Source organism: Megalops cyprinoides, chromosome 13, assembly GCF_013368585.1.
Source record: "Megalops cyprinoides isolate fMegCyp1 chromosome 13, fMegCyp1.pri, whole genome shotgun sequence".
In the NCBI taxonomy this organism is placed as follows: domain Eukaryota; kingdom Metazoa; phylum Chordata; class Actinopteri; order Elopiformes; family Megalopidae; genus Megalops; species Megalops cyprinoides.
In genome coordinates, this window is record NC_050595.1 from 17109050 (window position 1) to 17253228 (window position 144179).

Genomic DNA, 144179 nt, shown 5'->3' on the forward strand with positions numbered 1-144179 from the left:
TTTTCATCATCTGTTGAGTGATATTCTGAACCCATAATTATGGAGATTTTCAATTACAGCACTTGCTAATTTATACATCAGACACCTTTATAATGTTCCTTTTGCAAAGGCTGTTGTTCTCAGCCAGATGGCAATACACAATAAAGCATGTACTTACTGCTGACATGAAAAAAGTCTTACACAGCAGGAATGCAGTACATTAATAGGCCAACATGCCATGATCAACAGAAGGGCTGCTCTTCTCAAACCTCATCTCCCTGCTGAAGAAAACACACACAGAAGGAAAGGTGTGATTGTCTCATAAAAAGATTTATTTTTTGCCTAAATGTACAAAGGCAAGTTACAGTATTGTATAAAAAAAGAAAACGCTGTAATGTACACTTTACATAAGAGGAAACCTTCAGGGAGACAGGGGGTGGGGTCAGGAAGAGAAGGGTCCAGTTTGGAACAAATTCAAATGCAGCAGTCCAGAATAACAAAAACAAAACAAACTGTAAACATCTTCCTTTCAAGTACCACTGATAGTGAGCCACACCCCCTGTTAGTGAGTGGCAGGAGAGTGTACATGGGTGCGGGACAGAAGTGCCACTGACTAATACTTAGCCACACCCCTTTAATGTGAGTGACAGAAGTAGGGACAGGGGGCAGGGCAGTCTGGAGGAGGAGTCAACAGAGAGGAGAGGAACATTAACAAAATCCTCCTGCAGCCCCCTAGGACCACAGGACATCAGTCCAACCTTATTTCTCCTGCAACGAGTGAGAATAATAATTTTCAAAAATCCTCTGAAGTAAATTTTGAGGAATCAAACGCTTTATTTTCCACACCACCTTGGTAGGCAGCAGTTTGCCAGTGTAGATGAAGGCCAATACAATTAAATTATTAATGTACACACTCTGCTCCGAAATCCCTCTCTTCCATCAAAAGAATTAAAACCCCCTGGCCCTTTACACTTTCTGCTAATATCTTATCAGAAACATTACAAAGAATAAACAACGCCACCTGCTGCAGACAAGTATAGCTGTTGATAACTAAACACCAACAAATGCACACACCAGGGGTTTAGCCCACAGCTCTGAAATTCCTCCGATATGGAAGAAAATCAAAGCCAAGAGATGCTGAGGGATGTCAGAGATCTTGTTGAGAGAGCATCCCTTTTGGATATTGGTATTTGGCTAAGGGGGAAGGGGGGTGTAAAACTATCAGACTATCCAAAGGGCTTACAACATGACAAAATTTCAGAAATGGCCTCCAACTGAGGGCAGACAAGCATGCTAGCATCCCATGAGCCATTAATATGCTGGGAGTGAATGTTTCATGCGTGTAGAGGCTGAGACACACTAGTGCTGGAAAGGTCTGACCTGATGACCTGTCTATGTCTGGACAGACAATCCCTCCACACACAGCCGCTCATTAGAACAGTTTCATCTGCTCCATTCTAGCTGCAGCACATGCCCCCAATTTAGTAACAAAAATATTTATACATGTTCTTCAAAATCAGTATCATCTATTAGTTCTGACACTCATATTTCACTGGACATCATTCAGGTAAAAGACATCTGATAATAAATGCTAAAGTAACCAAGAACAGGATTTAGTCTCCAAAAGAGTACAGGACTGTGAGAAAGAGGTGGATCCAGGAACAGCCCGTCAAGAGTCGTGCACCGTCTGATCACCACAGAATTACCGCTCTCATTGGACACTGACGGCACAAACAGGCGCACTGAGCCTCAGTGGACCGTTTTCAGCATCAAGAAGCACTAATAAAAAATAAAAAAAGAGAATGGAGGGAAAGGGGATGTTCAGTCAGAGGGCTGGAACAGAGGGGTGTTCCTGCAGAGTGGGGAGCAAGGCTCGGGGGAACTCGAAAGAAAAAAAACCACAACAATTCAGATAGAAAGCTACAGATATCATATCAACAAGAGTAGAAAAATCAGGGAAAAGGCTAACAGACGAAGCAGGACATTTCAATAGCGTCCAACAGCCTTTTAAAATAATTCCTCTGTACAATATATACAGATACCACATAGTGTGTGCGCGTGTGTGTGTGTAGGAGAGGGAGAGAGGAGCATGGAGAAAGTGTCAGACTCTCTGCACATTTCTGTTGTTTAGCAGATGGCTGTTGGTGCTGGAGTGACATTACACCATGGGCAGAAACCCCAGACAGTGGCCTCTGGGGTCGAGGAGAATGAGCATTCACTCATCACGCAGAGAGGACACAGTGACTGCTACCCACCACTCTCTGACCACTTGTCCATGAATGAATCGCACAATGTGCACATGGTTACAGTGAGTGGGGTTCAAATACCTCACTGACCTAGCCTGAGGTGGCGGAGCCACCTGCAAGCCTCCATCCCCCACGCTACTGTCACTGTGTCGGGACTGAGGACCAAGGCCACACCAACACATACACACCACCTGCAGGTTTCACACACACTCAATGCTCCACTTAGACCCAGTTTCTCTGCACGCACGCACACACACACATGCACATACGCACGCACACACTAAACAGCTGCCAGACTACAAAAGGTATGAGCAGGGGGTGGGGTTGGGGTTCTCTCTGACCAGTGGGTTCTGTGACAGTACAGAAATGTACACACAGCTCTCTGACCAGTGGGTTCTGTGACAGTACAGAAACGTACACACAGCTCTCTGACCAGTGGGTTCTGTGACAGTATAGAAACGTACACACAGCTCTCTGACCAGTGGGTTCTGTGACAGTATAGAAACGTACACACAGCTCTCTGACCAGTGGGTTCTGTTACAGCACAGAAATGCACACAGCTGTCAGATGTGCTGGTTCCTGCTGGAGGACTCTCAATGCGCTGGGTCCAGCAGGTGTCTGCGCTGTCCTTTGTTCCCTTTGATGTGCGTTCACATGGAGAAAGGGATCTTCATCTTCCTCCTCCTCCTCCTCAGTTCAGCGAGGGAACTGCTGATTGGGGCTTTCAGACAGGCTGCTGTGTCCCCCCCCCCTCCCCCCTTTCGCAGAGGCTGGGGCCTGTCTCCTCAGCCATGTGGAGCCTGTCTAGAGTCCTACTGCCGTACAGCATCCAATCCATGCTGGCAGGACAGACATGGGAGGAGTCATCGCTATCAATCCAATACAACGAGGAAAAACTGCAGAAAGGCCATTGGTGAATCTGACGATGTAATGCCCATGACTGCATCGTGCTCAGAACTCAGCAGGGGAGAACCCTCCGTAACAAAACGGGATGCAATGTTTAACCCTCCACAAACCGTATGAGGGAGAGGGTTTTAGACATGCTCGGTTAGTGTGTGAGGGTTAGGAGGTGTGCTGGGTCCAGGGGTTAGGTGTTGGAAATGTGTTGGGTCCATGTGCTAGGTGTTGGAGGTGTGGTTGGTCATGTGTCAGCAGCTTTGGTTTGTAAGGAGCACCAGGATGGTGAGCCGGAGAAACAAGTCGCTCGCCCCTCTCTTACTGTCCCCGGGGATAACAATCCCAAAAAACACCAGCTGGAGCGTTTCCGGATGAGGCGATCCTACATGTTCCTCAGTCAAGCAGCAAACGAAGGCCCAGCTCAGCAAACACAATCATTTCAATCAGTTCATTTGATTTCTTCTCAGAATTTATTTTCATTTGACCCAAAATCCCCCCAAATCCCCCTCCCCTTCCCACTCCCCCACCCCACCTCCCAGCTAGCTGCAAATGTGAAAATAATGCTATCAATCAGACTAGTCTTTTCAGGCAGTTAGTCAGTCCGTTTGGCTGCCAGGTAAGCAGTGCTGAGGAAGCTGCTCATTGGCTGGTTGTGTGACACAGGAGGATGGCTTCTAGACTCCTAGGGGCCTGCGTGAGTGTCTAGCCAATGTTCAGGCGCAAAACCAAACACAGAAACACCATTCAACTGACGTCTAATCCAGCTCCGCACACTTCCTCGTGTGATCCAGTCACATGACTCTGTCCAGTCGATGTGAACCAATCACATCTCCCTGTAAAAATAAACAGACACTCCTTAATTCCACGGGATAAAAAAACACAGTCATTCAGTAACTTCAAAGATGAAAGATCAATAAATTATGCCTAACAAATACTGCATGCTAATAAAACCCTACGACAAGATTCATTTTCAAGAAATGATCAGACAAACTATCTATGGGCAAGCTGGCAGATTCTGGTACGTGTCGGAGGAGTCCAGCAGGTGGCAGTAGAGTTCCTGTTTTGGAGGCCGAAGCGTTGCGCCCTGCCTCTGTTGTTTGCGCTGGTGTCCTTAAAGGACCTGGCTCAGAGAGGAGAACATGCTGTGCAGTGCATACTGACGCTGCCTCTCCGGGGGCTTTGGAACGGATGAAAAAGACATCCTTCTCCCCGACTGAGAGCGCTGACAAAACACTGACTGTGCACTTCAGAAACCCGCGTTTCAAAGGAATGATGAACAGAAAGCACAAAACCTGTGCGTTATATCACAGCCTCTCCCCCACCCCCCTGCTTTGCTTGCCCCCCCCCCACCCGCGCTTTGTATCACCGACGCTCCCAGCCCCCACTGTGAGCAGCGTGGAGCACATCCAGGCTGCATCCCCAAAAGCGCTATATTGCGTCCTTTCCTCGATTCCTACATCCCTGCATCCCGTGTGACCCAGAAATCAATAACTAGTCACCAGCTAGTCAGCCCAGGATGCTTCCATTTCCACAGGAGACATATGAGGGAAGCAAGACATGGCTTCTGTGGTCTCCTCTGAGGGAAGATACATCAACGGGTGCATTCCAGTACTTTAGAGATGAGTCCTCCTTCCCATCCCATGACAACAGAGGACATGTCTTGCTTCCCTCATATGTCTCCTATGGAACTGGAACTGTCCTTAAGATGGTAACTAGTTACTGATTTCTGGGTCACACAAGATGCAAGGATGTATGAATGGAGGAAAGGATGCAGCTTAACACTTGTGCGATGCAGCTCCAGCAGGACTAACTGCACATGGCCCCTACTTTGATGGCATATATAAGCAGGCTGTACCTAATTCCTCCCCCCCCCCAAGTGACTCGGGTCTCTGCTGGGACTTACCATTCTCACCTCCGTGCAGGTGGATACAAGGAGGGGGCGGCGGCTTGCTGACTGGCAACAATGGCTGACGAGGAGAGACCTTCAAGGGAGAGAGGCAGGGGGTGAGGTAATGTAAACATCAGTGACCTGTGGGGACAGGTCAGCAGGTAAACTGATTTGAGTTCAGCAGGTAGACTGACCTGTGGCATAGGACAGGTCATACTGTCCTGAGAGCAGGGGGTATCCCAGGGCATGGTGGTGGGAGGGCATTATGCGCTGGGAGGGGGAGGAACGCGGTCTGTCGGCGTCCCTGTCACGGTCCGCCCCGCCCCTCTCGCGCTCGTGCGGCGGCTTCTCGCTGACCGTGGGCGACTTGCTCTTGTACTGGCTGGCGTGCTGCTGCAGGATGTCCAAGGCTTTGGCCTCCGACGTAGACTTGCCCGCCACCGTGGGGCTTGCCCGCGACTTCTCGCCTTCCTCACTGCCCATCTTGGCACCGTACGGCGGGAAGGAGTATCCCGCGGACAGGTAGGAGCCTGGAGGTGACACGCAAGGTTCAGGTGAGTTACACTTCACATGGCGCGACAGGACCGAGCTAGACCCGATGCCGCAGCTACACTGAGCAGAAAGCAAGACTGGCACTGCCAAAACCCCTCAGTCACAGACTAGATTTTCCAAATCAAAATCAATATCAAATCAATAAAACTATCAAAATCAACAGGGCAGGACACGTTAGATGGTAATACCGTAATTTTGTTCATAATGTACTCTTTCATAATGTGTCTAAATTAAGCGTCAGTCTATAATGAGCATGATAAGAAGAAATGATTGGATTTTAAGGTTGCTATGACAACTGCCACGGAGGTGGTATGCATTCCCTTGAGCGGTACTCTAGTTTTTTTTCCGTGCCGTGTTTTTCTGCTATAGCCGCACTGTGGAAATATTCCAGTTACAGGGGTTCTAACTGTCCCCTGTGCATATAGATAAGCCTCTTTGCCACAATTAGCATTGTCTTCACAACAGGGGCCCCTGCTACAGTACAGGCACACTCTGTGGGAGGCAGAGCTTTACCTGGGTAGTTCTGCATCATGACGGAGGGCATGCCCCGGTATCCGGGGTGGTTGGGGTCGTAGCCCTGGGCGTAGGGATAGCCATGCATGTAGGGCATATAGGGCTGGTGCTGGGCCAGGCCGGGGAACTGCATGTGGGCAGTGGGGCGGGGCTCTTTGGCCGCAACCCGGTGGTCGTCCGATGAGGCCGCCGACGTCCGCGGGTCTGAGCTCTCTTTCCCCTCCTCCTTGGGGGCGGAGTCTTTGGGCCGTGGCCGCTCCTCTTTTCCCTTCCTCTCTCGCTCCCTCTCTTTCTCCCTCTCCCTCTCCTCCTTCCAGCGCTGTACCTCCTCCTCCTGCTGCTGCTTCGGCGTTTCAGGATACTTGCTGGGGTACACGTAGGGCCACAGCCGTGAGTCTGGCTCCTGGACAGAGAGGCACCAGAGGTGAGGTTGAGCTAGATGTACAGGGGTACACCTTCAGCAGAAACATACTATATAAATGTACTTACCTCTGACATTTCAACTATGCTCAGTGGTCATTTACACGCTCTTTTCTAATCCAGACAAATTTCTCTGATGATCACGAGTTTATCTGCATTTCCTGTCTGCACCACATTGGGCAGCAAAAGAGAGTGGTCTGCATTACCTGTCTGTACCACATGGCTGGCTCCATCCCCGGCCTGGTGGGGTCCAAGCCGGGCTTCTGCTCCTCCTTGCCATGGTGCCCCCCCTCACCCAGCTTCCCCTTCAGCCCCTCGGCCTGCTGGGACGCAGCCTTAGACTCCTCCCCCTTGGGTATGATGACAGACTTGGTGGGCTCAGAAGAGTCCTTAACCTTGCCGGGGGGTGGGGGCTTGCCCAGGTCAGAGACGCTGGGGGCCTTGGAGAGGGTTGGGGGGGCGGAGCCCTTGTGCTTCCACTCCTCCTTCATGGAGGCCTCGCGCTCCTTCAGAGCCGCATCTGACTTCTTCTCCGCGGCGCGGTGCTGCTCCGCCACCTGCCTCTGCCGCTCCTCATACTGCTGCCTGTAGACGGCGCTGGTGCTCATGAGCTGGGCGTGGTAGGCCTGCTCGGGGTAGCCGTAGGGGGGCACGTAGGCGTACTGGTTGTAGTAGAGGGGCTGCATGTACATGTTGGAGCGCTGCTGGATGACTGAGGCCTGCTGCTGGCTGGGGGCGCTGCATTCTGCCTTGCGCTCCTCCTGGGGCTCAACCTTCACCTTCTCCTCGCCCTGCTCCTCGATCTCCTTCTTCACCTTCACAGCCTGCCCCTCGCCCAGCGGGGCGCTGGCCCCTGAACCACCCGGGCTGGGGTGGGCATAGCTGGGAGAGTAGTAGGAGTCGTAGCTGGCGTAGTACGGTGACTCCTTGTTGGGGGTCTGGGAGGGGAAGAGGGCTTTCTTGGCCCCTTCCCTGGAGGCCTGGTCTTCACCCTTGGCCTTCACGCCCTCCACTTTGCCCTCACCGTCCTCCCCTGCATCAGAGATGTCCGAGTAGGCCGGGCTGTTGGTCTTCACAGACGAGTTGTCCGCCCCATTCTGGGTCACCATGTGGAGGGGGGTGAGGGGCTGCCCCGCACCCCCACTGTCTATCCGGCTGGCCACACCAATAGAGGGACTGGGGGCGTTGTCAGTGAAGCTGTAGATTTTGTCGGCTTCGGCCTTGATGCTGGCCAGCCGGCTCTGGTGGGGATCAGAGGAGCCATTGAGGAGAGCCTCACTCTTACCCCCCGTGTCAGTGGGCTCGGAGTAGGGGCTCTTCCCCTCCTCTCTGCCCCCTTTCCCCTGGGGCTTGGGACTGTCCCCCTCTTTAGTCTCCTTCCTCTTCTTGTCCTTCTTCTTCTTGTCCTTGGAGCCGCTCATGGCCGGGGTGAGGGCGGCATCCCCCATGCCCGTGGGTTTGGGCTGGATGCTTTTCAGCTGGGGGCTCTTGGGAACGGCCTGCACCACCGTGGTCATGGCGGAGGCAGAGCCGGGGCTGGCGGCGGCGAAGGCGGCGGCCTGCAGGGTGTAGAGCTGCTGGGGAGGAATGGCCGGGGCGATGGGCCGGGCCGACTTCACACTCTTCTGGGCCGTCTTATCGGACTTTGCCCCGCCACCGGACTTTTTGGACTTGTCCTTGTCGGCCTTCCTGTCATCCACGCCATCGTTGCTGGCCTCGTCTGTGAGGCAGGGCCCGTCCTCGCAGCCGTCCAGGGGCACGGCTCCGGCCTCCGCCTCCCCGTCACATGGCCTCTTCTTACCAGAGGGCTTGGAGCTGAACTTCCCAGACGGGGAGGGGCTCTGGGCGTCGAAGCCCCTGCCCTTCGGGGTGAGGGAGCGCGCCGGAGAGAGGCAGCCCTTCTGGGAGCTGGAGGCCCCATTGCAACTGCCCGGCTCGGGGTGCAGGGTGGAGTCCTCACCGTACTCGCTGTCGCCGTCCAGGTCCAGCTTGATGTCATCATCGTTGTGGGCGCGGGCCTGGTGGTACCGGAGCCCGTTGATGTGCTTGTACTTCTTGTTGCAGTTGGGGTGCGGGCAGTCGATGAGCACTGGGGAGGGGCAGTTGCGGTCGAGGGGCGGGGGAAGGGGCTCAGTCAGGACAGAGGGGACTGGGAGGCCAGCAGGGGGTGCTCCGCTGCTGGAGTTGGTCCGCATGCGCTTGCTGCCCTTGGTGTCCTCGGAGCTGGAGTTGGGCTCCATGTCGGAAGCCGGCTTGCTCTTGCGCTTGCTGGCGGAGGAGGGGCTGGCCTTGACGTCCTCCGTGTTGCTGTTGGGCGGGGTGCGGCGCTCAGAGGAGTTCTGGCTGCCCCGTCGGCCCTTGCTGTTGGACCCGGCCCGCGTCTTGCTGCTGCTGCTGCCCTTGTTGTCGGAGGAGTTGCTGTTCTCGTTCACCGGGGTGTTGCTGTTGGGTCTCACTCGCTTGCCCCGCCCACGCCCATTCCTCATCTCCAGATCACTGGTGGGAGACTCACAGAACCTGAGCAGCAGCAGAGAGGGGAACACATTACCCGCCTGTAAGAGCAGAATCTCCCACTCTCCTAATACAGTTCTATTCGTGCCATAATACTATGAAAGGGTAAAGCTAAAGGAGGCGACAAATGCTGTTCACAGATTAGAACGTCCTCCGAGAGACAAGACAGAGGCAAATAGTTATAAACATGGCTATGACCTCTGCTTTAGTATTGTAAGTGTCAAATCTGGTGACTGGTGTATGTTAGTACACTTGGCTTCCATTGCCAAGTAAGACTGCACAAACTGATTTGTGGTAGAGCTTGAATGTTGTTATGCTCACACTCACTGGGAGTGTTGTTAGCCTGGTCTGACACTGTTGCACACTCAACTTGAATGGATACACTTATGTTCTACTGCGCTGGAAGTCGCTCTGGATAAATGTCTGATAAATCCAAGTAATGTAATGTAATGTAATCTCTATGCAATTCATTTAATGATTTCAGATTGTGACATGACCGTGATCAATTTCAATTACTTGAAATCTAAAAAAAAAAATCAAGTTCTGATACGTATTCCACAGCTATAACATGCAATGTCTTCCTTAAGCTTTGGTTCTGCATTTAGAAAGGCAATATTCCTAGATGTGGAGTGTTAGAGAGCTCATCTCCATCCCCATGTGTGCAGGCAGCGCTGTCTCTCTCAGGCAATCAAATGAAGCGGAAAAATCTGGCTTTGCATTTCAAAGGGAGAGAGAGGGTGAGACTACCTTCAGATGTTTCATTTAGAAAGACTCTCCTGAAAGCAGAAGGGAAATGAAACACTACGGAATTATTTATTCGCCTCTCTGTGTGTGAGCATCTCGGTGTGAACATGTGTGCCTGTGACTGTGTGCGTGGGTATGTGAATCTGTGTGCTTGCCTGCGTGTGTGTGTGTATTTACTGTATGTGCGTGTGTGTCTCTGTTTGCATGTGTGTATCTGTGTGTGAGCATGTGTGAGTGTGACTGTATGTGTATTTATGCACACGTCTGTGTCTGTGTATGAGTATCCGTGTGTGAGAGTGCGCATCTCACCTTGGTGGTGCCCAGTCATGCCTGGTGCAGTCCAGGAGTGTGCCCACATAAGTCTTGTTCCTCCAGGTGACATTCACCACCAGCATTCCTGGAAGAAGCCAGCATTAGCACAGAACGGCTGCTAGGAGACATAGCGCCTGTCTCTCACACACACACAGCACAGGAACACTCTGCTGCTCCACGCTCGCTTTGCTGCTTAACAGATGATTAAGTATGTGCTGCGGGCTCCTGACTCGCTCAGCTGACACGGGCACTCAGCAGCAGCCCTACAGCCAGACATGGCAGGTGTCAGCGTGATTCCGCCTGCATGTGCACACCCACACAGAGAAAAACAACCACACTAATGTGTCACTGCTGAACTGGGGACAAGTGTCCCCTGCCCTGCTGGGCCTTCGCTCAGGACAGCAGACAGCAGGAGGCTTCATTCTGCGGTACTGGGGAAGGAGTCATGTATAGGTCTGAATCCCTTGCAGCAGGAGAGAGTAACAGGAGAGAGCGCTGCTTTGCCCATCACTCTGAGCAAGTTAAGAGCAGTCTTTCAATATGTGCTGCAGGACTTGCTTAAATTTCAGATAAAATCTGTAAAATGCCTATTTTTCTGAATAATTTTATATGTCCATCTTCATCACACACTCCTCAAGCACAGAGAGAAAATGGCTCAGCAGAGATGGTCCTCCTACGCCAATACTTCACCTCCATGGAGACCCAGGCCTGGTCAGGACAGACTGCCCACAGGATGGCAAGGCACCAGGTTTCAATGCGCAGACAGACACTTCATCACCAGCTTCTGTTGAACTACTCATGTATATTATTATGAGTATAGGTGAAGCAAGTTCAAAGAAATTACAAACTGCTTCATTTTGGATGACCTCTTTCACTGTACTTGGCCGGCAGAGAACAGAACTGAGCGTGTTAGCTTGTGTTAAACTTAGTGCATTAGCTTGCGCTAAACTGTGTGAGGGACGCTCACAGGAGCAGAGCGCAGGGGAGCGGAGACGCACCCCCAAACCCCACCGTGGTGATCACTCATTCCCAGCTCCCCAGAACTGCCTCACAGCACCTGCAATGTGTCATTACCATGGCAACACTGTGGCAAAAACCTGAATGCTGAACTTATATCATGTCTTTTAATTCAGGCCCAAACGTTTTCCTTAATGCCCAAAATCTACCAGATAAATGCAGTGTCTACAACAGGGTAAACACTGCTGTCTGTTCCTGTGCTCATATCAAAGCCAGTCTGCTGCTGTGGTTGCTGGGTATTAAATTGGCGCCGCTCCGGGGAATCGTGTCTGAGCACGCCGGTGAGTTCTGTGAGAGGTGTCGCCCGCCCTGCCGCTCAGGATGGGGGCACACTGGCCCACAGATGCACGCTACGCAGTGAAACATGGAGCCGAGCAGCGGCTTTGATGTGAAGGAGCCACGCAGCGCAGATACCCATCTGCTGTCTTCTCAGGCGCAAACAGGATTAAACAGGATTCACATTTTGGTAGAGCTCGTGTTCAGGTAACAGGGCAGGGAATCAGTCGGACTCCACTTACACCCCCCTCCCCCCAGCCCAGCCAGTCCCCGTTGAGTCGGGGACAATCACATCCGTTTGGCTGTTTCTAGGTTTCAGAAGGGCCCGGGTGAATGAGACACACTGCTCCCACTCGGAGACAGGGCTTGCCCCTGGAATACGAATGAGCAAGTTCTCTTGCTTAGCTGATTCTGGCAGATGGTGTATGAACTACACCTGTACGAAGAGGACTGCATAATCATCATATCAAAGCCTGCTGGCCTGCAAACCTGGCAAGGAAGACTGGCTGTCTGGATTGGGTTTAGTTTCTCTCCTTCGAAGATAATCGATAAACATAACCTGATCCTGCTACATGCCAGCACAAGGCCAGCTGACATTCCCAACCTAAGGTCAACCTTTTGTCCAACTATGTTTTCATCAGCGTTATTAAGCTTCTCATAGTTTTCAGTTAGCATTTGCTAGATTTTTAATGTTAAATCGCCATTTTCTCAAAGATAAAATTAGCTAGAATTTCTCCAATCTAGTGTTGTAATCAGAAGGTAGTCACGCAGACAGGTCCTGGCAGATAGCTACGTACGTCCTTGCAGATATGTAGCCTTTGTTTGCAATAATAAAGAGTTATCACGTTTAGGAACTGATAAGCAGAACCAAAATTCAATTCTTTTACGGGTACCTGGTACTTGGCATTTTGGATTCGGTTCTAATTTGGAACCGGGTTTTGGTTCCCAACCCTACTGCCCACACCCTACCCATTCCCCACCTACACTCTGCCCACACTCCACCCTTACCATCCTCGGTCTCCTGCCACACAATGCCCTCCAGGTTCACGCTGGTTCCGGGTTCACAGGGCCCCAGGCAGTCTGGCTCAGTGGCGAGGGCCACGTCCGATGTGTTGGCCGCCACGGAGCGCGTGCGGACAATGATCTGCTCACAGGCTGAGGAGATGTCACCGCTCCCCCCTGGGGGAGGGGCCGGTGTCGCCGTGGGGACCGGAGACTCCATCTGGGGAGAGAGGGAAAACACGGTGAACACACACTGAAAGACAATAAACACACAGTAAAACAGATTAATCACAGGCTTTAAAACAATTAATACGCAGACAAAAAAATCAGCGCTCCTGCCACTGAACAGAGAGGGAACACGACTCCTTTCGCATCAGCGAGATCAGCATTCAAAGACACTTCAGCTGAAAGAGTAAAGAGTATTACTCTCGTTCACCATGACTGCTTCCTTTCTCAGGAGACACATCCTGGTGCCTCATGGTAAAATCCTGCTGAATATGAAGTCTGCAGGCAGTGAACACACAGGCAACACATCTACAAACAGATTCTGAGAGCAGAAGAACAACTCAAGGTCAGAAATGAGTGCTGTGTATTACTCTGCAGAAGTGTAATATCGATCATTTCATACCCCCCTTCTGTGCAGCAGTGGCAGCCTGTGGAGACAGGCCTCTCCAGACATCCTGCAGAAATATACAAACACACCTTCCTCGCTTCCTTCCAGTGAGTTTTGTATTTTTAACAACTGTCTAGACAACAGCGCTCAAGAGTGATGAGCAGAGTCACACAAATGCAGTCTTTTTCGCACTCTTGCTTTCCAACATGTTGTTGAAGCCACATCAACAAGAGGCATTCTGATTGGCTGTGGAGCCCACCTCAGTCATAGGGAATAACTCACCAGCACAGCACCAGCCAACACAATGACATGAGGAGAACGCCTAGCCAGACACTGGAACACCAGTTTTCACACATGCTCTCTCCAGTAACCACTCCCTGTCTCTTTGGCAACCACACCTTCTCTCCTCAGTACTCAGACCAAACAGTCAATCAGCAACAACTGGCAGTAGCAACTGATCTGAGGCATCAATCTGCCAACAGCAAAAACTCCAAATGCAAGAATGCAAATACATAAAAGCTGTGTAAAAATAAATCAATGTTTGTTTTTTAATAATAGAAAATCTCCTATTTCAAAACTGCAGACAAAGCAAAGCTGTTTCATATCTTTTCTGACCTACAACACAAACGCCATGTCATCGTGAGCCTGGTAAAGAAATAAAAACATCTTCCATTAATCATCCAGGACCTTTCAAGCTCCTTCGTAAAAGTGCTAACAGTTTAACTTCTCATGATGCGTAGCTGGAATTCTCTCCATGTCGTCTTTCAGGTTAGCGCTGCTAATCCCAGCTATGTAAACAACCAGGTGCTAAGGAAACCGCAGGAGACAGAAGAGAACAAAGAGGATTCTGTGCGTGCATTTGTCACCGGCACATCCTGAAGGAGCACCTGCAGAGGGACGGGTTTTACAGGAATACAATCGCTCTGTAACAACTGCCAGAAATGACAGCGTTTGAGTGATAGCACTTAAAAGTGACGTGCTAATGGAAAACAAAGATTACAGTAGAAGACTGCATTCACTAGAGCCCGCGCATGGTTTTCTCTAGCATAGGTGTGTTTCCCTGTGTTAGCCCAGCTTCCTCACAGCGCTCGAACCAGCATCTTCACTTCAGAGAACAGGTCTGGAAGCGGAGCAGAGTAAAAACTGCCCAGGATAATGCAGTAAAGCGGGCCCCTGCCCGTATTGAACAGGATAAATACAGTTCACAGTACTGAGTCTGCCCCACCATCAAAGCTTCCTCTGCTCAATGCTCTCTCACCTCTGCACTTCACCCGCCGCAGTGGGGCATGCTGGGTAGCTCACACACACTGTGTCCTATCAGGGGAAGCAACTCATCAGGAGCCAGCAAACCCACTCCTCACCCTGTGCGCTCTGCAGTGTCACTCACACACACACACACACACACACACACACACTTCAGTCTCAGACCACCCTCCACACAGGAAATGACAGAGGAATGATGGATTATCTGGCTGGAAGTGCGCAGGGTGAGCTGTTCTTGTGAATCGGAACTCGTGCACCAAGGGATTTTCAGCCCTGTCCATTCCCCTCGCAGTCACTTAGCCTTTTATATTCCCACCCATACTCACTCACTCCACATTCTCCACTCTCATGTACACTGACTCACTCAGCCCTCTCCACTCCCACCCACACTCACAAGTGTTTAGCCACTACTGGTACTAGTCTAAAGATCAGAAGCATATAAACATCATTTATTCTAGTCGGCTCTGAATGACCTGGCTAGAGTCAGTCTGAGAGGAACTCACTGAAGTCACGCAACTCAGACACAGACTCTGGGGGGTGGGGGGATGGGGGTAATTGAGGGAGGAAAAACAGGACCTTTGTGACCCAAACCAAAAATCTCACCTCAGGCCATGGGTGGTTGAGCAGATCCAGGATCACATGTTAAGGGACACAATGACCATGGGGAAGGACAGTTGCCTGCCTCATTCAGACTCTCACTGGCTTCCCCCCATCCTCATACATGCAGAGTAATCAGCCAATCAAAACAATCCCAGAGGACACTTCCTGTCCTAATTCCAAACAGGGTCAGCAGCAGTAAGCTTGGATCACTGCTGTGTAAACCAAAGGCCCCGAGAGACACTTGGTCAGGAAACAACTAAATACCACATCACTGCCAACTTCATAAGTAGAGCAGTCTGAAGAGACAGGTTAAAAGGAAGTGCATGAAGTTTCCATCACCAAAGGACTTGCTGAGCACACGTATCACACTTCAATCTGGCCTTGCCCTGGAGGGAGAAACACAAAAGGCAAATAACAGTGCAGAATAAACACACAAAGGCTTCAGATCAGTGTGTCATCGGCCTTTAAACCATCATCGCCCTTTACAAAAGCTACGCTACGCCACGCAATTCTTCCGCACATTTCAGAAGCAAAGATGCTTTATTTACTGGTAAACACGATGCCTCTTAAGGTTCTAATGACCTCACGCTGTGGTCAAACTACATAAGAAACAATAGGCTGTGGCTGTCACAATCTCAGTGTTGACACTCTAGGTGATCTGCCACAGTTGCTACTGCACAGAACTGACTGCCATTTCTGGACAATGATGAAAATGACTGCCTGCTGGTCACCATATTTTCCCAGGAAATCAGCCATGGTGATGCAGTCCCTGCTCCTTCCTTCCCACAGGAAAAATGTCGCTAACAAACCGCTCGCGTGACATTCACAGGCGCTGGAGCTTCACCCTCCTACAGGTTTTACACACCTAATCCACACCCTTCCCCCACTGCCAAAACAGCACTCCTGCACCACACACTGGAGTCAGACCAAGAATCCAACGCCACACGCAGAAATCAAAGATGAATTTACAGTCGCCGCAAATGAACATCTTGCCTGTTTCAAACGCCCCATCACACAGACGTTAAAAAAAAAGAACACCTCCAAAGTGAAGCAGACAGGTGAAATACCTTTCATTTCACAGCTGACTATCCCCAGACAGGGCAATACGTGCTGCTCCTTACACCTGAGTGAGCAGGAGGAACAGAGGGCTAACTCCAGGAAGAGGTGTGTGTGCATTACACAGCTGAAGGAACTGTGTGTTCTTTCATCTTCAGGCCCTTAGCAACAGCTCCAGATCACTGTTCACCTGTTGCTAAGAGGAAATACTCAGCCAAGCCTCTCGCATGCCCTGGCAACAACAACGAGACTGAAAATAATTACAGCACAATTATCATCCTTCCCCCCCGAGACATCCTGATATCAGCAAAAACAATGATGTGCTTGGTTTAGGAACAACTGACAATAATTGAAACATTTTAAAAAATTAAGTTGATTTGATCTTCATAAGGATGCAGCAGAATATTTAACGCCTGTTTTTTTATTATAAAAACGGGCAATTTTAGAGGACGCCCAAGGAAAAAAAGCTTTACCTGAAGAGGCTCTTTACTTGTTTTTCAGTGATGACATCACAATAGGAGCTTTACAAAAGAGCTTCCTTTCTGCACTTTCAATGGCATGAATGGGAATGAGAGCAAGAGAGGGAGAGAGACAGGGGGAGAGTGAGAGAACGGGGGAGGGGAGGTTACGGCTTTCATCTGAGCCGTAACCTCATCGACACAATTTGTCAGCACCTAACAGGTGAGAGCAGAGGGGCAGAAAGGCACAGGGAAGAAGCTTTGGTGTGGAAAACTGAACAGAGAGTCCTGAGTGGCTCAGTGGGCAAGGCACTTGCTCTGAGTTTGCCCTGCTGATAACAACCAGGTTACCACAGCTTCAGACAGAATTGGCTAAGGTCCACCAGGACTAAAGATGGGAAGGTCAGTGAGGGTTTCCTCGCCTCACCGCTCTCAGACACCTGCCAGCTGCTTAGATGACATCAGCAGGGTAGCAACCATACTCCAATGAGTGCCCACTCTGCTGCAGCGAGCTGTGACTTGTAGTGTGGAAAGCAGCCATGTGCGAGAGTGTACCAGAGCACTGCATTCGATTTGCCTCAGTGCGCTTGCGCAAGAGCAGAGAACGTTGTTACGAGATGCCCCTAATGTACGACTGGCAATTCCGAACCAGGGCTCCATAAAGCGGGAAAAAAAGCATAAAAATGAAAAAACAAGGAGCACAAACAGCCACAATGTTCAGGTATGTTCTTAACCCTCCGACTCAAGAGCATAGATCAATGTTCATGGTATGTGGCAGAAATACGACACACTGAAGAATCCTTTGGCTGTAACTGAGGTGGGACTGACTGCAGCCTACAGCCCAGGTTCAAACCACAAGCTGTAAAAAAATTTCCAATGTTAGAAAATATTGAGTCAGTGGAGTAACTGCAGTCCCCATTTATGCAACTTATTTGTCAGACTCAGTGTTGTGTAATTCACTGGGGAATGGTTCTCATCAATGGCATCAAACACTAAGTTAACATCTGCAAACAATGGACTCACAGGCCATGGTACATTAGCACACTAACACTGGCGTTCGACAACAATAGGCGAGTTCAGTCATGAAAGCCAAAGGCACTGAAGCACAGCACACATCATTTAAACTGCACTCTCATGCAGCACACAGCAGCACTGCGCAGGAACCAGGAAGCCAGTGCATCCATTCGACCCTCTCCGTTTCTCACTAGGCATAACTGCAGCAGCTGGTCTCCATAAAGGCTGCTGTCACTGGAGGGAGCTCAGTGAAATCTCCTCCAGATGAACGCGTTTCTCTGAAAACATCGCTCTGGTTCATGTTAGAGTTTTCCTCATGATCTCCTTGTTTTGCCCTCAGGTCCACCTGCGATTCCTCTTGGTTTCTGCCCGTGTGAAAGCTGACACTTTAAGCCAAAGGGCAAGGTTTCCAGAGGGTGAGTGGTTTGCTTTCCCTGTGAGAACAGCACCAGCGCTTTGTGTAATCTGACCTCAATATAGGAGCCAGAGGGAGGGAGGAAGGAGAAAATCTCTTCTACAGACGGCATAACAATAGAGATAATATTTCACAGCCTGTCTGTGCTCAGGTCTGAAACCCTCCATGAAGTCAGGGTCACAAAGCAAAGCTGTTCTGCTTAAATGCGGGACGTGTTTACCTTACTGAGATTACCGGGAAGCCACAACATCAATGATTACTGAAAAACCACAACACCACAATCGACCTTACCGAGTTTACCACAAAATTTCACCATAAAAGAAACCCACATCACTAAAATTTACCACACTGATATTTCTGCCAGAACTACAACACCAAAATTCACCGTACTGAGACCAAAACCACAACGCCAGAGAAGCCTGAGTGCCATGGAAGTAGGACCAGATGGCATCAAAGCAGAAAGCAACATCAGAAGTGGAAGACAGGCAGAAGGGAATGCAAGGAGCTGCCTGAGCTGTGGTGAGAACACAAGGGTTAATTTGGTCCTCTTAGAGCAGGCAATACTAGCTGCATCGTGAGGTGGGGGGAGCATGCACTGCCATTTGCCCGTTTCAGAGGTGCTGTGGTGCATCAACCACAACTCCAGCAATTCAGCACAAAAAGAATCTGCATATTTTATAGTGAAGAGGGACAAAACTAGTGCCTTCCCAGATGCTCCACCAGTCTGTAACAGAATCCTGGCAGAGGTGAGTGCAGCAGCTTGGAAGAGCCGTGCTCCAAATCACTGCCATAAACTGTGATTCAGAGCAAACAGTGCAGCTGCACCCACCGCAGATTTGGCGGGAAGCAGAGGCGGGTGCTGAGATTTGGTGGGGGGAAGAGGTGGGTGCGGAATGGGGGTGGGGGGAGGGGGAGGCTTTCAGATATGCTGAACATCTCTCATACTCACAAATGTGCAGGCGCACGCACACACACATACACACAGTGTGGCTTGTTAAATGGCATGCTAGGCAGGGCCCCCCAGGCATGGCTCATATGACCCTGAACACACAACAGACTTCCTTTCTTTTTTTAACACGGGGAAATCTTGTTTGAGACGGTGTTTAAAGGGAGTGTTGTGCGTTTACACACTGCCATCACTGTGCTCAGAGCAAACCCCTCCACAGGGAAAACGCAAGTCAAGGGGTAACCAAGGGAGAAACATCCCTGAGGGCTGGACACTACACTGCCCCTCCCCCACCACTCAACCACCACTGTGACCATTCTGCTCAAGCAGTATTGACTACAATAATAATGATCACCATTCACACTCTGGTCGAGGTCCCTTTCTCCAGCTCAGAGAGAAAGAGGCAGAAAGCAGCACATCCAGATAAGCGGAGTCTCAGGATTTTCTGCTGGTACTGCATTTAGTCACACGCCTTATCTCCCTGAGATTCTGTCACGCCAGAGAGGAAACGACGCGAGAACGAATCAGCACTCGCCCCACACTCACTCCACCACCTCTCTGCAACACTGACAACACCCGAAAGATGAGCCTCCAGCCTTAAGCAGAACTAAATTTTGATCTTTGCGTTTGGGGAAACAGCTCTCAAAACGCTGCAGACTGCAGCCGCTTATGTGGTGTAGGTCATTTTTCCATGTTGATGAGGCGTTCCATAGCAGTCTATTACTGCACTTTCATTAACAGGAAGGAGGAAGTCAGGTAAGATCAGGGTATGAGCATGACCATCATCATCATCAAGTCACCTACCTAGAGACACAACAGAAATCAGATCTAGCTGAGTGAGAGGGGGGATGCTTGTGGAGAATGCCACTGACAGCTGACAATTATGATATCAATAACAGAGCCAGTATAATCTTTTACACACAATATCAGTAATAGAACCCGAGTAGCCTTCTTTACATAATACCAGTCAAAGAACATGTTTGGTCTTTCATAAGATATCAATAATAGAGTCAGTGTAGTCCTTTATGCATGGTATCAGTAGCTATACTTTTCTTCACATGATATCGGAATAGGGCCATGGGACTGAAGGCCCAGACAGTCTTGGATGTGGGTGGAGGTACTGAGCTGTGGGATGTTCTCTTTTCATAAGTACTTCGACAACATTGCAGTAAAATCTGCTGTCTTCTATCCCCTTGGGCAAAAGCAGCCTTTGAAGGACCTTCCCAGAGCACACTGCAGAGGCACTTGGAGAGGAAACAAGTTGTGCAGAGCTCAGCCAGTTCCTCTGCTGCTCTGCAGGGGAGCACAAAGCTTCCAATGGAATGAAAGTGAAGAGGGTCAGGGGTCAAAGGGCAGGAAAGTGGAACCAGCTCCAAAGAACTACACCAAAGCCCAAAACTCCAACAAATGACCCTTTCCTGACCACAGTGACCAGGTCATCCCAAAAAAATCAGATCCAAGCAACTGTATGTTCTGCACAGAGGGTTATTATGGTACAGGATTTTGTTCTATAAACATTAAAAAAATAATTTCAAGACTGGCCCACATTTTTCTCCTTGTTACTTGGTACGCACCGAAGCGCAAAAAAGGTTCAAAGGTCATTCCTGAATACCTTTGGAGTATAAAAACACAACTGAAAGAAAAGATCCAACATACCATGACAGAGATTTAATTGCCTTTCTTTCTGAAATGTCAGTCATGTTTGTGAGCTATCCGAGTTCGTATTACTAAATAAACATTATAAACCCTAGGCGTGCGGCAGTTTCCAACACACCACCCTCAGGAGAGAGAGAAGGAGCTGGAAGACTCTGATCAGGAAGTGCACCCACAAACAAGGCAGCTCACCGCGCACCAGTGTCCACTTAAGCCTACTGTCAGACACCACTGCATCACAGTTCTGCCCGTGGCAAATTAAAATCGCCTCATTCAGCGAAGTGGTCAAGTGCATCAGACACAGACACCCCCTGTTGACTAAAATACAAAGCAAAGCTCATTTTGGGGACAAAAGTCCACATTTCTTTTGTTCTATTCCTGAAACTAGCTGCCATAGCCTCTTGACTTAAAGGTCTGAATCAAGCTTATTTACTTAATGGTTTATTTTGAATGAGGAGACAACTGTTTTAATAGAACAGAGACATCCGCGAAAGAGAAGCATTCCAAATTAGCCTATTTCAAGTGGCAGTTTTCAATGGGCGACACAGGTATGCCTTGTAGAGATGCGTATAGGAATGGTGATTGGCTTGCGGTTGGACAGAGCTCGGAATATGTTAAAGCCCTGCTGAGCCGAATAGTAAAAGCTCAGAAATCACCTGTAAAACCCATGTCAGCTCCTGGTAAACTCCGGACGTTTCCCCCTGTGTTATCAGACATCCACCCACCCTGGTTTCACAGACAGACAAAAGTGAAAACCTGTGGTCTCCCAGTCAGAGTAACTCACTGGAGTCCAGCCTCCAGTCATAATGTCCACAGTGGGCCATTCCTGTTGGTTTATTAATTCCAATTTAGACCAAACAGTGCCTCTGTCTCCAAAGATCTCTGCACTGATCCTTCAACTGCATGAGGGTGCAGTTTCACTGCGGAACTACCCGGAAACTTCAAAGGAGAGCTTGGACTACTGCACTGAGCCGCTGCAGGAATCGCAACTTCTTGTGTGGTAACGAGGCCCAGAGTAAGACAAGGGTGTGTGTGTGGGGGGTGGTGACTCAAAACCTCATTGGCTGTTACCACCTGCCCAGTGCGCAGAAACCAGATACCCTGCACAGAAAAGAGCCCATGACAAACCCATTCCCTGTCACTCGATAGCTTCCACTCCAGAGGAACTCTGTGCTCCTACAATAAAAAGGAGAGATTTTCAGCACCTCACATACACAACCCCCCACCCCCTGTGAGTCTTAAAAAAAAAAAAATCCATGATCTTGTATAAGGAATGCAGTCTAACACCCACACATGCAGGGATGGAAAGAGGGGGGTCTCTCTGCCTCATCTCTGTCTACAGTGGTACAGTCACACAGGCAGATGAGACTTAAGATGTCTTCCACTCTCAGGAGAAATAACCAGAAAAAGGCCAACAAGCTGGAGCACAGTCTGACCAATGCTCATTCCATTCACTGCCATTACAAAAACATTTTCATTTCATGCTCAGAATTTACCTGAGGCTCACATCCTCAAAGAATGTAAAAACATTCCAACATCTCGTGTGAAAAAGGCATCTGTGTGGAGTGACAAGCTTCCTGTGTCATCCTGTCAGTCTAAGGACAAGAGTTTGTGTGGTGCTCCAGTGTGCTCCAAGTTCAGCAGCTCTAAGTTTGCTGTGCAAAGACAGCAGGGTCATTCCTTTGAGGTCAGTCCCTCCCCAGGAATTCTGGGACACCTGCATTCCACAGACAACCCCCTTAGGGAGCAAGGCTGGGCCCTCTGCCTACCCCTCACTAAACAGCAGAGAACATAGCCAGCACCGTTCTGGAGCCCCATGAACATTCTGTCTCTGCTGTTCCTCTGGATTCACCTTCAGCAATCCAGCAGAAATGGGTACTGAAGGCAATTCTGGCCAAGTCTGTGTACATATAGTAATATAATAGAATAAAGACAGTTATTTACAGTTCTTAAGTATCTAGTTAGCTGGTGAGCCATCTGTAATTTTAGCTGTCATGAAGCAGCCATACATCTACCATACATCCCTCAGAAAACAAAAATTCACTGATTTTTTTCAGTGGAAGAGGAAGCATCTAAGACTGCAAGCTGAGGACACAAACCACTAGCATAAGTCTAAACTGACCTGGTGTCAAGTTTGTTACCTGGGCATTAACACAACCTTGAACCAGAGAGGAAGTTGCAAGGCTTAGTACACCTCTCCAATGCAATGCCAGTATAAACAACTCAGCCTACAACTCTGACACTACTGAAATCAGCCAAGTATACACATGAAGTGCTTCCTTACAACTTCCCAGGTCTCCTGTTTCTGGGGAATTGAGAAGTCACGTTTTCCCCCTAACAGTTTCTCTCAAATGAGGCCACCAGCTTCTACTTTACACTGCCTCCAGGGTATAACTGGCTTCCAAACCACTCAAATCCAGGCCACAGCATGTTTTCTCTGATATACCAGACCACCCACACCAAAAACAGCCCATCTCCTCCCACTATAGACCACTCACACCACAAACAGCCCATCTCCTCCCACTGTAGACCACTCACAGCACAAACAGCCCATCTCTTCCCACTGTAGACCACTCACTGCACAAACAGCCCATCTCCTCACATTGTAGACCACTCACATCCTAAACTGCCCATCTCACCATGACGTAGATGTAGTGTTGTCAGTCTCCCCATAATGTAGACCACTCTTACCTTTTCGCTTTTCACCTTCTTCAGAGCCCTGCATTCTCCATTGTCCATCTCCTCTGGTTCAGTCTTGATGCCCGATGGAGGGGTGGTCCCTGCCGAGTCCAGGGCAATATTCCCAAGCTGCTCGGCTGCTGCCAAGTCTGTGCTTTGTGTTCCCTCAAAAGGGGCGCTGCGGGCCGCGCCTAAAGCCGCAGCTTGGGACCCCGCCTCCTTCTCCGTGGCAACCACAGTCACTGCCACACCCTCAGTTTTCTCCTTCTTACTCTTTCCAGACCCGGCCTCTTTGTCCTTTTTGCTGGTGGGCACGCTGCGGGAGGCCTTCCCACTCTTCTCCACGGCCTTCCCGGAACTGGCCCCGCCCACACTGGCAGCCATGGCCACGCCCTCCCCCTGGGTCCGCCCCTGGGCCTCTCTCTTGGGGCCATCTGCGCCTGAGGCCTTACCTCCATCCTTACAGTTCTTGCTCCTCTTTGATTTGGTCTTGCTCTCCTTGCCCTGAGGAGCGGGCACGGGGCTGACCAACTTGATGTTGTCAGGCAGAGCGGCCACAGCACTAGGGGGCGCCGCTACGCCGCCTCCGTCCTTAGTGCCAGACATCTCGAGTTTGTCCTTCTCTAGGTCAGCGTCGAGGTCGATGATCAGATTGCCCACGCCAATGTCCCATTCATCGCCGCTGTCGTAAGTGTCCACCGCGTTCGAGTCCACACCTTTCCCAACTGTAGTGCCCCCACTTAGGGACATCTTAGTGCCAGCGGGCCAGGTGCGCTGAGGTCCGGTCCGACACCCGCTCAGACGCCAGGGGCCGGCGGGAGGAGGGTTCCAGCAGCCTCACGGTTTCGGTATCCCCTTCCCACTTACCCGCATGGTGCCCTGCAGAGAAGACCAGAGAGAGGGAGCGGGATTAATATGGGCAGGTGCTAAACAGCCATCCACATTCCATAAGCAAACAGCGCAGCACTCAAATCAATGGCAGGAGGCTGTTCATCAGCAGAAGGATCACAGCTGCCACGGGAGAAAAGACACGGTTTCACAGAGGGAGTCTGCAGTAAACCATCTGCCGAGATGGAGACAGATCCTCAGCTTCCACAGGAAGGCTGTCAGTTACACTGTCAGCGCCACCGTTCGTGAAAGGAACACCCTAGAATTCTATAAACCAACGTTTAACTGCAATCAACATTTTGAAAGTCTGAATCACATAACCCTAAATCAAATAATATTGTGAATATATCATTTATAAAAATCATATTTTAATACATAATTTTCATAAACACTAGTCAGTGATCACAGTAGAGCTTGTTTTGATCACAATGGGCTAATGAGAAGATCCTTTGTTGCTAGTCTTACAGGAAAACTGGGGGGGGGGGGGGGGGGTTGACATTCCCCAATGCAGCAGAAAACAGCAACTCCTTGCAATGTGGACTTGCTGTACAGCAGCGCTACAGGCCTCCCCTGTGCCAAAAGCCACAGACACCAGGACTGGAAATGGGCTTTCATACCTAACAATCAGGGTTCATTTTATTGGTGCAGATTTACACACCCTCCTGGCCCTTCCATTTTGTATCTGTACCACTGACCCTAGAATGACCCCCATCCCCCACCCCCCATGTTACCATGAAAGAACCATTTAGGTACCTCAACAGAAACAAGCGGTCACACCAGTACCTATTTGGTCAAATCTGGTCTTACTCTTTGGCTCTGCTAAAGGGCCAAAAGAGTTGTGCCCTTTAAAAGCCATGGCAACCATGAATCTAATGTTAGCATTTAAGCTTTTAAGCAATTAAGTAAAGGGGTGGGGGTTGGAGGGTTGGGGGCTGCCAGCATTTCCTCACATGACTCAAGCATGAGGACGAAACCATCGCTAACCAAACATGCAAAGGAGGATCCAACTGCACTTGTACAACGTGCAGCTAAAGTACCCCGAGTTCCACCGGGACAGAAAATCCAGGTTATCCCCAAGGCCAGTCCAAAAACAATTAAAACTGAGCATACTTGAAGAAAACTTACTGCACTTGAAATGAACCCTGGGGACTGAGTAAAACAGGCAGGCAAAAAGAAATAGACATTCCAATGAGCAGCCCTCCCCTGAGCCTGCTGTAATCCCAGAGTTAATTAGAGGAACCAAATGTCTGAGATATTTTAGCTGGACTGTAACAGAAAAAAGGACTCCGTTTCAACATCTCACTAATCTCGCCCCTCTCCACGTGTGGTTATTGAATGACACCATCACTCTGTGGAGGCTAGTCCAAGAACAACATATACAAGTACGACTTGTCTGGTTTGCTGCATAAGACAGGATGACAGACCTCAAGTACCTCAAGTGAGCGGTTTTTCATGACAAATATGCTCCAAGCTGTAGAATATACTGCAGACAGGGAAGACAAATTGACTGTGAGTGGGAACGAACACATGAACTCCCACACTACACCGGGCCCATTGTGAAATCCCTCCTTTACCTCTGTTCAAGGAGCAGGCCTACCTTTTTCAATGCGCATGAATAACAGACATCTAAAAGCGTGGTGTGGGAAACTCCAGTGACTGATGGAACGCGGCCAATGAATGCCTGCTTGTGTGGAGGGCATGTAAGTGAGAACCTGACAGATTTTTTTTCTTCTTGAAAACCTGACAGAGAACATGACTGCCTTCAGTGCTGTATTAAAGGAAAAGAACTACTCTTGACATCAGCTGCAGTGTGTATATGTTGCATATGGATTCCTGGATTCTCCATCTGATTTTAGGTCAAGGCCTGGTTGATAAGAGGGATTTACTGGTCCTCCATGGCATTCTGTCAGGAGCGCTGCCCGCTCTGCAACTGAATCAGTCATTCAAGCAGTTGTTGTCAGGCAGTTGGTCCTCCTGACCTAAAGGGGGAGCTGTCTGTGCCATTTAAAAATCCACAAATGGCTGCCAGGCTCCATGCACCAGACAAATAATGTCAACAGCCATTTCGTATCAGGCCAGGCAAAAGGTCACATTCACACCCCTGCACTGCCATTTGATCACCGCACTCTCTCAGAAGGAGGGCAGGCTGGAGGGGGGGAGGGGCGTGCAGCTGTTTTGTTCGGTTGGGTGAAAGCCAGAGACTGATTGACTCATCACCCCCCAGAGGACGACTCTGTAACACGATCAGAACTTGACCTCCCATCCTGCCCTCACCAGGACATGCAGAGCAAGCGCTTTGAAAGGCCCACCTCAGCTCCAGTACACAGCCCCCACACGACCCCCCCCCCCCCCCTTTCAAAAGACTACAATAAATCGCTCTTGGCATGACCTTTAGAGATCAGCTTCCCACAGGGAATCATTCACAACTGCTGCATCATGAATGCAAAAATTCCCTCCCCAACCTTGTAACACCCGACCCACGTCTTGAGCTGTGGCTATCCGCTTCGGCTGATACGGTCCACTGCTATGCTCACACTCTCCTTTCTCTTCAGTATGAAGAGAAGCACGCCAGTCTGCTATTCCATTTCTGGCTTCATTCTGCAGGCAGACTCCTCACTGAGCTCTACACAGCCCCCAGTGCACTCACATCCCATGTAGTCTCAGCATTAAAATGCCTGGAAGAGACAGGCGGAGACCTGGCCTAATCATTCACGGGTGGGAACACACCAACACACAGAACCCCCCACGTAATGATCTAATCCATCAAGCGGAGGCTCCATGCCACACTGCTCCCTGCCCCTCTCTCCACCTCCTCTCTTATTGGAATCGATCTTTCCCCGTGCCGGCGAATAGTGTACCCTTTCCCTACCACGCGTGAGGAGAATTTCAATCACTATTTCTTCTTCACCCTAATGACTGTGTTCCAGCACTGCATCTACAGCTAGCGGTTTTTTTGGACATCTATAGAAATTTAAATTTTTAAATAAGCAATAAAATGCATCATGATAACAGGAAATGTACAAGAAGAAATGCGTAAAAAGGCCAGGTTTCTGAGTCTGGCTGTCGGTTACTCTCAGATGGCAGAGTAATAACGCAGTAAGACTGGCCTCACGTGCAGATGCGGTCGCAGGAGCGGCCTCTCTCCTGCCGGGGAAAAGGCAGGTCTCTGTGCAGACATCTACACCCCTACCCCTGTGTAATTGGATTGTGTGCTTGAGCTGGTTACTGAAATGGAGCCGCGAAGGCCGATCGAGGTGACGCTCCACGTCCTGCGGGCCAGACCGGGTCCGTCTCTGCAAATGTCAGTGGGGGGAGGTGAGGGGGGTGTGGGGGGGGAATTCAATTTCCACAGGCATGCAACAGAACTCTTGACTCCTCTCCGTGCTCTGCATAAGGATCTCGTGTCCCTGAGACGGTCCGCTCGGCCTGGAGGTACAAAGCAAATGAGGAAACGCTCTCCTGTCAGATCAAATAAAGAGGCAGACAGTGGCCCTGGCTCATCTGTGCTCTCCCACAAAATAATAATGATAATAACAGGGATAATAATAAACAACGGAAAGCATTTAGGAGCATCCGTCAAGTGCTCTATGCATGTCCGTGCATTTCCCATCCATTTTTCTGCAGTCTCTACAGAGATGGCTCTGACAGGAGCCTGTAGCCCGAGGCAGTAAAATTGCAGTATAAATGTATAAATAATATCCTATCACCTTCATCTGCGCTCCCGAGACACAGCCAGGTATAAATAAAGCAGGCCCGTGTCAGACCGCATCAGACACCCTTCCACACCATGATCTCTGCACTCGCCACACTGGGGAAGAAATGATGTGCCTTCAGATGGTGCCTTCAGGGAAACGGATTAACAGGGAGAGGAGAGAGAGAGAGATTGAGAAAGAGAGCACGTCTGTGGACCTCGCGTCCCAAATCACTTCCAGGCAATTTTCTGCAGCAGGGAAGCATCCCTCTCACATCGCCGGCGGCTCGGGGTGGGGGGGGCGGGGAGCGCCTCTGCCAGCATCTGACAAGCTGCCACATCGATTTCACTCCTGTGACAAGCAGCTCCATTAACAGGCTCAGCCATCGGGAACCGGAGTCCTCCCGGGGCAGCCGATGACGACCTCCATCCCCCCACCCTCCCACCGAGTCGCGTACACACACACACACACACACACACACATGCAGGGGGAGCGCGCGGAGAGAGGCTGTAAGATGAAACACTGGCTATGAGCTTGCTCAGTTACCATTTCATCGATCAAAGCTCAAACTGCAGAGGAGAGCAGCTTCATGCCGACCCCCCCCTCCCTGGGCCACACGCGCCTCTTCTGCTGTGCTGATCTGCACCTCTCGTGCACCGTGCCTCGAAGCCTCAGCTTCCAACGCTGCGACGATCGTTTGATGCACAGAAATCCTAATTAGCCCCACTGCCCTCAGGACTCTAGAGGTCTATACACAGCGTCTGAAACGCTGACACACCAAAACATGGCAAGTCTATGATGTCCATCCGCTGTCGTTTTGTGGTTACGGTCCTTTGTTCTCAGTGCCATTACAATATGATTATCTGAATCTGTTGGACCAGATGGGCTTCCACTAGATTCTAGAAGAATTTAAATACAGTTTTTCCTCTGGACGCAGCTGATGGAAATGAGGTGAGAACGTTACCCATGTGTTTCCTGGATGAGGGTCAATATGCAACCCCCAAAATCTATATGAGCACAGAACATGACAAATCTTACTCTACTGCAGATGAACGAAACTCCAGAGATGTCCAACCCAATGAACTTATGGCTTTTCTAAAGGGTTTGAAGATGTCTAATTTAATTAGACAACCTAAGTAGTACAAATGGCGGGTTCAGCACCAGGAGAAAATACAGAGGGGCGCACTTACTATCCACGGGGGTGCACAAACAGTCATAAATACTATGTAGACACTGGGACATAAGGAGACAACTGGGGGCACACTAAGGTCCATCTGGGGGTGCACAGCACCCGTAAGTATCCCCACAGCACCGGGCCTAACTAATGGGAAGCAGGAAACATCCCTGCAAGACCAGATATGGCCAACACCCATCCAGGGAAAAAAGGAACACGGAAAATGGTGGCATGATGAACTCTTTTAAAAAAAGAGACAGATGTCATTTGCACAACAAAGAAAACAAGGGTTAGGCAAACAGGCAGAGCTAAAAAAGCAGCTCCGAGAGTTATGAAATGATGGCATAATGATGGAGCACTTCCCTGGGCAATGAGACCTTTCACAGAGTGCTGCCAGGCAGACTTCACTCAGGGAGCATCTACAATGGGACTGCGCTTTTCCTTAGTGCGGCGTTTACACGCACTCCTGAAATACCTAAGCCTGTGCCAGCAGCAGTGTCTTTCAGCTCACTGTCTCACTTCATCAGACTGGCCAAAGCGGGAAGATTGTTGCAGTCTCTGTACCTACTTCAGGTTTTTTAAGTAAGTTTCCAAGCAGGTAGCCAGATAACATGGACACTGTTGACCTTTGACAATGCTAGAGAGGGTTCAGGCTCAGGTGCACTGCTGGAAAGGAAAAAAAATCAATGAAAACACAAACCACTGTTTTGAACAGCCAGGAGACAACACCATATACTCTGGTGCTGTATCAAAAGCTTCCTTTTCATTGGCTGTCGGTGTTGGCAAACACCCATACCCAGGGCAGGAGATAAAATGCATTCTTCCCCTATTTAGAAGGCCCACAGAGATCACTGTGGTATTCCATAACAACAAGGGTCGATAAGATCCATTCTGCCATCTGTGGTTGTGAACTGAACACTGAAGATCAGAAAACTAACTTGGAACTGATCAATTTAAATTCTGTTTGTGCAGTCTGCAAACATACAAAAAATGAACAACCAGTTTACATCAGCCAAAAGTCTGTGTACCTGCTAAACACTTTGCATTCGTTTACCTGTAGTCCCCCACCAAATCAAACTGATGAATCAAAGACTGAAATGGGGAAATATATCCCCCTCTCGATCTCACCAATCCCACTTCTCATAAACACTCTGTACTGCTAGACCTGCTGCACTGTATGTGATCTGGAAATGTGTCACAGCTTGACTTGTAATCACAGGCTGCAAGTTTGAATCCCAGATAGGGCACTGCTGCTGTGCTCTCGAGTGAGATGCTTACCCGAACCACAGGAAATACCGAGCTGTTCCACCCAAAACACATGTCAAATTTAGGATAAGCTATGCAAGTGTCCTAGATAAGAGTTAAAACAATCTAACGTAATGATATTACAGAAAAAAATGCTATTTAGAATTCCTGAGTGCTATATGTCGTGAAAAACAAATAATGTGGAATGGTAACAACTTATAATTCATCAGTCTCTGATGAGGTGTCTGTACTTCCTAGCAGTCAGCAGCACTGACCCCTGAATGTGCATGCAAATCAAAAATATAGCAACCATCTGCCAAATGCCAAACAGGATTTCATTATGTCTAATTAAGAGATTTTGGGGTATGGTTTGCCCTGACAAGTAAAATGGTCAAATATGACCTGTAACAATCACTACCAGAACAGTTTACTAAAGAACAGACTATTTCTTACCAAGTCATTTCCAGCTATTAAAGAGAGGAAATATAGCCACTCTCTCATTCTTAGTGGCTAACTACTGTTTCAGATTTGAATGCCGATCCATTTCACAACATTTAAGTTGTTACTCATGAGCAACAGCCAAATATTTATCACATCTTAAGTGTGATTTTGTGCTTAATGTTCAAATGAGTGTTAAGGTGCAGTGGAGTTGAAGAGTATCAGATTGCCGGGTATCAGACAGGTGTTTCGGGTGAAATGGTTTTAATGAGCTCAAAGTGGCAGTCGGTACATTTATTTAACGTCATTTCAACAATTATTTCCACACGCAAAGCAGCCCTGTTCTATCATCACATTGATGTTTTCCACTGGTGAATAAACATTTTTCTGCCCAAATTGTATGCTGAATAATCAGCATCCTTCAGGGACCTTTTTTTTTTATACCCCCAAACCAGCAAGAACAAAACAAAGAACAAAGGCACAATCCTGCCAATCGCACAAACTAGGCATTGATCTCACGCACTCATGTACAAACAAACATGACCAGTAAGGTTCAGCTCTAAAGCTGTTCAGCAACACTTGACCAACAGTTCTGTCCACATTAATTTGTACCTAGGCAATTCAATTCCATAGCTAACAAAAATTGTTCATCAGATATGAGTTGGACGCTTGGATTAAGATTTAAACCACGTAAACCCTCCACTTTAGGCAGAGACTGACTGCTGTGAAGCAGATTCTGCAGATTCAGTCTTTCATTGGGAAAGGGTTAAAGCAAAACACCCTGACTACAGCAGGAGTGTCCGTAACTGAAACCTTCCTTTCCGCTGGCCTAAATAAGCAGCATGAGCCGTCAGGAGAATTGAGGCACTGAGTCAACTGTATGCGCAGTGGGAGGAAGGTCTGCCAGACCATTAGGCAGGTCTGGCACAGGCCCCATACAGATCAATTAAAACGCTTTAATGAAGTCGTGGGCAGTGAGCTACGTACCTGGAGGGAAGCTCTGGGCTCAGTGGCTTCTGTAATTTAACTGACCACCCACCCATGCTCACACCAGCTGCCCCTGAAGGCAAACTGCATCTTAAGCCAGGTGTGGACGGCAGGAGCAGGGAAAGCATGCTTCAGATGTTGTCCAGTGGAATCTCAGGTATCGACAAAGCAAATAAAAACTGTTACCAACCAGTGATGTCTTGGCCACGTCAGACGTATGCATCTCATAGTCAACTGTGTGCAGACTTCGATCTTTGTCATTATAGTCTGATCACTTCTGATTACTGATGATCAGCATGTTTACGTTCAAGGAAGAAATGACTGGACTGACTGAACCACTAATGCACCCATGAACACTCAGGACTGACATCCTATTGCTTTTAAAGCATAAGGAGAAGCACATGAAGTGTGAGAATGGAGTGCAGTGACCCTGGCTCACCATCACTTCCATGAGTAAACTACTGGCGCACATACAGTACTCATTAAACACAATACCTTTTACAAGCAGAACACCGGCACTGTCGCCGTTTAAAAACCTGCCATTTGCCTCCCACTGAGGCCAGTGTCAGCAGCAGTGAACACACCATGGAGCCATGAGATCAGCACTGAACACGCAGTGGAGCACAGAGCCATGTGATCTCTTCCACCATGCCTGTAACAGAGCACCTGTGCACTACGTAACACAGCATTTATGAATGATGAATGATCACCTTAATTGTCAGCAATTTACAGCTAGCTTCCAAAATTATCTAAAAATCAACTGTTACGAGTTAATACGTTATCCTTTGAATTCATTGTGTGACAGACTTGCCTAATTTGCCCATCAGCGCATTTCTCAGCAACATGTGAATTTTTTAGCGTTCACATGACTGTTCTCATTGTTCTTGATGGTTAAAGGCTGCTGTCAGCTGTCAACAGGAGGATTTAATGCTCACATTAAATCAATCGAAAACGCTTCCATTTCTGTCTGCCAGACGTGGAAAAATGCTTAAATAATGTGAGCAGTGTGTTCAGAGCAGGCCACTGAGGAATGGAGCCTGTGTTGTTTATACTGTCCTTGGAGTCGGTTATGGTCAGACTGAAATGTCTTTTCTAACATAGGAAGAACAGCACTAGAATGGGCCTTTGTCAGCATCCAGAGAACCAGCTGAACTGAGTTTGCAGCTTAAATTTGAGTTTCTACAGGTCACCAACCTGATCACTTGATCACGAAGTTAATGTTAAATACGAGGGGCATGAGAGCTGCACAGCGCTTCTTGAAACTGTGCTAAGCACTGACTGACACAATGAACCACATCAGCAGGTAAACAGTAACAAGCTCCTCCCCTGGTCACATCCAGCTCACCCATCTAATGTCCTGACAGACTCCTCCCCTTGGGGGGACATGCCCTCATCTTGCCTAATGGCCCTGCAGCTCCTCTCTCATGAGGCATTAAACCCTGCTGCTCATCACACTTGAAGAAAAAAGCCTGGATTGGCCGAAAAAGCCACAAATTTATCCAAGATTAGTGCTTGAGGCTGAGTCTCTCTGTGCCAGTACACTCAGTTTGGCAGCTCTGGGGAAGCTCACTGAAATCATATTTATTCATTTATTGTTTAGCATTTATATTCCGCAGTGCTGTAGGAGGAAGAGCAGAATCAGGTAGGGAGATTCACTAGCATGGATACCAATGAATCCACAAAGGGCAGCCTCACAGACAAATACTACAGGCCCACAGTGATCCAGGCTTTTATAAAGGGGGGAATGTTACAGGCAAAATATAGGATCAGCCTGTCTACCCCACACCAGTATCCCAACGCTAGCAGATTTAAAAACTGTTACCAGAAAAACCCTCTAACTACAGCAGCTGCTCCCTTGGCCACCTGCTCTTTTAGGAGTTCAGGGAGACTTGTTTTTCCACAGCAGGTAATCTGAGTCTATTGGCAGGAGTGTTTCACTCAGTCGTAATGTAATGTAATCCTCACAAGACACACCCAAAAATTTAAGGGTGTTTCAATTCAAGAGGACAAGAGGAGGGGTCTGTGTGTTACTCTGCTTCCAAAGAAAATGCAGCACCTGCAGCACAATTACAATGAAGAGGCTGCCATGTGTCTATAGGAACTGAGCAAGAACAGGGGGACCCAACAGAAGCTTCATCTTATTGGAACAATGAGGAGGAAACGGGAAGCAGGGCTGTGCTGGCTCGTTTGCAGTCCCAGCAAGCCATGAACATACAGCTGCTGGCATTATAGCTGCTTAGCAAGGTCCCCTGCTCTATGACAGGAAAGACATCTGGATTGGCACTAATCTCTCTAGGAGCACCTGTTAGCTGGCAAACAGCACGCCAGGCAGCTTCAGCACCTATTAGGCTATACAACACAAAAACAAAAGGGTAAGGCATTCGGGAGGATACAGGACTGGAGCACCCTTGACAGGAGCACACAGAGGTACTGCCTGATGGGTCACCAAGAGGCTACTTAAAAAGAGGTGGAGGGGTCTCACAGATATGGAGAAATGATTAAAAAAAACTGATGATCCCCCAGTTCTGAAAGCCCCAGACCATCACCTGATTCTGGCTAAGATCAGACTTGAGAAGAACACCAGAGGGAAAAGCAAAGAGAAAACAGGGAATTGCCAAGATAAAGTCTTTCTGCCTCTGCCAAAGGAACAGAAATCAAGCAGTAAGAGATACACCCTCAGCTGGAGCGCATGGAAACAGACAAAGAGGATCTGATGTCACCATGAGAGGAGACACTCGACAGCAGAAGGACTCGTTTCACCTGAAACGTTAGGAAGAAAAGTGGGCTTAGAGCTGAGGAATGTTCAGAAGACCACACAGAAGAGGAAGGATCAGGAGAACTTCAGACTGCCCTGCCAGAAGGCTGAAGCTGCAGCAGGCGGTGTGCATTCTGCTTGGACTGTCACAGCCAAGGACCAAACCTGCAGTCTGTTTCCGGCCATCAGACACTGTGAGCTGCAAGAAGGCTCAGTAATCCCAGCCATGAACTCACCACAATCTTTAACACACACACACATGCTTACACTCAAATATGAATACATGCACTCACACACACACACACGCATACATTCACAAGTATTCTCACACACCAACACTGCCTATCGCATCAGGTACGACTAAAGGGAAAAAATACAGGAAGAAACCTAACACCACATACCGGGGATAGCTGTTATCGCGATGGCTACATCGTGCAGCCCTAACACACACACACACACACACACACACACACACACACACACACACACACACACACACACACACACACAAAAACAAGCACATACCAATTCTTTCCAAACATCTTAGCAGAGAAAATAACCCTTGTTCTATAATATGGAGGCATTCAAACAAGCCCTGCTGCTTGCAGTAAAGGCCCAAGCTTTTGACTGATATTCTTGCCTCTCATCTGAAATGAGACAATTCTCCGCTTGCTCAATTGACCTTTCAATGGGATTTTGATAGTTCTTTAAAGGCCTAATCTCCAAGCCAGCGCAGTTCATCACTGGCTTATTAATATTTCAGCAGAGTGAATGTTATTAATGAGACAGCACCCGAGCTGGCAGAAAGCCGACATCTCACAGCTTCTGTCTCAACCTTTGGCCTTTAATTGGACATCCTCAGCAAATCACCCGTCTTTGGTCAGGCTGCATTTCACACGCTGACACATACTGACCACTCAGCCCTCAATAACCGCCTGCTGCTGGGGCCAATCAGAGCAGAGGAATACAAGGAACAGACAGTCCTGGTGCTGCACCACCTCTGCTCAAGCGTTTTTCCCCTGCTCCCCGGGGCAGCGGCTTTTCTATGCAGATCCCCAGAAAGGACTCAAGTGAGCCACAATCTGAAGAATCATTAATGGCTCGCCACACAATGATCAGCTACATACATCTCAACTGAAACTTGACATTAATATTCCATTTTGCTAGGAAAAAAAGGCAATAACTATTAGACCCTGAACCCCAAGGAAAGTGATTAGCTGGATGTACAAAGCACATGAAGTACCAGCAGCCCTTACAAAGCAGATTCATAAAAGCTTAGTGAATCCAACCACACCATTTTGCTAGATTTAATTTTCTGTAGGAGCCACTCAGCAATTCAACAGTAAGGCATTAAAGAACACTATCAGCACTAAGCCTAGCTACACTGCTGCACTGCTCCCATTTCTGTTACGATCTCGGTCTGATGGCACCGCATCTGGGCGAACTCACACGCATTTACTCTACACAGCATTTGCCTTTAATTTAGAATGCAAATACATTCACAACACATTCTGATCAAGGTGGAATGGGCTGCGGTGTTCAAGCAAATTTGTTACCCTTCTGTGCTCTCACCTACATAAACAATAAACAAATTCCACTTTCGCCTGATATTAAATTGCAACAAGACAAAATATTTCCTGAACTTTTCATTTTGACATAAGCAAATTCCATGAAAAGCTACATTGTGTGATGCCAATAACAAGTCGACAGACAACACTGAGAGCACTGTATAATATAATATGAAACTATATTCACTTCATTTTTATGAGCTCCAGCATGAGGAATTAATTTCATTACACTACATGTTAAACATGCACACAGCTAGCTAGTAAGAGCCACACACATTACAGTGGCCTATTACCAGGACTACATCTCACTTTGCTGTGGTAAAGCAGCAGCTGTCAAAGCCCTCCTCTAGTGTGAACTCCTTATCTGATGTGAGAGGGGTATTAGGCTAATGCAGGTGAGACACTCCTGCTTGTCAGTGGCAAAGCCTCGGGTCTACATTACAGCGGGACACAGTATCTCTCTTCTGCCTCCATCTCCCCACCGAGTCCGACTCCCCGCGCTCCGCCCCCCTGCCACTCTCCTGTCAGAGCTGCTGGGTTCAGCGGGCGGTCAAGAGGCACGTTTCCTGTTCAATTTCCCAGAGTACAAGGGAAAAATTAGCCTACGAAAGCAACCCTGTTTAAATGAACTGGAAGCACAGGGGGAGAGCATGAGATTCGGTATGAGAGAGATTCCCCCATTATCTTCAGGCCAAGACGCTAACAAATACTCCAGCAGAGAGGACACTGGATACTCACAGCCTACAAAATGGCTCAGTCTACACTACAATTCTAGGTCACAAGCAGCCAACTCCAGCAAGCCACAAAGAAACAAAACTGATTCCATTTCCGAAATTCAGTCTTGTGACTACAGCTTTTAGGCCAGGATGACTTTCTGACCTGAGATGGACTGTGTGCTGACCACATTGTGATCACTATGCTTAACTTTGCTTATGTTCTCACTTATCACTAACATAAGGGGAATGCAGCTCAATAATTCCACATATTTTCCCCTTTGCATTTTACGAGTGGGATTTGACAGGAGCAGGACATGAGCTAACCTCGCACCTCTCATCCATAGTGCTGTGAATGTATACACTTATGAGTGACAGAACTTCAGTCGACACACCTCTATGAATATGTTCTATAAAAACAGGGGTGGATGTGACAGACAAACAAGAGCGCAGTTCATTCATGCACAAGGTTTCCAACACATCCAGAGATAATGACAGGGAAGGGACTGTACAATCATGCAATATGCAAGGAATACAGCCCGGTGCAAAGCTGTCCAGTAGCATTTACCACAGGGTACCCAAAGCCTGCTTGCACTGGTCATGATGGGGACTGACAACCCCATCAAATTTCAATAAATGACAGGGAATCGTTAGTTAACAGAGCTTGCTGTTGAACTCACCACATCAGCAGCCTTCCTCATGTCTTCTATGTGTTATTTTCTTTATTGCTTTGAATTTGTTAATGATGTTTGTTAGTCAATACAAAAGATGGCCTCTCTTAGGTTATAATTACAATTATAAATTATAAATCTTGTAAAGTGTATCATGCAATGTCTCTTCCATGCCATAGAATGCAGTGGGGGCATCCGTTGTTGAAATAAGATCCAGACAAGAGAGGCTGTTATACAACTATGAATGCCATAGGGAAAAAAAAAAAACAGAAAATAAGAATCTGACTGTAACAAAAGGGATCTTCAAAATCAGTTGCTAGCTTGTCAGCATTTCGTTACATCCTTGATTCAAGCAGATTCTGACCGAATGCTCTTTCACAGGTGTCAAGCATGGCAATTCCCCCCGCCACGTCATAAATCATGTCTGGTGGAGAGAGGCATAGGAACAGACCCCCCCCCCACTGGCTAAAGTACCATCAGATACCTGGCAGTGCTCTGTGCTAATGTGCTAAAAAGCTCTCACAAATCCTCTTCTGAAACACTGCAGTGAAGTTCCTGCTGATCTGCTCTTTCCAGCCTTACTTTAGTATCAAGAGATCTCATTTAAGAGTTAAACAGGATTTCATAGAAAAATCGAATGGAATAAATCAGATAAAACGGCAGGTCCATGATGGCCACCGGTGAACAGAAATGCGTTACAGTAGAAACACAGCCTCCCAGGCCTCCCGGAGGACAGGCCAATGGGCTGCATGATGCTGCACATCCATTTGCAGGAAGAGCCAGTGAAGGACAGAAACAACTTTAGGCCAGGGCCAGACCCCATTAGACCAGGTAAACCAGGTACACTTGAGGATCAGTGTCACGACAAGTCAGATCAAACAAAACACTACAGATCCGGATGAAGAGTTCCAGAACTGCCATGTAAACAGGCCAGATGGAGTGATGTCACTTCAGTCAGACTAACCCCTCTGACATACAGGACTGCAAAGCCACAAACTTAAAACCTAAAGAGACCAAAACAAACGATCTTACACGAATAAACAATGATATTGTGATACTTCTAAATTAATGACTGCCATCAAGATCACACACAGCAGCATCTAAGCTCCACTCTTTACTGGTGTCATTAAAGCGGTCTGTTCTCTGTCACGCTGCCTAAGTGTAATCAAGAAAGTGACTTTGATGTGACTAACAGGACAGACCAACTCGATCCAGGAGATATGGTTAACACTCAAGTAAAATTAGAAAACACCCTGAATGTAACATCTTTTAGTAAACACACACAGACAGCAAACTACACTGACAGACAACAAAATAAACAGATATGGTACGGTCAGCTATAACCTCTCTTCTAATGACATTACTCAGCTACAGCCTCACCTCTAACGTTATTACTCGGCTGCAGTTTCATCTCTAATGATATTACTCATCTGCTCCAATGGCATAACTCTGCTTATTACATATTAAACCCTTGATATCCTCAAATGAGCAGATTTAAATGCCCAGAGGTTGCTAGCATCTTATAAAGATCACTAAAATATGAACTTAGCAGGTTACACAAATGCAGCCTAACAGTTACAAGACACCTAGGCTGATGCAATTTATTGATACAGCTGACACGTTCATAAACTGTTCTTATTGATGGTGTTAATACTGCAAATGAATTTGAATAATTTTAAAATGGGAAGTGTGCATTAACACTCATGGTTATATGTCAATTCAACATATTTTATTTGTTGGTTGTAGAAGAGATTACCCAGACACACACAGCTACAGAAGGCAATTTTAGGCATGGAGACTACATTTACAGAGGCTGATGAGATTATTTTTGTGGTGGCACAGAGTGTTGGTATGTATGGTGATAAGGTCTGCATAGTGATCGTGACAGATATCACGCAAGACTCTACAACCAGGACTCATAAAACTTGCTGATATGTGGCCCTACCCTTCAGCCCAAATGCAAAGTGTAATTTTTTGTTAAAGAATGGCAAAGCCATGAGTCGTGAGAATACTCTTCACAGGCACATCTGAAGAAAAATGAGTGCAGCTTTTTTCCCCTCTTTATCCCTGGTGCGTTCCATTCTAGTTAACCAGACACACATTACAACATCGGAACTGCAGTACTGGGGAAGGGCAGAACCAACACTCCACATGTGCTTTTAAATCAAGGAACTGACTGTCTCCCCACATTCAGGATCTGCAGCAATTTGGGAGCCACTGGGTGCTGAGCACTGCTCACTGGTGCTGCCCTACAATGTTATGAAGCATATCATAACTCCAGGACAAAGCCAACGACCACTTCTATTAAGCTACTTGGCTGCTCCTTTCCACTTGAAGGAGACAGTATAAAAAATGTACTCTCTTAATGAAAGAGGGGAGGGGGAATGTCACAGACCCTCTTTTGCCTGTCAGCTTTTGCACTTCACTGTTCATTGCTTTTCTCTGTTGTTCTACAGTTAGCACTAAAGCTTACTGGGTTATCATTGAATGGTTACTTTTCACTGGCTGTTGGCCATCCCTGACTGTTAAAATCAAGACTACTATCTACTTGCAACTCATTAAGTGCTTAAAAGCACAATTATCAATCTTAGGAAGTAACAACACAACCCAATTTAAGTTAAGACAAGGTAAATGTGCCTAATTTGCCCAAGGTAAATGTGCCTAATTGTGTTAAACTTGAAACAGAAATTAAGACACTTCAACTGGGTTTAAAATTGTGGTGTTTACCAGCCTTGAATTTAGGAAAAATATGAATTTTAATGAGCGTCTTTAGAATTTTAAGCCTTACCCACACACTAACGCATATGTTTACCCTCAAAATGTTTTGTTCTCCACATCATGGAGATGAGCCACAGAAATAAATTTTCATTTCAAACAGATTCAATGAAAAAAAAAAAGTGCACCTGGAGCATTTCCTGCAAAATAAAATCTTCCAGGAATGTTATTATATAGCCACATTCACAGCTCGGTTAGTCACACAATTCTTCCACCGCTGTCAAACAAGCAACACCTTCTGCCTGAACCCCACAAGGCGTGTGCAGGTGCTATTGCGCTCCGCTGCCAATTCAAACAGCCGGGTCCGGAGTTAACACGAGGTCAGCCGTACCCTGTTCAGTGCTCACAGATGACCCTGCGAGATAACACAATCGCTCCTCCTTTTGTCCTGCTGATAAAACAGCAGGGTTCTCAGAGACACTCAGCAGGCATTTGAAGGTTAAGTGACTCATCCATTTTCAGGGTATTCCCCAAGGTGCAAAGGTTTTCAATGGAACACTTTCCCTCTGAGTAATGTGCTTTATCTAAGATCCCAAACAAAAGCTCATTCCTCCGACTTCATGCTAGTGTAGAGACAAAAGAAGAGAGCTATTAGGGATGATAACACCTACATGGTGGCAAAACCATCTAAACTCAAACGTTTAATTCCCTGGAAAAAGAAAAGCTTAGCTTTGAAGGCAAGTATTTGCCTATTGTAATCCTGCAGTACTTACATATTATATGCAGTGCAAGCTGAGAGTACTTGTTAATAACTACCAGACTGGAAATATCATTTTAAAGCCTAACTGTCTGACATATTTTTATGTGTCCAATATCTGTATGCCATTTTAACTAAAGAAACATATCCCTCTTTTCAGGCTATAAATTATGTACCAAATACACCTCAGGTGCCCAAAGCTATTCACTCACAATAAGCAATATGACATCCATCCTTCCCTTATAGTGAGCCAAATACAAACATATTCAGATTCCAGAATCATAATTAATTAAAAAAAATCGAGTTAGTCCAACTATGAGAACTTTTTTTCTCATGAGACAGTAATAACACCCAACCCCAATATTTAACTCCATCAAACGCTGTAATTAGCAGAGTCGTAACAGTATATTACAGAAAGGAAAAGGGTTCGTTTTTTATTTAATTTGTAAAATAGAAACCCTTTCTTCCAAATGAAGAAAAACGCCAACGTTAACGAAAATCAGAGGGAAACTGTGTCAATTTAAGAGCTATCCACAAATAACCAGTAAGTAAAGAGACTAACTGAAAGATATCAACGAAATATGCTAACAAATCTCAGGATCTCGTGCCACTAACACTACGTTAACTATAATAAGCATTCTTATTCCTACAAGGAGTACAACAGCGTTTCCAGTTCCAAAAATATTTTTACATGTAAAATAAGATTAATCAAATGCCAGCCTTTTCTCCTAAAATACCACCTGGAAAACATGCCAGCATTTCCTCCTAAAGTACCACCTGGAAAACAACAATCAAATTAAGGAATAATGGGCCTTTAACGCATGAACAGAAACGGCAGATTTACTTATTAGCCTTGCAATATGCTAATAACTACGTAGTTACGGTCAAGAAAATAAGTAAATTAATGGTTGTGTGGATTTCAAAATGCTACTTCAGTTAATCTACCATTTCAAACCTTGATTTATAGCTACGGCGTGCAGAGAGGGAGTTGTAGACGGAGTTACTCCAACCGAGCGCCTTGGGAACATGCCAAAGAATGGCGTGCAATAAGGTTAAACATTACGCACAGGCCTCAAATAAAAGAAGCGAATCTTAAACCACATTTTAAGCATATCTGCTAATTACTTTGCAACAGAGAATCAACGTAACACGACCAGAGAATAATAATCGTGAAAATTACCGCGTGCTCCTTGACAAAGAATGATTGAGCTTCCGACTGAGGCCACAACATTCACACCACCGCAAGAGCGTTATGTCTGAAGGCCTTGCCTTAGCTAACTGGCTAACATGATTTGATATGGAGTAGATTAGCGAAGTAGCTGGATTTTACCTTTGCACGTTCCAAACCAGCTCCAATTTAACATTTTAAAAATAAAATGGGATCAACGAGACGAGGATCTTCGTTAATCTAATATATTTGTGTTTAGCAAGAATCTAAAGTGGGCTCCGATTTGTACGCCTAAAAACAAAAAAGCCACATTGAAATGAAACTGCACTCAGTGTGCAAGTAGCAAGCTACAGTTAGCTAGTTAGGTAATAAATTCAGTTCTGTTTCAACGATACGAGTTGAAACCACTTACACTAGCGTACAAAAAAACAAATGAAAACATTACATTCGGACAAAAACGATTAAGAAAACGGATTAAAGTGAGCCATATTGATACTGCTAATCAGCGCGAGTTAGAGAACGTCGCTAGCCAGCTAACATTAGCTAGCTACATGCCCGACAAGGTCTTCCGAGGCGACCACGATATGAAAATGTCCATTTCTCTACTACCCATAAACACACTTGCTGAACTATGTCCAAAATTTCCTTGTTATTACTGTATCATAGTTAAACATATACCACGAACAATATGATACTAAAACAGATTCGCGATCTGGTAAAATCTTCTTCAGAATAACCCAGACAAAGGGCTTTCGGTGAGGCAAAGCATGCGATTGTAAACACCCTGCTAGCCAGCTAGCTCGCTAGCTAGCCACATCCCGCATTAAAAAAATGGAGAAATTCCTACACAACTCACCCCACTTGCAGACCCCGATCCAACCAGTATTTAAGTACATTCCATATATCCGCAAAGCAAGGGGAAAGGACTTGAACTAGCCCGATTTCTTGAAAACAAACAGGCAGCCCAGTCAATGTACTCCCAAGACATCCAGCAGCGGGGGGAAGGAAAGGCCACTTCACTGGACTGCAGCCATCACACGTTGAGATCCCGTTCAAAATTAAAAATACCGGCTAAAACGGGCATTTTAGGTTCAATTTTAAGCCCTGTTCGATCTAAAGCGCAGGTTTTTGGTCGCCCTAGTAGTACAATCCAATATTTTGCCAGGTTCCATCCCAGTTTAGATCCCTGATTCCGTCTTGTATCTCAAATAAATCTTGATGGCTGTTAGTATCTTTCAATGCTGAGAGATTGATACAATGTAACCAACAAGCAGAACGCGTTGTTAGCAAACCAAGGCAAATATTCCAGTCGGATTGAACCGCCAGGAGGGAAAACAGTACCAGAAAGAACCGGAACTGGATTACAGTGAAGGATAATGGATTTTACTGAAGTCAATAACCTTCGATTTAATCGTTAGCTGCGTTAAGCAGACTAAAAAAAAAAAAAACAACAACAATAATAATAATAATAATAATAATGCTACAGCAGACTAAGCTTCTGCAATTTGAATAACGCATAGTGAATGGTGATTTCTCTTATAAGAAAGATAAAGAATAATACACAATGATAGGGATTCATATTCCACATTTTGAATGAAAACAAAATAGATACACGAAATCTGATAGATGCACTTACCACCACTTTTGTTTCTTAACATATTTAAAAACCTTGTGCTGAATAATGAAAAATTATCCGTACATGGTACAATCAAACCAGATATTCCGAGATTTGAAAAGTGTTTTTTAGGTAAGGTATTCATTGGCTATAATGTATACCAGTTGATCATTAATTGCGTCAGTTTGATCTCTAAAAGTGTAAATGCAATGTTTCATTTTTGGATAGACTGATGGTTGCAAGTTTCCTGGCATCCTACAGCTGTCATACATCACTACCTGTATATTCATTTTTACTTTGAATTTTGGGATTTTAGGAAATATTTGTCAAATCACTGTATTCTGCATCTCTATGTGCTCATGCAAGCAAGCGACAGAACTTGAGACAAGGCTAAGTAATTTGTCATTTATTTTATGCGCCTGGTGCTTGAACTCCAAGCCTCCAGTGTTTTGATTTGACTTCATTTTTTAAAGAAGTCAACAATAATTGAATCTTGGGGTACAAAGAAGCCACACTTGCCATAACTATGCAGTTAGGGTACACACAAAGGACTTTATTTTTCCATGCATCAGCAAGAAACCGCTGCAAAAAAAAAAAAAAAGGTTTAGTTCAAAATTAGTTTTTCATATTTTGTATGTTGTGATTTTCTCAAAGAAACACACACACACACACACACAAAAGATCTCGGGAGTTGATCAGAACACTTGGGAATGTTCAGTGAACCACACCATGAAACTGAACGCTTGGTTGTGTTTCGTAAACCACACCATTAAACTGAACCACGTAAATGTGTGGTTGTGTTCAGTAAACAACACTATGAAAATTCTATTACCAGCTCACTATTAGACAGTCTTGTGATCATGAAGATTTCCTCTGTTTCTGGATGCTCTCAGAAGAAGCAGGGAGACTGGAAATAAACAACTCTCAGGCTGATCATGGTCTGCTGTGTCTACTGCCGTGTGCCTTATTTAGCATTTGCCCTTACCCAAGGTAGCTTGCATTGCTGACATATTGTCCACCTACACAGCCAGATGTTTACTGAGCCTCTTCATTTTAAGCACCTTACCCCAGGGTATAACAGCAGTGCCCAACCTGAAATTCATACCTGTAGTCCTGGATCTACAGCTCACAGACAAGAGGAACCAGCATGGCTTACAACCTGTGAAACCTGTGAAGCTGTGACTCAGCTTCAGTGTAGGCAGGTCATTGGCTGTTTTAGCAAGCAGAAAACCAGAAACGTCCTGCTAGCATTTTTTCAGCAGGGCAAAATGTGATGTATTATATCATCCAACAATATCTTCCACAGCCAAGGTCAGGCATAGCCACTTTAGGGTTAGGTTATCGCAGGCAGTTTGACTGGGTCCATTGGAGGGGCAGAAACACACCAAAATGGGGGATAGGAGGAGCAGAACTGGAAATGATCCACTGATGCCAAGTTGAGGGGAGGACAAACTGGCCACCTGACACCGAGAGGAAGCTGGGCTCGCACTGAACTCTGCTGCTGCAGGTCATGCTTATCAAAGACAGCAGTAAAGGACTGACAGCACAGGAGTTGAGTTCCTTCCTGACCACAGTAAAGTGTGTCAGGCAGTCTGTTGCCCAGTGAGGGAGATAACCTATGTTTGCCTGCTTCAAAGGAGGTGACTTTAAGGTTTTATGTCTCCCTGTGCTGGTTGCCCAGGCAACAAGAATACGATAATGATAATGTTGTCTTTGACATGACGGAGGGAGACATCATGGGAACATGGAGGCCACAGTGCTGGGAGGCCAACGGAAGCTGCATTAATGGGCTCATTTTCACACAGGCAGAACACTCTATCTGCATAGCAGCTCCACACACAGGCTATGGGGCACAATCACCTGCACATATAGGCAAACAAGACTATATATCCAAGTCTAAACTGCTGACAGCACAGTAAGGAAACAGGATTCAAGCTTTGCTCATTAGTGCCAGTGGCCCCTGACTGCGCAGTCTGTCCGGCATGCAGGGTTGTGTGAAGAATATACATTTCTCTCACTCACCACTATAAACCAGTCATTACATTAGACAGAGCTACAAGCCTGGCTCCCACCTATGGTGTGGGAAGACAAGAGACAGGTGTGCCTGATGGGTGGAATCGGATAAATCACATTTGTGTGATACGATCTGCTGGCACTGTCTGCAGCTGTGTCTGATCTTTCGCTTGTTGTGGTTCCCTGTACGTTACGTCATTTTGTCATTGCTCTATTTGATGCAATAGTTCATTTTCTCACTGTTATTCCCAGTGTAATATTGCAAGGACAGTGAGACACGACTTCCATTTCGTTTATTTTCTCTTGTGCTCACTCTTGGTGCTTGAAATGCTAATTTGTGAGTAAGTCCTATGATCTTTTTCATAGGGAATTATTTAAGATTAATGAGTGAAGCACTGAATCATCCTTGGGTCTTGTCCCTCTGTAGCTGCATAGTGTGAACTGAGCACATTTCCTGGGAGGGGGACCCTTTCCTGGCTTTACTAGTGTGGAAGCTTCTGACCTATGAGAAAATATCAACAACATATAAAAGAATGCAGCCAATTTGCAGACAGAAATGCTTTGCATTACAAAGGAATGCTGTTATATATGCATGTGCATATGTGTGTATGTGTCCCAAGTATATGTGGATATATACGCCCATACATTCCACAAATTGTTGCAAATGTGGTTGTGTGTACATATGATTCCAGTGGTTTTCTTGTAGGCAGTGACATAACGGGTCTACCTGTTAAGTCAAAAATCTCTACAGTCACCAGCCTTGGCTGCCGTTATCATTCACTCATGCACCAAACTGTAATCTCCTGTAAGCTCTGTAAGCTCCCTCTCTGGGGATCCCAGCATCTCTGTAGGCTGGTCTAACTTGTTTGGGGGCCAGACGGTGAAAAGTTCACACATTTCAGTTCCTCAGAGCAGCCACCGCAGACCTAAGGTCTTGCCTCAGAGAAGCTGTGCGCAGACCAGCCACTTCTTGTTTGAGCAGCGGTTCAGTTAAAGATCTTCTTCTCACGAATGACTGATTTGCCTTTTTGAGAGAGAGCCCTTTCTGTAAAGAAACCGACATTATTTTCCACAGTAGACAATGAAAGTGCCTTTTGTTTCCCTCCAGATCTAATCACTGTGCATCTGACAGTTTGTCACTGTGGCTCTTGGCTGAAGCTGTAACCACAGGCACTGCACAGAGAGGGAAATGACTGAGGGGGAGTGCTACTGGAAGAGGCTGTTTTCCCTCTTACCAGACATTCAGTTTCATTTTACTGGCTGAAAGCAGAGATGCACACAGATGATCCCCTCCAGGTTCCCACACACAGGACGTTCACTTCCGTATCTTGCTCTAGCAGCTGCTCCCACAGGTAGAGGAATGCAGATTTACAAAGGTGCTGAGGGAAATGTTGGTTCTAAGTTCACACTTGCAGGTGTGTCCCCTGTTTGGGGAGCTGGCTGCTCTCATTCAGAGGCGACGATTGTTTACTCCAGCTGCTGAAGGCTGTATTGTTCTTCTGCTGCGTCCTTCCAGTGACCCCACACTTCGCACTGACACACCTGGTCACCTCTGCAGGAAAACCTACCTTTATTTGCAGTGTTTGTTGATGCACAGATGGATGTATTGTTTATATGCCAGCTTTAGACTCAATACGCAATGTGTGTGTGTATAAATAATATTATTGCATCATACTTAGTACATTATATATATTATATTATATTATATTATTGTAAGACAAACCAAACCAACAATGAGACAAACAGGAGTGTATTCTGAGCATGTTTTACTGCCATGATATAACTGAATATCCCATACAGGCAAGTCTACCCCATGGCTGGGGCTCAGGCAAACACTGCAGCCGTCAGCTTCATCAGACCCTTCCTGGCAGCTTGGTGATGCTGACTGTCCAGCTTCCCTACGAGAGAGAGACAGAAAGTGATATAACAGCCATAACCCACACTCACACACGCTCCTGCAAACATACACACCCACACCCACATCTACACACACTCACACACTCACTCTCACACACAAGCAAGAAACAGGCTGTTCAATGATTTTTCTTACTTTGTGTGTTGAAGTGTATAATGTACAGGTTTAGATCATCCCTGGGCTGTGTAAGGGAGCAAGGGAGCAGCTCCAAAAGTACCAACATGACTGCTCTGTCATCGCTATTAGCAGTAAGCAGATCCTTATTTAGGGAAAGTTTTTACATGTTTCCCCTTTGTTCAGCTGGATATTTGCTGTAGCCATTCAGGTGAAGTACCAGCAGCTTTTACAACAGCAGTGTTCCAGCCAGGATGCAAACCTGCAACCCTCTGGTTACCATTAAACATGCTGCTGCAGGTCTTCCTGTGGAAACAGACAGCGGGTGTGTTGCCCTGCAGCCAGCCAGCGTTTGTGGGTGTTGCCTAGGTTAACAGATCTGCTGAGTCAGAAACAATCAAAGTCCAGTAGATCCTCAGCAAAAGTAAAGAGAGACAGCCCTCCTCCTGGGAAACCTACTCTGATCAGGTAAGAATCTACTAAGTCTGTAATGCAGTTAACTTGCTCTGATCAGGTAAGACTAGGCTATGCCTACAGGACAGAAGAACAGGTGTGTTGTATGAATGAAGAAGGAAATCAATCAGAAACCAAGCTGTTCTCACAAGCGTGGTTAAATAAGACAGGCGTAGCTGTGCTGTGCTGACACACAGGTGAGTGTCTATGCTCGAAGGACGGACTGTAGCTGTGTCTGTAGGCTGAACAGTAAGGAGCAGGTGAGGCAGGGAGGTTCAGACAGGCCTGCGAGGTGGTCTCAGAGCCCAGCTATGGACTGAGAGGATCTTACTCCATGAACTCCCCCAGGCTGGGGCTTCTTCCTGGTGCAGCTCAATACACACACCCCAGGGAGGCCACAGCCTCAATGTAGCTGACACAGAATGTTACTTAAGCATTACAGGAATGTTGTGTGGGCTTGTGCTGACTCCAGTTAAACTTCATTGAGGCCCCCTGCCAGAAGGAGTGTCTAGTCAATACTGTATAACACATATAACTATATAACACAGCCGCTGGCAGCTGCTTCCTGTTTCCTATTAAACTATAAATAACCTCACCTCCTGAACTCTAAAACCTCCACTTTATTTTGGCAGCAGAATAACGTTTTTCTGTTTCTTCCCATGAATTCAAACTACAGGGACAAAGATTTATTTGACTGAAGAGCACGCAAGAGAAATTCTGCACACATGAGCATGAAAGATCAAAACTTTTTCAAAAAATACATGTTCGATATGGAGTTTAGTGTAAGGGTACAAGCTGATTGTAATTTTAAAGGTGTAAGATGACTATGTGGAATTTAAAGTAAAGGAATGAGATTACTGTGTGAGCTTATCCTTACGAGAATGCCACTCTCTGAGAAGACGTCTAGGCAGAAGCCTTGTTCATCTACCTATGACTCCCTCTGTTCCCAATCACACACAGAAGATGGTATGCTGGGGGTGGCAGAGTTTACACTACTTCTGCTAATACAGCCTGACATTAATGAGACTGGCACACATTGCTCAAGAGTGAATGAGTTCCCCTGGCAGAAGCTACACAGCTATAGAAAGCTACAGAACTAGAGAACTAAACAGAAGTGCTTCTCCTGCCCTTTACCCCCAGGTGGAACACACAGCACCCTGAAACAGGGCTTCCATCCAGAAGGCTGCAGGTTCACATCCTGATTGGGTGCACCACCACTGTACCCATGAGCAGTGTACTTAACCTTAATTTGGTGGATGTGAGTTCCTGTGTTTGGCCCACAATGACCTATTGCCTTATTACTGTATTCTGTTGTCAATTTACAAAGTGCAGTCTGTACTGAAGCCACTTTTTAAAGCATTTTATTAGATGCTTAGTATACTAGCCGTATACTAAGTACAGTATAACTAGCCAAGTTGGGAAATCTGATAATAATCAGAGATGGGATAGATGGCTCAGAAGAGGCCATTCTCTTGCCTGTTCTGCATATGTTTGATTCTGCATTGCTCCTGTTCTAAGGGAGGCTGCATGACTCCCAGACTAAATCATACGTGAACATGCCTGAAAGGTTAATCAATCCTGGTATCCCCCTTCAGTCCCTAAAAGCTGATTGCTGAAGAGCTCCCGGAGGGCTTTGGTTCTGGGTTCCCAAAGTGCCACATTTCCTGGGCAGCTAGGAGGCAGTGTCAACAAAATGAAGTGTCAGCTTCATTCGACCTAGAATGAGTGCAGGAGTGTTTTGTTTCTAAAGAAAGTGCAGCAACAGCCATATTTTTATGGTAGTGTAGCGAAGGGCCAGAGCAGTCACCCCACCCCACCCAGAGCCTGGCTCTTTGGCATTGCAGTCAAGCTGCAGGTTTGGCACCCCGTAGACCCGGGTTCGAGGCCAGGTGGTGTAACTGCTCTCGCCCTTCACATCAGGTAGGTACTCTAGCAAACCAACACAAAGCCCAATAAACAACATCTTTGATAACATAATTAACACACTGTGAACACTGATTCACACCCTTGATACCCTTGAACACTGATGCACATAAGCTGTTAACTCCAAAAAACACCACCACTGTTCTCTAAAAGATCTTTGGTGGAGAATCAGAACTGTACTGACTGCTGGAAACCTGAATCAAGAGGTATGTCACAAGACTCCATTTTAGGGTCTTTAGGGGGTTAGGGTCTTAGGGTTTATAGTCCTTGCCAAATATATAGATCCTCAACATGCCTTTGTCTTACTACACTTTGTATGATTGTAACTTGTGTGGGTATTTCTTCACATCTGCTTTAAAATCTCACAATTTAGGGCCAGTTCCCTCTTGATAGATTTTTCTGTTAAATTACGCAAACCAAATTCAAACTGTGTGATAACCATGGCAGGCAAAGTATGTGGATTCAGCACACTAATCTCCAAGCTGTGAGTGGATCCCTGTATAATTCAGCGCAGTACTCTCCCAGTGGTGGGTAAAATTCAGTCGATTAATTCGCTCTTTACCCCTGATGGGGTTAGGCCTGCTTATGTAATCAGGAGAGGGTCTGAGACCAGCTGGGTGTGCTGTGATCATTACGAGGATGCAGCGTACTCTAAAAAATAAAACTGGAGTGCAAAAAATGTATTTTCAAATACTAGCCATCCTTGACACAACACATTTTGTCGATTTATGGGATGGGATGAGGAGCAGGAGCTGCAGGGGGTGCAGAGCCTCCAGAGAAATACCCAAAGGGAATACTGCTCTGTTAGAAAGGAGGGATTAATCCAATCCCCAGGATTTCAGTTATTCCAAGGGATGTTCTTCTTTTTCAGGGGAAAAACTGTACAATTTGGAGAGCTGGATTTGATTGGCTTTGGACACGATCAAACAAATTAGGCAGCCAACATAAATTCTGAGCAACACTGACAAAGGAATTGAGAAGAATTCTGAATGAATTCCAGAGGGATCCAATCTCTGCCACCTCAAAATGCTCAGAGGAGCCACATTAAAGGAAAGACAGATCACCATTCAAGACTACAAACCATCACCAGCTGCCCTAAGCCCTAAACTTACAAACCCCCACCAGCTGTTCAGTGTTTGGGCCTGTAAAACCCACAAGAAAGACAGCAGCTATATTCTACTATTCAACATTGTTTTTAACTGACTTTTTTGCTTAGCAGATGTACGTACATAGCTTGCAAATTTCATGTCATTCATTTAAACAGCTGGGTATTTACAGAGGTAATTCGGATTAAGTACCCTGCCTAAAGGTACAAACGCAGTGCCCCACCTGGGAATCAAACCAGCAACCTTAGGGCTGCAAGCCCTGCTGCCAACCCATTATGCCACATTGCAGCCTTAACAGAGAAGCCACATCCTTCAAAACCCTGCTTTTTGCATTAGCCACAGCCTCCCTGGAGCTCTCTGGGGCTCCTGTCTGATCCCTAATCAGGGCTGAATTCCCAGGCTGACCTTAAGAACACCCCAGCTCCAGCCATAAGCACACCCCCCACTCCAGCAGTAAACTCATCCCTACTGTGGCCATAAGCGCACACCCACGCGTCCCCACAAGACAGCATTCCCACAGGCTGTTTAGTGTACTGAAGCACTGAAACGCCAGTAAAACCAGGGGTGTACTGCCCCCTGGCTGCCATCTGTAACTCCCACCCTGAGCCCCTGCAGCCAGGAGCAGACACAGCCCCACTCTCTTGGGGAAGGATTAGTGGGGTCAGATGTGGTCTACCTCACAAAGACATCTGAACCAGACCTCATGTCGGAAAGTAACAGAGATGTGCACTTCTTGACTTGGGAGAATGAAAAAAATTCTGCAGGGAGCTGACTGGCCTTAGTCACACCTCACGCATTTTTGCATTATTTTAGTCTTTAGACTTTACCTTTAGATAAGGTACTACACACAGCTGTAGGGCAGCACATTCATACAGCAGAGCAGCTCTTGAACACCCCAACACCTACTACTGACTCCCAGCAGCCATGTTTACACAGACGCTGACAGGAAGAGGATGTCTATTTTCAGATGCACAGCTGCTACTATTAGAGATTATAACTGTATAATTATGCATTTACGAACAACTCTACATGTTTACAGGGGCTTACCAGATGTGTTGAGACAGATATGTTTATCGGCTGTTAACAGTTTAAGTAAAATAAACTGAGCTCCACATCAAACATTTGCATAAATGCATAAGAACATGGACTGCATTTATTCCAAAGAAAACACATTTTTCAGTGATGACCACCATATGAATGTATTAAATATTCTTAACATCAGATTACTTACAGTATAAATTACTATGGTGTTTCAACTATGAAATTCCAGAACCTGCAATTACCAGTACAGCTGTTTTTAAGAAATACCTCTCATAAAACAAGACCATACGATGCATGCACACAGCCAGACACAACGGGCAGCATTCATGGGATACCCTGCACACAGTTTATACAGGATCAATAGGGGGGGGGGTTTGGGGGTCCCTCACACCCCCTTTCTGTGCTGCACCACCCGCCCAGAGGTCTGAGGGGTCAGGATTTCAGACATGCCTCCGTTTCCTCTGCATAAAAGATGGATTATTATAATAATCCAGTAATGAGTGAACTGGGTCACAGGTCATTTAAATTCATAAGATAATTAAAGTGCAACTAAAAACCCATTTTGATTGTAACATGCCATTGGGATTAATCTACACTAAGGAACATGACCTAGGCACTTCCAACAAGAGACATGACCTACGGGGCTAGCCCCCAGCGCAACACTGGGTTTCCTGGGTAACACGTGTCACACAGCTGGGGGGACGGACACATGGCCTGGTACAGGCAAGGTAAGAACTCAAATATACAATAGCTAGGCTCCACTCAGTATACCAAACTGCAACCAACTGGATACAAGCTCAATTCACGCCTACAGAACGACACTGCCGTCTGGTGTCCCTGTCTCTCGTCAGGACCCCCAACACACTGTCCCATTCACTCATTGGGAGCCCCATCACAGTCCACAGACACAAACGACCACGAATGAACGGTGGCACACTCCTCTACAACGCCTGACCCAGGGTCATATCTCCCCTTTAACAAGAGCAGTAAACAGACACACATCACTGATCCCAGTACAGCTTGTAAATCTCACAGAGATTCATAACATAGTGAAAAAAAAAAGCCCAGCCTAAAGAAAAAAGAAGGATGTTGGTGCTTTAGACACAGCACCAGAGCAGTAGTGACAGCGCTGGTAAAATTGCTCTTCGACATCTATTTCATTCATCATTCTGGACCGCATGAGGCAGCACCTCCACGCTGCACAGCCCGCTCTGAGTCTCTCGCTGCACACTTGGCCTGCATTAGCAGCGCTGTGCTCTCTGTCACCCTCATTAGCCAGGTGACAGAACTGAAATCAACAGGTTCTGCCAGCTCTGAAGCCCGGCAGCCTCTCAGCGCATTAGCGAAGGGACTCTGTAGCTGGGCTCGGCGGGGCTGACGGCAGATTTCTCAGCAGAAACCGTCGCAGTCCTGGGGAATGCGTATTAAATATTAAATGGAATCCATGAATAAAAATATCCATCCTCCTTTTTTTCTGTCCCAGTTAGTCAGAAATTTTGAAAAGGTTTTGGGAAAAACATCCCTCCACCAGAGAGGGTGTTTTGGGCTTCTGATCTCCCATTTTCTCGTTCAGTGGGGCGACCACAGGGTGACTGGACAGGAGACAGAACAATTCTGTGACTCGGACAGACCACAACATTAAACTTCTCAACATGCGCACAGCATTGCCAGGACAGACATTAGCAGCACATGCTGCAGGCCTTTTTGATTTGGGCTTCCAGACCAACCCATCATCAAGCACCTGTATCCAACGTTCACCGATATGAAAATCAGCCAGGAAGGCCAGACTGCACAGTCTGTGCGCTCTGCGTGTCCGTCCATAGCTACATAGATATGTGTGCACGTAAGCTTGCGTGTAACTGTTGAAAGTGCATATATTCTCTTGTGTAAGTGTGAAAGGTGCATGTGTGCTCCTGTGCAAATGTGAAAAGCGTGTATGTTCTTGTGTTTAAGAGTATAGGGGTGTGTGTGCTCATGTCTAAGTGTGAAAGGCAGTACTCACAAATTTTGTGCTTCCCCTTCATGGGGAATTTGACCAGCAGCTCCTGAGGGTGCGAGCATATGAAGACAAAGGGAGAACTGGACTCCTCACAAACCTCAGGGTGCTGTGGAGGGGAGAGAGCTGTTAGAGGTGACGAGAGGGAGGGTCACTAGGAAAAGGACAGAGAAGGATTAGAGGGGGACTGCCAGACATTTCTGTGACAAAAAAGTCATTTCTCTTCTGCCTGGGGAATGATTTGATTCGACCAATTTCCTTTACACTCACTCATGATCTCAGGCACACCAACACAACATGTAACCTCACATCACACACGCACCCATCAAACAAATAACCTCACATCACACACACTGCTAAGAAAGCTGAAGCCAGGGAATAATCCAGTGGATGCATGCAGGATTGATGTTTATTTCCATACTTTTGATATTCACTAATATGGCTCCCCAGACCAAATCTACAAATAATCACACCCTCCCTTTCTCTCCCCCCAAAGTCTCTGTGTGAATACTGACTCACTGCAAAGGGCCTGCATTCCCTGCATTCAGTCAGGGATATTAGGGATATTAATGCTAATGAATTATGTTATTTTATTCAGGGTTTTTAATGAACTTTGAGGTTTAAAACTTTTTTCTTCATTTTTGAATGAATTAAAATGCATTTGAATACTGATCCGTGTAATCAATGGGAGATCTCAGTGAGTGATCTCATGGTTGGAACATTCTAATAACAGAATTTTCCACTTCACTCCTGCTGTGTGCTCTTCTATTTAGCCACAGACTGTAAAAAGCAGGTACCTTCCAGCCATGCTATAAATTATTTCATATTATTGCCACTTCCTATTGCAGTGGGTCTGAATAGTCTCTAAAAAACACTCTTGAGATGAGCTATATAAAAGAGCGGAACGCAGAGTGAAAAACACATAAATCCCTCAGCTCTGATATCACACCTTCTGTGGGTGGACTTTTCTAACTTAATACTTTTACTAAATCAGACAAATACTTGAAACAAGCAACATGCAATTTAAGGACTTAGAATAGCAGTGCAGCACCAAAATGGAGATCTTCAGTTTTGCCAATGCACACCTCTGCAACTATCAATCAGAATGGAACTACTGTAGCTCCTCTCATGCACGAATGTAACACACAAACCAGAGCTGGAGGAAAATGCAGGGTATAAATCCCTGAGTTTTTCCCGTTAACGAATCAACCCAGAAGTGGAGCAAGTCACTTCTGTGCCTGAGTCCCTCCACCTTCTCCTCTAGCTCATTCACAGCTGCAAGCTGTCTGATCTAACCTCTCTGTCATACACACTCACATGCGCACAGACATACACGCACACATAAACACACACACAACCAAACACACACATGAATGGATGTTCACACACATAGAAACTGAAAGATGCTGACAGCTGCAAGTGTTTTCAGGCAAGAAAGTAAGTGGAGCATTCTTTTCAATTTGCTGGGATATTTCCAGTATGACAAGCCAATCACTCCTGCAACATGAAATCCACTGAAAGAAAACAGGCTACAGAAAGAGAGACTCACACACACACATGCATACATACACACACACACACACGCACGCGCTTCGGGGAGACGAAAGCATGCGGATTTAAGGGGATGAAAGGGGAAAGATGAAAGAGAAGCCTAAGCTGCTTTATAATTAATGAAGCACTGACTGGCTGTGTCCACACCTCCAAACCCTTTACCCTGCACATCAAAGGGACTGGCTGGCACAACACACCACAGACTATATATATGTTGATATTATGATAACACAATTCACATCGCTTTGTTGGTGGTATGTCAGTAGCTGTGAATGGCATTCGGTTCACTCAACAGCTGAAAATGGCTGCCTGGTGCTGTCACGAAAGTGGTACACTGCACCCTCTGCTGGCAGATACACGGTAAGAGAAAAGCTAGCATCTATTTGGATCCTTAGCAACCCCAGAACTGCAGCTTAGTTAGTGTTGCCATGCACATGTGGTTTTGCTGTTACTCCGGTGAAGCAAAATTGCCTTTTTAACCACCGATGTATGTGGCATCGTGTATCAATAATGTGATGATTATCTAGCCTATTGATGAGTAGATTTGCATGGCAAACTGGCTCACCTGGGTTATATCAGTCCTCGTGTGTTGCTTGAGTACTGTGTGTGTGTGTGTGTGTGTGTGTGTGTGTGTGTGTGTGTGTGTGTGAGAGAGAGAGACTCACAGACCTGCTCTCTGAACTGCTCCTGGGACAGACAGTCAGTCATGTTGACACAGCCCAACAGGCAGCCTGTGGGGTACTCTGTAGGAAACTGGGGCACTGCAGTTCAAAAACAACCACACAAGGGCAGTGATTCAAGGCTTTCTGCTCAACACACAGATATGACTGTATGACTATGTGAATGAGACTGTATGACTGTTTGACTCTGGTTATGACTGTATGAATATGAGTTTATCTTCACACTCTCAGAAACTCAGAGGCAGCTGTGTACCTGTCTTGTAGAGCTGGCGGTACATGCTCTCCACCTGGGAGATCTCCTGGGGGGTGGGTCTCTTGGCGGCAGCGGCGATCCACAGACGACCCCTGTGAGATGTGTACCAGGACCTGCCCTCCACCCTGCAAGGGCAATGCATTGCGCTATCTGCACTCACACACTGTATAGGCTCACACTTCGCACACAGCACACTAACACACGGCACTCCATCGCCCATACCGTTTGATGCCCTTGACCAGCAGTGACGCCCAGGGCTGGTGCATGCTGAGGCACCAGCCCCCATCTGCCATCTCCTGCAGCTCCCGGTCCTGCAGGCGCAATCGGGCGCGCTCCAGCCCCACCTCATCACCCACGCCCCTACCCTGGGGCTTCCTGTGATCCTCGTGGCTTCCCACATCTACCCACTGAAACAGGAGAGCACACACATTTAAAAAGGCACGACTCACAAACATTTACACATACACAATGCACCCATTTCCACAGGAATGGCTCACACACAGTCACGAATACAAAACACACACATTTACACAGGCATGGCTCATACACATTTACATACATGCAATACATAGTTACACACATGTTCACAGTTATGGGATATTGGGTATTTATAAATAGGTATTGTATAGGTGTTGGAATTTATATATCATCCACGTAGAAGGTGACAGGGTATCATCTTGAATCAGCAGAGTCCAGTAAGGAATAGATGAAGGGATGCACAACACTCATCAGAAATTGCTGGTTATTATTATTACTTACTGATTCACCAACACCCGTATCCATGGCAACTTGCAAAAACACAGAGACGTGACATCATTGTGTATTGGGGCTGACGAACCTTTGGTGCAGCCTGCACAATGTTGGGGTTCACCAGATCTCGTGGGGGCTGCTGACCCCCAGGCACAGGGCGCTGGGGTGTGTTGACCAGAGTCCCTGTGTTGATGGCATGGACAGCCTCGTCAAACCTGTCAGAGACAGAGAGCCTCATTGGTCAGACCCTGAAGGGCTGCTGGCCATCTTTACTACAGTTTCCAGACTGCTGAGCATTCATTTCTACCACCCAGTGATAAACAGTCTATGCTGGTTCCATCTAAATGTGCACAGATGCCACTCTTACTTGCTGTAGTACTGGCTCAGGTTGTCACTCTCCTCCAGCACCTGTCTGCCAGCAAAGTCCAGTGTGATCTTCCTGTCCTTGCGGGAAGCGTGGCGCAGCTCCCGAAGCTCCTCCTCCCGCTTCCGCAGGGCCTCCCTCTCTGCCTGCGACAGCCACTGATTTGAGTCCGTGGCAAAGTAGTCTGACTCGTCATCAAGCACCTGCGTCCTCCGCACACTGAAATGAAAATCAGCCTCAGTGAAAATCAGCCCGCACCACCTTCTCCCTCAGTGCAGCACTGCGCAGATTCATCCCAAAGCTGTGAGTGGTTGGTCATACCTGTTCTTGTCAAACTCCAGCAGCTTGTCCTTGTGCTGTATGGCTTTCTCCAAACCCGCCTTCATTCGAGCCTCCCGAGAAGGCAGGCAATCCCTCTCTGGCGCATCGGCCTGCAGGGCTCTGTCTGAACAACACAGAGAGTTCGGGCTTCTCACACACAAGAATATATTCACACACACAAACAAACACACAGCCACTGACTCACAGGCCCCTCCCTCTCTGCTGATGTCACTGCCATGTGATTAAGGCCTTTGTGGCACAGCTTACCACCCATCAGCTTCTTGCGCAGTTTCTGGCTCTTGTTGGAGTCACGCTGCAGAATCTCCTGCTCCTCTTTGGTGCAGACCTGCAAGGAAATCTTCCTTTACGGAGGTATTCACACACCCACATGATCTCACTAGCTGGAGTTGGAGTTGTTGTAGTGATGGGTCAATAATAGGCATTTTACTGCTGAAAGTAGATATGCTACACAGGCCACATCCAACATAGAGTTTGGACAGGAACATGCCCAGAGACTGGATGCAGTCACAGGGACAAGCTCACAGGCAGAGGAAGCACTCTCTCTCACCAGGTTGCCACAGAAGAGGCAGGGCCCCGAGCCCTCCTGCTCACAGACGATTCGCCCGCATGTCATGCAGTTGTTGATGAGGCGGTGCTTCTGCGCCAGGCATTCACATGTGTGTCGCCCTGGCAACAGGATAGCCAGTCTGTCCTGCCCTTCCTTTGCATAAAGATTCACAAACTTGTTCTTCTTCTTCACCGAAGAGCAGCTGCTGCTCTCCTGCGCCTGAAAATAGCAGAATTTACTTTCCATAACTTCACATAACATGATATATATTACTACATATCATTCTGTTACATACATTAATGTTATCTATCAAAATATCATATGTTCCTCTACATTACATTACATTCATTTAGTTATCCTCATTACCCTAGCTCAAGTGGCAGTGCAGCACATAGTCCTTACCTTCAGCAGGTCGATAGGCGTTTTGACCTCTTCCGGTCCAGGCTCTGGCTCACTAACGGTCATCACCTCCTGCTTGTTCCTGCCTTTGCGTTTGGACTTCTTCAACGAGTCCTTGGCCATATCTGGAAACTCTGAAAGCAATGACACGTGGACAAAGACGGGACAGTTACTGTTTCCTGCTGTTCAAGATATGTTTTACAGTACCTATGCTAAATCTGTCTCGTCAAGCCGTACCTGCAGGTGTCTCCTTCCGGTGGACAGGACCGACGTTGTCCGGGGCCGGGCGTCGGGCTCGCTGCCATCGGGCCAGCAGTTCATTTATAAACTCCTTCTTCTTCCCTTCCGTGCCCTGAACCAAGTCTCCCACGTACTCCGCGATCTCTTCCGCATTCTCAATGGATAGGATGTACCTGAAAGCAACAATATACAGCGTCTCCTCTCAGATTCATTTGGCTCACCACTTTATCGTACTACATCGAAACTGACTGATGAGTTGAAAGTCGGCTTGAAGCTAACTGTTTAATAAAATACTGTGCTTTATTACGAGATGATCACACCCGTTGTGTTTACCAAATTACCCAACGACACCTATGTCATATTATTAGCTGTTCTCAATTGCGAAATCTCATGATATCTAACTGACATTTATTTATTATAGTCAATATTAATTTATTTAGCAAGCGAGCCATTATAAACGTACAGCTAGCTCAGATAGACTAGATCATGTGAAAGTGACACGTACCCATAAGTTACAGCTAATAAACCTGCCAGCCAGCAAAACGCTGCTGTCGCTAGCAGGACAGACCTTACCAGGGAATTACTGCGATTACTTGCAAACGTTTACTTAACTTACTGTACTATATCTTCGCTGGCCTCCAATCCAAATGTATGGTTTAGCTGATCCACGCACCAGCGAATCAATGACTCCGACATTCCGGCGACAACACTTTAACTGTCTTTTCAAATCGCGACTAGTAACTTTTGTCAACACATCGTTCTTCCACTCGGAAGAGTATTCTCGATACACAGCGGTACCCCATAATACACACTCCGCAGTGGAATCAACAATGGTTCCTGTCCATTGCGAGGGATACCCAGCACAAATGTGACTGCAGATGTATTAGGTAGTCATACACGCTATAGCTATAAATGGCGGATTTTAGAATACTTTATTACCGAGCCATTATAAAAGTATAAACATATTTCACAGTTGGTATTTGTTGTTTTCACATTAACAAACGGCTGTAATTGCTGTGACCAAAAAAATGATACATTGTCCAACGTTTACCAGACACCATCAGCAAGTATGAGGGACAGATCTCCCCACGGCCAAGTACGAACACGCCGAACAATTTTCCCTTGGTGATGGAAAACATTAATCTACTACTATGAGATTATTGTGTTTGCTGGTGTCCTTTCACTGTTCCCAATGTCATTAACAGAGTGCCACTCACAACAGCGCTACTTCCACCTCTACTGGAAATTATGATCAGATTGCTGATATTCTGACCAAATTTATTTATTTTATTTATTTGTTTGTTTCAGCCTCTCCAGAATAGGTGCTGTGTATAGTTATGCCAGCGTCTCATTCGTTTGCAATAGCGAACCCTCAATCGAGGTATCTTTATGGGCACTAGATGGCAGCACAAGAATAAATTTTCTATCGGGGTCCTTTGGCACGAGAAATCCCCATGGAAAACGTAGGAAGCACTGATTAATTGCTAATCAGTGACTCAGTGAAGAAGCGGTGACTCTTAAATAGTTATTACTTGCTGTTAGAGTTTTTAAAAGCTACCTTCATACATGAGTTTATACCTCAAGCGTTTTTCCACAAATAACTAAAATTGTTAATCATTAATACTCCCCCCTACCCCCTTTAAAATGGTTTGTAGGAATGCCTAAGACAAGTAATGTGCTCACTCTTCATAGCTCATTAATGAGTAATTCATCATACATTTGTGTTCAGGCAATGTGACTATGTTAAGAGGTCTTTGCCGCTGATTGATCATGTAAGACATTTGCACACATAAAAAGAAGAGAATTTATAGTCACCAGTCAACACATATGTCCCCTATTAAAATATGGACAATAGCCATCATCTGATGTTGAATTACTTTGAATGATTAATCAGCAAGCTGCCTGTTACCTGTTTTACGTGTTCTAAACGGCCACCTACTTGATTTACATGTTTGAACTTATTGTAGGAAGAGCTGCAGCAAAATTAAATGTGGATAGCTTTCATTTTCAATTGTGAAGTTGTAATGCTAAAGTAAAAGTGGCAATTTTGCCACTTGCCATGTCGTCTGTGACATTACCAAGTTAAAGTTCACACTTGAGAGACAGGTGTGATGTCTTTCAGCAAGCACCCTATTCAAACTGGTTGCACAGAGAATTTTCTGATAAGTCTTTAGGTCATTTCCCCAGCGTCATTGAGGAGCTGTTTGATCTTTTATGCAAGCTTGTGACTAAATAAAACATGAAGATTTACATTTTAAACAGCACTTTTAAAAAGGGGTTGAAGTTAATTATTGATGATGTGCTAATAAGTAAAAAACATACAGTCTATGCCTCTTAACATATACAGCCTGTCACAGTAAGATGTACTTAATAACTCAATAACCCTCATTATTTACTAATCAGTCACTGATTAGTTCTTTACTGCCTTGTGTGTTAAGTATTATTTATTCAGGCAGTGGGAATATGTTCAGCACATATACAGTAGGAAAGAAGGTGTCCCTATTAAAGAATGGAGGATGAGAGAACCCGAGAGATCAGATATGAGGCAGCCCTGCTCTGCACGCTCTCTGCATTTGGCACTCAGTTGTTTTATTGATCCAAGCATTTCTGCTATGTCCTGCAACATTTTCGAGGTCTGACACAGATTGAGTCTGTGCCGTAGAGCTTCTTGATTAAACATTGTCTCCGCTCTCCATTCCGGATGCGCTCATTACTCTCTGTATAAATCCAATGCTATGGGTTATAACAAGTACAATATCACATAGATTAACATGCAGCAAACATGTCTCCAAGCCTTTGACAGGGTAATGGTGAAGTGGCTCTGTTTGCTGCTAAAATACTATAATCCTCTTCAAGTGCTCAACAGCGTAGCTGCTTTGTGTTCCAGTCCCTGCACATTGAAAAGGACATAAGGGTGTGTTGGATCACTGTGTAATCCACACTTTCAGATCGGAGGACTCTGTTTCTATTGTGACTGCTGAAGGTATTTTCCATGCTCTGTCACAGACAGCGCACACAGATACCTAACTTACTGTGTGACCACACTGCAGATAAAGCTTTGCTGGAGTTCCACCATCTGGCAAAGGTTGTTTACAGTCAGCAAAGTGGAAATAACCACAACAGCTGCCTGTCACACACAACAGCACCTCTTCACATTTTCTTGGTTACATTCTTACTTTTACATTGTCCTGATTATTATTTGAAGGGTAAAATATTTTCATCGTAAAGACACTCTGTATTTACCCCAATTCAAAGGGGGGTTGTTGGTCTGTGTCAGCAAACAACATGGCCAGTATATATTTAGTGCACACAATATTGCCACTTGAAAAATAATGTCAGGCTGCCAGGTGGGTAAAATGGGATTTAAAATTTTCTGGGTGTTTTTTCACAACAAAAGAAGAAGAAACAGAAAGAGGCTTCAGTCACATCTGACTTTTAGAAAAATACATTTATTTGTTGGGGTACACAAAACTGCTGTGCATGCATACCACAAAAAAGGAGTAAGTACAATGACCCCCATTTGTTTTTCAGACAGGATGCTGGGGGTCACCCCTGCAAACGGTTGAAGGAGAGGCGGTGAGGTTACCGCAATTCCCTTGTATTGTGTGGGAGATGGGGTCACTGCACTGTTTGGGAGATAGGGGTCACTACACTGTGTGGACTATGGGGTCACTGCACTGTTTGGGAGATAGGGGTCACTACACTGTGTGGACTATGGGGTCACTGCACTGTCTGGGAGATAGGGGTCACTGCACTGTGTGGACTATGGGGTCACTGCAATGTTTGGGAGATAGGGGTCACTGGAATGTGTGGGAGATAGGGTCACTGCACTGTCTGGGAGATGGGGTCACTGGAATGTGCGGGAGATAGGGTCACTAAGATCACTGTACTGTGTGGGCTATAGGGTCACTGCATTGCATGGGAGATGGGGTCACTTTGTGGGAGATGAGGTCACTGTGCAGGGGATGGGATCACTGGACCAATTCGAGCTGCAGGGTCAGGCTATACATAACATAATGGGTGGAGCTATCTTATATTAATGCCAGTCAGTGGTACTCTTACATCATCATGGGGGTCATCAAGTCTCACTCCCCCAGATTAGTAATGTTTTCTTCGGAGATGGGCAGTATTTCTGTTACTTGAATTTGAAATATGTATTTCAATTACTTTTGAGTATTTTGTCATTTGTATTTGACAGGGCTGAAAAAAATTCAAATGTAATTTGTAACAAGACACTTTAGAGTGGAGTAATTTTGTATTTTCAAAATACTCAAAATACATTTTCTATGATTCATATAACATAAAAAAAATCATGTAAATACATCTTAAATGAAGAACAATACACTTAGACACACTCACACACAGTGATTTTGTAAGTCCACACTACTCACAGTATTTCCGTAATCAAGCTCATCTTCTGTGAAGTCTCTCGCCCCCTAGCTATTAATTAGCTAGCTATTAATTAGTGCTACAAGTGGGCTTGGATAGTTAACAACATGAAACAGCTCGATAAGCATATAAGACTGTGTTAGCTAGATGTATAACATATATCTGGCTACATATTGCATGGCACATGGTGGTTAACATTATAATAATAATTATATATATATATATATATATATATATATATATATATATAATAGGAGGCGGTTAACAAATATTTGAAAAGTTAGTTGTTCTTAAAGGCAACTAAACAGGCTACTAATTCAAATGGTTGGGTCTCAACTGCCATGTCTTTGAATTGGCCAAGGAGGAAGTTTCTACATGTATTTTACTGTATTTTGAAAATACAAAATACATGTATTTTATCTTGATACATTTTCTGGCACTAGTATTTTGTATTGTATTTTGATACATTTATTTAAGGGGTATTTTGTATTTTGTAACAAGATACATTTTGACGTATCTTTGCCCATCTCTGATTCTCCTCAGTAGGAGAACAGTTTCATCTCAGTGACCCCTAAAGATGGGGAGAAACCCCTGTTCTTCTGTCCACTCTTCCTCTTGGCCTTTCAGAAAAAGCCTAAATAAAAAACAGACTATATTATTTCTTTCCGATGCTTTGGATAATAAAACACTATGAAAAAAACTGCTCTTCCCACACCATCACGCATGATATAAGAGAGATGGTACTGTAGAAGACAGACAGCTGTTACTGAGGTGACCTACATTAGTTTTGTGCAGGTAAGCAGCACACATGAGTGCTCATGAGGGACGTACAGTAGAGAGAAGGGGCAGTGTTCCTTCAGGGATGGGGCAAGGCAGGGCAGGGTTAGACGGGGTGGGGCAGGGCAGGGAGGGGCTCAGGTAAAGAAGTCCTTGGAGATAGCCTCCACAAAGTTGGGGGCAGACATGAGGATGCCAATTGTGCAGAGGATGGTGAAGATGGAGAAGGCCATGAGGCAAATCCGGTCGATGACAGAGGCAGCAAACTTCCACTCGTTGCAGGCTGTCTCGTCCCGGTCCTGATCGCGGAAGCGCTGGGCGATGTAGCGCACCTCCTCCAGGATGCGGGCCAGGTCAGGGTCCCCACCCGTCGAGGAAGGCAGAGCCCCGGGCAGCAGCACCTCCTCCTCACCTGAGCCCAGCAGCCGCCCGCAGGTTACGCCCGAGTCTGGCGTGGTGGTGTAGTGTGCAGGGAAGCCCACGTAGAGCGCGCTGTCATTGGGGGGCTGGGGAGCACCGGTGCTCAGGTTGAGGTCCACGCTGGAGACGCTGCCCCGTGGCTGCTTGTTGTGGCAGGCCAGACGCACCCTCTTCTCCCCGGGGCGTTTCATCCGCAGGAACCAGGCGCACCAGTTCAGCAGAACCACCCGCGTCTGACCAGAATATTAGTATTACCATTTGTTCAGCAGAACCACCCGTGTCTGACCAGAACATTAGCATTAGCATCAGGTCAGCATAACTACCAGACCCAAAGAGCAGCTACACACAAGAACATTTAGATTAGAATGAGCACCAGTTCAGTCCTTAACTCAGACTGCTGCAAAGAACTGCACATGAACACAACCCGCCCCTCCCCCACACGCAAGATTATGTTCCCCACAAAACTGGACAGCAGCCCCAAGTGAGCATCAGCATTCCGCCCCCTCCCTGGGACTGTGCCCATTGGGCACGCTGAGCCTTGCAGCCTCTTGCTGAAAAAGCACTGATGGAGAAACTTTCACCCTTGGGAGCTTTAATTTCGTTTCTGCACATGTCAAGTTGAGGGCAGCAGACACACAAGCTCACCCATCTGGGCATCTTGCCTCCGTCCGGATCATGGTGGTGGTACTGCAGAACCAGGACAGTGGCGATTACAGACAGGCCCACGATCACCATGGTGGTGGCAAAATACTGGGCTGCAAAAGCACAGAGAACTGTCATACATCAGATACAAACCAGAGGACATTTAGAGTTATTCTGAATACGTCATTCTGCTTAAATCTTACAGCAGCAGTGCAGGGCTGCACGTTCACAAAGGTTCGCAAGTCCTATCACCAATACAATACACCAGGAATAAACAACTGTTATCTGACCACGGTCTGTCACAAGCACGACCTTATCAGTTGCCCCACTCCTGTAGAAGTACTGATGGTAAAGACACTCACCAATCAGTGGCACGGAGTCAGATGTGGCTGGCATGATCTCTGCCACCAGGAGCATGAAGACAGTCAGGGACAGCAGCACTGTTATTCCTGTAACAGAAGAACAGGCACCAGCTGTTGAACAGGACAATCACATAAGGGTATGAGCCCTAAAGTCCAATAATTTGTGATGAAGCCAATAATTTGACCAAGCATCATCCAAATCTATGCATAGTTTTTTTTTTTTTCAGATATTCCATTCACAGTCAAACGGGCATACAGTTAAGATCACAGAACCTGTGCTCCACCAACAGGTGGACGGTCCTCCAGCATTCTAGAATATTCAACTTAAGCATTTAAGCATAAGCATATTCTACAGTTTTCAATTTTTGATCATTAACAACTTTTCAGCATTCCAGTTATCACTTCCAGCATTCCGTTCAAACTATCTTTCTTGCATTTTTAGTGTGAACAACTCTTTAGAGAAAAATAAATCACAAAATCTATGCAAATACTTTTGGAAAAGAAATCCTTGTGTGTCTAAAGTTCCTAAATGTCAAAGCAGGATTTGAGGATAACTAGGATTTCACAGCATTCTATGTAAATCCTACTCCACAGCATCATTTCCAGATCTCTGCCTTCTCCAGTTTGCTGATCAATTCCCAGTAATGCCTTTATAACACTGTAGCAATAAACAAAGATCACCTGCACAGCATGTCAGTTAAACTCATGGCCCGGGGCTTCAGCACTGAACAGCAGCAGTACTGCAGCTTCACTGGCTCCAGCCAGCCGAAGGGCTGGAGAGCGGATCAGAAATCCCAGCTCCGCAGTGGACCTAGCTTACAGACTCACTCAGTCACAAGTTTCTTAATGATCTCCACAGATCAATAGTTTACTGGAATCTCTGTCTCTATTTATACTTTCTGGGCCCACTGGCACTGTTAGATTACTCCAGTACACACGCAGCTGTGTCCCACTGAATTGAATTTATGTTGTTATGTTGCTTATCACCCATTTTAAATTCTCTCCATTTCTAGTGCTGGATGCAAAACATTAAAGATCAAATCTGTTAATTTGGTGGCTGTTGCACCCTTCAAACAAGACAGAAACAAACCAAGCATAATATGAAATACGTCAGTGCTGTGTACTTTCCAATTAAACTGCAATGTCACTGGGTAAATGTGAGGTTTTAAACGAGGCCATGGCTCACCAGGCAGGTTCACTCTGAGCAGCATCCGTCAGCACGGACTGCTCTTGGGACACACACATCCGCTCACGGACACACACACCTCATGCTGCTGCTGCCTTGTGAAATCTAAATTAACACTCATTATACTGAAGTATAAATCAATTAACCTCAGTCCAAATTACAGGTACTTTTTAATGAGTAATTGTTCAGACAGGCAGCTTCCCCAAGGACGAGCTCAGACTCACTGCTAATGAAAGTGTTTAAATGTGTCTCTGTCCTTCCTGTGCCAGGCTCTGCCACCACGTGCTGTCGTTCTGTCCCCTGTGCTGTCGTTCTGTCTCCTGTGCCGTCGTTCTGTCGTTCTGTCCCCTGTGCTGTCGTTCTGTCCCCTGTGCTGTCGTTCTGTCTCCTGTGCTGTCGTTCTGTCCCCTGTGCTGTCGTTCTGTCTGCTGTGCTGTCGTTCTGTCCCCTGTGCTGTCGTTCTGTCTGCTGTGCTGTCGTTCTGTCCCCTGTGCTGTCGTTCTGTCTGCTGTGCTGTCGTTCTGTCCCCTGTGCTGTCGTTCTGTCCCCTGTGCTGTCGTTCTGTCTGCTGTGCTGTCGTTCTGTCCCCTGTGCTGTCGTTCTGTCTGCTGTGCTGTCGTTCTGTCCCCTGTGCTGTCGTTCTGTCCCCTGTGCTGTCGTTCTGTCTGCTGTGCTGTCGTTCTGTTCCCTGTGCTGTCGTTCTGTCCCCTGTGCTGTCGTTCTGTCTGCTGTGCTGTCGTTCTGTCCCCTGTGCTGTCGTTCTGTCTGCTGTGCTGTCGTTCTGTCCCCTGTGCTGTCGTTCTGTCCTCTGTGTTCCTGGCTGTAGTGCATTTCTAATATCCAGCACATTTCAAACCCTTCTGTCTTCTTTAACGCACAGGCTGGTGCCAATAAAGACAGGATCTAATATTACAGAGATAAGTGCAGCCATGGGATTTCCACATGCTACAAAGAAAAGCCATAAATCTGGGCTTAGTTTAAGTCTAAGCATAACATTCGGTGGACGCCTGAGCAGAATCAGTGAAGAGAGGCAGTGTAAGTGTCACCATTACTGCTGTTTGGGAAAAATGTGTCTTGCTCCAGACAGTGTGTTCCACTCTGTAAACACATGCACATGTACAGTAACACAGTTGATGGGAGTGTGGCCAGTGAAAGGGATATTTCTGTGCAAGTGTACAGATCCAAAGCTGATCTCAGATCAGCGGAGCGCACTCACCCAGTGAGATCTTCTCTCCAGAGTCTGCAGGGAGCAGGAAGACCAGCAGCGCCAGCGTAGAGATCAGCACACACGGGATGAGCAGGTTCAGGCCGTAGTACAGTGTCCGTCTGCGCATCACCACGGTGAACGTCACATCCGGGTACGGCTCCATGCAGCATTCATAAAACTTCTCATTCCTGCGCCCTGGGACCTCTGCACCAATCACACAGAACATACACAGTGGCACTTCTACAGGTCACATTATCCATCCATGCATCAGTTGCAAGCTGACCAATGAACTTGGCAAGGTTGCTTACTGAATTTTGTGGTGTAGTGATGGATTCTACCAACTGTCTGAACATTAAGCCAATATGGTTGTGAGTGAAAAATGTTTTTAAACCACCTCCAGAAATGGATCAGCTGGCTGTTTAATATGATTGTGAATCATTTGTAGCATGCATGCAAACTGAGATTGATTGTTGGGAACCACATTTGAATCCTTAGTGTTTGGTTATAAATCTTTAGTGTTTACCATGCTGGTCTTCGCAATAGTATCTATATGCCCCCTAACTAAATCTCATACTTCTCTTTAACTCATCAGCTGAGATCACAGTTATGATCTCATATATAATAAATTCAGCAGATGACTCAGTTTAGCATTGAAGTGTCTTACTTTCATGTTCTATTACCATTCTTAGCTTGTGTGCTGTAAGGCCAGAAAGAAAAAACAACAAAAATGAAAGTGAAGGTGAATCTGACAGGCCATTGACCGTACTGATTAATGCTTTCAATCAGGCCTTGTTGAATAGTCGGGGGTGTCTGAAGGGGTGTTTTCACTGGACTGGTACCCCTGAACATAGTTCCCCGCTGTTCATTACCCAAGTGACAGCGGTCCTCAATTACGGCTCTGCCCAAACACCACCCTACACAGAGTCAAGCCGACCTTCACGGGCCAGAGGGCAACCACTGCACAGCCTGTGGCCTTTACTGCAGACAAATGTCTCATTACCTCCACAGGCCAGATTACAGAGAAAGCAGCTCTGTTCTGTAATACCACTAAGGCAGTTGACTATAAATACATCTATCAATCTGTCACTGAAGTTGTAGAATCTCATCCAAATAATGATTTTAACTAATATAATTGTTTTAGAAGGAACCTCAGCATTTTTGGATAGTTGCAAATATTCCCTCTCAAAAATGACAACAATGGGGACAAACCTTTAGCAAATTAAGGGAAGCTTAGGATAGGAATACCAACTGGTCAGGGTGCAACTCTTGTGAGCTTGCTTGTCAGTGGATTATTAGCCCCCCCCCCCCCACACTCTGTGGAGAGATAAGACATAGCATGCATCGATGCCTTCTCTGGGGATTTCTCTACTTCTCTGTGGCAGCTGCCCTCTGTGTGCTAAATTGGGATTTTAACTGCTCCTTGTAAACAGTATTTACCATAGTGCAGCTAGGTTAGATAGAGGAGACGCACCCACAAGATCCCACTCCCCGTTGGCGATGTATCCCGTTATGTCGGCCTCCTCCATCTGCAGGTCGAGTGACCAGCCCCCATAGGTCCAAGAGCCAAACTTCAGGTCACACCTCTGGACATCAAAGGGAAACCAGCGGACGTCGATGTAGCAGGTGCTCTTGAAGATTCCTAAGAAGAGGCAGTGATGAACTGATGCCATGGAAACAAATGCAAGACACAGCAGCAACATAAACATATAATGGTGTTCCTTTACAAATGAACACCATACAATATTCTGAGCTGAAATACTGTTTTTGTAGTTTTTTGTAAGAATTTGAAGTATGCATACAAATGGCCTATGGGACAGAGATTTTTATTGTTTTTTGTTGAAATGGAGATGTAAAAATATTTGAAGGTCCAGTTTGGAGCACCTTTCTCCCTGTCTCTTCCTGAACCTTGTCAGATGATGCTATTATTCACCTGTATGAATTAAGGGCAGTCCTTACTATTGCTGTTCCCTCCAACCACACCCCCTTTGCCAGTAAAGGAGCTGTTTCTGCTGCTTGTGATCTCTCTCTCTCTCCGGCTCTTTGCATGCTTTATTCACAATGGATGCGCATGAAGGTTCCATGTCTTTCTTTTTGGTTTTCTTGTTTGTAAGGTTCAGTTATTATTTTTCTTTGTTGTTGTTCTTGTTTTTCCTTTTTATATCTTTGCTGTCTTATTTTAGTAGGGTGGGGTTTCTGTTTTTTTTTTTTATGTGAGTGTACAGCGGTTTTGTTTTTTTAATTTTTCAGAGTGAGTTCTGTCTCCCATGCTAGGGAATGCTAAGTGACATCATGAGTAATGTCCCAATGCAGTGGGGTCAAAAACTATTTCTGTCTTACTTTCTTTCTCCGCCTCTCTCTGTCTGTCCTTCCTTCTGTCTCACTTTCAGCTGCTTTGCACAGTAACTAGGTACTAGGTAAATATCAAACAACACTTGCAATCACCTGTTCTAACCAGTAGGTGTTCCATTCCTCTCTTTAGTGGGCCACAGGGAAGTGAGACAAACTGATCGGGAGATACTGACTAATATCAATATTAGGATTATTAATATAGATTTAAAATGGTTTATTATAACTGTTATTACTGTTGATTTACATAACAGACACACCCAAGACAAAATATATAATTTACAGTTGAACCTTGAGGATGAGAGGTGTAGTATAGATGCAATTCATTCAGTTAAGTTCCCATCTAAATCCTGCATGCATCAGGCCCTGACACATTACAGCCAGCCTCATGAAACTGTCTCATTACAGTAGACACTGTCATTCTGAAATAGAGTGAAACATGCCCTAATAGTATTCTACAGTAAAGGCAATAAACAAGATTTAGAGGGAACACAGCTGGGATTCAGAGATGGACGAAAGATCCAATGCTTTACCGTGGATGCAAGAAGTACAACTTTGAAGCTTTAAGCTTTTCACATGTAAGTTCTACGTGTCTCTAAAGCCCCCCTCCCCCTCCCCCCCAGAGGGAGTTTTTTTTTGCATGTTATATCAGAGTGCGCTCAGTATTCCAGAATTGTTTTCATACACAACAGTAGAGTTCCTAGCTCCTGTGACTGCCCCGAAACGATGACGCTGCACCTTTCTTATAATTTCAAATTGTTTTTAACTGTCCTTCAGCTATAAAGCTGGAGTCTGTTGCAGTGGAGCAGTAGGGGAGACTCCATTGCTAAAATGCAAACTGCCACATTAGTTCTCATCAGAACTCCACATGTATAGCTCAGGTGGATCAGTGGACTCGCAACTTAACCAATCTAATTGTTTTGCAGAGCTCTATGGTTGACAGGCTTCTACGACTTAAGCTCTTACACATTTGCATCCATGAGTCCATACTATTGACATTACCATTCATTTCACAGTCATAATTATTTTTCTATCCATCTTTTCCTGTTTCTAAAAAGCACTACCCTTCTGTGGAGCAGCATGTCTGAATCATAGACAGTATGGAGACTCACCTGGGGGCAGGTACTGGCAGGACCCAGACGAGTTAACAAGGACGTTGGTGTGAAAAGTGGCATCAAACCTCTCATCAGCACTGCATGACAGTACATCCATCATTAGTATTAGCATCCGTTAGCATTCAGGATGGATTTAATTGTCACATAAGCTACGACTCTGTGGGCACAGTGGGAACCATGAGGAGAAAGTGCTCACACAGTATCGCACAATAGCTGGAGGACGGCTGCGTAAATCAATTCGGCGTACCGTGAAAACAAATTGCACTTATTTAAGTGTCAATAGAGCCTTTATATAAGATTGTGCGGTGGTTTGCAAATGTGCAAATTAACTACAGCAGAAAGGGCTGCTTCAGCTGTTCACCCTGCAGAGGAAAACGACTAAGTAACGATAAAACCAGAAAGGGAGCATCGATCTGCCATGCGGCACCAGGCGAGGCACTGTATCACAGCCTGAGTTTGGGCTGCTGGCTGACCCACTTCATTAATCGACATTTTCCAACTAGCAAATCGCACAGCATTCACAGAGCAGGATGCAAGCGAAAGAGAGCAGGGCTTCATAAAAAAGACACAAATGTTTGACTCCACACACAAGACTAGATAATTTATTCTTTCACTGTGTGTCTGTTTTCCCCACAGTGATTCTGAGGAATGTTAATAAAGACGAGCATTGCATAATTCTTCAAAACGTGCCCATTCTCTTTGTAAACAGTCAGTCTTTCAGGCCCATCATTCTTTTTGCCAATAAGACTCCTAAAGTAAAAAACAATAAATGGGAAAAGGGTTAGAATAAAATTTACGGCACCTGCTCCTGAAACTAAATGAGTCTGCTAAGATCTCTCATAATACTTTTACAAGCAAAAAGAAATAGTTAAAAAAATATATAATTTCTCACATACTTGTATTTTACAAGTGATATAAACTACCACGGACATCAAAGCAAAGCCTAAGTTGAAGCAGGCATGTCCATTTATGTTATGTGCCATGAACAATCTAATAAATGCACCTAAACTGAAAACCCTCCTTACACGGATTCTTCATTTAGAAGCTTGTTCACAAGTTTAGAGAATTGATTTTGGTAAATGAATACCCAAGGATTTAACTGCATAAGAGTTCATGCTGAAAGAACAGAGATTCATTAGGATGCTGAGGAATCTAACAGACGCTGACAGACAGCGAGGTTCAAAAACAGCAGTTTTCAATATGTTACAGAGATAAATCTCTCTGTTCTCGTCTATATATTTTCCAGGATGAATCTGGAAATCTAAATCTAGAACACTTTGTTCCTCATTCAGAGGAAGGAGCTCTGCAGCACTGTCCTTTGTGACTCACACTCTGACTGTGCTGTCTGTCAAACCTCATGCCACACCCCTTATGACTCTATTGCCTGTCAAACCTCATGCCACACCCCTTATGACTCTATTGCCTGTCAAACCTCATGCCACACCCCTTATGACTCTATTGCCTGTCAAACCTCATGCCACACCCCTTATGACTCTATTGCCTGTCAAACCTCATGCCACACCCCTTATGACTCTATTGCCTGTCAAACCTCATGCCACACCCCTTATGACTCTATTGCCTGTCAAACCTCATGCCACACCCCTTATGACTCTATTGCCTGTCAAACCTCATGCCACACCCCTTATGACTCTATTGCCTGTCAAACCTCATGCCACACCCCTTATGACTCTATTGCCTGTCAAACCTCATGCCACACCCCTTATGACTCTATTGCCTGTCAAACCTCATGCCACACCCCTTATGACTCTATTGCCTGTCAAACCTCATGCCACACCCCTTATGACTCTATTGCCTGTCAAACCTCATGCCACACCCCTTATGACTCTATTGCCTGTCAAACCTCATGCCACACCCCTTATGACTCTATTGCCTGTCAAACCTCATGCCACACCCCTTATGACTCTATTGCCTGTCAAACCTCATGCCACACCCCTTATGACTCTATTGCCTGCCAAACCTCATGCTACACTCTGACTCTGCCTATTGGGTGGTCTACATCCTGGACAATACTTGCTGGGTAGTCTGCTTGCTGGACAGTCTACCTACTGGGTGATCCACCTGCTCGACAGTCTACCTGTTGGGTACTGTCTCTGTTGGGTGATGTACTTTTGCCTAGGTGGTATACCTGTTATATAGCAGAATGTCTGGCTTCCATATCTGGCTGTCAGGAAACCTCACGTTGGCCACTCCAGGGTACTCAGATGTATTCCACTGCAGGTAGTAATCATTCCAGTACTGGAGGGGAAGAACACAGCTGCACTTCAACATACTGACACTCACATGCATTAAATCCTTTCTAGAGGATTACACCTCATGTACACTGCCTTCCTAATCAACACACCTTACCTGATCAACACTACTTTCCTCATCAACAGAATATGCAAGGCTGACACACAACGGAATTTCAGTCTAGGTTTGATGATAAAAGCTGTATCAATTCAGGGATTCATAAATAGCTACGGCAGAGAAGGTCAAAAGAGTTCTACAACTGTGGAAACCATCCATTGCATGGCAACCATCTCCAGGCTGTATGGACACCAGCCAAAGCATAGGAGGCATTAAAATATTAAGTCAAACATTCACACTGTTTCATTATGTAAAATGATTCTGGGTATATAAGTAAAGACTGTTAACGTAAGACCCAACATAGACTCATAGCTTTAAGGGCATTTTGGCATGCAGCACAGAGACATCACCTGCACTGTCAGAGGACACATAGCTATCACTTGTCAAAAGAAACCTAAACAGAGTATAGCCAGTAAACCTCTCTGCCTCTGAGTCTGTATTGTGAATATCATCTGGACAAGCCATAAAACTGAGAAGGAACTGTGCGAAATACAATGGAATTTTGTGGTTATAATGGAATGTCTGCTGGCTGAAATTTGAAAGGTTACTTGTTCCCCTAAAGTAAAATGATACTTAAGTGCCCTACAATACTCTGCTGTACTCTACCGTACTCTGCTCTCTCCTGCAGTAACCTGCTCTACCCATGAGTTATGGTCATTATAACTCCAGTGTGATGCTATTGAGATGAGTATTTGAATGTATTTAAATGAGCTCCTTGGTCTATATGACATATGAAAAGTTATCAGCTATAAGAAGCCCTAGGTAAGACGTCTCCTCAAGAAGTATATCAATAATACCTTCTGCATAGTTTATTTCATCTTTTTTCATCATGCCCAAGAACAAAATCTTCTATTACTGCAAAAATAAATATTTAAATGGACTAAAACCAGCCAAAGCTGACATTTGAAAAATATACACTGCTTCAGGCAAAAAGGAAATTCATCCCTCAAAGTAACTCCACCAAAGAAATGGGTTCAATGGATCAATCAATGCCAGTATTAAGAAAGGAAGGTGCTTAACAGAGCATGCATAACGTAATTAAACAGAAAGAGCACACAACTGGTGGGGACACGCTTTGCTACACAGAAGAGGGAAAATTTTCAGCAAAAGAGCAGAAAGACTCAGAGATTACAGAGCATTAGCACTTTGTAGCACGCTGTGTTTTATGTTCACTTTCTGAGGGGCATTGGAATGAATGAATGCATTGGAATCTTTTTAAAGGTTTCACTTGACAACAAGAATGGAATATTCAACACCTCATAAAATTCACAACAGCACATATGTATTTGAAATATATCCATTGCACACCGATTCATTTTAAATAAAGCAATGACTTTTATCAGAGACAGTAAGCAGGACCACGTCATACACCATATGCACGCTGCGGGTAACAGATTCAAAGGACAAAATCTCTAGAAACAGCAACAGCATCAAAAAAACAAAAACATGTTTTTTGCATCATTACTTGTTTCTTCCACATTAAAACAGCATCAAATTCCTTAGATCCCAGAGCCTTATATAAAGGATAAAATAATTTAACTTTGCTCTTTGGGGATGTTTAAAGCACTGTTAACTCAGGGTACCAAAAGGGATTGTCCCTAAAGATATACTCCCTTAGCCCTTGAGTCTTTGAGTCTGCTTCCTTTGGTCTTTGTTGATCTTGATTTGAGCAGTGTTTCCTCCTGGCTGCGTTGATCTTTGTTGGTCCAGATTAATTTCCTTAATGTAGTCCCCCAACAGCATTGTAACTGGCAGGAGTACTGATACGAGCTGCTGTAATCTTGGCCTGCAGAGACACTCTTTTGGAAGGAGGACAAAATCTGTCCATCGGGCCTGTTCAGCAGGACTGTAAAGGGCAATTCTGCTTTGTTCTAAGGATGGTGCGTTGTACTAAGTGCCCATCACAGTTAAAAACCCCTCAGCTGCTGGATGTGAGTTTGGAGTGAAGGGGCCGGAAACGTGCAGGAGAACAAGGTGGGTGCTGATGGATGTGGGCAAGGGTGGTCACCACAAGGTGTGTGATCGTAGATTTTGAGTAACACATAGTCATAAGCACACGGACACAGAAGATGAAGTAAACAACCTTACCAACTGTAACCATATATTGGTTGTCAAAACCTGGTTCTTCTCATCCTGCAACACAGAGACACATCAGCTTTAGACAGATTGAAATAAAAATGCAGTGCACTGAGTGCAGTGCAAAGTGTGTGTGTGTGTGTGTGTGTGTGTGTTTGTGCGTATGTGTGAGTGAATGACTGTGTGTATGTGTGTGTGTTCTAGTATGGGGGAGCAAAATGAGTTCAGTGTGTTTTTTCAAAATTCCTGTTACACTCTCTCTGTCAGCAGGTCCTAGTGTGCAGGTACTCACCACATCCATGATCTGCATCAGACTAAAGCTGAAGTGCACAGTGAGTGACTGGGAGTCATTGAACACCGGTCGCTCCAGAGGGTTGTAGTTTCTCATCAAGTCTCTATAGAGCCTGCGCTGATGCTCACCCTGCAGGGAAACTGGGAGGAAACAAGAGACGCTAGCCTTCTTACTGCACAGCTGGATCCAGCCTGGCTCATTGTACCACCTTTCCACCATAGAGCTGGAACCAGTTTGGATTATTATACCCCTTTTCCATTACAGAGCTGGAGGCAGGTTGGCTCATTATACCCCTTCATCACTATGAAGCTGGAACTAGGCTAGCTCATTATACCCCTTATCCACTGTAAAGCTGGAACCAGGATGACACTTTATCCCCCTTTGCCACAATAAAATGAACAGGCTGGGTCATTATACCTCTTAACACTACTATGGAGCTAGGTTAGCTGTTGGAACCAGACCAGCTCATTATTCTCCTTTGACACTGCAAAGCTGGAACTAGCATGGTTCATTAAAGTGACACAAAGGATCCCCTCTGCATTCAGGTCTACCTAAGAACATTACAGCTGAGCTCTATTTTATAAAGGTGGAAGTTTTCAATTTTACAGCAGCTACCAAAATGATCATTAACCTCCAATTCATTGAGGATGAAGTCCATGAAAATGCCCCAGACTGACTGCTGTGAAATACTGCAACCCACTCCAAAGAGATCCTCGAATTAATTACACAAAAGCCTGTTGTGAGTGAAGGATAAAGGAGACTGGGCAGCTCGGCTATTTCATCCTGAGAGAGGCATTCTGGGCTGGAAACTGCCAGCAAAGTCAATGTTTTGCATTAGGGAGTGAAAGGGATGATGGGAGAGATTACAAATCAGATGGCGCTCTGCCGGGCCGGCTCATTTGGACGCTTCTTCATCGATCCGGGCACCTCATCAAATGGTTTCTGCTGGATCCCCAAAGGTTCAGCCTCAGCCAATCACATGGGTTTCAGTCTCAAACAGAGAGCCTGGTCCAATCACACTTGGCTTCCAATCTCAAACAGAGAGCTGTGTCCAATCACATGGACTGTTCTCATCTCACTACCTTTCCATCACATCCTCTCTCAGAAATGCTGACCTCTGCCAGGCTCTCTGACTGACTCTGGATCAGCAGAGGGCACAATTACATGAAAACAACTGCAAGCAACTTGTCCATGTTTAGGAATAATGGCTCTTTTCAGTGCATGGCTGCCCATAATACACATACTGTGCTCCACTGTGGTGAGTGGTACCAAGAGTATGTGTCTCCATGGCACACAAGAATGGCATTTAAGTAATTCTGCACAAGGCCTCACTGAAACTCAATTGTGAATGATAATCACCCAAAGGGAGTAAACCCCAGAACAGAGGGACATCATATAGGCTGCATGTGTTTTTTGAAAAGGCAAGGGAGAGGACTTCTAGTCCAGGTTGTTTCGGTGGGTTTAGACATTGACCTGAAGACTACACTTCCTCTGGTTTGGCTCTTGCAAAAAGAAGGGGGTTCCCTGGTGTCCTTGCCATGTTTCCAGTCTGGCCATTTAAGCATCACCGAATTTAAATGGCTAAATAAATTCTGCATTAAGGTGAGTATTTTGGTGTGAATTAGTTGCCATGTCAACCCTTTCACTGGAAAGCCCTTTCAGGTCCATGAAAGGCACTACATAAATGCAATCCAGTATTATTATAAAGGGAAAGTAAAAAGCTAATGGGCTACTGGACTTTGAGGGGTTGACATTAGAGTAGTCATCCATCACAGTGTCTGACATAGGGATGTAGTTGTTATATTCAGTTTTATTGCTTTTTTCAAGATGGAGAAATTCTGCATGCTTGTAGTTTTAATATTTATGCCATTCACTAAGAGTACTCTTAGCTGAGATGATTCAGGTTTTCAATAAAAAACAGACAGTACAAACGTTTGGCAATTCATCAAAACAGAGAAGAACCATGCCAGATATGATCTACCCATTCACATATGAACATAATTGTCAGAGGGATTTTCACTTAGAAAACATTTACACAAACGTAATCAAGCCTGTGGGCGTGATGCTACAACAAGTCAGCACTGCTACATTTCCGGCAAACCATGTACCACATGACAATACACATACTCAAAGCATCTACAAATGCTAAAATGTAAGGCAATATAAAGATCACAAAATCAAAGAATTATCCATGGTATTTGGTTACATTTAATGACATTAATGTTGCAAGTTTAGAAACAACTAAACTTGCAACTGCAATCAACATGTCCATGTTTAGGAAGAAAGGCTCTTTTCAGTGCACGGCTGCCGCTAATACAGATTGGTTTGTGTTATTCTGTGCTCCACCATGGTGAGTGGTAACAAGAGTATGTGTCTCCATGGCACACAAGAATGGCATTTAAGTAATTCTGCACAGGGCTTCACTGAAACTCAATTGTGAATGATAATGACCCAAAGGGAATAAACCCCAGAACAGAGGGACATCTGTTCCACACTTGGCTCTGATTCAGGAACCGTATGAATCAGCCTCACTGATGAACAATCAGGCTGCATGTGTTTTTTGAAGAGGCAAGGGTGAGGACTTCTGGTCCAGGTCGTTTCGGTGGGTTTACACATTGATCTGAAGACCACACTTCCTCTGGTTTGGGTGACTGTAATTTGGCTCATTGCAGGAAACAATTAAATCAGCACAACAGCTCCGACAGGTTTAACAGGGAAGCTTCACTGCCAAGAACTGACCTGAAGATGCCCTGTCCTCTCTCCTGTCTTTTCAAAAACCTGTCATCAGTGAGGCTGATTCATACTGAGGCTACAGAGCCAAATGCAGAATAAATTCCCTTTGTTCTGTGTTCCATTTACTTTAGGTCATTATCATTCACAACTGAGTTTCAGTGAGACCATATGCAGGATCACTTACTGCTATTGTCGCATGAAATGGAGAAGCATTCTGCATTCAATCAGCACGGAGCAGAGAATAACACAAACATAGCTTTTAAAGTTGAGACAACACCAGAGGGAGACTGGAGGGAGACATAGCACAGCATCTAGCTCTGTGACACTTCTGTGATACAGAGTATAGATGGGCAAGTATAGTGTGGGCAAGAGGCAGGCCAGTTCCAGGTGCTGGCACTGACTGAGAGACAACACAACCATAACAGGTGCTCTCACTGAGTCACTTATTCAACACTACTATACCTCAGGTGCTCTCAGAGTCACCTTTAAGACACTACCAGCAGACTTCATGTCAGAGCTCCGGACCAACGCAATATCACAGGCTGCAGCAGGCAGAGGCTGACTGAGTCTGTTTGCACAGAGATGCCAGATCTCACAATACAAAGGCTTTTTTTCCTGATCAAAGTTCCACAGACACTGGCACTACCTGACTGTAACAGGCAAACAGCTGTGGTGCTCCATCTTTAATCAATAATTACTGATACTCTCCAACCAGTAGGCTATTTGACAACGTGGAATATCGCTCACGAATCATGATTACTTGAGCTTCACAGAAATGTTCCTATTTTGCCTTTAAACCTGAAATTCTTGTCAAATTTACCGGATGAAATTTGCTAAGTAGCTTATGTCTTGTTTCACATATTAACCTTTAAACTATCAAGATGTTCTCTGAGGCATGCATTGTGAGCAACAAAAGCTCGTTTCCAGAATACAGAATGCCTTTATTGTCATTGTATTAAAAATACAACGAAATTGCAGAATGTGGTCCACATTTCAAACCATTGCCTGAAGGGTGCATTCTTCTCCAAATAAAATATAGATGAACACAATTCTTAGTATTTCTGACTGAATTCATTTTTCATGACACACGGATAAAAATGTGTATAGTGATTTTACTTTGATTGCATGCGTGAAATGAAATCGGACAAATCGAAAATGCTTAGCCGTTTCATGAGCCCCATGAACACTTTCTCTTTAGGCGGTTTAAAGTATGTTCGGTTATGCCAGCCAACCGACCAGCTGTTAAATATCAATACTGACATAATTCAAAATGCTCATCTGTTATTTTGTTGAGAGGTTTGGATCAAGAAAAACCTGAATGGCTGTCGATTGTTTGAAACATAACACGCTCGCTTTTTGAGTTGCAGCTCCAACTCGAGTGATATTGCGCCCGGTTTTAAGAATCAGCAATTGACAGTCCTCGAGAGAACAAAGGCTTGATACTGGTGTAACCAAGGAACCCCCAGTTTAACGACCGACACAAGACAACCCGTTTAGAACAAAACAAATGCTAATCTGACCAAAAGAAACGCTATTGGCAGGAGTTAAAAAGGCTTGCGGAATATAAGAAAACACGAACTAGGTAAATGATTTTAAAAATGTATGTACGCAATGATAACAGTTAAGACGATTTAATCGTTCAGTGATTAATAACTAGATAATGACACAATTCCACAACCGGCAAATTATTAAATATAGACTAAACTGTACAAATTAACTGAGTATAATAAAAGACATGCAGCACATACCTTTCAGCAAGCAGGCAGTGCCCATGAAGAAGAGGATAAAATTGCGAGTCCCCATCGCATGTAACAGTGAAACAAACTAGTCTATTGCTATCTGAAAACGCCGAATTTAAGAACTCAGTTTAAGAAATGATGTGCTATCCCAGACTCTCTGCCGCGCTCGACTTAGATTTCCACACACAGCTCTGAACTGTAAAACCCGAGGGAACCAACAGCAAGAGATGCGAGTTTGTGTTTTTGTTTGAGGGGGGGCAGTCCCCTTTGAAAACCTACACATAAAGCATTTGTAGTAACGCGCTCGCATGGTCTTGACAGCTGCTGTAGGAAGTCTGACATTCTCCATCAATCCTAAACTTGGACCTCATGGGTTTCACGCTAATGGACCTCTCTGTGAAGTGTTCTAGCTTGGTTTTGTATAAGGACCGTTCTAAATTCTATATAAACGGCGAATAAAAATGATCTTAAATGATTAATTTGGTAATAAACGTTCAACTGATGGCAAAAATATCAGAATATAGCCAAGCCAAGTCAATAATGACAAATTGTAAAATCGGTAAGGAGCAGATCAATTTTAACGACTCGGCTGCATTGCCCAAATAGTTCTACGTTGTTAATTTTTATTGGCAATTCATTAAAAGATGAAAGTCACACAGGATGAGAGTTAGATAGTGCAGTAACTTCAAAATAACGTTGTGGACATGCACTCTTACAATTTCATCAATAGTTACAAAAATAATTCTTCGGATCCATATTCGTTGCTGTTACCCTTAATTGGACTGTTTTGTCCGATTTGTTACATTGCATTTCCATAATTCAGTCCCGTTTATATGTACGTTATAAAATTAGACCCTGACATGGTTATTGTATATTGTATATTGTATAGGCCTAATATTTACACCAATAAAAACTGATGTAGAACGAAAAAAACTCTTGGATCCTTTTCATTGGATTAGCAGATATTGAATGAAAAACAGATCCTGGCATTTATTCTATTTTCATATCATGTGTCAGTACTTCGGCCCCCCAGCTGTTGTTTTGTGTTTCTCGCTGTCTGTCAGTGTCGTCAGTGCTTTTTTTTTTTTTTTTTTTTTACAGTTCCCATGTATTCAGGCCCTGTCCCGCACTCCGTCCTGTCCCCGCCCACCTGTTTTCCTGATCGCCTCCACTTACCTGCCTGCCCACCTGCATCCCATCTTGGTTCCTGGCATTTGACCCTGCCTGATCTGCCACCACGAACTTGCCCTACGATTCTAATAAAACCACTTTGAACCCAAGGGGCCTCATCTATTTATAAAATATTCTTATGGACAAATTTGATCTTAGAATGTGCGTACGCTCAAATCCACGCCAAAGTTCAGATTTACAAAAACGGTCTTTGACATAGAAGAGTACTTAGCTCCACGTCAGGTTCCAACTTGGCGTACGTACGTGTCCTTGTGGCAATGTTGGAGTACCGCGGGTATTTGGAAATCTAAGAGCGCCAACATGTCGTCCACTTTCCGTGGTGTCCCGCGGTCAACTGCGGTCCGAAAATATTAAATGGAAAATTGCAGAAATAAACAATTCATAAGTTTTAAATTGCGCGCCGTTCTGAGTAGCGTGATGAAATCTTGCGCCGTCCAGCTCGGGACGTGAATCATCCCTTTGTCCAGCGTATCCACGCTGTATACGCTACCCGCCCGTTAGTCACTTATGTATAGGAAAAAAACTTAGTATATATAGAGTTCGTCACTGTCCGCGGTGCAACTCATTTGCAATGCCTGTATGGCGATTCTAAATGCCGTTGTAAGATGGCCAGGGTCGACGCACGACTCCTTTATTGTGCGTAATTGCAGTGTGGGGAATAGAGGCTGGAGCAGGCGGAGATGGTTGGCTTCTGGGTAAATCACCTTTTCTTTGTACATTGCTGCTTTTTGCTTTTTTAATGTGCATAAAATAATTATCTCTACACAACCAGGTGACAGAGGTTATCCTCTGAAACCATGGCTTCTCACTCCCATAGTGCACCCACAGACAGCCGAAGAAGCCCACTTTAACACGTCTCATGCCCTATTGGGATGTTAAAGGGAAGGTGGCGATGTCTGGATGCATCAGGAGGGAAACTGCTGTATGAGCCCAACAAGGTGTGCCAAATTATCTTGGCCTGTTGTGTGCGTCACAATATCTCTGTGAGCCATGGGCTTGGGATGCGCATGAAATGCGCATGGATTTAGAAGATCCCCCTCCACTACCCGCTGACTGGAATACACATGCCGCTGCGCTCATGAGAAGACGGCAGTTGATTCACATGTTATTCCAACAGGTAAGAATGTTATTGGATAAAAATCAAACAAGACCTTGATTTCAACATGCAGTTTTGGAACATTTCAATAAGGACAAATAAAAATACATAAAAATAGGCTATGACTCAAAACCGTAAGTGTTATACACAAGGTGGGAAGGTGGTATATGTAGCTATCACAATTATGTAATTTTAGTGATAAAAAGTTGAATGGTTACTTTGAAGACTGTGTGAAACGGTCAATGCGTGAGAGGGCCCACCTACAAATAGTAAAGCAGCAAAAAATCGCCTTCCTACATGGGCCCCTGACAGCTTCTGGGCCCCGGTGCGCTGCACTGGTTGCACCGTCGATATTATGCCAGTGATACAAAGCATAAGAAATAAATGCACATTCAGGATTAGATTCATTCTGTTACGGCTGCAGTGCAATGCTGGCTGGAATATACTCGAAATTTACAGCAGAGATACCGCTCTGCAAAAGACCTAGCAGTCTTCATTCTTTCACCGAGAAATGCACGCAGCTGTAACAATGTGAAAAAGTGTTCAAGTATTCACACACTTTATGGGTTTTTTTTTTTTTTGTGAAACAGATGGATGTGCAGTCATCTATGGAGCACAACATGCTCTTGGTTAATTTCTCTCAGGAACAGCATTTACACCCCGCTACTGAGCCCTCCTTTCAAATCTTACAGATAAAAAACCAACAACAAACAAAATGTAATAATAATGATAATTATGATAATTGTGATTGTTGTTATCGCCATAGCAAATAACCTTATCCATCTTTCATTTTCACACGTAAGCGATTCATACAGCTAGACCCCCCCAGGAGTCAAACCAAATCCTTCCACAGGGAGGCATGAATGTCAGATGCAGGATTATTTTTCTGAAAATGTACTGCACACTGAGTATTTTCAGATCAGAGGAGAGGCGCTTGTGGCTGGTGCTTGTGGCTGGTTTGGTACTCCTAGCCTGATGGTGTCTTTAAGTATGAGCTCAGCTTGCTAACGAGCACGCTCCAATGGACAAGTCAGGAGACACCAAAATTTACACACATTCCCCCTGCAAGTGTTATGTGAAATAAGATGAAACTGTTCCAGGATCAGTGAAAGAGTTGAAGATTCTGCCTAAACATTGCCATGCTGTCATGAACTGCCACCTCAGTCAGGCGCTCAGTGGCTGCTCAAGCCTGCAGTAGGTGCTCCTGACAGACAGGGGGCATCAGTGTCTGCAGAGTCTCCTTTAACAGTCAGCCATGGCACATTGACTGGGAGACACAGGAGCATCCTGCTCTACTTGTATTTAGCTATGCACACAGACAGTATGAAAACAAGCATCACTCCAAGAGCTATACTGTAAAAACAGGCAGTCAGATATATACTGATAAAGTACAGTTATTTGCCGCAAACTAATGTGCCTGGGTGAGACAATGGTCATCAAACTGTGAAATTAGGTCCACACCCTCTTTCATAGCATCCGTCCCATGTAATCTTCCGCAGTTTCATTATAAATAGATATTGCTTCTTAATCCCTCAAATGTTAAACCTAATGATGCACACTTTAAAAAATGTTCAATTAAAGAGGATTGGAGTTAAGATATGGGCATTTTCTTCAGGGTTCATTCTAAGGACACAATATTTTTCAGCTGGGAGGTAATCTTCTGTTTTGTGTTTTGCCGTTGAAGTGGAAGTGTCACGATGGGATTATACAGATGAACAGTTAAACTGAACTGAGGCCAATGTGCCTGTCGCTTTGGGAATGTGTGCAGTGAAATTCTGCCCATGGTGACGCCCCCTGCCTGTCAGCATCCTCCATTGCAGGCCTGAGTGCACAACAGCAGCTGCAGTGCATAATGCATGGAACAGTGGAGGCAGAACCTGCATCCCCCGGCACACACAGGCATAAACATGCACACACACGTACATGCATACACACACACACACACACACACACACGCACGCACGCACACACACACACACACACACGCGCACACACACACACGCGCACACACACACACGCGCGCACACGCGCACACACACACACGCGCACACACACACACGCGCGCACACACACGCGCACACACACACACACACTCCTGTAGTGGCCATTTCCTATGTCAAATACATGATAATGGAAAAAGCCCTCACAGGCAAGAAAAATGACCACCTCATCCTGAGCAGTCAGGCGTATTAAACTGCCAGAGTAAATATGGTAGAAAAGGCTGTCGAAAATCATATGAAACACTATATGTCAATCACACTTTCCCTGGTGTTCCTGAGAGAGAGGCTATCAGCAGGAGACAGTCACTCTGCTGATGTCACCTCTCTTGGCCTAGTGCCCTGGGTTCCACACAGTGACAGCGCTACTAAATCCAGTCGGCCTTCTGTGAGGAGCCCAAATTCATCCTGATGACATGTCATCCTACAGCAGCAAAGCCATTTTCAGAGGCCATTACTTTGTCTAAGTGACAAGGTCTATGAGAGATATTCTCTTAAACGTCTTAGAATTTGCCGTGTTGCCAGCTTGTTGGGGCCATTTTTAACTGAGTGCTTATGCACTCAGACAAGTGTATCATCTTGTTCTTCATTAAACTGCTTTGTTAAACACAAAGGAAGCTATGTCACTCCACCTCAGAAACCCACATGTAGGACCGCAGCAATATTCTCTGCTGCTGCTCCTATGAAGCCAAGGTCACTTTTAAACACACTCCATCAAACAGTGACAGTTTATTCTGCTTTGCCTTGTCCTATAATCATTTCTACTCCAGTTAGAGGTGACATGCACACCCTCTGAGAGAACGATGGTAAGCTCTTGTGCTGCTGTGCTCTTTTGCACCACTTTACACTGAAAATGTGTGTGGTTTTAGTTCAGCTTTCAAATTGCGTATGCTGTACTGTGAATTCATAATATAACCCAACTGATTTTCTCAGCAGATGCTGTTCCCTCAGGTGACTTCCACAGCTTACATTGTTACATATTATCCATTCATACAGCTGGACTGAAGAGATTCACGTTAATTACTTTGCTCAAGGGTACAACAGTAGCGCCTCATCTGGGGTAATTTCCCATTGTTTCCCTCTATCTTGTATATCTATTTCCGTCACAATAATGCTACAATGGCTAAAAATTAAACATAGTATGGATAATCTTCTCCTTAAAGTAAATAAACTTCACACAGACCAAAACGGGAAATCTACAAGTGGTAGCTCTCTTATGCAGCACCCACGAATGGATCCGGTTGTGAAAGCGACCAGGGCTGGAGAGAGATGCAGGCAAGAGCTTGGAGGCTCCATCTGTGCTCCCCACCGTGATATTGATCTCTCCCTCTGCAATAGACAGTAAATAACTGATGTCACCTTATTTCCCTAGCAGAACACGAATGCGGGGAAAGTGCAGCACTCAGCAAACACACCTGGCTTTCATTTGGAGTTTATGGCTTGCGCTGATAGACTCGGAGAGCGTCTTCAACCGCACCCACCGCACCGAACATCATGACAACACGCAGCATCCCAAGAAAGATAAATGAGGTCATCAAAACATCAATCATATAACAGATTCAAAGCTGCTGTGAGATAGGAAGGAAACTGTGCTTCATCACAACAGCCAGGGCCCCACATGGATGTATGTTATTGCCTTTCATGTTTCTGTGCTTGCTAGGCTAGAGAAGAGAGAAGAGAAGCATTCCAAGATGATGGCTTTACATGCCAGGTCAGTTTGCTCTAACACACATACAAACAGGCAGGAAGAGTCAAATATACTACAGGAGGAAACAAGGAATCGGGGAGAAAGAATGGGACACAGCTGACAGCTCTCTCACATGGACCCAGGCAGGAGGACAAAAACTTCAGAAGAACGGCAGGAGCAGAGGGGAAGAGTAAGGTGTATAAACAACCAGATAAACAGAGGGTCAGGTAGAGAAAGGACCAGACAGAGAGAGGACCAATCACAAAGAGGACAAGAGAGGGTCAGACAGAGGACTGCATAGACAGAGGGCAAGAAAGAGAGAGGGCCAGATAGAAGACCAGATAGAGAGAGGGCCAGATAGAGAAAGGGCCAGGTAGAGTGCCCTTGTTGATATCTTACATGTTGGCATAAATATACAGGATGAAGCACTGAGCATAATGTATTTAGGAGAAGGAGTACTACAGATCAGAATTCTGGGAATTCTGACTCATACACAAGTAGCTTTCAGGTTCAAGAGGGAGGGTTACTGCTGTGGTGCACCTTAGCTCTGAAAATGACCTGAACTGCTTCAGCAAACATACACCCATAGAAACAAACAATATGTAAAAAGGAAAAGCTTAAATGATATAACCCTGGGGCTCCATTCCGCTGGGGTTGGGTGGGTGGAGGGACCTCCCATTCACAAAGAAAAGTACATTCACACACCAGCAGAGATGCCATGCTGCTTCAGACAGTGGCACAGATATTTACAACTTTCACTCCCCATTGAGAAAACACCACACCTGGCATGCTGTATGAAAGCTAAATGCCGCTTGCCGCTTCCATGCATAAAGGAACCTGATACTGCTGCATTATAGGAAAAGTGCACACCGTGTTTATCAGTTCACCACTCTGCTGAAGCTAAATGCAGGGATCACACCCACTAGAAGGTTCTCTTTTTTAATTGATCACAGTACATGCACTTTTATACCTTGAACACCAGAGGGCACAAGAGACTGTGAAATAAAGGCATAACTGGCTGCTATTGGGCCAGACAAGGTAGACAAGGAGAAGAGTTCCTTGTGGTTTTTTTTTTTTACTTTGTTCCTTTTTTAAACAATGTATGCATGCCTTGACAATGTAGTCTGGTAAGCAGATTCAGTTTTTTCAGTTCAATAACCTTTTATTTGTATTTTGCTTTTTAAAAAACAATTTGTTGCAAAGCAGCTTTATAGACATCCTACACCTGAACCCCTAAAAGCAAGCCTATGGTCACAGTGCCATGGAAAAACTGCCTTAATAAAGCAAGACAATTTGAGTAGAACCTGATTCAAAGGGGGGGCCCATCTGCCTCTGGTCAGCACCAGGCAGCTGAATTAGAGGAATGGTAGGAAGCAAACAGTCTGGAGTGGAAGGGACGGTTCGGTCGGTGGGACTGGCTGGCCAACTGGACCAGGTGGCTAGGTGCAGTCAGGCAGGAGAACAGGTGGGGCATCTGGAGTGGGACCAGGGGAACCTGGGTAGGCTGCTCGATCATTCCTTTTATCTGAAGCTCCAGCAGGTGCTCTGGAGGGGAAAGGGAGAGAAGCCATAATTATTGAGAGGAACATAGAGGGATAGAGGATTGACTAGACGAGAGGGAGAGTAGAGGAGAGTAGCCTGTGTTCAATATGACTAGTCTATTATAATATCTATGTATACTATATGAAGATATGGACAGGGACAGGTTCTGATCTCCTAAGCACACTGAGAGAAACGCACACATACATTACGGCATTTACAATAACTACAATAACAAGGCTGTGGTAAACAGAGTTGACCTGCACTGTGGTACATGCATCTTCTGGATTTGAAACACCTGGTGATAATTAATCTAATAACAGTGGCAGGATGTTTCTGATTCACACTGAACTGCACCAGGTAAGTACATAATTGCCCTACATGCTAAGTGAAAAGCAAAGTCATCAGTAGCCATAGAGAGTGTGACGTCGGTCTGTTCACAGCGGCTTTAGCGCTTTATGCCTGACTGCAATTCAAGCTCTAAGCCTCGGAAGCCATTTCATTCATTCCTGTCGCTCCTTCATCTCATGAGCAGCTCTGTTTTGATACCTGCCTCAGGAGTGACTCAAGCCCAAAACTTAAATGGCTTCTATAATGACACCTTGTGAATGCAGCAGAACAATAAGTGCCAGCCTATTGGCCAGGTGTGACATCCATTGTGCAGGACCCGTAATGAGGGCTATTAAGGCCTTATAAACAGATTCATTAGCCCATCGTGCTTTCACAGGTTTATTCAGAGATGTGCCTCAGTCTCTCACACAGAAGCCCAAGGGAGCAGATGGATCATTGTTAATGCTGTAATTATATACACTGCATTAGAGACCTCATTAGGACATCTGGCAATCCAGCGAAAATCAACCACAAGGACCATAATGACTCACAAAGATGTAAGAAACAAACAAACTGAGAAATATTTTGTTTGTGAATTCAGAGTACCTTCCATAGTGGGTGCCTGGGCCTCTGGGTGGGGGTGAAACAGGTCCCTGGGTTACATGACATGATGTTCCTTTGTGTAGCGGATGCATGTATCCAGTGTGATTGATACAATCCAAAAGTCCCTTGCCCAAGTACACTCCAACAGTGTCCCGTCATGGATGTGAACCTGAAACATTACATTCAGAAGAGACAGATTTTAGTGCATTTTGCAGTTCCATTAAGCAAATCGATGGAGCTGTTCAGCTTCAGGTAAGCCAAATGAAAGTTCTCACCTTTCTCAGAAAAGAGGAAAGGCAGCCCCTGAATGGTGGAGTCAGAGGTGTCTGTCTTGAGCACAGCTTGAGCTTGATCCCAGGCTTTCTTCAGCCAACGACAACCAGGAGTCCACAGCAGCTGAAAAACATGTGGTTTGTTCCACCACGGTAGGGGTGGGTTTGATGTTTGAAGCAGATGTTGCATGTAAATTTGGACCAAGAACTAGAATCTCCAACCACAGATCTAACTGTAACAATAACAAGATAACTCGCAAAACTGAAAGCTAGCTGTGCTTGTTGTCCAGTTGGTGATTACTTTACTATTGTAGTTTGAAACATAACTTAGCTAATGGCTTTGCATTAGTGTATCAGAGGGTTGCATTCACCTTTCCTCAGCACTCTGTGTGAGTGCAGCGGTTGCCATGTTGAGACGACCCTAATGTGCAATTCTCAATTCCAAAAAGGGTTCCACATCTGTCTCACATCACTTGTCACTGATTGCTGTCTGAGGAACAGAACTCGTATTTGCTTCCCTCAATACAACTGAGTAATTAACTCTTTTATCAGAGATTAAGATAAGTGTCCTCCCCAAGCAGACTCGCAGGTGGAGGAGCTACCTCTGAAAGGCGGAGGTCATTTATAACCATGTTTCTTGTAATATGATCTTCTATGCTTTGCCAGCTTCCTTATGGCAGGACATGTAATATGATTCTCTGTGAGTCATCTGATTTTTAAGCCAGGATATGTAAATATGTAATATTATTTGTAATATAATGCTCAAATGCTGCTGACTGCTCCGGGATGTCCAGACTGTGCACCTGGATAACAGTGTGGAGGAGCTGAGTGTGGAGGAGGTGAATGCCCTGACAAGGAGGGAGTCTGAGTCTTCCTGGAGGAGAATAGGGAGATGACACTAATGATGCAGAGACAATAGGAGGTACTTTGCACTGTGATCCTATCAGTCAGGCCTAAGCCTGTCTGTTTGGATGCGCCTTAATACCTGCGGAAATCGCATCCTCAATCCAATCATCAAAGCACCACAGCGCACAAGCTCTGAATGCAAACCGCCACTTAGAAGAATGAAGCAGGGACACATTGTCCTGTGCTGGCAGAGGTGATCCCATGAATGCTGAACCACTGATTATAATCACTGCACCAGTGTTGTTAAAGGACACTACTGAATAACAGGGCGAACCAGAGTAAACAGGTTTTAGAAGAACACCCTGCTTTAATTTTCAGCATGTTTTAAGCATCTTCCCTGGTTTCAGTGTTCAAAGCCAGAGGTCAAGAAGACAGCAGGAGAGCAGAGGGGCTTGGCTTTGAACATGAAGGAGCTGGCGTGCTTCACCAACTGGGTTAGAGACAGAGAGAAATTAGCTCAGAGTCAAAAAGCAGGTGTGTTTATCATAACAACAGGAAGGCTCATCTCTGGCCCCCAGTAAGAACCTCAGAAGAATCTAGACTTAAAAATGAAGATCATTGAAGGAGTTCATAAATCTGCCTTTTAGGTCCTTTAAGACTTTGTATGTTCTTTGCATGGAGTTTTCATAAAAACAAATATAAAGTTAGATAAAATGAATAATACCAATATATTAATAATAATATAATATTATAAATGAACAGCATGTTTGGATGAGAAAGGATAACTAGGAAATTTCATGATAAAATCACCCCAAACCCCCCAAAGTAATATTTTAATTTTCCAAACATTTTCATGCTCAAATATTAGCTAGATGTTTATACTTGTACATTCTGATTACGTTTTATCAATGATCTTGCACGTTTTACCATTGAAAATGAAGGTTGTAATGATTCAATAACAACAAAAGTTAACACATTTTGGAGATGCCTGACAGGTGTGTGTTTCAATAGCACTTTTCTCTGTATTTCTCTGTTAACAGGTACAACTCAAAAATGTATTGGTTTTCAGGATTCTTGTCTGGTGGGTACTGTTTCACAATCATCCAAAAGACATTCCAAAGACATACAACGTGATCCATTATATTTTAAAGAAAAGGTTTTTGTGAAGCATGTATACCACGTGGGATCGTGTCAATACGACTTGACTTTAATCGAGATCATTTATGGCCTTAATTTGGTCCCTTTCTTTTGCCTGTCACTGTTCTTTTTAAGCGTCATGAATGTGACCTCTTCAGAGCAAGACCGTGTAGTACACGTAGTACAGCGGCCTACACTTGCCAGAATAATTGGCTAGCTCTGTAACACCCATGCTAGACTGCATCCTAACTGAAAGTAAGTGGATGTTGGCAATCTGGAAAGCTTCTAGTTGGATCAGCATGTTTTAAGTCATTGCATTCCCAAATTTGATCTGACACATTCGTTGTCAGCATGTTTGTAATAACTACACTGGATAATCATGACAGCAAATAAAAATGCCTGATGTAAGTTCAAATATTTGACTAACATGTCGCCAATAATGTGTTTGTTTCCATTTCCTTTGGTAACTTCCCACTGATGCCTCGCTGGCTGTATCTGCTCAAGAGGTCTTCACAGGCTTGTCAGATGCAGCTCAAAACATATACCTCAAAACAGGTCTGATTTTATGATACTATACTTTCAGTGTGAGAATAAACATACAGTAACATAGAGCTAAACAGTAGTAAAGAGTTAAAAGGAATCTCTGTTGGCTGAATGAAATCTGAATGAGTACAGCAGTTATATTTAGATAGACATGGCAATTCCAGACAACAAAAATATCTTAAACCTAATTTTGGAAAAAAAGATCGGTCATGAACGAATATTTATTTCTGATGTGGTCATGTTCATAAATCCCATTTTAAATATGAAATATTCCTCAAACCCCTGCCCTCCAGAGAAAAGAGAGGAAAACAGGAGTCATTGTAATTGAAGTGTTATAACTGGACAAAAATAAGCGAAGAAAATGTAGAAGAAAAACAACAACAAAAAAAAAACCTCTTTCTACTTGGTAGTGTATATCCAGTGTAATACATATATTTTGCCAATAGGTGGCACAGACTCTCTTTTGAGGTCTCTGAGGCATGTGGCATTTAGTGGTACAGTACTTGGGTTTCCTGCTTATTTTCTCTTAATTTTCAGTATGTCAATTGTGCCATTCCTTCATGTGGAGTAGGAGATTGATCTGTGAATGATGTGTATCTTGGCTCAATTCAACATGCTTAAAATTGTAATGTCCAAGAACAAACTTAAACACAACAGTAAGTAGATCAGCAACTCTGTAGTGAATAACATAAATAACATCCTTATTCTCTGATTGAGCCCTGTGTCAGATTCAGAGAGATTATCCATTGGAGATACCCCTAAACTCAAGAGGACCCACTGCAGACATGAAGACTAATACAGGACCACCATACTGCTTGACTGGCTCAGGCAGTCTTATCTTTTTATGTCACTACCACTCACTGTTACTATCAATGACATAAAATACAAGATATTACATCACGGTGAAATAATGATCTCCTCATCCTTAGTCAATACCATTAGAACAACATCCCTGTCAGAGCATTTCTTGGATTCATTGATACACATTGAGTTAACAAACTTTCTATTTACCAATATCATTAGAATCCTCAACCTGCACAGGGTCCTGTGCCTACCAAGTTTTTAAATTAGCTGCTTCCATCAGCAATCAATGACTTTGTTTCCTCTAGGCTGGATTACTGTTATGTCATACTGTTTGATAGCTCAGTTTCTTCTCTGTATCCCCTCCAACCAGTTAAAAAAGTATTAAATTACAATTTTCTAAAAGTCAGCCACATAACCTCAGCCCTTGTGCTTTCTTCAAGGGGCTTTACTTTAGGGCATGAGTCTGCCTATTTAAATGAAGTTGAACACACAGGCATTTTGTATGATGCTAAAATAAAATCTGTAAAAGAATGAAGGTGGTGAAATAACAGGAGTAAAATCTCAGGGATCAAAGACTCAAAACTGCAATAAAAGCATAAACAATTTGTTAGGTGAATGTGGCAGATTCATGAAGACAAAAGGTGATAATATGAGAGAACACACACATATTCCTACTTCAGATTACTGTGTGGACATCCAGGGCACTAATCTGTAGCCTCTACCTGTAATCATGAGCTGTGCTTGTCATAGATCTAATGATCTTTGATCACAGATATTAATTCTACTGCAGACGTGAAGAAAGAAAACAGTCACAGTAAAAATGGAACAATACACTTTGTTCAGACAGTGGTATCTGCTGCCTTTTCAAATCACATGGAATGTAAATGTGGAGCGTCTGCTCATTTCTTATGCCATACATTCCACTGGGAGTACACAGGGGTCATGCAGCTGACCAATGTGGGGAAATAAGTGCCTTAAAATGAAAAAGGCTGACCTCCAGGCCCAGGAGACATACCCAGGCCATGTTTACATCCACAGACACACTCATATCCGGAACCTGAAAAAGATTACCTGCCACCTGATCCAACTGGAAATCCAAAGCAGCTGGCAGCATGAAGAGGGTGTGGAATTACACTGAGACAGGTGGAGAGGGTGTCTTCAGGACGACTCATTTATGAATGACATCATAGTGATGTCACAGGTTGCAGAGACTCTCTCTACCATGCTTCGGTCACGAAATGGAGATGGCGCTGCAGGCAGGGCGACAGCCTTGCCCAGCATGAGCAGTGAGAGCAAGCTGAAATATAATAAGCATTCACTAGATGATCTCACTTAATTCCAACCAGTCTCTTCCTCACTTATTTGTGTTACGGTTATAGCTGCAGCAAACACAGTAAGAGACATACTGAGGACCTCAGGGATGGCATAGAGGTGTAATGGGAAATAAGACGTTATGCTCTTTGTACACTCTAATTTACAGTCATGTAACTGCTGAGGGTGTGACCTCATAGAACTGCTACATACTGTACCTCTGCTCATTCGGCAGTATTGATGCTTTCAGTGACACTCTGCTGTGGGACAGCACTGCTGTGGATTACTCAGTTACCCAGTCCTCTTCATTCAACATGGGGCATAAGGACACAACAGTATCACCATGATGACATTCTTTCCTTAACTCTGCTGAAATTAAGCATGAAGTTTTTTCATTCTTAAACTACATTTTTTATTAACAGTCAGGGACTACTGAACGTCAGTGGGTGCGTAAGAAAGTTTAAATATAAGTTATTTACTGTAAATTAAGGACAAAACGGCAGGGATTGGATTGAGTGCATTGCTTCTTTTGGGGTGGGCTTGTGCATGACCTGTCTCCTCTCAGCAGATCAGCTGCTATGAGCAGGATAACGACATGAGCTAAGCAGCTGCGTCAAAGGACTCCGAGAAAACCAGTGTGGTGCAGAGTCACACAGTGGGTAATTGATTTTCATATTTATGCCCGATGGAGTTTATGGATATATGGAAATGTACACTGTACATAAAATGATAGCTGGTAGCTGTTTGCATAAATTCAGCAGAAGAAACCCGCACTTTCTCATTAGGAATATGATTGGCTGTCAGTACAAACTCCTTGACTTTATATGAGTTTTAACTTATGCTTTATTCTCTATTTAGTACTGAGACAGGATATCTGAAACAGAGGAAGCTATGAACTAACCTTTAAACTGCTTATTTCCCCCAACCTGCTTGTCTTTGATTGTTTAGTTTAATTGGTAACACGTTAGACCCGCCAATGGGTGATCCTTATTTCAACAGATACTCTTGTTAATCACACAGAATCACATCAAAGGCACGTTACAGATAATAAGGAGTTTGAAGGTTTGTTTTTGCCCCCCCGCCCATTTCAAGCTTATCACCCTCTGGTCACTGGTAATTATGCACTGAAGCAGACAGCTGTATTTTGGAACATAATAACAGCTTTGGCCAACTGTCAGATTTAAACTGGCTTGCCTATAATCTCCTGTGCATTCATTGGCTGTGTGGGATGAGCGATGAGTCCAACGTGGATGGATTCCATGCAAAATAGTGGAATCATCATTAAGGATAAGCTGGCTATTGGTGCATAAAACTGGCACCACGAGGGGGGACGCACGTTCCACAAATCTCCAGGATATTGTTTTTGAGGAAGTTGCAGAAAGTTTTTGACAGTAAAGAGGATTACGATATTGTACATTTGGACTTTCAAAACCCTTCCACAAAGTAGCACATGAATGATTTCTTTAAAAAATCTGCAGGAGCTAAAGGAGCTGTCTCCAGGTGAGTTCGGAACTGGCTTGGAATTCAGATCTGATTGGTGAATCGCCGAAGGTGGTCGGTCTGGGAATCCACATTGCGGAGCAAATGAATGAAATGGATCAGTGCAGGTGTGTAATTGGAGGGAAATGCCTGAGGAAAGAAAGTCTCTCTTTCAGCAGAGGGGCTCTGCTGTGGTGCCCTTGAGTATGAGGCCTAACCCGAGTTGCATCAGTAAAGTAACAAACTGTATAAATGGATAATATATAAAAATATTAAATTGCTTTGGAATAGGATGTCTGCTGAGTAAATGAAAACCAACAGCCAACAAAAAGGCATCACTGAGGAGATGGAGCTGAAGGGCCGGTGAGATGAGGAAGGCCTTGTTCTAACAGCCTCAAACTCCTGTCACTCAAACAGCATGTTCCAGGGCCTGTGGGTAACGCGGACCCAAAGAAGAGAGGAACTTCACTGAAGCACTTCTGTTCAGAATTATTCAACCTGCAAAGGCAAGGCTCAGCAGTAACCTTGGACCAGATATATCGCCTCTTCCATGGTAATGGCAGTTCATGAAAAATTCATCAGCCATTTCTGCTTCATTGCCTGTATTCCCTGCAGAATTATCGTACATGCCTCTCTTCTCCATCCTTCACAGCTTCACAGCGTTCATTGTCTTTAAACAGAGAGGCATCCTTGGTCCTCATGACAATATCCTCTTGCATTTTAGAGAGTCTTCACCTGTGCTTTCTGTCTCTGTTTCTTTTGATCACTTTTTCTCTCAGGTCTTTTCACATTTTCTCTTTTTTTAATTTATTTCTGTGGTCTGCAGATGCCCTCCCACCCAGAGTGAGCAGTGCAGCGCATTCTATCATTTATAATCCTGAACACAGTGAGGCATTGCAGATTTACCATGCTCAAGGTTCCAACACCCCACCTCACCCGGGATCTGAACCCGCAACCTTGTGGTTACAAACTCAGTGACCTGACCACTGTGGTGTGCTGAAGGCCACATGTCCCTCATTATTTCTCGAAGAAATCAAGAAAACTGAAATCGGCCACCAAACAGGAGCTCTCACGCTGCAGTCTTGTGCTGAACACAAACCAAACTGCACAGTAAACTCTGCACTTGAACTCTTTACAACTGGCGCCTACAGTGAAACACTCTACAGCAAACTGTATGGTAAAGTCTACTCAAAACACCACACCTAAACTACAGCAAACTATACAATGAGCATAGAGCAAAGTACCACAACTACAAATCTACAGCAAACAGCAGACACTGAGCACTACTACTACAGCTGAACACTCTATGGGCAATCGCCATGCCTAAACTCTCTCAAGCAAAGCACTGCATCTAAACTCTACAGCGCACTCTACAGTGATGTCTGCCAATAGCGTACCCTATTACTGTGCAGGATAATGTGCAAAGTAACAACATTCAAAACCTAACACAGTTTACGATATTTCTACACGCCAGCTGTTCACGTTTATCTGCAGCATAAACTTCATTATCTTTCTGTTTGATTTTCTTGATAATAAACCATTGAACTTTTGATAAAATGTAGAAATGATGAATAAAGACACAGATATATCATGTTCGTATTTGATGAATTCACTCTCAGTGAGTGTTTGATCCAATGGGGTTTAATTAGGCCCAGACCACCTAAAGGTGTCCTTATGCTCGACAAGATCAGTGCAGTTCAATACTTGGAGCAGTGCACTTTTCCATTTGAATCAAACCAAGACAAACTGCTTGTGGAGAGAAAGGCACTACTTTGTAGCAATCTGAGTCTATGGTGTCCCTTCTCCACAGCATAGAAATCTACAAGCAGACAGCCTGGAGGATACAGGGCTATGCTGTGTCCCTGGGCCTGTGGGCTGTGCCCTCTATTATCTAACAAACCCTGAAGGTTTTTTCATGGTGGCGGAGGAATGTCTCTTTTATTTAGAAACAAACTGAGAGAAATGTGTTTTTCACCCACTGTTTGTCTGCCCAATTAGCAGCTGAAGGACAAGCCCCTCAGAGGGAAATTGCACTTCAGTCCACCCTCCTCGCACCCGCTGTTAGTGGTGCTTAGCCTTCACTGAGAATCAAACGCAGCTAAAGACATCCACTTCACACTGGCACCTGCATGAAAAGTGCATTCGCTGCCAATGGCCCACGCCTGCCCACATTCAACAACAGCAATGATTCACATAAAAATCTCTTAGGGCGTACTGAAGGACAGAATTGTGACTTGCGGTGTTTCTGTAAGGCAGAGGACAGTTGAATTCCAGAAGAGTAATACAGACAAAGCTTGACAACAGTGACTTCAATGACGGACTTCAAAAAGACTTAAGACCTAAAAAAAAAAAAGAGTCTTCAATTTATGCTACAAGACATTACTTTTTAAATAAAAGAAGACAAGAACCACTGAAATAATTCACAATTCTCAAGTTTACTGAATTTTATTTTACTTGCAGTGGTATAAATACATAAAATCAAGTCAAAACATTTAAGTTATAAAATAAATTGAACTACTAAAAAAACCTCATTGACAAAATTCTCCACAAAATAGCATTACTAATGTCTGGCATTAGCAGGGAGCTTACATGTGATTTGTATATCTCCTGCATCCTCTGCAGTCTGGATATTAAAAATGAGCTCATAAAGGATACCTGGATATAGGGATCAGCAGCAGACATACATACACATACCATGGAAAAGACTCTTGGGTGGATTCTGTCATGTCAACAGATGCAGGTTTGTTCTGAAGACTTCTTTACCTCAGAATACAGCTCTACGGGCAACCCCAGATGATACGCAACCCCCACAGAGCTCAATCAGAGTGGATCAGCACAGAGCATTGTTCAGTAGGAGCCAATCAGTACAGAGCACCACTCAGAAGAATCCAGTCAGCACAGGGCACTGATGGTTTGGTTCATCACTGCCACTGTAATGACTGTAATTCAATTCTAAGGTGTACTGTCATTATTAGTGCACGTTTCCCTGCCTGAATCTCACCTGCTCTGTTCCGTGTTTTTAGCTGATAGGACTAAAAACGCGGAACAGGGCAGGTGAGATTCAGACAGGGAAATGCAAGGAAACATGCACTAATAACCACAGCACAAGTTTGAATTGAATTACAGGTAATCCTCTTTGACCAACATTTTAACACTTTTGGTCCCTGAACTGTGGCTGCTGTGATCTTTTCCTTGAGCTCTTTTAACATTCTGTGGGTGTTCAGATTGCAGACCTGTCACTGGGTAGCAGATTAATGTCATTGAGTTCAGTTTGTCTGATGTTTGAAAGTGAGTTTCTGCAGTTAGGTGTGATAGGTAATGAATACCCATAAAGGAGTGCAATGGTTTCACACTGACGTGTAGGATGATATCGCATATTTATTAAAAATATGAACTTGTTGCTGGGATCATAATAAAGGGACTGTCAGTGTAGTGGTTTTAAATGAGTTTGAAATGTAAAAATAGACAATCACCCTTTGAAATTACCTGCATCACCTCTGAATAACACTTCTATCTGTAAACCTTTAAATCACAGGGAGCTGACTGCTGTGACAAACCTTAGGTTGTTAACTAAAACAAGGAAGAATTTGCAAAACATATTCTTACATTCGATCATTACATTGTAAATGTAACTTGCATTAGACTCACCTGTCTTAATGCACAAACGGTCAGCCTATAATTTTTTTAAATGAAAGATTAACAATGACACACTTTGTCACTTTGTTACTGAATGCCTGTGTAAAGCCTCTACAAAGCAAGGAGATATCCAGATATCTGACTTTTACAAATAACTAAAAGTATTCAGGAAAACAATAGTTCAAGTAGAAGACGGCACTGGCCAGCCAATACCTGCATGGGCAACACAGTACCAGGCCCTACACGGGCCAGGCATCTGGGCTGCCCTCAGCACCAGGCCCTGTTTTCAGCACCATTTTCCCATTGTGGTTTTTTATTGGTCTCCTACTGTTCTGTACCTGGGGATTTACGGGTCACTGCAAAGGGGGGCGCACTCTGCACGTCATGCTGTTTTTTTTTGTTTTGTGAGCAGCTGTGTCCTGTGTCCAATCAGCACAAAGCTAACAGCCAACCAAATCTTCCAGCTGCATACTAATATCTGTCTCCAAAAACAAAAAAAAGAAAACATTGCAGTTGGGATTAATTTAGCATGCAGCCACGTGGCTGATTGTTAACAGTAGCGCACCAGCTGCTACATCACACAGTGCACAGCTCTGTAGCAATCAGCTTCTAATGGTGTGCTACAGTACATGGCTCCTGTCCAAGACAAGAGATCCACCTGCCTAGTGAAACAGCAGAACAGTCTTCCATCTAGTCTGTAGCACTCTGCAGCCTACCTGGCCAGCTGGGTGGAGGTAGCAGGAGAACACACCTGCCTGCAGATCACTTCACCCTTAACGTGGAGCACAGCTGCTCTCAAGCTGCTCCCTGTGTGTGTGTGTGTGTGTGTGTGTGTGTGTGTGTGTGTGGGTGGGTGGATAGGTATGTATGTGGTATGTGTGTTAGGAGACAGGTGTATTTGTGTTTTGTATGTATGTGTGTTTACATGTTTGTACATGTGTGTGATTATGTGTGTGCTGTGGCTCCCTGAATCTTAGCGCTGGGAGGTGCGCTCGTTGCCGCGGGAACGCTGGGCACAGGTCTTGCAGCACTGTGTGCGGACGGCGGGCAGGTGGCAGCGACCCAGCCACTTCAGCGTCTGGCAGAAACGGAACGTCAGGCGATCACGCTGACACACCTGGCCTGGAGGAGACAGAGAGAGAGGGAGAGTTTCATCAAAGACTGTTCCAACTGCACATACCTCTTTCTTGTTAGCCATGTCTAATTTCACAGATGGACAGGTGAATGAAGCGATGAACACAATCCAATCCCTGACGGAGAGCACCGGGGCAGCTGGGCATGCTGGCCGTCCTTCCTGCAGAGTGATAACGCTGTCTGGGAATACTGATATGCTGGATTTCCACATGGTGCTCAAAAATGGCTGCTTACGTGGGCAGCGCTAAAGCAGCACCTGCTCTCTAAGGTTTCACAGCTCTGCCTCTTCAGTGTTTATCACCAATGCCAGCACAGCCAATCACACATTAGCACCCCACTTGTGTCACTTCTTCCAGGGGGAGGGGACAATCAGAGGTAAACATATCAGGCACGTCAATGAAAAGAGTTTACGGCCCAATCAAGGTGAGAGCCTCATGTTCCCACCTTAGAAACCACAACTACACAAACAACTGAAGACATTCCCATCTGTACTTCAAGAAGAAGTAGCTGCGATCTGAACCTTTGCCATCGGGCTGAGTGAACATACAAGGACTGCAGCAACAAAATCCCACATATTTAGACAGCGGTGACCTGTACTCCTAGTTTGTACGTGTTTAGGCAGCAACCAGTATTCAAAATGTGTTCAGTCAACGAAGAGCAAATTGGATGCGTGGGGATGTGAGATGCAGCTAGGCAGTATCCCACAGGACAGCAGATGCTTTGAGAGGGAATGGCTCTGCTCTACAGGCTAGATTGCTGATAGCAGAGATAGCCAACACAACTTCCTCACAGGTTCGAGTACAGGCCCTGACATCTCTTTGCAAAACGGCTAGTGCCACCATCAGGGATGGATGTGGGCCGTTTCCTTGTTTGTGCCCACAGAATGGAGGAAAAATGTCTTCAATAACTTCACAATACAAGAAATGAATTCAGCTGGCTGTAATGCAGCCACAGAGACACACCTCCCTTCATAAAATTTTTGAAGGGAGTTACTGACAATGAACACCCTCTTTCTTCTTCGGTGAAATAAGAATATTCCAGCGCATACAGAGAAATAGAGGCAAGGTGTGCTTTGGGAGAATCTGCATAATTTAGATCAGGGCAGGAGGCCCCACAGGGCATATCTGCCAATTTTTGTTTTATATATTCTATGTTTGCAGCACAGAATAAAGTATAAGAGACTGTGAATAGAAAAACTAATTCGATTTCCAATGAAGTACTACTTGCCTAAGGTAAATGGAAAACTATATCTGATGTAAAGAGACACAGTAATTATGTCAGGTTTTGCTCCGCATATGAAAGTGACTTTTATGTTTCCCTCAAATGCCCTTCTCTCCTCTTCAGACCTTTATGATGTTGCCTTCTCAAGATTAAGCCAACAGGAACCTCTTTCTGTTGCCACAATGTTAAACGAGATCATGCATGTCTTGATCTCCCATGTACTTGTTTGTTGTATGAAAAAAAAATATGTGGATGACAGATAAATGCAAAAATATCTGGTGAGATCTCAGCAAGAGCAAGCTCACTCTTTAGACTCTTAAAAATCACCTCTTCATAAACTCATGGACACCTGGACATCCCATTATATCAGTGTCTTGCAGCAAAATACATTGATTTTTTATTTTTGAGTGCAGGAGAGTACTTGAATAAGTTGTGGTTCATGTACCTCCACTAATATTAAAGCTGCTCTGGAGTATATGTGTACTGCTGGAGACATGAGGGCAGAGGGCAGGGGGGGATTCTGGGTAAATGGGGGATGCTCAGAAAGAGCCAAACTGACAGCTTTACTGGGTGGCTTTATCAGACAGCAGGACCAAGTCATTAAGGCAGAACTCCAGAGGATTCACGAACCCCAAAATGGGTAAAGCTAATGGGTGGGCATTCAATCACAAATCAATCAGAAAACTACCCTACAATGAAATATGCCATTACTGGTTCAAAGCAGCGTGTCATTGTCAGCGCATGATAGCTTCACCCATTTTGCGGCTGATGTCCCACCACTAGAAAACAAACCACTAACTCACAAGCCCCCTTATGTTCTCCATCAGCAGAATCACCAGCCTTTCCACAGCCAGCCTAATAGGCACAGATTATTGACCTGTCCACCTCTCCCAGGCCAGGACAATACTAAGCACCACATGCAGAGTGTGCAGGTGTGTAACTGTGGTCTTGACTGCTTTGAGGCAGAGATTGTTACCACACTGGTATTTTATTCACTGAGTAGAAAAATTAAAGGGTTTCATGGGAAACATGAAAATGGACACAGAAAAGCAAGGGACCATGCTGCTGGGAATACCAGCACTGTGGTGAGCTAACTATAAAATACAGCCATATTTACTTTAGCTCTGAAACAAACCAGGAAATGACGTATGACCTGGGGAAAGACACATAGGTGTACATTTGTTTTAAAGGGGGTCATTTCTGGCTTGTACCAAGTCCTACTCCATTCAGGGCCTTAAAACATAATTTATCTTCTGCCTCAGACTGCACCTTAAACTCTGACAGGTTACTGTGGGCATTTAGCTCATGTGGAAGCTAATCTATCACAGGCGTGATATACAAAGGTATGTCATTCTGATCACAGATGAATTAACATGACAAAGAGACAAAGGAAACTAGGGAAAGAGAGATTGTCAAAGATAAGTCAGACTGGAGGCAGCAATATTATTGTGCAAATTTGTTTTCAGTTATCAGCCCTGGGCATAAATTCGTATCAGTGTGATAAAACTGATTATAAAATCACAAATTAGCATTACCTAGCATGTAAAAATGCAATATTTATTGCGCATATAAATATAACATGTCATTATAAAAATCAGAAAAGATGTTTTTCACTAGACTGTATTTACTTGCTTGTTTTTCTGTATTCAACAATGCCTGGTAAAGAGCAAGTTTAGTTCAAAGACACTGAACACAAGTTGTTCTGATTAAATCATTTACTATTGAAAATGTCCTTATTTTTCAGTAGGCCAGAAATGTAATTATAATTCATTAAATGATAAACTGGGAAGTCCCAGTTTGAATAAATGAACTTAAACACTGTTTTACACTGTGAGAAATACATGTGAATGTCACAATCCAATGCTCATGTCCCATCAACAGCACAGAACAGCAGCCAATCTGAACTGAAGGTTGATATTAAAAATGGATTGCTGTACAGAGCTGCCGAGGGGCTGAACAGAAACACATTTGGTAGAATCTGATTGCTCTGAACACATTTTCCATTGTGTTATTTCTGATGAGCCCCCCCCCGACCCAGATTTCCCACAACACCAGAACAGGGGTCAGAGGTCAGAAGTCAGCACTGCAGTCTGATCCCACCAATCTCAGCACTACAGAATGGAGATCAGGCCTTGGAGACCTCATCCCATCTTGTCCCATTGGACTACACTGTGTCTTCCAGTAAATGAGTGACAGGGAGTCGATTCTCAGACTGTCAAACAGCATGCACTTCAGTCAACTGACACATCTTACATTTTCATATGGATTATCTGTTTGAACACCTGGATGCTTTACTGAGGTGACTGGAGATGGAAATGGTGTGGCTCAAGTACATACGGACATGGTACAGGTTCAGCCAGGTGTGCTGCAGGTATGCATGGATCTGGTGCGCATACACACAGGTGCAGCACAGGTATACATGGGCACAGCTCCAGAAAATGAGGTTCTAGACCAGGCACTAGAGTGGCACTAGAAAGCACACACCCACCCATACACACAGACACAGACACACACACACACACACACAAGCACACACAAATACACAGGCACACACAACAGTCACACACGTCCACACATAACTGGCTGAAATACATGTGTCTGCCTGGATCCACGTCTACCTGCAGACCCTGCATAGCCCTGTTACCCCTTGGTCACACCACTCTGCCCCTGTCACTTCCTGTTTGCGCAGACATAGTTTTACTCCTTCCTCACAGCCCTGTCCATCCAAGCATGGCGGTCCGCCTGAACAATCAACAACCAGCTCAGATTCAAGATAGAGAGGTTAGACATCTATCTGCTGGAAAAAAAAAAACATAAGACAAGGCTAGCACATCAAAACTGCAAAATACTGGAGAGATGCAGCAGAGGTATCGATTGCTCAATGTTATTTCATTTACCAATAATCTTCTTTTTTTCCCCGCATATTTAGAAAAGCGGTCAAAAAGCCACTGAAAAAGGTTGTAATGTAGTAAGCTGCAATGACCTAAGACAAAGGGTCATTATACATATTATGTAACTCATGCTGACATGCTCTTGGCAGTCTGCAGTAGAGACATTAAGGCACATGCACATATACAAACATACATGCCTGTATACAAATGTACAAACATAACCAAACACACATGCAGGCGCACAACCACACACACACACACACACAAACATGCTTACAGTGCCCTGTTCCTCCCAGGATCTCCACTTCCTGTATTTGCATTATTTATTCCCAGAATCACCGCAGAGGGAGGTCATGACCTTCTGTGAGGCTGTCTGGATGACGGCTCATTTGTCTCCTTTATTTCCCTACTTCCTGTGGGAGGAGTGAGGGTGGAGAGGGCCATCCCTGTGTGTACATTCTCACTGTCCTCTATTGCAAATCAGACCGCAGAATTAATGGCTTGTCAGCCAGAGAACAAGGCTGCGGTGCAAAGCGCGATCTCACATTGGCGCATGCACATGTTGCTACACCCTCCTCTCCCCCAAGACCCCATAACACACCCCTCTCCCCTCACAATCCATAACACACTCTTCTCCCCTGGACCCCATAAAGCCCTCCTCTACCCCCTGACCCCATGACACACTCCTCTTCCCTGGACCCCATAACACACTCTTCTCCCCTCACACCCCATAACACACTTCCCTCCCTCCATACCCCATAATGCACTCTTCTCTCCTCACACCCCATAATGCAGCCTCTCTCCTCACACCCCATAACACACTCCCCTCCCTCTATACGCCATAATGCACTCTTATCTCCACAGACCCCATAACACACTCCTCTTCCTCCATACCCCATAACACTCTCCTCTCCCTCCATACTCCATAACTCACTCTTCTCTGCCTGGTTCTCCCTAGGAACAGTGCCGGGTCCAATACACTCCTGTGCTGGCCTAAGAGGCTCCAAGCTTAGCAGCTCAGCAGACTCTACACGTTACAGTCCTGCCAATCACATGGCACCGTATTGAAAATAAGACATGAGTGGTATTCAGTTCATATTTCCATCATCATTCATCTGAACACAGAAAGAGTGGTGAGTGAAGTGCGCATATAAGCGGTGAGGGCGATGCTGTCAGCAATCTACTCCGCTGCTCAGGTAGTTTCAATATCAGCCTCATTACTCCTGCAGTGAACACCACCACAAAAAGTCCACTTGTAAGGTTAAAAGAGGCCTTTGGTTGGTTACATTGGCTCTTCAGTATGAAGACAAAGGCAGTGCAGAATCCTGACAGGCAGGCAAGCTGAGCTCAGGTACTGATGTGAAAATTTTCACGTGTAGCTCTCCAGGAGAAAGTTCAATGCTGCCAGGCTGGGTGTCTCCCGTTACGCCCTGCAGACGGAGTGACAGCCCTCTGGGCCTACCTCTCATGCCTGGTCAGAAGGTGAACTGGACAGCACTTTGACGTTCTCAAACCAGCCTCTTCTATCTGAGGGAGGGAGCACACAGAGTATTTTCTAGATCATTCCATTCCACTCCATCTCACACAGCTGCAAAGCACTCCACAAGCAGAACCCCACATTGAAGTCATGAATGATTTACAAATGAATGAGTGAATGAACCGATCAATACATGAAAGAATGGAAATGATTGAGCAGAACTGGATATTTACAATAGCAGTGCATTCTAGAATACTGATTGACTGTGTTCTCCGAAAAAATGATGTGAGGACAAAACAAGTATGTAGGGCCCAAGAGAGGGAGACATGGAAAAACATGATTGGCCATCATGCCACTGTTCAAGTCCCTGTTCAAAGAGCTTGTGACATCACAATGATGCAACTACAATTTTTACACTGTTGTTTGTTCAAAGAGTTGCAAGAGTTGGTTTACTGGCGGATTACTTTACAGTAGTTTTAATGACCTTCTATTATGTCTGAAACTTGTCTGAAAATGTATTTGCAGTAATGCAAAAATGCAATATATATTTTATTTTGTTCATTTAAAGAACACAGTTTTTTAAAAGTGATGCCTTCAAGTGACTGGGAAAATCTAACACAAATGAAGACAAATGTAGAGTTTTTATTCAGTGTTATCTATATTCATTATGGAAAGTCTAAGAACCCTGGGTAAAACAGCAGACTCACTAATGTGATTAAAAACCACTGCCTGAAAGTGTGAGTGAATGCTCAAATGTAGGTCATTTTTCACACAGACAGAGCTGTAGTTTTATCTCCAGCTTATTGTGGGTGAGGCAGAGTTTGGTAATTTGAAAATCTGAAAACACTTTATAACAGTGCTGTTTAAATGCTTAATACTCTATGTATCCAATAATCCACAACTGGGTAATATGTCATTAAAGATGCTATTGCTGATGTTTTCCAACATTAAGATCCAGTACCAGTCAAAAGTTTGGACACAAATTTTAGCCTTTACTATGACTATTTTCCACATTTTATAATAGTAAAGACATCAAAACTATAAAATAACATAAATGAATTGTGACCAAAAAAGTGCCATTATCTAATCTAATATGTTAAATTCTTTAAAGTAGCCAAAATTTTTTTTAAAAAATTGGAAAGAAATTCATGCATACTTCACTATCTATATTTGTCTAGGATACAAATTTCAAACATTTAAGCATAAGATCAAAATGTCTTTGAATGCATGTTTCCCATTATCTTAATCAGGTGTGTCCAAACTTTTGACTGGTACTGTATGTTGGTGTTGCTGTAAATGTGTAATTAAGAAGGTGACCAGCGAGGTCAGTTTCATAAAAATACATAAAAACTTGATGATGATATGATATGCACAGATGAGGTGCACTATTATATAAAACATAACAGTATATACAGTAATAACATGTGGAACTCTCTTCTTTATCAACATATATTAATGTTGACTATGCAGCAGCATAGCAATGTTTTTTATGACATATAATGTAACTAACTCCTGTAACCCTAATACCTAGTCCAAAACTCTATTTCTAGCCTCCAGCTTTTCACCCGTTACCCTAAATGCACTTGTTTTCCCCCTCACATGATCCTGATGAGGTCTGAGCACAAGAGTGTTTGAGATACGGGACAAACAGTCATTTAAAATTGACACATTCAGAGAGAACAACACTTATAAACCTTAAAAATGACCAGAGGGGGAAGGGCCAGGCCTTTCCTGATTGCATAGTGACATAGAAACATGTTAATGATGTCTGGAAATTAACAAGTGCCTTCAGCAGCTGTCACACCAGAACACGCTTCATAAGCAAAATGCAAATAGTGGACGACTAAAAAGAGCACAAATGAAAACAATTCTGTCTGCACATATCAACCTCTGCCACATTTCAGCAACTGAACCAATGTGTAAGCTCCTGCTAGACGGCCGTCGTGCCGAATCGCAGTCCACGACTTGCAAGTCCTCCAAACTGATTTTCGGGAGTGACAGAAATAGCTGGACAGGGTGCCAGGACTTAAGGCTCATTCCACCCTAGAGAAAATCTCAGAACGATACAGGCATGGTCATAAAAGGAGGCCTTCTACAGCCAGCCATGCCACACGCCTCCAAACTGGGTCAGCTGCATTAAAGACCTCCTCCAAGAGAACATTAGCGCTCTGCTGGCAGCCAGGATAAAACAAAAGCTTTTGAGTAGCTGGGCTTCAGCCAGTGTGTCAAATTAAGCCTGAGATGGTCACTTCATTCTTCGTCTGTGTTCCCTTTGATCCCCCCACTGCTTAGATCTCTTTCTCTTTCTGTCTCTCTCTCAACAAAAAGTCAGTAAAGCAGAGTGAAATATCCTATAATGAACAGAAGCCACCATCTCCAGGCTTGTTATAGGGGTCCAGCAGCCCCTATCATGACCAGGCCTCACGTAGTGCTAGACACATGCTAGACGACAGACAGCATGACGAGCATAGCTGGGCTGAACGGCCTGCTCTCACTATTAAACAACTCCTGCTTCAGCTCTTATGACTCAGCCTCACATTCCTCAATCACAGCGCTACAGTGCAACAGTCAGGAAATTCCACTCATAGCCAGAGGGCTTGCAGGTCTGAATCCCTGGCAACCTGCTGCTGATGGGCTCTCTAGCAAGATTCTTAACCTGAATTGCACCAGTAAATATCCAGCTGTATAAATGGATAATGTGTAAAAATGCAAGCAATGCCAGCGGCCCTGGGCGTCTCCTGAGCAAGTAATGTAATGTGATTTATGACCACCCTTCCAGAGTTCCTCCAGGGGAGAGATTCCAGCAGATTTGGCTCTGGGGCAGTGGAAACAGGCCCTTCCCTCACTGCTTTTATTGAGAGTTCAGAGAGAGGGGGAGTTCAGAGGCACCACACACACACACACACACACACACACACCCCTCTCCAGCATCCTCCTGTCTCCTGTGATGTCCTCTACATCACACTGTGCACCACAAAATATATCACATGTTGGAGCATACATTATGACATGACTCTTCCCCCACACCTAAACCTATAATCAGTCTCTTTCTTCCACTCATTTTTATATCAATATAAACAACCACACAACCAACCACACAACTGCATGTCTGCGTGACCTGAGAATGACCTTTGGCAAAGGTTTTCTTCTTTTCCTGGCCAATGAAGGGGGCCAGTCTAAACACAGCTCAGGAGCATGAGGACAACATGAGGGGTTGGAGGTCGTAGGTCAGTTACAAACTGGGTTAGATAAGCAAACCGCTGGCAGCCAAAATGTAAAACATCTGAGCAGGCCATAAAGCACAAATTACATACCCCCTGGAAGAATAAAGCAAATGGTCATCTGTCTAAATACTTCTGTTTTCCCTCTTACTTCATGAAAGTCTTAGAGCCACTTCGGCAGTTTCCTGAAAAAAAAAAAAGTATTCCTCCAGGTGTACCCCATGCTTCTCTCATATCTTTTAACTCTCTGGAGTCTGAAGTTAATTTAAAGCTTTCTGAAAAACAATAAAGAAACATTTGCAAATGGAGCCCCAGCGGCATGTTTGGCTGGGCCCCAAGCATACACCTGGTGAGCGAGGGTATACTTTCTCACAGACTGTCATCCTCTGCTTCATCTCTAACACGTACCTGCAGGAACGATACAGCTCCCACAGCTAGAGGGTCTTACCGTCTCCTGGTCAATCCTTCAAATACAGGGGACCCCAATTTTGAAAGCCACCGCATCCACAAATGCAGAGAAGCTCAGGAAAATCACCTACGGGCTGTCTCAGGTGTGTGCTGTGCTGTCAATCAATGCTCCCCTAGTGCTGAGAGCATGCAATATTTCAAAGCTCATTATTACTGCTTCTCTTCGCAATGAAGGTGAAAAAATACGGGTCATATTTCTGCAGTTTTCAGTAAACGCTGGCATATAAAAACCACCGCATAAGGTCATTAAAGGACATACCCAAATTTGTACTGATTTGAAAAGCTCTTTGAATACAGATCCAATCCATATAATCTTTGAAAAATCCTTCATTTTTTTTCAAAACACCACAGAACAAAAATCATACAGAAAGATGTATCCATCATCCTGAATGAAACTTTAACAAGCTCACAGAGCAGAGCAAAGTCATTTTCTTTGAATTTCCAAATCACAAGACCTAGCCCATATATTTCAAAGTGATCATGGTGGTAATTATGTGCTGAGAAGTGAGACAAGGTCCAGAGTGATTTGAGAAGCAAGGGGATGTGATAGGAATAATGCAAGTGGAGCTGCAGAGCTGGTGTCTAGACACACACACACACACATGCATGCACACACACACACACACACACACACACACACAGGCACACACACACAAACACACGCACACACACAGGCACGCACACACACACACACACGCACACACACGCACACACACGCACACACACGCACACACACACACACACACAGGCACACATGCATGCACACACACACACACAGTATACACACATGTACATACACACACATTCACATACACATATACACATGTGCATCCATATGTATCCAACCCTGTGCTCTTCACTGAACGTATCTAATCAGAGTTTTCAGATGACTCCCATATTTTCCATTGTTTAAACTGATTCAGTTCAAGAGCCAATCAATGTCCTACGCAGACAGACAGTGGCGAGGATTCTCCTCCATCTTGTGGATTAGCCTGAAAATGGGTATGTCTTGGGCCTGAATTGTGGTCTATCTGTGTGACCACTCTCAGTGGGTCAGAATAGCTTTGCTGCAAAGTGACCTGTGATCCTCTGTGAGGCCCTAGGCCTTTTTGTCTTTCTTGACCTTCAGCAGAGGTCATTTCCTGGAGGATCACAGAGCACCAGAGGAAGAGAAGGCAAGGGAGGGAGGGAGGACACAGCTGCATTACCTTCACATATGAGGGAATGGAAACTCTCTGAAAACACAACATCCCCAGCGCCATACTCACCAGGTGGAGTACTCTCACAGTCCGGCAGGTGGCACTTCTGCACACTCTCTGGCCGGGGCTCATGATCACACTGCTGTGGCTCCTCCTCTTCCTCTTCCTCCTCTTTCTCTACAGTCTTGCTGATGACGCATTTGACCAGTCTGTGCTGTAATCCACCTCCACAGGATACAGAGCACTGCCATGGAAACAGAGAGGAGTCACAGCTATGAGAGAGAGAACTCATGGCATAGAGAGTCACAGCTCAGACAGAGGGCACAGTGCAGAGAGAGGAGTCACACCACACAGTAGAGTCACAGCACAGAGGAGTCACACTGCAGTACACAGTGAGAGATGAGCCACACCTCTCTCTGATGGTTTATCTCCAGATGACTCTTGCTAGCTGGCTAACCAGACCACAAACTGGGAGCTGCATTAAAGCTGTGTTTGAAGGTGTATTTAGGTTACACACTGCAGCCCCAAAGACTCTCTTGTTTGTCCCCTATTCCCTGATGTTCTCACACTGATCTGGAATATGTCCCCACTTCAGTTCCCACTCCTTTACTTTTGTATGTTTACTGATAGCAAATGCATGAAATCCACTCTCCTACACTCTACTTTCCTACCGTCTACATACACTACCTAAAGGTGCAATCTTGAGAGACAAATGAACACAGAAAAGAAACAAACTGGTAGACTTATTTTATGGTGTGAAGTCAAGTAATGGAGGATGGGGTGAAAACATACACTGGTCTTCATTGACAAAGCCTATTAATATAGTTCTTTAGTCTGGCCTGTACATGACGAAATTAATGCTGGCAGTGCTTTGGGTGTAACAGCCTTGATTAGAGCCAGATGAACGAGTGTTGAGCCTGCCTGCACAAACACATGGCCTGAACCATGGAGGTGTCACCACGGGCCCTCACCTGTCCCCAGGCACCTGTGACCCAGTGCGCACAGCTGTGGTTGTTGCATGTCTGGACGGTAGTGGGCTGAAGGGACTCGTCACATTTGTCAGATTCTGGGCAGATGACCTGACGCTGCTGCTCCCCTCCCCCACAGAGCTCAGAGCACTGTAGGGACACATGGGACATTACACACAATTGGGACATTATACATGCACACACACACACACACACAGACCCACAGCTCTTATGGCACCCTTGTTCCTGAAACTGACTATAAAGGGTGATATGGAATGAGAAAGAACAGATGGGATTGAGAGACAGAGGAGGGGGCCTGTCCCACCTGTCCCCAGGAAGAAGTGTACCAGTCCAGGCAGGGCTGCAGGTTGCAGGGTAAGCGGGTGGAGGGCCGGGGGGCCACAGCCTGGCAGTGGAAGGGGCGTAGCGGCCGCTCGTCCCGCGTGTTGGAGCAGAGGACCTCACGCACCCGCACCCCCCCACCACAGTTCCTGTTGCACTGTCAACCCACAGAGACACACACCACAACTGCTTCAGTACTTTCAACACACACCACAGTTCCTGTACTGCTGTACACACAGACAAACAACACAGCCATCAAAATTTCCCACCATCTATCATCCACACATGGATGTGGTGTGGATGTGATGCAGCGTGGGTGGATGTGGGGATGACGCCCCCTGATGGCAGAGTGTGAATGTGTCTGAGTGATGATGTCATGCGCCAGCAGCACACTGTGAGCACTGAGCCTCACCTGGCCCCACTCCCCCACCCTCCAGGTGGAGCAGGGTCGCAGGTAGCAGCGGCGGGCAGGGATCGGCCTCTCAGATGCCTCACAGTCTGTGTCCTCCCCTGTGCTGCACAGTACCCACCTCCAGGTGGCGCCCAGGCCACAGCTGGTAGAGCACTGTAATGGAAAATGCAGAGGTCACTGGGGTCAGAGGTCACAGGGGTCAGAGTTGTATAGGACTATAGTTTGCTGCATTTTAGATCCCCAACTACAACTCTACTGATGTGGCTTTAGGTACAAAGATTACTCTATAACAACTTCTGAAGTCCTTAAATGCATATTCAAACTTTTCATTATTTTTTAAATTATTTCAGTGAATCATTGTTTGTAATTCACACACTACAATGAGAACAATATCAGCATGTATAAATTTTGACAGACATTACTTTTCAAAGATGAAGATGTAGTGCTCTGTGATTAGGTATTCAGTGCTGACGTTAAAAATACATCTTCAACAGGCACTCCAAGAGATGATGGCACTTATTACTGACAATGATAATGTTTTCCTGCTTTATAATGGTCTGAGAAATAGCCTTTATCCTCTGCATGTAGCCCAACTCTAACAACACAATATCCTTAAATTAATACTTGGGCAATCGGGGCATTTCTAAAAGACAAAAGCAATCTTTGTAAGAAGAGAAGCCTGAGCGGTGTTCTGAATGATGGCAGGTTTTAAAACCAACAGGTGCACTTCCAGACACACAAACACCATACTTTTAGGCCCGTTTGGACAAGCTGAACCTGTAAGAGCCATAGTAACACAGTGTAAACATCATGAAGTTATGTAGCACAGTTTGGCTTGTCACTCACCGTGCTCCAGTTTCCCATTCTCCAGTAGGGGGCAGCGTCGGGCTGGGGTGTGTGCTGCTGTTTGCTCTGAGTGGGCCCCGCGGGTCTCTGGGAGGGGTCAGGGTGCAGGGTGGTGCGGACTGGAACTGCAGAATCTGTGCCCCTGGGAGCAACTGAACTTTGGACAGTGGTCTCTGACCTTGACAGCAAAGAGGGCCAGGGACTGGCCCTCTCTTGAACAGGAGTAGCAGTTATTGTTGTTGCTGCTGTTGTTGTTGCTGTCACCATTTCCAGTGTTGCTGCTGTTATTGGTATGGTTGGTGGTGCATTAGCTATTTCCATTGCTGTTGTGGCTTTTGCTGTTGTTCTCGTGGCTAACACTGTTGCCCTCGCTGCTGTTGTTGCTGTTGCCACTATTCCTGTTGTTACTGCTGCTGCTTCTGTTGTTATTTCTGTTGTTATTGTTGTTGTTGTTGTTATTGATATTGCTGTTAAGGCTTTTGCTGCTCGTGTGGCTGCCATTATGGCTGTTGTTGTGGCAGTTGGTGCTGCTGTTGTTGCTGCTGTTGCTACTGTTGAGGCTGTTGTCTCTGCTGTTTCTGCAGTTGTTGCTGCGATTGTGGCTGTTTTTGTGGCAGTTGGTGTTGCTGTTGTTGCTGCTGTTGCTACTGTTGAGGCTGTTGTCTCTGTTGTTACTGCAGTTGTTGCTGTTTTTGCTACTGTTACTGTGGTTGTTGTTGTTTCCATTGTGGTTATAGTTGCTTCTGCATGTATTAAAGTTGTTGGAGTAATCCCGGGGTCCATTGAGGGGGTTACTGTTTCAGCTGCAATCAGGGGTGGGGGCCAGTAACTCTCCTCCTGATCTGAGGTAGGTGGGGACAACCCATGTTTGGTGTTCTGGAGATCTGGAGCAGGATGCGGTGGTTCCTGAGAGAGGGGACCTGAGGTCAGGGTGTGCTCATTATCAGTTGCCTCTGACTGAGGGACCTCTGTTGTTTCAGACTCATCTGAAACTTGTTTACCTGTGAAAAATCTGTCCACATGCACCCCAGCTGTAGAGACTGTGTCTTGAAAAGCATTTGTGTGTGTTGTGGTTTTCGGTGGCACCTCAGATGTAGCCTGGCTCAGCCAGGGGGCGCTGCTGGGCAGTAAGCTTCTCTCAGAGGTACCACCTGCAGCAGATGAGGGTTCTGGAGTCCCTTCAGTACCTAACAGGCTCACATATCTGTTTGAGGGTTTCTGTTTGCTTGAGAGGCGTGGCTTAGAAGTCGGCATTACCGGCAAGAAGTGGTCCTCTGCATAGATGGCCTCCTCCTCCCAGTCTGTGTTGGATTCCTGGTCTGCAGTACTGTTCAGGTCCAGAACTCCCACAGCATTATGGTTCACCTTGGTAGTGCTGCCTGGTGTACTCACTGTGACAGGCAGGTCTGTTGGCATGGAGACGGGTTTGAGGGAGGTAGTCGTGGGTGAGCTGGTGACGGAGCCCAGAGGGGTTGGGCTGGGCTCCTCCCCATGTTCTATCTCTTCATCTTTCTCTCCATCGCCTCCTTCATTTTCCCCATCCTTTTCTGTGCTGGGATCGTACGACAGGTCTTCATGAAACTTGATGAAGTTGTAGTCGTAGTAAAAATCATCAACCAGCACATTGTTTTTGATGGAGTTGTCCACAGTCGTGTCTATGGAATTTTTATGAGGGAACCCGCCTCCCTCCATGATGTCATTCAGGTTGCTGTGGTTACTGTTGGGATGTGCTATGGGTGTTACGGTGCCGGGTTTGGGCTGGGAGCTCCCGTCAGGGATGGTGTTGACTTCATCAAACTTCTCTTGGCTTGATGATCCGCTTCCTGACCAGTCCTCCACAGCAGGGCAGTCTTGGACATAGCAGGGGGCGACCGCACTCGGCTTCCTTCTGGAGTCACAGTCAACCCCCGCATTTCTGGCACAGGTCACATTCCGCCGCCGCAGTCCCCCGCCACATGTCTCTGAGCACTGCAGATACAGAGGGGAGCGTTCACACCCCTAACCACACCTAAACCACATTCACATTACACTTCATCATATCCATACTATATCACATCTAAACTACACCACACCACTCCCACATCCACAAACCACATTCACATTACACCACATCATATCCATACTATATCACATCTAAACTACACCGCACCACACCCACATCCACAAAGCACATTCACATTACACCACATCATATCCATACTATATCACGTCTAAACTACACCACACCACACCCACATCACAACACTCCCACACCACATCACATCCATAGCACATCACATTCATTCTACACTACATCTACATCACATCTACACTACAGCACATCTATGCCACATCACTTTTAAGACGTTCGCATCACATCACTGCACCGAACACCACATCTGCACCACATTGCAAACACCTCAGCACTGCAGACAAAGGGGGACATTCACATCTGCAACATAATAACTTACAAACCAATGAGACAACTGCAGCTTCAGAGAAACTGTGTCCTATATCTTTAATAGCACAAGATATTAGAGAGAATATGGCTGTTATCCTTCAGTTACTACAAACCCTAACTGAAGTAAGTTCTGCTCATTTTACATCCAGTTCCTTTACGCTTGTTTGTGAATTTTCAAAAAGCCACACATTAGATATTAACTTTTAATTAAACTTCACAGTATCCACACTCGCAGGTTAAGCATCCCTTTGCAGGAACTTCTTTTCTGAGTTCAGCTGAGGATAGGCTATTGACTGGAGGGCTGCTGTGTGCGTTGTGTCATCCAATAATTACTCATTCCGATTCCATCTACTGCAGACTGAAAAATGCGAACTCCAGTTCAGAAACCAGCTCTACCTTTCCCCCAGTCATTAATATGCCTCTTACGACACAGTGGATTTCCTGAAACTACAGAGGGCAGTTAGTTCTCATCCTGTGACAGCAGCAGGCTGGCCAAAATCACTACAAACCTGTGAAGAGCTGATATCACAAATGCTCATGTCATGAAAATACTCAGACAAAAGGAACAACCGAAAAAAAAGCACAAATCCCTCTCCATGGGATTCTGAGTGATCATTTGCTATTTTTAGGTCACATAAAGACCTTCAAGACAGATTTCACAGAATTTCGTTCAAATGTCATGGCTCTCCTGGTATTCTAAAGATAAGAACCAGATGACAGAGTGTTCTTATAAATCTCTCATAAAGGAAAACAACATTTGGACTTTAAATAAAAGATAAAATTGCCATCCATAACCACTAAAGGCAGGGATTAAAAATGGCATTTTGAAGTAATTATATTTCTCCATTAGTGTTTTAAAAAGAATTGGTTCTCGATTGAGACTGTCAGGTAAAATAAAGGTTGAATGAATAACTAAAATGAACTACTGTTCTAAAATAGCTCCTTGGACAGAATTGAGGACAGACTCTAAGAAACCTGCCAGAGCCCTTCTGTGTCTCCGAGTGGATGGGACAGCTCCTTACCTGGGACCAGTTGCTTGTGGTCCATTCCGAGGGGCAGGGCAGGTGTGTGTTGCAGGGGGTCACGCTCTCAGGGCGGGGCAGGTGCTGGCACTCAGAGGGGTGTAGGGCTCTCTGCTCCTCCAGACCTACACTCTGAATACACAGCACTGTCCGCTTGGTGAGCCCTGCCTCCCCACAGGTAGATGAGCACTCCTGCCATTCTCCCGCCCACCACCTACGCAGGTAAGTACAGGTGGAATGTCAGCAATGTTGCAGGGGGGGAGAGGCTTTGGAATCTGCACATATTCCTTGTCTTATTAGAGGCACAGCAGAGTATTGTGGAATGATTAATCACAGTGAGAGTGCATGGTTGGATGTGACAAGTTTCTCTAAGTCTGCCTGACAAAAGGCCATTCATGTCTTGCATGATCAGTGCGTTCAGCTAAATACCTTTTTTGCGCTTTATCTTCAAATATGTATTACCTTCACCAAAAATATATGGAACATCAGTACAGTACTTAAGATTTTGAGCTCATAACCCAAAGCTTACATATTTTATTCTCAGCTGGAACCTTGCTGTTGTACATGAGAAATTGATCAAACTTTCAAACTGAACAGCTTCAGCAGAAGCAGTAAGGTGAACTAGGTGCCCTTTGAGAAAGCAGTAAAAGAGACATGTCTTTGTCTTTCGTTGTAAAATTCTATAAAGCAAAATTCCTGGCTGGCCAGCATAGGTCTAACAAATACCACCAAATCCAGTTCTGTTCTGTGTGGTGCATTGTGCATAAACTCACAGTCCTCTGTGTGAGGTGCATTGTGGGTAAACTCACATGGCTGGACACAGCTCTTCATTACAGCTAGCTTGTTTGTCATCAGGACGGGTTCCCAGGTCACAATAACGGTCCTCCACCACACCAGCAGTCCTCTCCACACACTGCACCACTTGCCGTTGAACACCTGGGACAGGTAGCGTAGGATTTTCTGCACACTCATACATACTGCACTGAATTACCTTACTGAAATAGAAAGTTACACTTAGAAACAAATGACATAACATAAACACAAGTCAGACACAATGTCATAATGCTACCTGTGCTTCAGAGAACAAAAACAGGCTTCAGTACTCACTAGAGCAAAAAAAAACCCACAGGAAAACCAAACATAACCATGGCATTAAAAACAATGATAAGACATCAAACAGAGTCAGGGACTGCTGATGGGGACAATCAGGACCAAACAACTCAAGAGCTTCCTCCCTAAACCCACACAGACAGGGTGCCTCCCTTGGCTAGCCCCTCTCAATCTGAACAGCCATGTTCTGTTTATCAGGTGTGTTCATCTTAGCATCCTCTACCCAACAATCTTTCCTGTGTCACGGAGATAACTGCAGAATTGGTTTAGCAGTTGGGTTGTGTACAAAGGCATGCTGAGATACACCTAAACTATGGTCTGAATGACCAGGGGGATTGAAAGGGATTTCAATGATTATGTGATTCAGGGGAACTCCGTAGCTGTTTTTTTCCCTCTACAATTTAACCAAAGCTGTGTTTTAAACAATCAGAAGGCTTCAAGGGTTTGCTCTGCAATCAGTGTTTTTTTAATATATTTTACTTGAAACAACAATGGAGAAGAATGGGGCAGAATCTCCGTCCTGGGGCCAGGGAGTGAAGCTAGTAGGGGGGTCGACGGTGAGTACCCCACCCTGCATTCTCAGATCTTTGTTAGCCTGGCCTCTATGTACCAGAGAGCAACATTAGCATCTCACTTCAAAAGCAGCCATTTTCTGGCAGACACTGTGTCCTTAAGACTGATCTCCAGTCTCACACACCTGGGATAGGGGCAGGCCCCAAACTATCCTACAAACATGCTGAGGAATTCAAAACTAGTGCTCTACTTGTTAACATCCAGCAATTGAGCAGATCATATCCCTCATTCCATGACAGCACATTAAATGTGATGATGTTCAAGCTACTGTACTAACATGCATTCCACCTAGACCCTTACTTGGGCCTGCCACCATACCGGACAGTCTCCATAGTGCAATAAAAAAGGCAAATAAAAATAACATACTGTCTGAAAACATTTAAATAGATACTGCATCCAATAACAAACATTACGGATATTTCTTCATTGGTTGTTGTAAGCCTTTTCAGACAATTTACTGGTAACTGGCAGCAAATGACACTGGAACAGCCATGTTTCGAGTAATTAAAAAAAAACATTCTATACATTTATAATTACTTTATATTAATGGTATCCAGCTTAAGGCTTTTAAATGTTTTAATTACATTCTCTAATGAGCCATTTTTATTATTCATTAAGGGTTTTTGTTTTTAATGCAGCTGTTGGATAATTCTTTAAAGACACCCAAACAAATGCAGTGATTGGCATAACTCATCTCACATAAATGCATTAATAAATCCCAGTCATCATCTCTGCTCTGTGTTCTAAAGTAATGACAGCGCCCTGAAAGGCATGTCATTTTAAGACTGGACTCAGAGCAAAATTATTCATCTTGCTGCTCCGCCAGTCAAATTAAAGCCGGTGGTGAGCCAGGCTAAAGTACTTTCAGAAGTCATTTGTTCTCTTTGTTTGACTTCGCTCTCACTCAGTTCTTAGTCACCAAAAGTATGCTAACTTTAACGTCTAAGGAAAATATGCATGATATACCTGTATGCTGAATCTGTGTGTGGTGAACTTGTATCTTAGTTTAGCAGATATTCTGATTTCCCTGAGGCAATTCAGATTAAGAACCCTAGGACGTAGGCTGCAAAACAGAAGTTTGAAGGTTCAAATCCCGGGTTCTGGCACTGCTGTTGAACACTTGAGCAAAGTAATTAACCTGAATTTGTTCAGAGACTATCAAACTGTGTAAATACAGTAGACAGCAAATAAAAACTATAACATACAGAATTCAACTTACCGTGGGTAAATTATATTATGAGAAATTATAATAAAACTATTATCATAAACATTGATAAAATTTTATAATGAGATGTTTCATGCAGGGAAAGACACAATCACATGATGAGAGTGACATGAGGAGAATAATCAGTGTCCATCTGCTCTACTAAATCCACAGCTGCGATGTCCCCCTTTAAATCACCTGGTATCTCCAGCCATTAGCTTTTATGCATTCTTTTCAAACTTTAAAATGAGCTGGCTCCTGTCGTACTAAGTAAATTTGTCAATCAAAAGACATACACCAACAAGTCCAACGTATGTTAGTCAAAGAACCCTTGTAAAACACAGGATGACCGAATGCACGACCCTTTCAGTCTGGCTCACTGCCACTGCTTCAGAGAAACAAAGACCACGTTCAGCCATTGGAAAAAGGGGGGACCCCTCTCACATTTTGAGTAACCCAACTTCAATGATTCTGCATGTACTTAGATAAAGTCTGTCTGCCTAGCGAACTAACTAGCTAGTATTAGTAACAAACATTACTATCCTCAGTTTTAGCTGTAATGTTTTCTTGCTGGCTAGCGGTTTTAGTTAATAATATACAAAATTGTTAGCATATACTGTAGGTATGTGACTTGCAGGATCCAGTTTTAAAAATGTCGCTCGATATGCAATAAATTACTTTTTGGCTGGTGACAAACAGGACTAGTTGGTGAAGAAAACTTAAATTGTGACTCAAGGCAAATCAGCCCTGCAATCATGCAATCTATAAGACTTTGTGTCTACCTTTTATGTCTTCTGCTGCTAATACATATAGTCATTTTGTTACTGCTATTACTATTTGCGTTGCTAGTACATGTTGCCGCTATTGTATGTGATGTTCTTTGCAATGCTTCTGTTAACACTGTGCTGCTATTTCATGTTGCTGCTCCTATATGTGATTTTCTATGTTATGTTGCTGCTATTACACGTTGCTGTTATACGTGAGGTTCTGTCATGTTTCCTGCTGCCTTTATCATTCCTGACCACATTGCTGTTGTCAAATGCAATGTAATCTTTTTGTATTTTTATCTGCTGTGCATTAGTCTGTTGTGGCTTGGGAACTAGAGCATAAAATTACCATTACAGCTAACTCTTAGCTCTTAAGTCACTCTTACACAGATACATCTGTAGAAATGTTGATTAGAGTGCATAGTCCCTGTCAAATAAACATTAATTATTTTAAAATAAAGGCTGAGCCTACAGACAGCAAATGGTGATATCAGCTCTGTATTCACCCTGGAAATGCACAAGCCTTTCCCTGAGAAAGTAAAGCCCTAGTACTGCTAAGGGGATTACAGGGTTAATATGCAGCCAGACTCTGTTTGGCATTAGAGACAAAGTAGTTACCATGTCACTTTCAGTGGATATCCATCTTTTGAGCAAACTGTGAAACTGCCATGTCTTCTAAGCAAACTGTCAAACTGCAGCTTCTTCTAAACAAACTGTAACCCCCCCACCGCCCACCTCATCCTGTCTTCTAAGCAAACTGTCATTGCTTTAAAATTAGAGAAACAACATCAATTAACCTTCATGTTTCAGAGGACAGATTTCAACATGGCAGAAGAAAAAAAAACATTCAGAATCATGGTTTTCCATTTGCCATTTAGTGCTGCGGCCTCAACACAGAATTTATCCTCTCTATTTCTGTGGTTCATTTCTGAAATGATTTTCTCAGCCTATTCACAGACCTCACAGTATTCTAAGAAACATTTTACTGCAACTACCAGCAACAAAAGAGTGAGACTGAGCAAGGTCTGGCAGCAGAGGTGCGGGGAGATCACCCCCCTCCAGTCACTGGAGGGGCTGGTGACCAGTTGACTGCGTTAAATTGACATGAAAAGGAGCTGCTTTGGATTTGGCTGGGGTCATTTTGTGCTTTCAGGAAAGCTCTAGTGGCAGGTCAGTATGCAGCATGTGGCAACTTTAATTGAATCTGTAGATTCTGTCCTGACGTCTTACAGTTACAGCACACTCTTAGGAGTAAGCAGGTATACACTATGGAAGGAACAGAATTTAAACCGCATTTATACAAGAAACAGCAGGAAACTGCAGTAACCAGACCTGTCCCACAGGTGGCGCTGCACTCTGTCCAGGATCTGTATTGCCACAGGAAGTCTGGGGTGCTGCTGTCATTGTTGGAGCCTGTCGAGGGCTCCCGGCTGATGGTGTATTCGTACCGAACTCCTGGATTAGTCTCCTGGAAGAGCAGCTGAAACGCACAACAGCGGAACGCTGAGAGAGACAACTGAGGCAGAGCACAAAACAGAGGGAGAGACAGACACATGCAGATCAGAAGTCACAGCAGTCTGTATAAGCTCCTCACGTTGAATTACACCTTCTGAGGTACGATGGTTACGCTCATCTGCCATGGCGTCAGGGCTATTTGGTGCTCCAATGCTCCTCTCGACCCCCCACTCAACCCCCAACCCCCCCACTGATGCAGACAAGAGGACATCAGTGTATATGAGACTGCAGGGAGCACATCGACCCCCGTAACTGGAATATATGAGACCACAGGAGTACGTTGGCCCCCTTAATCTGAGTGTATGAGACCAAAGGGAGAATATGAGCCTCCTTAATCCGAATGTATGAGGCCACAGGGAGAATACGGGCCTCCTTAATCTGAGTGTATGAGGCCACAGGGAGAATATGGGCCTCCTTAATCTGAGTGCATGGGGCCGTGGGGAGCACATGGGTCCCCTTAATCAGAGTCTATGAGACTGCAGGATTGTGATAAAAGGGCCTCTGCTTTGGAAGCTATGAAAGCGGAGCAACTGCTCAAACAGCAGCATCACCTGCAGCTCAGGTGTTCTCCTGATCAAACAATGAACAAGAAACAGTGTGGAAAAACAGGAAAAACCATGGGGGAAAGAACAGCATGCCTGTAGTGAGGAGGTGATCTCTAGCCTGTCTCGGTCCACCCATAATTGACAGTGCAATCTCCTGGAGAGATCATCGCATTTCATGGAGCCAGAAGTGGTTGTAATGGGGGGGAGGCCAATGTTCCCCTTTCTGTTGGGTACACAGGCCATGATCCTTCAGAGACAACATCATCATTCCTGCCACATTTTATGACAGATTACAGCATTGCGACAAACCAACACCCCCCCCCCCCAACACACACACACATACACACACATATACACACTCTTCTCTGAGCTGAAATATCTATGCGTCTTACAGGCCAAGATGGCATCAAAGAGTCCTCATTACCACCCTGAGCTAAAAACAGCAGAGTCAGAGACCCTACCTTTATTTAATTATTCTCCCAAACTTTACCTTTATTTAATTGTTCTCCCAAACTTTACCTTTATTTAATTATTCTCCCAAACCTAATTTCAATTATTTAGATTATTAAAGAAGGATCAAGCAATACCAGCCAATTCCTTTTTACTCCTTACTCCTTTCTCCTGTGTGGTAGCCTTCACAATTCAGATGAAATGCACACATTTAAGGTCACATTTCTATCTGAGCAGCTTCCACTGAGATTTGTGAGGACAGAGAGTAAATTACTGGTGATTTAAGTCCTCAAAGGAATCAAGATACGCTGAGGCATATCCATGGAACCAACTGATGCACTGGCAGTTTACAAATCTGTTTTTATAATCTGCTGTTTAGATGTAAAAAAGGGTGTTCATGACTCATGTCTCAATTTTTATTAAGAAATTATGGGTTGTCTGAAATAAGATGCAAAATACAATAAAAAATTACCTATTCAGTCCAGAAGAGATTTTTGTCCAGAGAAGAGGGTTTTGTCTGACAGGTCCTACCATGAAGGACACAGTGATGGGAGAGCCAGGCATACAGAGCATTAGTCTACTGATGTCACCCACTTATTCTGATGTCAGTGTATGAACGGCTTAACAATCACAGTTATGAGAAACTTTCACAGTCATCGCCTGCAAAAGACACTAGCCGCTCCTGACAAATTTAAGAACATTACGGCTTTGATTCAGAGGGTAAACGTCTTCCTCTTCCACAGGATGTACTGCGTTTGACTGGAGAGCCTAGAACATATTTCTGAAAACAGCTCTGATGATTACCTTGTTTTTCTCAATCACGGCGCTCGCCGGTGACACGCCCTCAGAAGTGAGCGCGGCTCTAGCCCTTACTACAGAAACATTCACAGCACGGAGCTACACTCCATTTGAAAGACAGCTTATTAAAAGGGTGCATCGTGTTAGCATGGCGTGTCTGAAAGCTCATCGGGGAGATGGGTTCATCAGAAAGAAAAGAAGAGGTTGTTTTTAACATTCACCAGCTATTTTTGACATGGACGTCAATGAGATTAAAAAAAATTGCGACTTTGAGAATACTCTCCCTGCACACACACTCAATCGTACTCTCTGCATACTATACACATTCATAGTTACACTCTCTGAGTATATCGTCATCACTTAATGTTCTCTGTAGCCTATGTAATCAGGAACATTAAAGAACTAAGGCAGCCTGTGATACCGTATGAAGGAGAGAAAATAACATTTCTCTGCCAGACACAATCACCTCAAAACAGCCAAACCAAAAGAATGCATTTCTTAGAGGCACAGCTATTATTTATGAGGCTGAATTTGGGACACCAGTACAAAATGGCCCGTCTCTGACTCATGTGACAAACACAGAGTGTAGGACCAGTTCCTCTGCCGACAGATCCATCTATAAACCTGTGGAAGGCAAACTTAAAAGGGTATTTGTTCTGCTTTGGCTAGTAGTTGCTCTACTTTTCTGCTTTTAGGATTAAATGAGGGTAAATGATTTCATTATTTTCAAATGTTACTGTGAAAATGCAGGCCTCCTCTTCATGGCTTCTACAGTTACTGTAAGAAAAAATAAGCTAAAGTCATTCCAGATCATTACAAGTAATTCTTTCACAGTTAAACACCTCTTCTGCTGATAAATTACTTTGTTATTGGGAAGAACATGTTGAGCTGGGAGGGATACTCAGGACTCCTAGCAACAGAGGGAGGGTGTGACGCACTAGGATGTTCTGTCACCTGGGAGAAGAGTCTCTTACAGCTAACCATCTCTGTCTCCTATAGTAACTCATCTCTCTGTGTCCTACAACCCACTTAACTCTCTGTCTCCTCTACAGCCGCTCATCTCTCTGTCTCCTATATCCGCCCGTCTCTCTGTCTCCTATAACCGCTCGTCTCTCTGTCCTCTACAGCCGCTCATCTCTCTGTCTCTTATATCTGCTCATCTCTCTGTCTCCTATATCCGCCCGTCTCTCTGTCTCCTATAACCGCTCGTCTCTCTGTCCTCTACAGCTGCTCATCTCTCTGTCTCCCATAACCGCTCAACTCTCTCTCCTGTGGGCATACACCTTTCTGTATCTCCTATATGTGCTTATCTCCATTGGCTGCTGGTGTCCCTGTGGGGAGAGAGTTCTTTATCTCCTCAGTCTGGGCTCAACTGTTAACAACCCTCTCTGTGTCCATTATGCGCTTGCTTGGCATGCATAACACTAGATTCCATTACAAGCATGCTGTGATTTATCTCACAAAAATCTTTGGTGATTAATAAACAGAGGTCAGAATTTTTAAATTTTTTTTTCTCCTTTTTCCAGCCGTTCTTCAGACTAATGCAAGCAAAACACTTTCATCGTGATAAGGCCACTAAGCATTCACCTAAAATTAAAGGGAGTGTTCATTAAACGTAATTTTTGGCAAAGTTTGTCCTTGACTCTATCATGATCCCATACTTTTCAGAGTTTGGTTAGGTTCCTGCAGAAGAATTCGACTTTTTGCTTAAAGTTTTTTTTAACAATTTTTTTTTATGATTTTCCCCTTGTTTTCACCTTTTCACCAGCTGGACTACATTAAGATCATCTCTTTACACACCCTCTATTCTCACACAGATGCAACCCTCCCACATGCACACAGGCATTGGCTATCTTTTACACTAAATGTCCCACAGTGCACCACAGCAATTGAATCCCACCACCTCCCAGCAGAGTAAAGCCATTTCAGACTGCCAGTTATTGTCTGTGAATGACAGAGCTCAGACTTGAACCTGGGTTTGAGCTGTAGGACTTGCATTTGGAAAAAGCACCTTAATCAGCTGAACCAGATGGAAGCCTAATGCTTTCTCTAGTCAAGACTGAAGGCAGGCCTTTTTATCTAACTGTGACCCGCCGTTGTTCAGTGACTTCATCAGCGCCATTTCCAGCAGCAGTTGCAGTTCCTTGCTTGGTGTGGTATCCCCTCACTGATTATAAATATATCTCAATTGCTGCAATTACTCATAAATGAAGTGCCTGAGAAGGAAACCAGTTGAGGATGTAGGATAATTATTCATTTAATCTGGGCAAGTCCTGTATAATATCTTGTGTAAACAAAAAAAAAAAAACAACAACCCCAGCCTGTGTTATTTGGCAGCCTTCTCTGCGCTGGTTATCTGAGACCTCACCAAGGTTTCTAACATCAACATCTATGGTTCCTAACAGGGAGGCCTAACAGGACACTTAAGCTTTAATAGTAAAAAAACATTTTTGAAATGTACTTCAATGGAGTAGGGAGAAACAGAGAGAGTGTTTTATTTACTCGGTTTCAGCTTTATTATTTCTACTTAGGTTAGGTTATTTATTTTTTATTAAAATGAATACTGCTGGTGAGAACAACTTAACAGTGATGACCTGTGCCAGCAGCAGAAACACACCTAAGGTGGTTGTTTTTACTTCTTACTTGACACTGCTATTGAGACTCACTGCCTCAGTAACTCAGGGCCAGAACAGCCCCTGGTGAAACTCACTGCTTCGGCGGGGGGGGGGTCTTGTGCAAGAGGAGGTAACGGTGGACAGTGATGAGGACTAGAATCAGGCTGAATGTCATAGGCACATTGTATCTGGTCAGAGTGACTGTGTTAGCACGGGGTCAGGGTGACTGTGCAAAGGCTAGGTGAGAGAGACTGTGTTAGCCCTGGATCAGAGAAACTGTGTTAGCACTGGGTCAGAGTCTGTGTGATAGCACTGGGTCAGAGTGACAGTGTGAGTGCAGGGTCACTGTGGGCAGAGTGACAGTGTGAGTGCAGGGTCACTGTGGGCAGAGTGACAGTGTGAGTGCAGGGTCACTGTGGTCAGAGTGACAGTGTGAGTGCAGGGTCACTGTGGGCAGAGTGACAGTGTGAGTGCAGGGTCACTGTGGGCAGAGTGACAGTGTGAGTGCAGGGTCACTGTGGGCAGAGTGACAGTGTGAGTGCAGGGTCACTGTGGGCAGAGTGACAGTGTGAGTGCAGGGTCACTGTGGTCAGAGTGACAGTGTGAGTGCAGGGTCACTGTGGGCAGAGTGACAGTGTGAGTGCAGGGTCACTGTGGGCAGAGTGACAGTGTGAGTGCAGGGTCACTGTGGGCAGAGTGACAGTGTGAGTGCAGGGTCACTGTGGGCAGAGTGACAGTGTGAGTGCAGGGTCACTGTGGGCAGAGTGACAGTGTGAGTGCAGGGTCACTGTGGGCAGAGTGACAGTGTGAGTGCAGGGTCACTGTGGGCATAGTGGGTTGGGCTGGGCTCCGCACCTGTATCCACACAGGCTCCAGGGTGGGCCCGGGCGATGTTAGATTCTCCAGGTGGCCTGTCCTCTCGTAGGTGAACACTGTACCCCCGGCCTTGTACTCCCCATTCCACTGGATGGTCCAGCCACCGTTCAGGAAGTACTTCTCTGAATCGTTGCTCCGCAGGGCCAGGAAGTTTCCAGCCTCGGCCACCTCCTCAACACGGATATCCCAGGCTCCCTCTGGAATGAGCCCAACATCCACATAACCTGAGAAAGAGAGAGAAAGCCTCTCTTTTATTTCAACATCAAAACCAATGTACAAACATGCCAGTAAAATGTTATTTACATATTGAAATTGTACTATTTCTGAAAACAAAGACAAATTATCACCAGGATGGGTGAATACAGTCACACATGCTGTGGAGATGAAAAGCATGGTACATTCATTTCTCTGCCTCCCACCAATCACACATTAGGGTGAAGCTGTCCCCAGCCGCCATACAAATAACTGCCTCAACACAGCAATCTTTCTGAGAAACGCTTTCATCATTTACCACTTTATAATAAGAAAATTCAATCCAAAGTCACACAGACACAAATCTGCAGGATTCAAATAATCTGATCCCTGCAGATGAAAATAAGCACAGCCCAGACTCGCCATCGCTGCTGGAGTGACAGAGGGTGACTTGCATAAAACACACACTCTATTCTGACAGTTAGGATATGAACGATTTCCACAGTTCTGTCATTCATCCTTCATCAACATTATTTACTTAATTAATTTCCAGTTTCACTGTTATTTAATTTCAGCATTTTTAAAAATCCTGGTCAACCCACCCAGCCCTACCCCTATGAACCCCTCCCCAGCGGAAGGAAGCAAATTTGTTCAGCTGTTGTGGGCTCCCAGTCATCCTAGACTGATGACAGGCCTGGGACTGAAAACAACTCATATAGCTCAGCTTGCATTCAAAGGGAATGACTTGGCCAATGAGGTACTTAGGAGCCCAAATTCAGCACTTGTTTGTCTGTCAAACACAACATTTTGTCTTGGCAACATTAATGTCATTTTGCTGTACCAATAAAGCCACTTCACTTGAAGTGAAAGAGAGAGAATGGGAGACAGAGAGAAAGAGAGGCATTTGTGCAGGTTTGGAAAGGACATTATTATTATTAGTAATAGCAATAGCAGTAATAGTGGCAGTACAGGTTTTAGCACTGTGGTAGTAGCAGTACTAATAGTAGTAGTTGTAGTACTGTAGTAGTAGCAGTCTTGTACCCAATCCCTCGCTCTTCTCGAAGGTCTTCTTCACTGTCTCACAGGTGGACCCGTTGCCATGACACACCCCGCATCGGTCCTCCACTGCGCTAGAGTCAATCTCGTAATCACAGCCCACGCTCTGTCACAGAAAACAGCCAGAACACAGCCGGCGTGAGCGGACACACCCGGGGACCTACACACACTCCTTCGGTTCAGCTCAGTGATGCATAAACCTGCAGGTGCAGTTAAATGGATGGAACAGAATGAGGCACATTAATGTGTCAGGACAAGGAATAAACATCAGGCAGAAACATATACCATTAAGAACAGAAAACACCGCTGCTCAGAGCAAGAGAAAATAACCCAGAGATGTGTCTGCCTCCCTGTTTATCTGAATACCCTTTATGAATAAAAGGCTTGATGTAGCCATCAGAAAAAAGTTAAAGCAGCTTTACTATTGAACAGAACAGAGTCCCTGTGCTTATCGGGTAGGGACCGGTGATGCAGAGCCCCTCTGATAAAGGAAGGATTTGATGATCTCAGAAATGCTTCATGACACTCCGTCCTCACAAGGATATTACCAAACATTCCTTGACATTAAATGAACCTTAAAGCAATTATCTCTCATTAACTTTCACTCCAGAATTACACTGCAGTTGCTCATCTGTGATTTCCCCTGCCAGGGTACAGTGCCTGCAGTTGAAAACTGCAATTCCCCATTCATTTGCATTTTCGTGTGAAATAAATTGGGTGCTTTTTAAATATCACATGGGGGGGATTACTTCAGCTCTAATGAATTCCTCTTCAGTATAATGTGGTCTCCTATGAAAAGTAAAGACACACTACTGAAACAATGATGGAATGATTTTCAGCTGCGCTGCATTAAGGACAGCCCCTTACTACTAGGACTGGGCATGCGATTAGCAAAACTTAAATTCAGGTCAAAGCTACAGCAATATGCACAGAAAGCACAGAGCCCTAGAGGACAAGCTGGAGGAACAGGACTGATTGTGGGGCTGTCACACAGGTAGACTGCCTCAGAAGAGAACACTCGCGGCTGGTCAGATGGACACATCTAACAGCACCATCTGTCCAAAACCTCAGATGAAAAAGACCAGCATAATATATATTCTCATGATAGAACACAGAGGCTGAATCATTCATAATGGGTTTGCAGCAACACCCTACAAAGCTGTGGGGGTTTTTTAATATGCTCCTTTTCGTGCTCTTCAGTTCTGCCTATCAAAGAACACGGGCACGTCCTTTCACCATGATAGAACACAAGGATAAAGCAGACGTGTAAATGTAAATGAACACCACACACCACGGCATAAATAATCTAGTGGTCATGAGAAAGACTAAATATCTGACTGCTTTGTGGAAACCGGTTTGATGAGACAAGAATTTACTCCCTATGTAGGTTAGAATGAAAATGGCCTTATCCAGATAAGGCATGCTCTCCACAGAATGTGAGACACATGATTATTATCAATTCTTAGGCACTTTCCAGATCTTGGATACTAATAAGACAACATTAAGGACCCTAACAGCTTTGGGAAAGCACAGGTGTGCTACCTTACAGTTGTGTTATTTTAAAGGTGTACTACCTAACAAGCATGCTAACGTACAGGTGTGCTACCTCACAGATGTGTTACCTTACAGATGCCGTTGATGCACATATCCCGCCTGGAGGTGCCTTCGTAGCACTGTGTCCCGTCGATCACGGCATCTAGAAGCTTCTCTGAGAAGTACTCATGCACGGGCCTGCAGTGCAGCTCACAGGGATTCACTGAGAGTCACAGATATCACTGAGTCACTGACAGGCAGCTCTGACTCATTGACACAGAGTCACCGACGAAGACACAGGAGGCAAATATGTTGTGGAAACCGAGGATCCTAATTGGAATAAAAAACCCATTTATCCACGAACACAGTGATTCAGAAGTGTAGCCAGAACAGAGCAACACAAAAGCAGGCGGTCCTGTTATCTGCTATTCATTCTGATGATTAAATCTCGCTAGCTCCCCTGGTGTATGAACTGCCTTTCCCACACAACCCTGTTGAACATAAACACTCTGGGGGCATCATGTGATCTGCCAGATGGGAGGGGGGTGGGGGGGGGGGGCATGAGCGACTCCTCAGTGAGAGGAGACTGTGGAGGGCAAAGCTAAACAGAGTCGAGGTGATTCTTCCAGCACCTTTCCAGACTGTGCCCCCTTTCATGTAGGTGCTCACCTCTGTTGTTGACCTGCACCCACTTGTAGAACTGGCCCTTGTAAGGCATGGTGTTGAACTGGCTGCACTGCACATGTCTGAAGGGCGGCTGGTTCGGGGGACAGGGGGTGGCGTTGCAGATCCGGTACCGGCGCCGCTCCCCCAGGCAGTACCTCCCGCCATGAGCCGGGCTGTGGGACAGAACCAACGCAGCCATCACGGGACAGAGCAAAACCAAACCAGCAAGCGCACAGGCAGGAGAAACAGTGTGCCCAGCGACCTCACTGTGCCAACCCTATGCCTGCTCTCCTGCACTAATGTGCAAAAAACTGCACAGAAATCTATCCCTAGCTGAACCCTAACCCTAATCCTAATTCTAACCTAACCCTAACCCCAAGATTGCAACACTAACCCTATCTGTAATCCCCAACACTAATAAAAGCCATTTAACCCAAACCTTTAGATTGCAAATGTTAGGAGGACCTGATGACAGGATGGACAGTGCACTGTCTGCTTTCCTGAATTACCAGACCATCTGAGGAGAATTAAGGCAATTAGGACTGGCTTTTTCACCCTAACCTAACCTAATACAGAATCCTAAACCTAACTTCTAATCCCTAACCCTAACCCAAACTCTTACCCCTAACCTTAATCTCTAATCCCTAACCCTAAACCTCACCTCTAATCTATAACCCTAACCTCAACTTCACCCTAAGATTTGAACCTACAATCTTTCAGCTACAAGCACAGTCACCCAATCACCACCACAAACACACATATACACACTCACCCACGTATGTACTCATAAATAAACAAGCCTGCACACACATACAAACAAGCATGCACATAGACACGTTCACAAAAGCACACAAACACAAGCTTTCAAACAATCACTGCATGCACAATCATACACACAAGCAGTCATGCAAATGTACACGTTCTTGAGCAACTTCAGTGGTTTAACATTTATTTTCTGATCATCTTGTGGTGGACAATTTCACAGCAGATCATTCTGTCTTGGATGTTTGCCTGTGGGTGGAAAGGTTTCAGAAAATACAGAAATGTCAATATTTGACATTTCTGCCATAAGATAACGTTCACAGCATTTCAACATCCGATATTTAAGCAACAAGCAATCAAAACTCTGTCTTAAGATAAAGCTGTTAACTATTCTCCTCTAACCATAGGGAAAGACTTAGTGTCCACACACACACACATACACACACACATATGCCTTGCTTCCATACACGTGTCCAGATGTGCTTCAGTGTGGCCATGCTAAGAATCCCATTCCCCCTTACCTTCTATAGCAAACTGCACCTCAAGTTAATGCTGCCCTCTGAGGCTATCAGTCTACAGGTCGCAGTGGTGAATTTAAGACACAATGACACTTCACTGCAGTCTCTCTCAAAAATACACACTCAGACATAGAAACACATACACATACACACACACTGCACTCTCTGTCTCTCTCTCTCTCACACACACACACACACACACACACACACACAGACACTGCACACTTTCTCTCCCTGTCACACACACGCACTACACACACCCTCAATTTCCACTCAATGTCCCCTGAAACATCTTGCAGCAAAAAACAATTTCATCGGGGTTTTTGGGATGGGCTTGGAATTGTCTTGAAATTGCTGGAGAAAGTTTAACCCATTCAGGGGTTGAATTACAGTCAGAACACTGCTTTTCCCAGGGACATTCTGCCAATGCATTTCTCAGGGGAATTTTCCAGCATGGCCTATTTTCAGTGCAATTGCTATGTGCTTTGTCCTTCAAGTACACATTTCAACAACTGTTAAGTTTTGCCATTTCTTATAACAAGTTTGTTCATTCCAGAGATTTAATCAACAACAGAACTAAGATTCATGTTTAATAAATTAAAAAGACATATACTCCTTAATTGAATTCATTTTTCAAAGCCAAGGATACAGTGTGTTGCATTAGACTGAGGAGGAGCAGGATGCCTGTCAATGGAAACATACAGACCTTTTGAGATGATGGAAGACAACATATTTCCTATCGAAGGGACTAAAGTAAGTGACCACTCAGAGTGAGTGTGAGTGTGCTAGACATAATATCTGCACAGAGCATCCACTCCTCCCAGCTTCTGTTGGTCTCAATGTCTTACAATGGGATGTCCCTCCTTCCACTGCAAGGCTCAAGGACAAAATCCATCCACAAAGCCACACTGTGGCTTACAATATACAATAATGTCTCAAAGGTACAGAGTATAAAACAGGATGACAGAAAACGTCATACTGACTCCTGATAATCACAAATGCTCAAAGGTTGTGACATCATGCTCCTAAATAGAGTATGCACATAACAGAGGTAAGTAAAAGTGGTCCCGGCTAAATACTATGCAATAAACAAGAGTATGGAATTGACTGTCAACTGGAGACAGATAGGTAAGGGAAAGCTGTATGAATCTACTGAAACAAAGTCAGTATTTAAACCAGAGCAGTAACACACCTTATATATTCTCTGCACTCAAAAATAATAAACATTTATCTCTGGCCAAAGTGATTGAGGTGTGAGCACATGTGTTTTTCGGTCTTCTTCTATTTGGAAGGCTAAATTAACAACCACAGTTTGAATCGAATGTAACCGCCACTCTCATGCCCGTTGGGGATTCACACATGTGAAATATGGATCAGGTCTGATCCCAGTCTCTCCCTGCTCACCAGCTGACTGCACCGCGCAGTCTAAAGACTTCACATCCTGCTGCACCTCCCCAGAGTATGCCCTGCAGGACATTGTCCTTTCTGAAAACACCATGTTTGGCTGTGATCTCTACAGAATGCTATGTTCAAATGCAGCCACTAAAACAAATCACTTCAGGGCTCCCAAAAGTTTCCCCTGCACAAAATTTATATCCAATTTAAGATGCGAGCCGGACCTCTGCTTGCTGTACCTCATGAATAATGCAGAACTGCTATACACAAATAAGTAAATTCTGCACACAGACAACATGTTGTCCCCATCCTCCTTGATTAACAGCTGCGTAAGTCTCTGCGCACCTGTTCTCCGCTTCACCCCTTAACAGTCCTACCTTCCACCCTGATCACATGCACACAGTGCAGGGAAATTACACATAATGCACAACATGGCCGGATCTAGAGGTGGGCAGGGGCGGGCATTGCCCACCCAAATTTTAGCATTGCCCACCCAAATGTTCTGGCCAGAAGCATGTGTAGGCTATATCTGTCAGAGTTTTTACGCTCATTTGAAATCCTGTAGACGAATCACTTTTTTCTGCCCCCCCAGTGTCAATATCATTGGCTAGCTCAGTGATTTCATACTGTTCCGATTTCTGATTGGTTGGATGGACACTACAAAACTTGGAGATGGAAAAATTAACTGACAGTTCTACAGTGCATGGCTCTTGATTGAAGACTAGATCATAGTGACATTTTTCTCATATGTAATTTAAAATTGACATATTAAAAAAATCATTGTACATTTATTTTTTGATAGTTTTACTATTATTGGTTTTGTGTTGTGCAGTATAAGGGGCGTTTCTGGTGGGGTTTAGGACATTGGCGACACCTAATTTAGGACACCTAAATTTCATCACAGCACCCCTAAATAACAACAATGATAATAATAATAATAATAATAATAATAACTTATTATTTTCTGAAATCATTTTTGCCCTCTAACGTTAGATTTTGTGAACTTGTCTGTAGAGACGGGACACACAGTTGCAGGTTCAAATTGCTTTATTTAAACGGGTTTATACCACGGCTTGGTTAAATACTTATTGCTGATTGGCTGGAGGGGTGTACATTATTCCCTTCCCCATTATTTCACTTCAGGGTGGTTATCAGCCCCTTGGCCCTCGCCGTGGGGCCGCATCACATCTGGCTGTCGTGGTTTATTTTCATAGAACTGCACCGCCAGTCGTGCTTTATTCCTTACTTAGAAAGTATCTGGTTATAATTCCAAGGTGTGAATAGTGTCAAAGAACATTAGCTGACGTAGTTCGCTAGAGATTATTGCCTAATGTTTGCTTTCTGAGCTAGTCTGCTTTCACAGTTGCCAGCTAAGGAGCTAACTGATGCACTTTATTATTTTAGTTAAAGTAGTCACAATGTTTCTTATTCTATTATATATAGAATTGGGCTTTATGGTATATTTACAGTACATTTGAACCATTATTATTATACATTACAACAGACCACCCAACTAATTAGGTTGCTTCTGAAGGTAACATTGTGTACCTAATTGAATTGAGGTTTGTCAAAGTGAAAGGGGTTGAATACTTTTGCAAGCAGCATATTCCATTTTTCATTTTCTTAAAAAAATATTTTGTGGTGTAAAACTCATGTTATTTAGGCTACTAGTAATTCATTAAATGTATTATTGTTGTAAATTAAAATATCATGTATAGAAAAATATTAATGTATTAATTGTTATCCAGTGAAATGAGTGATTTAGCAAGGGGGTTGAACACTTTTGCAAGGCACTGTATGCATGTCACATTCTCATTAGGGGGCTGAGCCCCCCTAAAGATTTGATCCTAGAATCGCCCCTGATTTAGGATAGGCTACTTAGCTAGCTAGCCAGTTCCCCTAGCTAATTAGCTACTGCTGTCTTGAAAGAGTGGTGGCTTTAGGAATCAGAAGCTTTATAAATCTGATTTAAATAATTTCTTACCTGGCTAAATTACGTGGAGGACTTCTGTATCCTGCATAGTTACAGTTGAATAGCCAAGCAGCGAATTCTGGTTCCTATTAAACAACTTTCTGCTAATGCAGCTGCAGCTGCTCCAGAATCAAAGGCACTGGGTCCGGTGCCTTCGCATGAAGTGCCGAGTTCAAGTAGTGCATTTTCCGTGCCCACTCCGCATTGACACATGATGTTAATAGTTCATGTATATATAGTTAGTTCATAATTACTTCAGGTAGCCTGGTATTTACAGTTTTTCTCAAATGCTTTGGCTAATGATATTTAATATTTTCAAAACAACAAGTGCAAAACTCACTTTTTGAAGGTTAAGCCAAAGATGACCTATCATCAACAAACATTGGCAGACAAGCCGTGTTTAAACACCCAGTAGGATGCAACATGAAGCGGGATTTGAACCAGAAACCATTCAATTCCCTATCTGAGATACTGCCACCCCTTATATCTTACATTTCTGTCAAGTTATAGGCTGTTGGTAGCCTATAGGCTGTACTATGCACTTTTTGATATGCTGTAAAAAGAAAATTATGCATTAGTGAATAAAAATTGCCCACCCCAAAACTATGAATGCCCCCCCAATTGGGGAAATCTAGAACCGGGCCTAATGCACGAATCCATTTTCCTGTGCTGAATTTTCATGATGGAGATTATGAGGATTATGGGCCATAACTGAATGCACCCTGGCCCAGAGACGCACCATTATATCAGCCGTGAGGAGAGGACATATGCAGGAAGACCCCATTAGGCCCCACAGGGATGTAAAGGCAAAAGACAGACCGAACCTCAAGCAAACCTCCCACAGACCCTCTAAATAATGAGCAGCGCATGGGTTATTCATACAGCAGGGCTTGTTGTGAAGCTTGACCCGGCTCGGCGGGGTCGTTCTGAAGTGTGGGGGAGACAGCCCTTCAACACGCTCCGCTCTGCTCATTACCCCTGCCAGAATCTTCACCACGCTCCACACACACAGGCTCCCAGGACAGCCCAGATACCCTCGCTCTCCGCCCACCAAGCCAAATACCTCTTTACAGGGGTGGTGTTATTTTGCACCTCACTGTTAAAACACAGTCTTTGCTATAAAACAGTATTTCCATTCCTCTTTATAGCATCGATTCACTGAGTACTGAGCACTACTCATTACAATAATGAGTAAATAAACCATGTGGTTTCAAAAGGTTTTACTGGAGTGGTCAGTGTCTACCTTCTAATAGGTAGCTAAAGCTGTGTTTTAAAATGGGTCATTTTTACTGCAGAGTTGAGCCATTCCACAGATGAACCAGCTGTCAGGGCAGATATAATAGAATGATGTAACTGTAAAACATATTACAGTGACCTTGCAGAGTAGAATATCAAAATATATTTATATGAATATAATCACACAACTGTTTTTCTATTCCACCATTTATTACTCTAGCTCAATACTTTATGGCCATGGTTGATGTCAGATAAACAACATCAGCAAACCACAAGTAAAGAAATTCATTAAAAAAATACCCCAGTCCTTTAACAAGGTCACTTATGAAGGAGTGCAAATATGTGTAAGAACATAAGTGTGTAGGAGTACATTGCAGAGCGCTGATGTGTAAAACAGGGCAGGTGTGTACAGCTGACTGCTGATGTGTATCACAACACAGGCGTGTATAATAGGGCAGGTGTGTGTAGCACAGCATAGGTGTGTAGCCGAGCGCAGGTTTATGCGCGTAGGTGACTCACACGGGGTCACTGCAGTCCCTCTGGGCGTTCTGCACTCCGGCTCCGCAGGTCCTGGAACACGCCGACCACACGCTCCATGCCGCCCAGCCCCCGTTCACGCTCTCCGGCCGAGAGCCCACTGCCACACACTCCCCGCCGTAACACCACTGAGCCACACACAGACAGGAAGGAGTCAGAGCACTACACACAGACAGGAAGCTGCCAGAATGCCACACCCACAGAGTAGGACTTGTCAAAAAACAAATAAGTAAAAGCAGATGCTTTAAGTCATTGCTGAGTTAAATTCTGCGCCCCTGGACAGCGCGGGGTGTCACGTCTCCACCCACCTTGTCCTCACCACACTTCGTTCCGTCCACCGCTCCGTCCAGCTTCGAATGGCAGGTGTTACCCACAGTGCACCACAGCGTGCTACAGACATTCTGCAAAGTGAAGGAGAGCGTGAAAGGTTCTGCTGCCTGTCAGCGCCTCTGCCTCCAACAGTCTGTCGCATTGAGGGGATCAACAGCACGAAAAATACCAAGAAAACTCATCTGTGACTGACAGCCTACTGATATAAAATAAGTCAATGTCCACGGGCTGGAACCTTTTGATGGAAAAAGAAAAAACAAAATTTGCCATGACAGGTGTTTACACAGCAGTTAATACATCCTTTGCCCTTCATTCAGTCAAAACCACCAAGTGATGTTACAGGAGCATGCTATTCAATCAAACCCATCAAGTCGTCTTACAGGAACATGCTATTCAATCAAAGACACCCTTCTTGAATTGATCTATTCCACAGGCTCTTCCTCTTAAGACAACCTGGCAGTTCTGATTGACTCCAGGGGACTGTTACTCAGTATGTAGTATGTACTTTGATAACATTATCCTTGCTCTGTGGTGAGTGCAGACACCTCTAAAAGCTATATGGAGAATTTCTATTGCACACCGTCCAATCATCATGGATAGTGGAGATGCTATATAACCACAAGAGGATGTTTCTCCTATATAACCACGAGAGGCTGTGTCTCAGGTAAGTTTGCGTGACCTGGCGATTGATTCAGTGAATCCGTGTGGCCATGTGTTTAACGTGACATTGAAAAGTGAGGGTGACATTGTGACGTCAGCCAGCCTTAAAAGCTCAGCATCTTATTAAATAAACACCTGCCACACAGCCCTTCCCAAACCTGATATCTATTGATTTATGCGAGACCTCTTCAGGCAGCAAAGTGTTTCATATGTAAGCCTGTGTCTTTAGTGGTCATTGTCATTACCTTCAAGGTGCCACAGACATTAGTAATAGGGATACCAGACCAGAGATTTGGGGGTGGGGGGTGGGGGGATGTGCCGTCTCCGCTAGGACGAATGATTAAACCATTTATCCTCCTGACATTGAGTGCTGGGCTGCATACAAGGCAAGCAAAGACTGCAGAGTTTAAACAGGAAACACAAACAGGGAGCTTTGTTATTCCAGTCTTCAACAAACCTCTCCTCAGAAAACCTTTGCAGAAGTGGTACATGAAATCACCCATGAAACTGCGTCATCCAGCTGCTCCATTAGAAGTGACATAGCAACAGACAGAGCTGAATACCGAGGGATGCAGATCTCTAATTCAGACAGCTGCACCTCTTAAAAATTAAACAGTGACCCTTGCACCATGCAGAAATAAAAAGCAAAAATCGTGAATGATTGGGGAGAAATTTGCCCTTGGAAATGGACCTCAGTTTGGGAACTGGTCTCTGGGGCAGGATTTGATGCTATGGAAAGGGGTCGATGGGCAGTACAGTGCCTGTAACCGAAAGGTTGCTGGTTCAATTCCCCTGGTTCAATTCCCCCTTGAGGCACTGCTGGTATACACTTGGGCAATTCACTTAATCCTCAATTGCCTCTGTATATATGCAGCTGTACAAATGGATAACATGTAAAATTGTAACCTATGTAAGTCTCTCTGGATAAGAGCATCTACTAAATGACAGTAACGTAAATGTTGTGTGTGTGTGTGTGTGTGTGTGTGTGTGTGGAGGGGGTTAATTTTGCAGGAGAGATGCTGTTAGGGGAGGGGTTTAATGTTGGGGGAGAGATCTGTGGTTGTGTCTTCTCTCCTGAGTTTCTACTGCAGTGGACCAGGATAAATCATGGAGAATGAGCAGCACTATTAATTTGCAAATGCAGCTCTAATCTGCACTAGACTCACCTACTGAATTAAACATATTCTGCACCACAGCATTTTAAGACACACACTCTTTGCCTTCAATTAGGCTGTTAGAGCACTTAGAAAGACAGGTGGCTTTGTCCTGGTGAGTGTACTGCCACACAGCATACAGTCTACTACATACTCACCTACACTGAAGCTCTGGTCATTACTGAGGTGGCTGGCAGCTCCATTAGCAAGCCTTTCCCAGAACAGCTCTGCATAAACTGACATAAACCACATACCTTTTGCATTATAAATGAAATTACTCCTCAGGTTCTTCTTCGCCTCCTACTACTTCTACTTTTAGTCATTTTCTGCTTTGTTTGTATTTATGGCGTATCTTAATAACTTAATTTATTTAATAAATAACTTCATTATAAAATGTGCTTTTTGATGTAAGCCTAGAACAGGGACCCATGTCTGTGTAAATGGGGTGTGATGCGCCTCGAAGTGCCATGTACAGTATGAAGCGTCTGGCCAGCGATCACCAAAGCCACAGTGAGCATTCACACACCACCCTGAGAACAGGATCGGGGCCAGCAGCAAAAAGGTCACGGGTTCAACCCCCAGGAAGAAAAAGGAGCGCTCAACCTGATTTGCTTGAGTGAGATATCAGCTGTTGAAATGGATAGGAGGTGAAACACGCACGGCACTCTGCGTGAGAGAGTCTGCCAGGTAAATAATGGAAATGAATGATGAGGGTGTTCATCTCGCCCGGTCTGGAGGCTGATAAAGGCCTGCTCTTTTATTTGTTTCTTCAGATAAGGGTGCAGAGGTGGAAGACAGGACTTATCGGGAGATGGGAGGCTGGGAGTGATCTGCTCTCCCGTGACATTTGGGCTGAGGGGTGGGGAGCTACTTCTGGTCTGCGGGGAGCACAAGGGCCATCTGACAGAGAGAGAAAAGGCTGGCTTTGTCTCTGCCTAACCTCTGAGTGATACGGGGAGAGAGAGGCGCAAAGTGACATGTTCAACAATCTAGAGAGCTGATGCCCTTTTTACCCAATCTCTCCGCTGCAGGCTCCATCACGCCAGTCAACACGATCCTTATCGGCATGGCAACGGCAGCCAGGGGCAACCGGACAACCTTCGGTGAAATCAGAGCTGGCGTGCGATCAACGCAGAAGCGGCAAATATGAGTGGAATCCAGATTTATCTCTTGGAAAAGTTTTATGAAAACAATAACCCTCTTAAAGGATATAAAAAGGCTTTATAACAATAACACCTCAGTTCCTTTCCCAAGGTTGAGATTAGGGCTCTTAAATGATCACTACTGCAACACGGCCTGGCCTGGAACTTGCCTGTGTAGAAATAACTCCCCATGTTGTGTGAAAGCAAGAGAGAGCACCCCCTACTGCTTAGGTAGAGAGGGCTGCCTCAGCATTCAGGTCTGTGAATTACTGCAATAGCACAAGAAAAGGCTGAGAATTTCACCATCTTAAAACAGGAACCAAGGGGACTGAATTTCAACCCCTCCCAACCCCCTCAATCCCAGGACACTGGCAACATGCTGCGTCTCTAGTGTTATTTGTGGAAGAGAGAGGGGGCTGTGACCCCATCCCTGTCTGGTTCTGCTCTGTGTGTGGTTGATTCCTCCTCCCAGAGTTACTGTGCTTTGGACTGCAGCCAAAGCTCTGGGGTTCAGAGGGTTGTTGGGGGGGGGGGGTGTTGGTGGATGAGGCTGAAGCCAGCGCATGTGGTTAGAATCTGCACACAACCTCAGCAGCAGCCATCAGTAACTTCTCCCCACAGCACCCACCCTCTGTGAACACAGCATGAAGGCGCAATTGGGCTCACTCCATCACATAGCAGTGCAAGGACATCAGATTAAGATGTTAGAAAATGGACACATTCATTAATAATACAACCCCCCCCTCCATATCTCCTGCCCTGACAGACACAGCAAGAACAGATTCTAAAGTTCCTGATACTGTGTGAGTTCTTCTTGTATAGCTAATCTTGTATAAATTGATTGATTGGTAGAGCAGTGACAGATGTGAAGCTCCTGCTGTGCTGTGCTGGTTCCTCTCCCCAGCATGCAGACGACATGCTTCTCTCAGCTCTATGGAAATTCAAATGAAGTGCCCCATTAGCCCTCACCAGACACATGGGGGCCCATTTGAATTCTGTCATAATCTATTACTGTTAATAAGTGTGAGGGAGAGCATTACCATGGCCAAGAGAGGCAGTGAGATGTGTGTGTGTGTGTGTGTGTGTGTGTGTGTGTGTGTGTGTGCAAAAGTATGGAAGGACAGTTGTGTGTAGTGTGTGTGTGAGGTTATAAAATGTTTTTGTGCATGTGAATGTGTTGTGTTTGTGTTTATGTGTGTGTGTGTGTGTGTGTGTGTGTGTGTGTGTGTGTGTGTGTGTGTGTGTACGTTCATTTTAATTTATGAGCAAGCGGAAGCCCACTGCTGGTGGCTGTGAGTTCCACTCAGCCTTGTATTACCTTCCCTGGCTGTAGCACATCCATTTCTCTTCCCATGCACAACCGGTAATATTTTCAAAAAGTAGAGACACGCAAATTGAATTTTTCTTTTTCGCTTGCAATCAACATGAGAAATTATTGTTTTGGGTTGGTTCTAATCTATTCATTCTTTTAGTGGAAATAAATTACAGAAAGCAGAATGCAGAATGAGAATCCTGTGGTGCTCTGCTCTGGGCTGGTGATAGGACACCTGCACCGGAGCCAATTCTGGGCCCGATTCGGTGGCAGGGAAGCTTAATGTCTCCAGCTGTATAGCCAAGGAAGGTCACTCTCTACTGAAGCTGATTCTCATTTTTTTAAAATGTGAATCTCCTCCAGTAGTTCATACGTTTATAATACTATCTTCCTATATGTTATTACTGTGGGACGCAGCTGTAAACATTGTCATCTGAATTTAGATTGAATTACACCTCCTCCCCAAACAAACACAATATAATGAGATATTGCTAAACATGCTGAGATACTGAAAGCGAATTCCCCCCCCAAGGGAGAGGAGAGAGGGCGTGTCTTACGTCCACGTCGTCACAGAGCAGCGAGTCTGTCCCATACTGCAGGCGGCACTGATGCGCAGTGCTGTACAGAACACCAGGGGGCGCCGAACGCAGGCTGGGCTCTTCCTGTGCTGGAGCATCGTCCAGACACCAACCCCACCCTCGACTGCAGAATAACATAACAGCACAGTCACATACACTGCACCTTTTACACACACACACACACACACACACACACACACACACACTCGCACATACACTATCACTTATAAATGTGCTCTCTCACACACACACACCATCACTTACACACACTCTCACACGTATATACATACATAAAAAGACACACATACAAGTGCACTCTCACTTCAAGGCACATTTGACAGCAGTTGTCTTGACATCCACCTGACAGAAAATGACGCCATGTATTTCAGGTAGCTAACGCCCACCCTCTCCTCCAGAGCGCAAACACCCAGACCCAGGCTGAGTGGAGAGTGGGTGAGAGTCACAGAGCTGTGTCCAGCACAAGCACCACAGAGCTGCCAGGCCTCTTTCACCCACCCACATGCTGGGAACAAGAGATAGCAGCCGCAAGCAGAAAGCCCATTTAAACCACCTTAGTTAAAACCCACAGACAGGCGTAACAGGCACAGTGCCGCAGTTTATTATTATTTGATTATCATTATTATTCTTTCATTGTGATGATTATTATTTTATTAGTAGAATTTTTATTATTTTAGGTAGCTTAGGTGTGTCTAACACAAGATCACTCACAATCACAGAGTATGTATGATGGTGTGGGAGGAGGAAAATTTGGCCCCTCCCGGCAAAGGGGGAATGGTTGGAAAAGAATAAAGGTGGAAAGGTAAAAGGTCAAAAGTTGAAAGGTGATACAGAATTTTCTCTTCAGTGTCCCTGACATAGTGGCACTACTGGGCCTGATATCCCTGTGCCAGGTAGTAATCTCACTCCACTCAACACACTGTCCTGTTCTCATGGAGGGGCTTAAAGGTGGTCGGTACGGATTTTACAGTATATCTATTGTCCTCATTGTACTTTTTCACCCTTTGGAACAAAGGGTTCAGTTGCACTAGAATAGGCTTGTTTCTCCAAAACACATTCAGGAATGTTGAGTATTACCCAAAAGCAGGGTTCAACCAGCTTTAAAGTCAATAGCTTTTTTGGCTGAGGGATTCAGTGACTAGGAGCTTAATGAAAAGGCAATGATTTGATTGTCTGAGGTGTTTTTACTGATGCTTCATTGCTGTTTCTAACAAGACAAATCCCTGGCTGTTTACAGATCCTAATATTCTTGTTATTGACATGTCTAGGACCTCTTTTCAGACACACTTTAGAAAAACAGAAGTAGTCTAAATAATATTCATTTCACCCACAAAAAAATTTAGTTGATGAAAGATAAATGTTTTACATGGCTGTAGGCCAAAGTCTCATTTGCTGCTTTTGTGCTTTTAGAATTTCAGTCAGTTACAATGAAAATTAGCATCTTGTACAGCTATCCAAACAATGATGTAATAATGGTATCATGGTAACCACAGTATATTGGCATCATAGCGACACTGTAGTGAAATTAGAGGCATGGGCAAGGAGATCTGTTGACCCATGCAGCAGCATGGGCGGGATCACAGCCAATGAGCATTTTAGATGAACTTCAGGGATAGATTTCAGCTGGACCTACAAAAGCAGACAGTAACAGGACGGGGCATGGCTGCTGAGCAGAGCAAGGCCACTCACTCGAGGAAGCGCGTTATGTACTGGCGGCTGCAGCGGGACCAGCTGGGCGGGGCCGTGCCATACAGCAGCTGTGGTGCCATGATGAA

At 45.0% G+C, this 144179-nt stretch overlaps 4 protein-coding genes across 4 annotated transcripts in view; all 4 read right to left on the reverse strand.

The window, feature by feature from the left end:
* Window positions 1–3638: 3638 nt before the first annotated feature.
* On the reverse strand, window positions 3639–43099 carry LOC118787809 (zinc finger protein 609-like). The gene is made up of 9 exons (XM_036543498.1): window positions 42682–43099; window positions 23067–23933; window positions 12364–12577; window positions 10060–10147; window positions 6702–9012; window positions 6076–6478; window positions 5205–5540; window positions 5026–5104; window positions 3639–3955 (listed from the first exon to the last, which is right to left on the reverse strand). The coding sequence occupies exons 2-8, from the start codon at window positions 23802–23804 to the stop codon at window positions 5031–5033; spliced, it is 4164 nt and encodes a 1387-aa protein (XP_036399391.1). The 5' UTR covers window positions 23805–23933; window positions 42682–43099; the 3' UTR covers window positions 3639–3955; window positions 5026–5030.
* Window positions 43100–47220: 4121 nt separating this feature from the next.
* trip4 (thyroid hormone receptor interactor 4) lies at window positions 47221–59886 on the reverse strand. Its single transcript, XM_036543999.1, has 13 exons — window positions 59744–59886; window positions 59125–59300; window positions 58891–59021; window positions 58489–58707; window positions 58188–58266; window positions 57921–58044; window positions 57603–57818; window positions 57324–57450; window positions 56708–56892; window positions 56486–56610; window positions 56222–56313; window positions 54008–54110; window positions 47221–47351 (listed from the first exon to the last, which is right to left on the reverse strand). Exons 1-13 carry the CDS (start codon window positions 59821–59823, stop codon window positions 47278–47280), a joined length of 1731 nt encoding a protein of 576 aa, XP_036399892.1. The 5' UTR covers window positions 59824–59886; the 3' UTR covers window positions 47221–47277.
* A 4500-nt stretch (window positions 59887–64386) lies between these two features.
* Window positions 64387–80936, reverse strand: LOC118788049 (neuronal acetylcholine receptor subunit alpha-7-like). Its single transcript, XM_036543886.1, has 10 exons — window positions 80788–80936; window positions 76307–76446; window positions 76027–76071; window positions 73718–73827; window positions 71569–71648; window positions 69582–69749; window positions 68120–68314; window positions 65718–65804; window positions 65359–65468; window positions 64387–64946 (listed from the first exon to the last, which is right to left on the reverse strand). The coding sequence occupies exons 1-10, from the start codon at window positions 80840–80842 to the stop codon at window positions 64431–64433; spliced, it is 1506 nt and encodes a 501-aa protein (XP_036399779.1). The 5' UTR covers window positions 80843–80936; the 3' UTR covers window positions 64387–64430.
* A 19276-nt stretch (window positions 80937–100212) lies between these two features.
* Window positions 100213–144179, reverse strand: part of LOC118788309 (A disintegrin and metalloproteinase with thrombospondin motifs 7-like) — a 61066-nt gene continuing 17099 nt past the window's right edge. The window contains exons 8-25 of the mRNA XM_036544268.1: window positions 144094–144179; window positions 142366–142510; window positions 137519–137611; window positions 137193–137338; window positions 130794–130963; window positions 130214–130347; window positions 128577–128697; window positions 127323–127567; window positions 121877–122024; window positions 117700–117826; window positions 116891–117104; window positions 114686–115396; window positions 113429–113515; window positions 112583–112735; window positions 112154–112327; window positions 111832–111978; window positions 110930–111104; window positions 100213–100371 (exon numbers count right to left, since the gene is read on the reverse strand). The exon at window positions 144094–144179 is cut by the window's right edge and continues 58 nt beyond it. Of these exons, the coding sequence (XP_036400161.1) occupies window positions 100223–100371; window positions 110930–111104; window positions 111832–111978; window positions 112154–112327; window positions 112583–112735; window positions 113429–113515; window positions 114686–115396; window positions 116891–117104; window positions 117700–117826; window positions 121877–122024; window positions 127323–127567; window positions 128577–128697; window positions 130214–130347; window positions 130794–130963; window positions 137193–137338; window positions 137519–137611; window positions 142366–142510; window positions 144094–144179 (3225 nt within the window). The 3' untranslated portion in view covers window positions 100213–100222. The remainder of the gene's footprint in view (window positions 100372–110929; window positions 111105–111831; window positions 111979–112153; window positions 112328–112582; window positions 112736–113428; window positions 113516–114685; window positions 115397–116890; window positions 117105–117699; window positions 117827–121876; window positions 122025–127322; window positions 127568–128576; window positions 128698–130213; window positions 130348–130793; window positions 130964–137192; window positions 137339–137518; window positions 137612–142365; window positions 142511–144093) is intronic.

Bases quoted from the DNA above. Each gene is read 5' to 3' on its own strand.
- LOC118787809 (XM_036543498.1), bottom strand. From the start codon at position 23,804: ATGTCCCTAAGTGGGGGCACTACAGTTGGGAAAGGTGTGGACTCGAAC. The intron at 6,479-6,701 runs GTAATGCAGACC...CTCTCTGTCCAG, and splicing joins CAGCCATGTGGTACAGACAG to GAGCCAGACTCACGGCTGTG. The intron at 5,541-6,075 runs GTAAAGCTCTGC...TGTCACCTCCAG, and splicing joins CATGATGCAGAACTACCCAG to GCTCCTACCTGTCCGCGGGA.
- trip4 (XM_036543999.1), bottom strand. From the start codon at position 59,823: ATGTCGGAGTCATTGATTCGCTGGTGCGTGGATCAGCTAAACCATACA. The intron at 56,314-56,485 runs GTACACAGCTGC...TTTGAACTGCAG, and splicing joins CCGCCAGCTCTACAAGACAG to TGCCCCAGTTTCCTACAGAG. The intron at 47,352-54,007 runs GTGAGTACTGCC...TCTCTCTCGTAG, and splicing joins GAAGGGGAAGCACAAAATTT to GGAAGCTGGACAGTCAGCAT.
- LOC118788049 (XM_036543886.1), bottom strand. From the start codon at position 80,842: ATGGGGACTCGCAATTTTATCCTCTTCTTCATGGGCACTGCCTGCTTG. The intron at 76,447-80,787 runs GTATGTGCTGCA...GTTTCCTCCCAG, and splicing joins CACTGCCTGCTTGCTGAAAG to TTTCCCTGCAGGGTGAGCAT. The intron at 64,947-65,358 runs GTGAGCTTGTGT...TATTCTGGTCAG, and splicing joins GAGGCAAGATGCCCAGATGG to ACGCGGGTGGTTCTGCTGAA.